This window comes from Zingiber officinale, chromosome 2B, assembly GCF_018446385.1.
Source record: "Zingiber officinale cultivar Zhangliang chromosome 2B, Zo_v1.1, whole genome shotgun sequence".
Classification (NCBI taxonomy): Eukaryota; Viridiplantae; Streptophyta; class Magnoliopsida; order Zingiberales; family Zingiberaceae; genus Zingiber; species Zingiber officinale.
The window spans coordinates 15,273,870-15,393,873 of record NC_055989.1 but is presented as its reverse complement, the minus strand read 5'-3'; the positions used below and the strand labels follow the sequence as shown (position 1 = coordinate 15,393,873).

The 120,004-nt window shown below is 36.8% G+C and overlaps 3 protein-coding genes across 8 annotated transcripts; all 3 read left to right on the top strand.

The window, feature by feature from the left end:
* Positions 1–43,316: 43,316 nt before the first annotated feature.
* On the top strand, positions 43,317–48,094 carry LOC122045382 (coiled-coil domain-containing protein 25-like). Its single transcript, XM_042605586.1, has 7 exons — positions 43,317–43,488; positions 43,569–43,710; positions 44,156–44,283; positions 44,478–44,581; positions 45,410–45,497; positions 46,661–46,722; positions 47,672–48,094. The coding sequence occupies exons 2-7, from the start codon at positions 43,598–43,600 to the stop codon at positions 47,822–47,824; spliced, it is 648 nt and encodes a 215-aa protein (XP_042461520.1). The 5' UTR covers positions 43,317–43,488; positions 43,569–43,597; the 3' UTR covers positions 47,825–48,094.
* Positions 48,095–48,900: 806 nt separating this feature from the next.
* On the top strand, positions 48,901–69,676 carry LOC122045380 (transcription factor MYB3R-1-like). 5 transcript variants are annotated; one of them, XM_042605583.1, is made up of 13 exons: positions 48,901–49,103; positions 49,574–49,846; positions 50,073–50,127; positions 50,965–51,022; positions 55,895–55,989; positions 56,091–56,194; positions 57,645–57,773; positions 58,216–59,980; positions 61,536–61,846; positions 62,465–62,582; positions 67,865–68,077; positions 68,707–68,820; positions 69,291–69,676. In XM_042605583.1, exons 2-13 carry the CDS (start codon positions 49,740–49,742, stop codon positions 69,297–69,299), a joined length of 3,078 nt encoding a protein of 1,025 aa, XP_042461517.1. In that variant the 5' UTR covers positions 48,901–49,103; positions 49,574–49,739; the 3' UTR covers positions 69,300–69,676. The 5 variants fall into 5 exon arrangements, with proteins under 5 accessions (XP_042461517.1, XP_042461519.1, XP_042461518.1 ...); XM_042605585.1 differs by lacking the exon at positions 69,291–69,676 and having other exon boundaries at positions 58,216–59,701; positions 59,840–59,980; positions 68,707–68,862; XM_042605584.1 differs by lacking the exon at positions 69,291–69,676 and having other exon boundaries at positions 58,216–59,701; positions 59,837–59,980; positions 68,707–68,862.
* A 16,217-nt stretch (positions 69,677–85,893) lies between these two features.
* LOC122045379 (TOM1-like protein 9) lies at positions 85,894–103,685 on the top strand. 2 transcript variants are annotated; one of them, XM_042605580.1, is made up of 10 exons: positions 85,894–86,191; positions 89,489–89,567; positions 95,783–95,881; positions 95,970–96,083; positions 96,417–96,577; positions 97,981–98,062; positions 100,542–100,627; positions 100,953–101,126; positions 101,389–101,915; positions 102,848–103,685. In XM_042605580.1, the coding sequence occupies exons 1-10, from the start codon at positions 86,091–86,093 to the stop codon at positions 103,495–103,497; spliced, it is 2,073 nt and encodes a 690-aa protein (XP_042461514.1). In that variant the 5' UTR covers positions 85,894–86,090; the 3' UTR covers positions 103,498–103,685. The 2 variants fall into 2 exon arrangements, with proteins under 2 accessions (XP_042461514.1, XP_042461513.1); XM_042605579.1 differs by having other exon boundaries at positions 95,967–96,083.
* The last annotated feature ends 16,319 nt before the right edge of the window (positions 103,686–120,004 follow it).

The window sequence follows — 120,004 nt, the reverse complement described above, 5'->3', positions numbered from 1 at the left end:
TTTTACATTTCAGTTAAGTTTAATTTTACAACTTATTTATAATTCTCTACTATTCTACACATTTAAATCTCTTAATTACTCCTTAGTCTTATGTTATCATTTTATTCATTTAATATTGAGTTTATAAAAACTATTTGACTTATGATATATCCAATAATAAATTTATTATAATTTATGTAATAATAAAATTATATATATAATTATTGTCAAATATATATAATTAATTAAAAGATAGAATTTATATGATATGTATGTCTCATCATACTAAATATAATAATACTAATATTAGATAAACAAATTGTTAGTATAAAAAAATGATTTAGGATTTAATATAATATTCTTCTCATCTATTTTGATTTTTTGACTTTTTAGAAGCTCTAATAATTGTAAAAAGAATAAAAAAAATGTAACTTTTAACCTACGAAATAGAAAATTTTAATAGCAAAATAATTAATAAACTATGTGGCTTTAATTTGCTTATGATTTGAGGTTTATTTGGTTCAAGTTATTACACATCATCTTTGTTATGTGATTATCTGCTAATGACGAATAAAATATAATCTAATGTTATTTGATTCAACCTTTAGAATATTCATTTTGGAAAAAAAATTGAAAAAAAATTGAGAATTAATTTTTTAACCACGGAATCACGTAAACTCTCACACTTCTAAGATAATCACATTTCGTATTATATCCCTCGTTTACTAACATGGTGAGCATGTTCCATTATATGAGAATCATTCATTACTTGAAAAAAAGAACTAAATAATATAATCTTAAATAGATAATCAAGATTATCAACAATAATTTTCAACCAAACAGGCCTTGAAGGGATACATACACAAATAAGTATAAATTATTTTTATATTTTTTATTTTATAAAATTATAGTTTTTTATTTTTTTAATAAAATAAAATAATAATAATATTGAATTGTTACAAACCGTGAACCAAATCATAATCAATGATTTTGAACCATAAATTATGAATCGTAATTGTCTTAGAAGGTTAAGGGTTGATATTCTCAGACCCGTCAAACCAGCAGTTCTAAACCATCATCTGGTCTACTCTGGCAATGTTAAGCTACTACAAAGTGAAGACCGAAAGATAGTAAATTGTGAAACATTGTGCAAATTGTAATATCCCGATTTACACTTTTATGTTACTTAGGTTTGATTGAGAGCCTTCAACTAAGGAACATAGGTTATGAACCATAGTCTAAGGTTGAGCTTGATCCAGAGCTTTGTGGGGACTTACAAAGTGTGATTCAAGAAAAATTAGAGATCAAGTTGACTGAAGCTTGATGTAGTCCATTGAGATGTTGAGTCAATTGCTTAGTTGACTAAAATCTTGTACTTGGGATAAGCCTTACTCCGGGTTAGAATTGAGTCAATTAGAATGTCAATTGAGTCAGCTCAGATGGACAAGTTCATTGTAGCGGCCAATTAAATCAATTGGAATGGAATAAGTAGGCTAGAGATGATTATCTATTAGTCAAATAAAAGCAATTGAGTCTATTGGATGCAGATTAAGTCTACTATATTTTAGTTGTTGTTGATGAAGTTTTTTGGTTGAGATATTAGTTGATTGAAATCAAAGTCAGTCGACTGAACTCACCAAAAGTTATTAGAATGAGAAGTTTTATCCTCTATTTTAAAACACCCTTACCACTATAAATAGGTGTTATGGGGACCTCAAATACACAATTATTCGATTCTACGCGCTCATTCTAAGACTTATGGGGCTACTCTAGTAATATTTTCTTTAACCTTTCATTTTCATATTTTATAGAGAAGATATACTTTGTAAGAGACTTCTTCATTTTTGTCAAACACATCAAAATATTTTAGTCAAATACTATCATCCAAGACATGGTCACATTAACAAAACTAAGTAGTTTCATCGGACCAATGACTAGATGAAAACCTTGCCGATTCGATATGAGATTTTATGATTGTGTGTCTTTTATTTGCTAATCTATTGTGCAAGTTTATGGGTCAAGTAATGTTTTCTTAATATCATTGAGTAAAAGAAAGAATTTATAAATGTCATTCTTGGAAAAAGAGGAATTGGGGGCACTACTAAGTGGAATGAAGAATAATTCTGTAACTTGTAAATAGCTTTATAAAATTCCCTCTTTTGTTGCTTTGCATGTAGTTGTGTGTTGCCCTACTTCAAAAAGTAGACAAAAAGATGAAATTGCTTATGAAATATGCATCTTGGATTCCTTAGGCACTTTGGAGCTTTATTGTTCCATGAAACACCAATCATTATGGCACTAAACTAGTTCATCAGGTATAAGTATACTTATAAAAAAGGGAACTAGGGTATCTTGAGCACCACCAATAGATATGCGATAGGTTGCGGGCATCTCACTCACCTTTGCCTCCCATTTTTGAAATCACACATGTTGGCCTTTCATTGCACTGTTTATCGGAATCCTAAACATTCTTTTGATCTTCATATATTCTTGCTTCGATCACCATATATTCCTTTCGGCTGCAAAGATGAGGAGACAGGCCCTGAATCATTCCATCAAAGTGAAGAACTTGTGAGGTATACATCCTCATGTATTTGCATCATGGTGTTACTTTGATTTACAAGTAATGGAAGGGGCAACTCGGAAAGAGAGCTTAGCGTGCCAACATATACTTCTCATCGATTGTCAATTCTAGTGGGACGATGTCCCACCTATAATGAATGGATACGAGGATGTTGTTGGAAATATGAACGGAAAATAGTGGTGGATGGACGAGATTCCATTGTGAATGTGAACTTTGGTCTCATATTGGGAGTTTGTGACTTAAAAAATTGATTTATATTGTGACACAAGCATTGATGTTATGAACATATGCATGTGGAGAAGCTTCTCTCATGCACAGGGTGCAAATTTAGGGCACAAATCGCACTAAACCAAAGATGACTCATGTGCGACCATGACCTGTGTGCGTTGAATGCTGGACTGGTCAAGGTAAAATTTGCCCAAGTGAATACATGAGTCTTTTTGCATAATTGCTTATGTGTGATACAGATGTATTAATCATTAATAGAGAATCTGTAAGTGGCTTGGCGAGTAATGGTACCACAAGCAAAGGACATTTCTTGGTCGTGCACCAGTTCAACTGCTCTTTGTGATAGCATTCGGGTACTAAATCGGTTCGCCGTGAACAACTTGGTTATAGACGTGGTCTTCCCATTATATTATGGGAAATAGATATCCAACATGATCTCAAAGCATAGCCGGAGGGGATGAAATTGTTTTAAGGAAACTGTGTCAAACGCATACCTTAGTATATTCCTTTCCTGATTCGGCGACCTGCTTGTGTACTTGCGTTCCGACTCGGCAACACTTGGCACCCACTCGGCAACATTCAGTTTGCCCTCTAGAACACTCGGCTGACTCGATGGCTCATCACTCAACTTTCAACTGACTCAGTAGCTCGGGCACTCAGCCAGCTCAGTACTCTGTAACTCGACAGCTCAGCCACACAAGGCAACCCAATCTTTAAAGCTCAGTCATCCCAAATGGCTCATCTTTTCCTGCTTAGTAGCTTGAGATTATTTGTTCAAATCATCTAGACAGATAAGTCTGAAATTGAATTTTGTAATTTCAATTCGGAATATATCCCTGTATCTCTGACAAAGATTGTCCAATAGATGCGCGACTTGGTTCTATTTTTGGTAATAATAAATGGGCTATTGGGCCTTCTAATGTCATTCTATAACAAAATTTTAAACCTAATGAATCTCGTGGAGACATAACAAATCTATCAAGAGATTAGATTGCTATTAATTCATTATTTAACAATTGAAATGGCACCACAGTCTTCTAAGAGGATGCCTGAGAGGCCAAAGCAAAAAGAGAAAAGTGGAAAGAATGAGGAAGCAAAATGACAACAAACGACAGCTAAAAGGGAAGAAAATCTTGAAACAATCAGTTTCTTCAAGGAGTTGGCACAAAGCAGCGTGCCAAATTTGCGCGTGCCAGTTCTGCAAACCCAGTTTTCAGCAAGTATCAAGATAGATTTTCCAGCTTCCATAATCAATCCTATACCGCTAGACGGTTTCAGTTTCCGAAAAAAACAGTTTCAGTTTCTGCAATTTTGCACAACCCAGTTCCAGCATTCTGCAATAAGTACAGTTTCAGCATTCTGATACACTAGCAATTTCTCATGCTAGCCAGAGAAACAGTTTTCAGCATTCTGATACTTGCTGAAAACCCAATTGAGGTGTCAAGGTGCACTTACAATGATGGTGATGGCCAGATGCTTTTGGCTTTGGACAACCTAGCCCACCGGACATAGTTTAGACCCGGGCCATGTCAAGCGCAATCGTTTCGTGTCTTGTCGAGCTTGCCACCTGTACATCTACATCTACTACCTAACAGAAAAATTCAAAATTGTTTTCCTTTTCAGTAAAAGGTCAATATTCTAAGTTAGGTAAATGTCCACATTGTTTTGAAGGAATATTAGAATGCACAACATGTTCAGTGTGCCTGGAAACAAGAACCAATTGCAAGCTCAAAGTTAAAAAAAAAAAAAACAAATCAGGAAATTCTACTTTCAAAAGGAAATATAGAATCTTTACAATTAGGCATCATCTTGGTCAAAGTCATAAAGTTCAACATGGCTCAAATTATTGGACACCTTCTGTATTCTTGACCAATTAGATAAACACTACAAGTTCTGTTAAAGCAAGAATGCCAATCCTATAAATACTCACATCGTTCATCATCTCTACAATTTAAAGCAAACAGAGCGAAGAGCGATGAGAAAGAGAGACATGGTTCTAGCATTCTTTGGCCTCCACAAGGAGCAGAGTCAAGATGAGAAGGTTCAAGCCAAAGTAGATCCTCCTCGTTGGTTCGGTGAATCGAATGTCGATGAGAAGGCCAAAGATTATATTGATAAGGTGCATCAGAAGATGGGGATGGGGCAGCAAGACCTGGAAGCTGAGGAATATATAGATAAAATGCACCACAGGATGAAGAGGTTTGGATCAACCTGATGACTTCATTGAGGAAAAAGTGTGGATCATAGAATACTATGTATATACGCCATATTAACACACACAATTATACATACCTTCGAATAAGAATTGTAATGCATTCTATGTGTAAGATGTTTTATATTATGTGGGAATTATTGCACCACAATTATGTTTTTTTTATGCGTACAGATCTACTTATTGTTTTTCTTTACTCTAGTCTAGTTGTCGATCTTAATTGGATTGCTGAATTCAGAAAAACATGCAAAATAAATCCTAAGATATAATTTATAATTTATTAAGAATTGTCCCCAAGATATAATGACTTGCGTCTCTAAACAGGAGCATTTGAGAAGTGAGTTGAGAGAATGGTTGCCTAGGAGGGGTGAAAGAGCATAAGTTTGACGGATGTTACCTTGGTTGGAAAATTGAGTTCGAATCAATTAGTGTGTGAATGAGAAATCACATGGATTGGTGACATGATTTAATCTGGATCGTTAGATTAAGATGAAGAAATTAGATTCATCCAAATGAGAAGACATAAGTGTCTCTTTGGATGGCTCAATCTCAACCATTGATTTCTAATAGAAGACATCCAAATGAAGAGACATTGTGTTCCTTGGGAAGGGATGTGATCATCCAATTTAAGGGTGCAAATGAGTCAAGCTGCTCGTGAGCCGCTCGATCAAAACTCGAGCCAAGATCGAATTATTACTGGCTCGATGGTTCGTCAAGCCAAACAAGCTAGTAATAATATATATTTTATATATTTTTATAATATATAATTTATTAATTTATTTATTAAAATATAATAAAAGAATTCGAGCTCAAGCTCAAGCTCGAGCCCATAATTAAATATCGAGCTTAAGCTCGAGTTTAACTCTACAGGCTCGAGTGAGCTTGAGCTCGAGTCGAGCCGGTATAAATCGTGTCAAGCCGAGCTTGAGCCTAGCTGGCTCGAGCTTGGTTCGTCTTGTTTATAGCCATAACATAATTCAAGTTGAATGGATGAGATCTAATTGAACAAAGAAGTGTTGGTGCAGCGGAGTCGGCAAGAAGGGATGAATTGCCTATCAAAAATAAAGTTAAACCCTTCTCGATCTTTCAACTCGAATTAGTAGCATAATTAAATTAAGAAGAATTGAACAACTTAATAAAATAAAAGAGGCTAAGAAACTACTTGATTACAACCTAGGTAGTTGTTAATTCAAGACAAAAGAAAACACTAAAAAATCTCCTTTGTGTAGGCGGAGAAGCCTCTTACACTAGTTAAATGCTCAGAAATGTGGTAGGAAATAAATACAAGAGTTGTTGATTTCCTAGGTCCAGGGGTCTTTTTATAACCCCTGGGAAATGCTATTCGCAGCTTGAAGGCGCCTTGAAAAAGATCCAAGGAGTCTTCCATCGAATAGAGTTTATCCGCCAAGGATAAAATTTTATCGAAGGCGCCTTCTATAAGGTAGAAGGCAAATCAACTCTCATACACTGATCTCTTCTTGGGTGATGCTCTGGCTACTTGGAGTTGAGCTCACCTAAACTCAACTTCGTCCTTCTCCTTGAGCAGGCTTACTCCCTTGCTTCTCGTCCCTTGGACACCGCGCACATCCTTTTCGTCCACCGGTGTATTTTTCCACAGTATCTCGTCCCTCGGATGCACCAAGTCCGTCAACTCCTTTTTTTGTGTCATCCTTCTCGCTAACTATTTCTTCTGCTCGAATTCTTGTGTTCCTAATCTCCTACACACTTAGACAAAAGGATCAAATACACAGGGCATAACTTAACTTGGTTGACCACATCAAAACTACTATGGGGTACTTACAATCTCCCCTTTTTGATGTGCATCAACCCAAATTAAAGTTAGGGTTAAAGAAGAAACAAATAATAACATGATTATTTAAACAAATTGCAATTAGAATAAGATATTGCAATGCAATGAATTAAGCAAGTTGCAAAAATCGTACAAAGATAACATGTCTTTGTTGGGTATCTCATATATGCTAGATAAAGGGGGAATGAATAGGCGTGCCCTCAATCATTCGCTTCCTACATATTTGTTGGTTGCGCAGCGGAATAATACAAAAACAAATACAAATAAAAAAGCTAAACTAAAGACAAGAAGAGGAATGTAAACCAATACACGTCGATGTAACGTGGTTCGGAGATAACTTGCTTCTACTCCACGACTATCCGTAAGGTGGACGATCTCTGTGATCCTTCGGTGGATCAAGCCCTGGAACTCCGGCTAGCACGAACTCCTTCTCGGTGGAGTAAACCTCGCACAACCTTGATCAATACAATGCACACCAATCACAGCTTCAAGGTAGACTACTAATAGTGGTTAACCATCTCTATTTCATCAACCTTAACCAAACTTCCAAGACTTGGTTATATAGGGCATGGGTTGGAAAATTCCGCCTACCAGTCGACTGGTGAAAGTGTCAGTCGACTGCCCTCTATGGAGATTCGACCATTACAATCCAACGACTTGATACCAGTCGACTGGTAAAAGTACCAATCGACTGCTCCACACTGGCCTAGTGAACAGAAGCATTCTGTTCGCTTCCAGTCGACTGTCATTTACATCAATCAACTAGTACCTCAAGTACAGTCTCTTAGCACTCGGACCCTCATCCTTACGACTCACTTAACTCTTCGTTGCAACCTTGACCTCTTACCTTCAAGTCTACTTCCTTTGGCTCTCGTCCCTCAGATGCATCCAAACCCGCGGCTCGTCCCAATGTCATCCTTCGCGTATGCCTCGAAATCACTTCCCTCGACCCTTGTCCTTGCTACCTTGTCCATGGTCCCTCAGATGCTCCATCCTTCACCAGACCCGAAATCATCAACCTGAATCATATGTGTATCCTACAAACCTGCACAACTCAAATACGCATATCAAATATAAGGGTGAACCTAACTTAAACCCTTTGCCCAAACACTAAAACACATAGTTACACGGACCATTGGAATTGCTCCAACAGTCTTTACTACTCTCACTTAACTTGTACTTATTTCTCTCCATTTAATTACATCAAAAAAATTTTTGGAAAAAATAAAATGAACTGTTAAAAATTGGAATTATTTTTCTAAGGGTATATAACAAGAATTATCAGTAAGCTAATAATTTTTAGAAATATTTTTTAAAAATATTCTATTTTTTATTAATTAATCTTCTATTTTGAAAAAAATAATTTAGAAATTAGTTATCTATTTTAAAAAATCCTGAATTTTTTTTCCAAATTTAAACAGAGTGATCTATATCTATAGAAAAATTTTCATATAAAAAAAAAATAGTTTAATGAACAGAATTGATTTATTTTATCAGAAGAACTGATTTTACGAAGATAAATCTTAAAATTATTTTTAAACTCTAAAAATTCTTCTAAAATTTTATGGATATGAAAAGAAGATTGTTGAATACTAGAAAAATTAAAGCTCTTGAATATCTATTTTTCTTAATTTTTAATATTAAAAATTAACTTTTTAGAAAATAATTCGTAATAATTCAGATAAAATTTTAAAAATGTTAAAAAAAAATTTTTACAATAGAAAACATTCATTTTATCACAAAAAGATAAATTTTTTTAAAAATAAGTCTACAAAGTATTTTTAATTGTCAAAATACTATTTTTGTAAAAACAATCATAGAAACTATTTTAACAGAAAAGAAAATTTCAAAAAATTTATGTTTGTAGATTAAATCATCAGATAGCATATAAAAAATTTTCAACTCAAAATACAAAAAGTAGGCATTTAAATAATTTGTTTAACACTGTAGAAGATAAAATTTATTAAAATTTAAAGTATGCATAAAATTAACTTTAAATTATACTAGGCATGATTTGAGAATCCAATATAAATTATTTTATACTAGATTAATCAGAAATTTTGGTAGAACATAATTTTTAGGGATTTTTCTAATTTGACCCCTATGGTTCCTGATATACCAGTTTAGCCATTTGTAATTTCTAAAATTTAAGTTTTGTACATCTTTCGTAGTTGGACATGTATAGTCATTTTTCAATGATTCTATTTGTTATTTTAATTTATTATTCTCATTTTTGAGTTTATCAAATAATTCTAGTGGACATGCATTAGCTAATTTTCTTTTTAAATCCACATTTTCCTTCTTAAAATTATTATTTTTAGATTTTAGTTTACATAAAGATCTAGTCATTAAAGTTATTCTTGAGTAAAGTTGATCAGGGGTAGAAGGCATACCTCACTTACCATATCATATTCAAAGTTGGATGCTCCCCCTTCACTGCTGCTTTCCTCAGATGTAGCTTCCCCTTCATCTATATTTTCTTCTTGGTGGTTCGCCATGAGTACTTGTCTGGTATACTCCTCTAGTTCGGACTCTGATGATGACTCGTCCCATGTTACCTTCAGATTTTTGTGATTTGATTTGCTTGGCCCTTTATTTCTCCTTCTTCTTCAGTTTCGGGCAGTCATCCATGATATGCCCTTCTTCTTGACAATTGTAGCACCTTATCTTCCGTTTTCCCAGAACAAATTTCTTGGCCGGTAACTTTTTAAATTTATTAGATTAAAAAAACTTAGAGAATTTTCTTACCATGAAGGCCGCTTCATCTTTGTCAATCAATGAGTCTGAATCTAGTCTGCTCTTTTGGGCTTGTAGTGCTAGGTTTTGACTTGGTTCCTTTCTTTGTCCTGCACATCGAGACTCGTGTAATTCAAAAGAAGAAAAAAAGGTTTTCTAGTGTACTTACTTTTAGTTCCTTGGAGATATAGTGGGAATCTACTATTGGTGTCATTCTGGTGTTCCCGAGAATGCATTTAAAGCATACCTTTGTGCGTCCCGATTAGTTACCGTTTCTCCGAGATTTGTTAATCTGGTAATTAGCTCCTTGATTCTTCCATGTAGATAAGCAACAGATTCACTTTCTTCCATCCGGAAGTTGCTGATTTGATTCTGAAGCAGGTCCCGTCTCGTGATCTTTGTAGCTCTAGGAACTTCTCCCAAAGATCTTTTGCTTGATTCGTAGGTTCTGATTCGACAGACTTCCTGGGGTGGAAGTACACTCAACAAGTGGAACTCGGCTCGTCTGTTTTCTATGAAGTCAGCTTGTTCTTTTGTGTTCTTTATTGGTCCACTGGTATTTCTCCTTTTCAACTCCTTGTTGGTCTTTGGGGGCTACAAAATCATATTTGATTATTAATAATAATTCAAAATTAGTTTTAAAAAATACCTCCATTCGCTTCTTCCATATCATGAACTCCCTCTCAAACTTAGGTGGGTAGATGCTAGGTCTAGCCATCATCTTTGTACTTCAGTCAGCGGTTAATCATTCTAAAGTAGTTAGACTCTGATATCACATGTTAGTGTAGCGAGGCCAGGAAGAGGGGGGTGAATTTTCTATCAAAAATAAAGCTAAACCCTTCTCGATCTTTCAACTCAAATTAGTAGCACAATTAAATTAAGCAGAATTGAACAACTTAATAAAATAAAAGAGGCTAAGAAATTACTTGGTTACAACGTAGGTGGTTGTTAATCCAAGGTAAAAGAAAGCACTAAAAAAATTCTCCTTAATATAGGCAGAGAAGCCTCTTACACTCGTTAAATGCTTAGAAATTACTAGGAAATGAATACAAGAGTTGTTGTTGATTTCCTAGGTCCAATGGTCTTGTTATAGCCCTTGGGAAATGTTATCCGCAGCTTGAAGGCACCTTCAAAGAGGTCCAAGGCGCTTTCCATCGAATAAAGTTTATCGACCGATGATAAAACTTTATCCTCGACTAACGGCTAGCGAAGGCGCCTTCCATAGGCTGGAAGGTGCCTTCGCACTGTTCATCTAAGGTACTTTCGAAGCCATGGAAGGCGCCTTCCATAAGGTAGAACAACTCCTATACGCTGATCTCTTCTTGGGTGATGCTCCAGCTACTCGAAGTTGAGCTCACCGGAACCCAACTCTGCCCTTCTCCTCGAGTAACCTTCCTCCCCGACTTCTCATCCCTCGCACGTCCTTCTCGTCTACTGGTGTACTCTTTCGTAACATCTCGTCTCTCGGATGCACCAAGTCCTTCAGCTCCTTTTTCCGTGCTATCCTTTTAGCTAGCTATGCCTTCTGCTCGACTTTTTGTGTTCCTAAGCTCCTGCACACTTAGACACAAGGATCAAATATACAGGATCTAACTTAACTTAGTTGACCACATCAAACTACCATAGGGTACTTACAAGAGGTTCTTCTACCCCTTCATTTAATATAAACAAGATCCCTCATATTTTCATTTGATTCATTCCATTTAAAAGCAAAGTAACATTGCAATCCATACTTATATTTGGAGAGTTTGAGTAGCTTCGTCAATTTGAAGGTCTTGTGATTTGTAGTGCTGCTATCGCAAGATAAAGTTGTTATATTTTAGGAGATGATTGTTTGTTCTGTGAGCACCGTTTGCAAGCAAATTGATCTTAAAGAAATATAGTCTAACTCTAGCCTCAACTTCACCAAAGCGGTGTTATACCATCATTCTGTCCATGCTCAGATTGCACCACTAGATCTAACAATTTTAAAATGAATTTTTATGCAATCTTAATGGATTCATCATTGACGGCTCCTATTCTTAGAAGATATCGGACTAAAGAAATTCATTGTTGACAAATTCTTAGACTTCAAAATGGTTGATTCCAAAACCGTGACGACTCAAATCCAAGAATTGCAGTTGATCCTACATAATCTACATGCTGAAGGAATGACAATGAATGAGTCCTTTCAAGTTGCCACAATAATTGAGAAACTTCCACCATTGTGGAGGAGATTCAAAAATTATCTAAAGCACAAGAGAAAGGAGATGAGACTTGAGGATCTGATTGTAAGATTACAGATTGAAGATAATAATCGCAAGCAATTAAAATCAACAAAAATGCCTATATTTACAAAGGTAAATTTGATAGAACCAAACACTGACAAGAAGAGAAAGTATCCCGACAAAGGGCAAAGCCAAGGGAGGGCCAATAAGTTCCAAGGAATATACCACAACTATGGCAAATCGAATCATAAGGCTAAAGACTATTGACTTCCAAAGAAAGACACTCAAGTGCACATGACCGAAGATAAGTCAATGCCAATAGACATGTCAAAATTAGACCTGACTATCATTGTATTTGAAGTCAACTTAGTGGACAATCCAAGGCAATGGTGAGTCGATATTGCTGCTACATGGCACATTTGCTCCGACAATGCTCAGTTTTCAACTTATACTCCTATTAATGGGAGAAACTAATCATGGGAAATAATATAACTTCCAACATTATTGGTATTGGGAAGGTAGTACTGAAGATGACGTCAGACAAAGAAGTGACACTAATTGATGTGCTTCATATTCTCGACATCCGAAAGAATTTAATATCAGGGTCGGCTCTTGTCAAAGCTGATTTCAGGCTAGTATTTGATTCAAATAAATATGTTTTGACAAAAAATGGTCAATTCATAAGTAGAGGGTACATAGAAAATGGTATATTCAAAATGAATGTAAAGGTTGTACATCGTGACTTCAATGACAATAACATTATAAATTCTACTTATTTAGTCGAGTGTTATAATTTATAGCATGTTAGACTTGGACATATAAATTATAACACTTTACAACAACTTGTGAATTTAAATGTATTGTCAACATTTAATGTTGATCCAATATATAAATGTGAAATATGTGTGGAAGCTAAAATATATCTTTCCATTTAGTGGAAAGAAGTACGACCCTCTAGAGTTAATTTACAGTGACATATTGTAGGTGCAGCGGAGGCCGGAAAGAGGGGGGTGAATTGCTGTAAACAAAAAATAAAAATACCCTCCTCGGATTTCAACTCAGAATAAATGCAGTAGTAAAAAAGTAAAGACAGAAAATAGAAACAGAAACATAAATTTAACCTGGTTACAACCAAGAGGGTTGTTAATCCAGGACAGTGAAAAGCCCACTAAGAAAATTCTCCTTCTCTGAAGGTGGAGAAGCCTTTTACACTCTAATTGCTCAGAACTACTGCTAGGAATTGCTTACAGATTGATTGCTTGAGTTGTTGTTGAATTCCTAGCTCCAGGGGCCTTTTTATAGCTCCTGAAAAGTCTATGCCGAGGGTCCAAGGCACCTCCAACAAGGTTCAAGGCGCCTCCAGCTCGGTCAGCGGATAAAACTTTATCCTCACGCAAACGGTCAAAACTGACCTGTTGAAGGCGCCTTCAACAGGCTTGAAGGCGCCTTCAAGGGCGCCTTCAAGGGCGCCTCCCAGGACGCCTTCAAGGGTGCCTCCAAGCTTCCAACTTGGTTTCTTCAGCTTCCTTCGCTCCGTTCTTTTGGGTGATTGCGGCCAACCGGAATAGGGCTCACCCGAACCCAATTCCCAGTCTTCTCATCGAGCAGCCTTCCGTCCCGGCTTAACGTCCCTCGAACGCCGCGCACGCTCTTCACGCCCACCGGGAGTACTCTTCCGCAGCTCTCTCGTCCTTCGGACGCACCGAGCCTGTCGGCTCCCTTCCCGTGTCGTCCTTCTCGCTAGCTGCGTCTTCCGCTCGACTTCCTGTGTTCCTAAGCTCCTGCACACTCAGACACAGGGATCAAACACAGCATGACCTAACTAACTTGGTTGATCACATCAAAACTATCACGGGGTCCAACAATCTCCCCCTTTTTGATGTGCATCAACCCAAGTTCAAGTTAGGGTTAACATAGACATAAATAGTAATTTAAAGAAAGTTACTAAACTAACATAAACTAACAAGTTAAACATAATTACTAACAATTTTTGCAATTTAGTAAAATTGCAACACTTTGTATAAAAATAATAAAAGAAATTTTAAAATTTTCTAACTCCCCCTAAACTTGTACTTTACTCTCCCCCTTTGATCACAGCAAAAATGGGGCTTAAGTAAAATATTTTCAAGTAAGATTAAATTTTTGACAAAATTTTCTAAGTAAAATGAATTTTTGAAAAAATTTCGAAGTTAAATTGAATTTTTAAAAAAATCCTAAGTAAAATTTTTAAATGTTCCAAAAAAAAATCTATGTCAAGTGAAGTTTTCCAGAAAAAAATTTCTAAGGAATTTTTGTCTATTTTAACAAATATTTGATAAACTTTCAAAGCATTATTTAATTCTTGTTTAATGCTTTTTCAGAAAGTTAATTAAACATTTTTTTTCAATATTTTAGCTTCCAGGTCGTGGCGAGGCACTAGGACTTCTTAGTTATTGGAGCAACAACCACTTCCTTAGACAAAGCTTCCATAAAGAATTTTAATGTTTAATTTTCTCACTTCAGACTTTTAATTTTTGAAAGATTAATTAAGCACAGATTTTGGAACCCAATAGAGGTTCCTTCCTACATGATTATTCAAAAATCTAGGGGGTACATAGTTTCTTGGTATTTTCCTAAGTTGACCTTGATGCTTCCTTATATACCAATTTAATTTACCATAAAGTCTAACTTTTGATTTTGGAAATCTATTTAAGCATGCATCAGTTTTTAATTTTTTAATTTCTAGTTTTAAATCTAGGGGGTACATAGTTTCTTGGTATTTTTCCTAAGTTTTTTAACTTTTTAAAATTTTTAATCTATTTAAGGTGACGCTCCCCCTTCACTGCTGCTTTCTTCTTCTGACGATCCTCCCCCTTCATCGATGCTCATCTCTGAGCTTGAATCTTCTTTCGGTTGATGGTTCGTCATTAGCGCTAACCCTGAGAATTCTTCGATGTCCGACTCAGAGGTTGACGAATCTGACCAGGTAGCCTTCAGATTCTTGTGCTTGGAGGGTTCTGGTTTCTTGTATTTTGGCTTTTCCTTTTCTTTCTCCTTTCTCTTCAATTTTGGGCAGTCCTCCTTGATGTGCCCTTCTTTGTTGTAGTTGTAGCAACGAACCGTCCTCTTCTTTCGATGATGCCTCTGCGATTTAAATTTATTATTACTGAAAAATTTATTGAAGCGTCTTACCAGTAGTGCCGCTTCGGATTCGTCGACTGAGGCTTCGGAGTCAGAACTGTTTACTTTTGCCTTTAGAGCTATGTTCTGACCGGTCTTCTCTACTCCATTTGGCTCTGAAACTCGAGATTCGTGAAGTTCAAAAGTCGAAAATAACTGTTCTAACGTACTTACCTCGAGGTCCTTAGAGATGTAGTATGCATCTACTAAGGAGGCCCACTCTGGAGTTCTCGGGAAGGCATTGAGCGCGTATTGAATGGAATCCCGGTTGGTTACCTCTTCTCCAAGGTTCGTTAGTTGCGTTATCAGCTCCTTGATTCTTGCTTGGAGTTGCGCTACCTTCTTGCCTTGGTTCATCCGGAGGTTCGTTAACTCGTTCCGGAGGATGTCACGTTTCGCTAGCTTCGCTTCGGAAGTACCTTCGTGAGGTTCCAGGAATTTTTCCCAGAGATCTTTCGCTGAATCGTAGTTTCCGATCCGATTTACCTCCTGCGGCGGTAGAACGCTGAGTAGGTGGAACTCAGCCTTTCTGTTGGCGACGAAATCTGCTTGCTCCTTTTTGCTCCATGTGTTTTATTCTTTATCTTTCAACGCTGTAAAACCATATTTCATTGTAATAAGAATATCAAAATCTGTTTTAAAAAATACCTCCATTTTGCGCTTCCATGTGGCGAAGTCTCCGTCGAACTTCGGGGGATGGATGTTCGCTCCGGCCATCGTCTTGATCATAGTACTTCAGTTGGTGGTTAGTCCTTCTGAGGCGATCAGGCTCTGATACCAATTGTAGGTGCAGCGGAGGCCGGCAAGAGGGGGGTGAATTGCTGTAAACAAAAAATAAAAATACCCTCCTCGGATTTCAACTCAAAATAAATGCAGTAGTAAAAAAGTAAAGATAGAAAATAGAAACAGAAATAGAAATTTAACCTGGTTACAACCAAGAGGGTTGTTAATCCAGGGCAGTGAAAAGCCCACTAAGAAAATTCTCCTTCTCTGAAGGCGGAGAAGCCTTTTACACTCTAATTGCTCAGAACTACTGCTAGGAATTGCTTAAAAATTGATTGCTTGAGTTGTTGTTGAATTCCTAGCTCCAGGGGCCTTTTTATAGCTCCTGGAAAGTCTATGTCGAGGGTCCAAGGCGCCTCCAACAAGGTTCAAGGCGCCTCCAGCTCGGTCAGCGAATAAAACTTTATCCGCACGCAAACGGTCAAAACTGATCTGTTGAAGGCGCCTTCAACAGGCTTGAAGGCGCCTTCAAGGGCGCCTTCCAGGGCGCCTCCCAGGGCGCCTTCAAGGGCGCCTCCCAGGGCACCTTCAAGGGCGTCTCCCAGGGCGCCTTCAAGGGCGCCTCTAAGCTTCCAGCTTGGTTTCTTCAGCTTCCTTCGCTCCGTTCTTTTGGGTGATTGCGGCCAACTGGAATAGGGCTCACCCGAACCCAATTCTCGGCCTTCTCCTCGAGCAGCCTTCCGTCCCGGCTTAACGTCCCTCGAACGCTGCGCACGCTCTTCACGCCCACCGGGAGTACTCTTCCGCAGCTCTCTCGTCCTTCGGACGCACCGAGCCCGTCAGCTCCTTTCCCGTGCCGTCCTTCTCACTAGCTGCGTCTTCCGCTCGACTTCCTGTGTTCCTAAGCTCCTGCACACTCAGACACAGGGATCAAATACAGCAGGATCTAACTAACTTGGTTGATCACATCAAAACTACCACGGGGTCCAACACATATGTGATATAAAATTTGTGCAAACTAGAGGAGGCAAAAAATATTTTGTTACTTTCACTAATGATTGCACTAGATATTGTCATGTGTATTCAAAAAGGCAACAAATTATAAGAATTAAAATGTAAAGATGAAGCCTTAAAAGTATTCAAAAATTATAAGAATGAAGTTAAGAATCAAATTGGTTAACAAATTAAAAGAATTTGAAGTGATAGAGGATGAGAATATGATGGTTCATTTGATGAATTTTATAAAAAAATCTACTATTATTCATCAAACGATAACTCCTTACTCTGTTCAATCAAATGAGATTATCGAGCATAAGAACCAGACTCTTAAAGAAATGATGAATGCTATGTTTAATAGTTTGAGCTTACCCCATAATCAATAAATTCCCTCATAAAAAAAAAGATAAAACTCTTTATGAGTTATGGAAGGGTCATAAGCCTTCTTATAAATATCTAAAAGTATGAGAGTTTTTGGTTAAGGTGGAAGTGCCTAAGCCAAAGCAAACCAAAATAGGACCAAAGACAATCGATTGTATTTTTATTAGATATGCCAATAATAATAGTGCATATTGATTTTTGGTACACAAATCAGCAATTCTTGATGTACATGTTGGAACAATAATTAAATCAAGGAATGCTATATTTTTTGAAGATATCTTTCCTTGCAAAGAAAGAAAAGAAAAAAGTTCAAATAAAAGAACTTATGAAACTGCGAATATGGATAAACTTGAAAATAATGAAGAACCAAGACACAGTAGAGAGCTAAAATAGTAAATTCTTTTGATCATGATTTCATGACTTATATGTTGGACAATGAACCAAGGATAATAAAAAACCCCTTATCAGTCCTGAGACTCCCTTTTGGAAAGAAGCCATCAATAGTGAAATAAATTCCATCATACAAAATCATACTTAGAAATTTATAGATGTTCCACCTAGAATTAAGCCTTTAGGATGTAAATAGATCCAAAATAAGAAATATAAGGGTGATAGAACTATTGATAAGTACAAGACAAAACTAGTGGCAAATGGATTCAAACAAAAGGAAGGCCTTAACTTCTTTGATACTTATTCACCAGTAACAAAGATTACATACATTCGAGTATTCATTGTAGGATCATAGGAGTCGAGAGAGGGGGTGAATCTTGATCATTTTAAAGTATTTTTTTTCTTGCGTAAAACTGAATCAAAGTGAATAACAATGGAATAAAAAGAGAGACAAAGACTCAGTCAATTTTACTTGGTTCATAGTTTAGTGACTACAACTCTAATACCCACAAACCTTGATCACTTTCGATGGGTAATCTAATATAGTTCTTCCAAAGAAGTAGATTCGTATAAGTATAAAGGAAGGCAGTAACAATACAACTATCTTTAATGAATAAGCGCAAGCATAAAAATAAAGTACCAACAACAATAGTAAATGTTGAGCACAGTTGTTGGTGAGCCTCTCAGTGTAGAAATGTTAGCACTTGCATAAGCAGTAGCAGCAGAAACAGAATGAAGCAAAGAGTGAACTGATGGTTCGACTTGGACCTCGATGCCTTCTTTTACAGGCATCGTTCGGTTGACTGAAACCTCATTCAGTCGACTGAACCTCCTATCGGTTGACTAAATTTCATGCTCTTTCTTGTTTGCCCTGATTCAATCTACTCGATTTCATGATTTTTAGTATTCGGTTAACTAATCAAGCTTATCTGTTGACTAAACCTCTGGATTTTATTTCCTACAAGATCCAATCTGATCATCTGTTCTTTCCTTATTTTGATTAGTTTACTGATCCAACTTATCAGTCGACGTAACAAGGTGCATACCATATTCTCTGGGCTTCGATATGATCTTTGCCATGCTAACTTGATCAGTCAACTAATCCCATTGATTAGTCAATGAAAAACACTGTGTACCATATTTGGTAGACTTCGATTTAATTTGTGTCAAGCTGGCTGGATCGGTCGATGAATCCCAACTATCGGTCAACTGAACCTTCAGTCAATTTTAAAACTTTGTTTAACTGCAAAAAAAAGTTAGCACAGACAATATATAATAATATAAGTCCTACAAAATAAAGCTAGCACAATAGATAGTAATGATGCATGAGTATGACAGTTAGGATTGTCTTAATCTCAACTTAGAAACCTCTGTTAGTGTCTTCAGTCGGCTCAACACCTAAGGTTTGTCCCTACCGAAACATGACCTCACTACACTCCCTCTAGGAGCTTAATTCAACTCACCTGCTAAATATCGGGTCCTCCAAATCTATTCAAACTTTAATTGCTCAGCATCGGATTGGCATGCAAGGGCTTCCACTTGATTCGATATCAGGCTCTCTAGACCTATCGAATCTACCTGCCAGATGTCAAGTCCACTTGATTTATCTAGACTTCCTGCTTGGTTTTCACAATCTACTAAGACCTGCCATACGTAGTATCGGATCCAACTAACCTACTAGACTTTCCAAATTGAGGATCTTGCACACTTGATCAGTTTATCATATAACAACAATACTTAACTTGAACCTTTGACAACATCAAAACATATGTTTGATTCTGGTGCTTTTTGTACCAACAATCTTCCCCTCTTTTATATTTAGCGATTCAGGTTCAAAATTAAGTTAAATATTTCAGAGTTAAATTCAAAGTAAAAACTCCCCCTCAATTTAAACTCTCCCTCTGAATTCAATATTTCTCCCCCTTTAACATACATCAAAAAATTAGCATCATAGCAACATATTTTGCAACTTTGTTTCAAAATATTCTAAGTATTTTGCAAAAAAAAAAATAACTTAATTTTTTTTGAAAATTAGCTAAGTTTAAAAATTTTTGGAAGAATTGAAAATTTAATTTTTAAATAGTTTTTAAAATTTTGAAAATAACTTTAATTTTTTGGAATATAATTTCTAAAATTTTGAAAATAAATTTATAAATAATTTTGAAAATTTTGACAATAACTTTAAAATTTTGAAAATAATTTTTCAAATAATTTAAAAAAAATTTAAAATAACTTAGAAAAATTCACTTTTGGAATGAAATATTTTGAAAATAAATGTTGCTACCCCTTAACTTGACATCCCTATTCAAAGGAAATTTTTACAATTTTAAATAAATGCATCCTAAAGTCCAAACAGGATATAATATGCATAGATTTTGAAAATATTTAAAAGATAAAAATATCTAGAAAATTTTCCTTATTTAAAGATGTTTAACTTTAGTTTTTAGTTGTTTATCAAAAGATATCAGTTTTTTACTAAGGTTAGTCAAGTTGAGTATTGGGTTCCAACTAGTTTTTACTAAGAATGATCACTCAAATTGATCAATATTTTGTTTAAAGCCTAGATTTATATCAATGAACAAATATAAACATATGAAATATTAGGCTAGATCCTAAGCATCTCACCTCATTCTAAGTTTCACAATACACAAGCATGGTATCCTAATGTGCTTGTGAGATGTTAATTGCTTAAAACTATAGGTTCATGCTATCTATGGTAAGATCTAGGCTAGTTCCATGTAAATATAAGTTTTGAAAAATACAACTGTTGAAAACTATAAGTAAATAATTTTGAAAAATATAAATTTTGAAAACTATAAGTAAATAATTTCGAAAAAAAATGAGTTTCAAAAAATAAATCATATTCTACAAGACACATTCTTAATTGTCATCTTAGATTAGTAAATTCAGATTCAGGCAATGGTTTAGTAAATATGTTAGTTAGGTTGGATTTAGATTCAATATAGTTAAGTGCAATATTTTCTTTTGTAACGTGATCTCTAATAAAATGGTGTTTAACTTCTATATGTTTTATTCTTAAGTGATGTTTTGGACTTTTAGTTAGGTTTATATAACTTATGTTATCAATAAATATTTTGATATTTTTGTAATCTTTGTTAAAGTCTTTTAAGGTATGGGGCATTCATAATAGTTGGATAACACATTCACCTATGTATTCTACTTTTGTAGTAGATAAGGCAACACAGTATTATTTTCTACTAAACCAGCTAATTAAAGAAGATCCTAAAAATTAACAATCTCCATTTGTACTTTTTCTATCTAACTTATAGCCAACATAGTCTTAGTCAGAGTATCCAATTATTTCAAAATTAGTTGTTCTAGGGTATCACATTCTTACATTAATTGTTCCCTTAAGATACCTAAATTTTTTTTAAACATTTGTTAGGTGAGATTCCTTATCACAAGTTTGATATCTAGTACATACACTTACTACAAAAAATATATCAGGTTTACTTACAATTAAGTATAGCAAACTACCTATTGCATTTCTAAAGTATTTTAGATCTACTGACTTAGCCATTTAAGTCATTATTTAACATTATGTTGGTTTCCATAGGAGTTTTAAAGTCTTTAGGACTTTCCATTCCAAATTTATTAATTAATTCTTTTGTATATTTGTTTTGGTGTACATAGTTTCCTTCTTTGGTTTGTTTTATTTGTAGTCCTAAGAAGAAATTTAATTCACCTACTAAGCTCATTTCAAACTCTTTTCCCATTAGAGTTATAAATTTTTTAGAAATTTAGAATTGGTTGAACTAAATGCTATATTATCTACATAGACTTGGGTTATAAAAATATGTGTTCCAAGGGTTTTTATAAAAAGTGTTGGGTCAATTTGACCTTCTTTAAAACCCTCGAAACTTATAAAACTAGAAAGTCTTTCATACCAAACCCTAGGTTTTTGTTTTAATTCATATAATGGCTTTTTTAATCTAAATACATGATTTGGATTTTCTAAGTTTTCAAATCTAGGTGGTTAACCTACATAGACTTCTTCCTTAATTAGCCATTTAAAAATACATATTTAACATCCATTTGATACAACTTGAATCCTTTATGTGTTGCATAGGTTAACAACATTCTAATAAATTCAAGTCTAGCTACCAGGGCATAAGTCTCATAGTAATTTAGTCCTTTGACTTGACTAAATCGCTTAGCAACTAGACAAGCTTTAGTTCTAACAATTTCTCCCTTATCATCTAATTTATTAAAAAAAAACTCATTTAGTGTCTATAATTGACTTTTTTTAGGTGGAGACACTAAGTCTCAAACTTCATTTCTTTCAAATCAAGCTAACTCTTCTTGCATTGCAATCACCTAGTCAAGTTAAGTCAATGCTTCATCTATTATTTTGGGTTAAATTTTAGAAATTAAGGATATTTGACTTATATTTCTAAAGGCTGATCTATTTTGTCTTCTTAGTTCTAGGTCACCTAAGATTTGTTCAATTGAATGGTTTAGATTTGTTCATAGGGTTACTGGATTAGGTTGAACTTCTTGTTCATTTTGACTTTCTTCTTGTAGTTGATTTAGTCTTTCTTCTTCTTGTTGAGTTGTATTTTCATAGTTTTCATTGTTTGTTTTCTCAAAACTAAGTTGTTCTTGATTTAAGTTAGAATCCTTAGAGTTAGAATTTTCATTAAATGTGACATTAGTGGTTTCTTCAACCTTTAGTATAGTTTCGTTATATATCCTATAAGCCCTACTATTAGATGAGTAACCTAGAAAAATTTCGTGTTGAGTTTTTGATATAAATTTTCCTAAGTAATCTCTAATATTTAGGGCGTGTACTAACATCCAAATATTCTTAAGTATTTTATATTGGGTATTTTATTAAAATAAATTTCATAAGGTGTTTTAGTTTGTAGTTTATTTATTATAATTCTATTTTGAACATAGCAAACCGTATTAATAGCTTTGGTCCAAAAATAGTTAGGTAGATTGTATTTATTTAACATTGATCTTGCGGCTTCTTATAGAATTCTATTTTTTCTTTCGACTAATCCATTTTTTGGAGGAGTCTTAGGACATGAAAATTCGTTATGATTGTTGGTGCAACCTTAGGTCAAGGTTGACCTGGTTGACCTGACTCGAGTTGTATTTTGATGTTTGACTTAGGAAGATTGTTGGTGCAACCTTAAGTCAAGGTTGACCTAGTTGAGTTGTATTTTGATGTTTGACACTTGTGGAAGAGTTGTATTCTTGATATGGGACAAGAATAGATGTTTGGGAGATTATTGGTGCAACCGTAGGTCAAGGTTGACCTGGTTGACCTGATTCGGGAAAAGAGTCATTCGGGAAAAGAGTCCAAGTATGGAGACTTGGCAACGAAAAAGTCCAAGCAGGGAACTTGGCACTGGAAAAGTCCAAGCAGGGAGCTTGGCACGCGAAAAGTCCAAGTGTGGAGACTTGGCACGCGAAAAGTCCAAGTATGGAGACTTGGCACTGGAAAAGTCCAAGTATGGAGACTTGGCACGGAGAAGTCCAAGCAGGGAGCTTGGCACGAGGGAAAGTCCTAACTGGGATGTTAGGCAAGTGGAAAGTCCTGGTGAGTGAAGCCAGGCAGTGGGAAAGTCCTAACTGGGATGTTAGGCAGTGTGGAAAGTCCGGGTGAGTGAAGCCAGGCAGTGGGAAAGTCCTAACTGGGATGTTAGGCAGTTTGGAAGTCCTGGTGAGTGAAGCCAGGCAGATTGGAAATCCTGGTGAGTGAAGCCAGGTGAAAACCCTAGTGAGTGAAGTTAGGTGAAAGTCCTGGTGAGTGAAGCCGGGTAAGGGAAAATCCAGATGGATCAAGGGTGATCGGACATCTGGTGATGGGAAGTCCAAGTAGGTCATAGGAGTGACCGGATACTTGGTACGGAGAGAAAAGTCTAAGTGGGTCAGAGGGATTGACCGGACACTTAGCGGGAAGTCCTAGCAGGTCAAGGGAGTGACCGGATGCTAGGCGCAATGTACCAACAGGTCAAGATTGACCGGATGTTGATTTGGACTTGGTTTGGGCGAAAACCATGAGCTGGATCGATCCAGTGATACCGCGAATATTCTGATCGGTCTGGTGACCGATCAGTAACACATCAGTAGCATACTGTGTGATAACTGATCAGTCTGGTGACCGATCAGGAGTCGATCAGAAGCCGAACAGGAGCGAGGCGCAAGAGGGGCTGATCGGTCTGGGGACCGATCAGGAAGTTCCCTGATCGGTCTGTGGACCGATCAGTAGGTTCCCTGATCGGTCCACAGACCGATCAGGGCACTAGCCGTTGTGACGCAACGACTAGATTTCTTCTGTGCTTCTTTCTCCGCAGGTATAAAAGGAGGGCTGCTGCTGCGAGCCAACACTCTTCTTTCTCTCCTTCTTCTAGCTTGCTACTGCTTGCGATCTGAGCTTTGTTGAGCTCTCCCCAGTAAGCTTCGTGTGAGCTTCCAGTCGACGGTCAGCTACTGTTGTTGTCCGAGAAGTTGTTGCTTCACAGGCAGTCGACGAGAAGGCGAGTTAGTGTTTGTATACTGTTCTTGTCTTTCTACTTATATTTCTTGTACTCCTTCTTGTTGTTGCAAGTTTTGTGGCGAGGTTTCTCCACCCAGAAGGAGTTCATATTAGCTGGTTTTCCGGGGACTCATCCACCGACGGATTGACTGGACTCGTCCACCTTACGGACACGCCGAGGAGTAGGAGCCCTAATCTCCGAATCTCGTTACATCGGTTTGTTTGAGGTTTGTCTTCTTTTCCTTTGTTTCTACGTGTTATTTTCCGCTGCGCTAACCCTAGTTTGTAGAAACGCGACGATTTGGGGTCGTCTATTCACACCCCCCCTCTCTAGCCTCCGTACGAAGGATCCCAACAATGATAACCACTTTCTAGACATAAATTTGTAAACCTATGATTTTTAAATTATCTCCCATTATCATTTCTAATTTTCTTAATTTTTTTTGGTCTTTTTCATTTTCTATTTGTTTACAAAAATTACTAAATATTTTAAATGTTTCATTTGTGTGTTAAGAATTTTACCTAAGTGTATCTAGAGTAATAATCAATTATAACTAGGCAATACAGGTTTCTATTTATTGATTTAACTTTATGAGAGTCAAATAGATCTAAGTGTAATAGTTCAAGTATAGTATTAGTTCGACCTTGATTAGTTAGTTTGTGTGTTGACTTTGTTTATTTTCCTTGTTGACAAGGGTTACAAAACTTATTTTATGAAATCCCTAATTTAGGTAATCCTCCGACTAATTCAATCTTGTTTACTTTTAGTATGTTTCTAACATGAGTGTGAGTTAATCTCCTATGTCACAACCATGCTTCTTCTTGTTGTGTCAAATGACACTTAAGTTGGGGTCTAGGTAGGTTTATTGAGTAAATGTTTTTTTTTAATTCCTTTAAATAGTATATTGGTGGATTCAGTGTAATTTATTAAACATTCAGAAGATAAGAACTTAACTATAAAACCAGCATCACATAGTTGACTCATGCTAAGCAAGTTAAAGTAAAACTTTTCAACACGTAATACCTTTCTAATTAACAAGTTTAATTTTAATTAAATGTTACTTGTTCCAATTATTTTAAGTTTGTTATTATTTCTAAAGGCAACTGATGCTACATTCTTGAACTTTATACTTGTAGTCCCCAGGATATGGCTTAGTGGTTAATGCATGGGAGTTTTCACAATAGAGCTGAGGGTCGATCCTCAACAAAAAGATGAGGATTAAAAAGACCCTCCCATGCATTCACTATCTACCGTTCCCTAATTTACATTTAACGTGTTGGTCGTGGGATCGGTTGGCAGGGACGCTAGGAGCGAGCATTTTGCCTTTGTACAATTGAACTTTATACTTGTAAATTTTTATTGATCTCTAGTCATATGTCTGAAACATCCATTATCCAGTATCTGTTTATCCAAACCTTTGGGTTCCTACATACAAAGTAGTAGTTAGACCAAAGTTTTTGGTCTAATGGAATTGTTTTTTACTTTATCTAATTCATGTAGGTGCAGCGGGACCGACAAGAGGGGGGTTAATTGCCTGCAAACAAAAGTATCCTCCTCAAAACTTTCAACTCAAAACAAGAGCAACAATAAAGTAAAGTAAAAATGACAGAAAAGAAAAAGGGACTTAGCGAATTGACTTGGTTACAACCAAGACGGTTGTTAATCCAAGGCGGTTGAACAGGTGCACTAACAGAGTCTCCTTCTCTGAAGGCGGAAAAGTCTTTTACACTTTGAAAGCTCTTACACGTTGCTTGGAAATGAAATACAGAGTTGATTTTCATTAATTCAGAATAGTTGTTCGAGACCCCTTTATATAGGGGTTCCAAGACTTATCCAGTTCACCTAATCTTCGAGATCAGGATTTGACTTGAGAGGAATCGGTCGACCGATCCCCAGGTTCGGTCAACCGAACCTGCGTACTTGCCCAGCCTTCCGTCCAAATGCAGTCTGAGTGGATCGAGCCTGCGTTCGGTCAACCGATCAGCCAACGGTCTCTCCCTGAGCTGGCCCAATCAGCATGCTCAACTAAGTCTCTGGTTTATCTCCGGTTCAGTCGACCGATCAGAAGGTTCGGTCGACCGATCAGCCAACAGTTGGTTGCTGACGTGGCTGCTGACATGTCACCAACGGCTGGCTTCTGATGATAGGGGTCCGGTCGACCGATCATGGCGTCCGGTCGACCGAACACTTATCAAGTCAACTTCCCGATTGACTTGCCCTAGTTCCGCTCGCTTGGGTGATTGCGACTAACAGGAATAGGGCTCACCCGAACCCAATTCCCGACCTTCTCCTCGAACAGTCTTCCATCCCGGCTTTACGTCCCTCGAACGTCGTGCTCTTCTCGCCCACCGGTGTACTCTTCCGCAGCTCTCTCGTCTTTCGGACACATCGAGCCCGTCGGCTCCCTTCCCGTGCCGTCTTTCTCGCTAGTTGTGTTTTTCGCTCGACTTCCTGCGCTCCTAAGCTCCTGCACATTTAGATACAGGGATCAAAAACAAACAGAACCTAACTAACTTGGTTGATCACATCAAAATAACCACGGGGTCCAACAATTCATCCCACTATTTCTAAGTTATCAAACAAAGTAAATCTATAGTTGTGTAAAAGATTCAAATTATTTTAGAATTCAGGTTAAATTGATACTTGATCAAGTTAAAATTAATTAAGTTAAAGTTTAATTTAAGATTAAGATTTAAAGGTAATTAATTAAGGATTAATTTAAGGTTAATTAAATTGATTTTTAAGTTAATAAATTTAATTAGTTTGGGTTAAGTTAATCTTAATTAATTTTAATTCAATTAGGATTGATAATTATTAAAAATAATTGATTAATTAATACAAGGTTAATTAAATTAGTTTAATTGATTGATTTCAAATTAATGTTGATTTAAGTTTTAACTTGATTAATTGGGTTAAGTTAAACTTAATTAATTTCAAATCAATTTAGGATTAGTAATTAGTTATGAATTTATTAATTAAGAATAATTGGTTCATTAATTATTGATTTCAAATTAAATTAGATTAATTGATTAAGTTGATTAACATAATTATTATTAACTTTAATTGTTAATTTCATATTTAACTAATTTGATTAGTTAAGGGTTAATTGAAATTAATTGAATTAAGTTAGTTTAGTTGATTTTATTATGTTTAAAATTAATTAAGGATTAATTAAAATAATTGATTAATTAATTATTTCCTTTGAGTAATTAATTTAGGGTCAATTAAATTAAATGATTAATTAAGATTGATTAATTTTTAGATAATTAATTTAAAATTGATTAATTTAAACTAATTTGGATTAAATTAGTAAAATTCATCACAATTAATTAAAGATTAAGTTTGATTGACTTAAATTCGGATTATGAATTTGATCTAATTAATTGGAATTGATTTAAGTTAAAATTATTTAATTTTATTAAAAATAATTTATTAATTAATTTATAATTAATTTTAGGATTAATAAGAATAATTGTTTTAGTAATTATGAATTAACTTAATTTGGATTTAATTTGATGTAATTTGAAATTTTCGGATTTAATTTTAATTAACTATTATTTGAATTTGGATTTTAGTTTAATTAATTAGTTAAAGTTAGTTTCAGATTAGATTAATTAAGTTTATATTAACTTCAGCTTTAATTAACATAATTGTTAGATTAATTATTACTTAATTTCATTTAAAGTTGATTAATTAAATTAGTTTTAATTATTAAGGATTAAAAAAAAAGTTGTTTGACCATTGTTAGATTCAAACTCAACTTTGTGTTCATCAAGATGGAATTTATAAAGTAAGCTTTCGGGTTGTGGTGAATCACAAAGGGCATTATTAAAATAATCACATGTCTAAACATAACTTCCCAAAAATGACCAACACAAAGAACTTAATATTAGGTTTTAGTCTAACTAACACATGTTTAATTAGGTAGTTTCAACTAGATCCACTAAATCTAGTGCACTAGGTAAAACACATATGATTCAGTCTAGACATATCTTCAAGAGAGTTTCCTTAATTAATCTACTATCATCCTAATATATTCCGATGCTATATTGTTAAGGTTGGTTAAATATTTTTATTTCTAACCTTTCTAAATTTTTAATTAAAACTAAGTATGCATATTTAAAGCGTAAATCAACCAATCATATATTTAACAAGATAAAATTGTTTTTCTATTGTTTTCTCCTAAATCATAACCTTAATATGATATATATAGGTAGTGAATTTAATCCTTAGGGATCCAATATTAATTTTGGTCCATTTAAGTTAATTAAACATACTTTGGGGACTCATGCTTGGACTTGATTTCTAACATTTTGATTAACCAAAGACAAGTATGGCTTGTTTATTATGTTAGCCTTGTACCCGAGTTCAGATTTATTATACACAGTTCGTTAGGACCCAAGCATCATATTCAAATACTTGAAACCCAAGTTTAACTTTTCCAACATTTTCTTGAGTCCCTTCACTTGATATTTCAAGGTGGAATTTTCTTTCTCAAGTTTTGCAACTTAAGTTAAAGTTTCATCTTAAACATGGTTAATTGAGGGATTCAAGTTGACCTACTCCTTAAGATGATTAATTCCCTTAAGTAGCAAGTTAATTTGATCATCAGATTTAGTCAATTTTTTTTAAAAAAACATTTAATTATTTTAAACATTCTATATTTAGAAAGGGTGGTCACCTCATCTAGTCCTTCTAAAATGGATATGAATCTATGGCTTCTTTCAAACTCAGAATCGGAGAACTCGGACTCATGCTCAGACTCGGACTCAAGTTTGTCTATTTGTTCTTTTGTCGTTAGTGCCATGATTTGTTGTCCTACACTTTATTGTTAGATAATTTACTTGAATGATCATTACTTTTTGTTACCTTTGAAGCATGGGTTTACTAATGAATTTTGACCAATTTGTCCCAAAGCTCCTTAGCATTGTTGGAATAGCCGACTTGAACAAGTTCTTCATTTGGCAGGCCACATGGGAGGGTGTATGTGACTCGAGCGTCGAGTTGAGCTTTTTTTTTCATATCCGGATTTCATTTCTTCAGATCTAGTTGTTCTTCGAGTTTGTTGACTGGTGTTGTATACCCTTTTTTATGATGAACCATAAGTTGATGTATGATTTAAGGTAGCACTCCATCATTCATTTCCAGTTGCTAACATTTTCTCCATTGAAGAGTGGTGGACGAACAATGTTATAACCATCTTGGTGGAAACTTGTCATTCTTATAAAACCAGATTGATCTGGTAATAATGAGGGGTCCCCCCAAGGATAGATCAAAGTAAGGAAGACCGGCTGACGTAGAAGACAGAGTTAAGCGAGGTCAAAGTAAGGATTGGGCATGGCCAGCAGGCAATCGTACTTTAGAAGCTTCCAAGCTGTCACATTAGAGAACTCCATGGTCACTTAAGGAATAATGTCAGAGACACTTTTTAACTTGTCTTTTCCTAGGACACCTAGGAAAATGTATCTATGCTTTGGGATGCGAGCGCTATAGTGGCACTATAAAAGAGGTTCCCATTCACAGGGAAAGGTATGTGCAACTTCGTTTTCTACATCTTTTAGCTATAGTTCTCCATTTCTATAGATCGTCTGAGACTGACTTGAGCATTGGAGGGTCAATGCTGAGAACCCCTTCTCGGCCCGGCACTAACGCTTCTGTGTTGCAAAGCTACGTGGAGTCTTCACCGCATCAACTTCGAAGCTACATCCCTAGTTTGCAATCTTCGTTGTTTCTAGACAGGATCATATTTAGTATCACCTGTGGGAATCTTACCTGAATCCAAAACGTAGAGATGAAGGACGCTGGATGACTCACCACCATGACGTTGACGTAAGAGGAGTTGGATATACTGATACAAGCACGGGTGACTAAGATGTTGAAGCAGCAGCAGGCGATAACCGATCGCCAAGCAAATGAACAAGCAGCATCGGCAACAGGTTAATAAGATAACTATAAAGGTTGAGTGAAAAATGTCATCGCTTGTCGTCTAGGCAACAAGCCGACCATCACATTTGGAGAGGCATTGAATGGGCCGATCTCCTACCACCGAGCGTTGTTCCGCACCCCTTTGGAGGAATAAGGCCGAGCGAATAGGGCCCAAGGATCCTCATCGGAGGAAGCGTTCGCTCGGGATGAGCGTAAGGTAAAGCATCAAGGCTCGACCATTCTCCCAAACGGATAAATAAGCAATTCTCTCAGAAGATCCTGGATGACCGACAGTCACGACATTACGCACCGCTAATAATCGGAGAGTACATGGGGGCAACCGACCTCAAGGATCACCTCATCAAATTTGGCAACATAGTCACGCTCTATCAATACACCGACGGAGTCAAATGTCAAGTCTTCCTCACCACATCACCCGGATTGGTGCAAAGGTGGTTTAGGCGGCTGTCGATCGGGTCGATCTGTAGTTTCAAGGACTTTTGCTTGGCGTTCCTACAAGACTTCGCGAGCAGTCACCGTCTCCAGAAGATGAATGCCAACATGTTCGTCGTTAAGCAAGGGCCCAAGGAAGTCTTGCGGGCCTACATTAAAGTATTTAACCAAGTGGCTATAGAGGTCCCATTAGCCACTCCGGAGATACTTGTTAGTTCATTCTCACAAGGGCTTTTAGAGGGCGAGTTCATTCAGTCACTCATCCGGAAGCCCTCGCTAGACTTCAATCACCTACTCAAGTGGGCTATCGAGTACATTAACGTTGAAGAGGCCCAAGCGGCCCAAAGGAAAGAATCGATCCCTGAGCCAGCAGCCGTCCTTGAACGTCGAACAACCTATTCAAACCCACCACCAAAGGGGCCCAAAGCAGGAGCAACATAACAACAACAAGAACCCCGTACACACACGGTCCAGCATGTGGAAGCCGAGAGGGGAAGATCCACCGAAAGATGACAAGGACACCGCTCTTTTGCTCGTTCCATCGGGTGGCGACACACAACACCAGAGACTATTACAGCCTCAAGCCAAAGCCCCACCGAGTGACCTCACCAAGACTGCACCGCTAGTCCCTGTCGCCTGACCGACACCATCACAGGCGATCCAGGGGGCGGCGTGAAGAGAGAAGGCCCCTAGACGAAGGGCATCGACAGCCAATGCAGAGCTAAAAGCATCAACTGAGCGGATGCAACCCTCAGCTTGGGAAGAGGAGAACTGTCATAATGCCGCTCGGGGCGATATTGGTATGATCGCAGGAGGTCCGACAGATGATGACTCCAATCGAGCCTGGAAGTCACATGCTTGGTGCTTGGAGATCTATGCCGTCGAATGCAGCAGAACAGCAGCAGAAGGACCAAAAATCAATTTTGGTCCTCAGGACTTGGAGAGAGTAGAGGTTCCTCACGACGACGCCTTGATCATCAAAGCAATAATTGCTAACTATGTTCACCATACTTTTGTAGATACAGCTAGCTCGGTGAATATTATTTTCAAAAAAGTATTCGAATAACTGCAAATCGATAGGAGCGAGCTGCAGCTCATGACAACTCCCTTATATGGGTTCACCGACAATGAAGTATTGTCGATTGGCCAGGCTCAGCTAGTCATATCTCTTGGAGAAGAGCCGCTCAAGAGGACAAGGATGATGAACTTCATCACGGTGGACGCTCCGTTGCCTACAATGTCATACTGGGCCGACCGAGACTGAATGAATTCCAGGCAGTGGTCTCCACTTTTTGCCAGAAGGTCAAGTTTCTAGTCGAGAACTCGGTCGGTGAAGTGAAGGGTGATCAGCTGGCTGCTAGGCGATGCTATATCGAGATGGTTAAGACTAAGTCAAAAGTTACTCGGAAGGCCCAACGGCTAGAGGTAAATGCAATCTTAGAGGAGCCGCCCACGCTGGTGTATGACGAGAACGAAGAAGTCCAAGTTTATCCAACTTGACCAGAGGCTATGACAAGATTTCATTTTTGTTGTAAAATGATATTAAAAGAATTTAAGTACTGAACCCCTCTATCTACACTAATGCAGTATAGAAATGAATCAGGTCGTCTCCCAACGAATGCAATGATAGAATGATAATCTAGGATTGTATGTTATTCATATTTTTAGGATTTTTAATATGAAAATAGGGATTTGGGTTTTGATTCTAAACCTAATAAATTAAAAGCAAAGCAAGTAGAAAACTAATCTAATGCTTAAATGAAATCTAACCAAATACCAACAATTAATCCATAACGCATTGTCACTCTACGCTATGGATTAACCATCAACATAATTAAACTAAGGAATGAAATAACAAAGCATCAAATGAAACATAATATAATAAATGAAAGACAATGCAAATAATGAAAGCTAAGTCTAACCTAACTATAATTGCATAAATTAAAAGGGCGACATGAAGTAAAACATTAATGAAACGTAAATCATGTAACAAAACCTAAATTAATATATCCTAATTATATTCAATCAAAACTAGAACTTAACAAAATTGAAAAAACAAGGTAAAGCAAGAATTAAACAAACTAAAATCCGTCAAATTAAACCTAACTATTGGTTGAAGCAATTCATCGAACACATTATAGGCGTGAATTAAGTTGAACTAAATGCGTGCAGAGTAAACATGGAAGATCAAGTTTGCTACAAGCATTGAATAAGAAACATCAACACAAGCAAATTGACACAATGAAAAAACATTAACATGAATAAAACTAAGTTACTACTTCCCAATCCACACATCAACTTCAAAAACCAAGGACTACCCTTGCCATCACACAAGGGCCCAGAGATCGAACCCTGAACTTGGGTGAACAGTAGCTCACTGCTGGATTGTTGCTTGCTTCGACAATGATGATGGGATCACTCTTCACTTGAAGAAACCCTCTCCAAATGAAGTTGGTCGGCTGTGAGAATTCACTGTGCAATGGGATGAATCGTCACCGCTGCCTCCTTGCTCTACTACCTAAACCCTAGGTAGTGAAGCTGCCAGAAGGTAGCCGGATGGTGGAGATCAGACCGGAGAACTCCTCCTGTGAGGTGAAGTTGGTTGGAGCTCGCTGCCACCACCGAACCTTGAAGACCTAGGTTTTGCAACCCGCTGTGGTCAGCCTCTAGGGTTCGAGGAAAGAAGGTAAACACCAAAGAACCCCTTCCGTGAGTTGAGCTTGACCGAGGGAATCATCGTCGTCACTTGCAGCCACCTCCAAGAGATTCTTGCTGTCGTCGTCGCTTGGAACTGAGTAGAGGAATGGACTGTGGATGGCCGACCGACGACAGTGAAGGTAAGGAAAGAGCCAACGGCCGGTGATGAGGAAGAAGAAAGTAAGAAGAAGAAGTCGACGTTGTGTGGGGTTGTCCAAGCCCTAAAAACGTGACCCGAAGAAGGAGTGTTCCCTTCTCTATTCGTCTGTGAGAGTAGAGCCTTCAATTTGGGCTGGGCCCGTCGGGTTGGCCCACCCCTCTAAACAATTTAAGTGGTTGGGTTAAAATTTTATCAACCCAAGCCCACCGCAAGCCGACCCGCCTAGGCCCGCGACCCACGTGGGTCGACTCGCGACTGGCTTGGGTTGGCCCGTGGGTTGAGAAACACATGTAAACTAAGTTTTATGTCAATTTATTATCTTTCTTTATTATAATTTTGAAATAAAAATAATAGTTTTCATCTAACATAAGTACTCGTTTGTATCCATTTATATTTAAAATATATATTTATGGATAAATTTGATTGATGAAATCTTTCCAAAGTAAACCGTTGTATATTTAAAACATTTTTTAATTTTTTTAAAAAATTGATGGGTCCATGGGTTGGCTTGCCAAATCCGCAACCCGCCTTGGATTGAGTTGGGTTAGAAATTTTCCAACCTGCCAAGTTGATGGGTTGGCCCGTCCCGCCTCGCCAAATGGTTGACCCACCATGGACCAGCCCACCCTGTCACGGGTTGGCCCGTCTGACAGCTCTACATAAGAGGAGTAAAGGAAAGTGTTTTTCTCCTCCTTTAATCTGGGTTGTCCGATTTGATGAAATCCTGGCCATTTGATTAAAGTGATGAAGGGGATCTACATCTGAGCCGTTCATCTTGAGATTAAATTGAGATTGATTTGCTCTTTAGATCTGATGGTCCATATAGCTTCATATTTAGATGGAGGGTTGGATGGCTTAGATCTGAATGAAGGAACAAGATCTCTCTAGATCAAGATCAACAGTTTATATTGATTCAGCTTGATCTCCTCCGTTTGATCTCCAAATCAAGCCAGATTCGATCCGATCAAATCCTAATTTATAGTTCTTTTGATTTCCTACAAAACACATTAAAAACATGAGATTAAACTCCACAATTTGTAGGAAATTTATAATTAAGTTCAAAATAAATTCCTACTCACAAAGTATATTATAAATACAAAATTAAGCATGCGAGAAGGTAAAAATACTAAATATAAGAGCCAAAATAATGCATCAAAATATTCTTTATTAGGCTACTACTTTCATAGCCGCTGACATGATTGCAGAAAAGAAGGAGGAGCTAGTTGTTTATCTAAGGTAAAATCATGATGTATTTGCATGGGTGACACACGAGCTCCCTGGGCATCTCACCGACCATTACACAACATGAGTTACACATCCGAATGAACACCAGGCCAGTTAAGCAAAAGAAAAGAGACTTCAACTCTGAGCAAAATTAGATCATTCGGCCAAAAATAGAAAAACTACTAGAGGTCGGTCACATACGCGAAGCCCAATTTCTAAGCTGGTTGGCTAATGTGGTGCTAGTCTCCAAGCCGGACAATAAATGGTGGGTCTACATTGACTTCCGAGATTTGAACAAGGCTTGCCCGAAGGACTACTATCTGCTATCATGCATCGATCAAATGGTGGACTCCACGGTAGGCTGTGAACTAATCTGTATGCCGGATACGTACCAGGGCTACCACTAGGTCCTGCTCGCCAAAGAAGATCAGGAAAATGTCAACTTCATAATGGCCAACGGAACCTTTTGCTACAATGTGTTGTCATTCAGACTAAAGAACATCGGATCCACTTACCAGAGGTTGATGAACAAGGTGTTCCGAAGGTAGATCAGCTGAAACATGGAGGTATATGTCGACGACATTTTAATAAAATCCCTCCGAGTCACTGATCTCTATGCAAATATTTAGGAGACTTGCCGAACGCTAAGAAGGTACGAAATCAATCTCAATCCAAACAAATGTTTATTTGAAACAAGAAGTGGATGCTTCCTCGGTTACATAGTGATCGAGGAGGAGATCGAAGCAAATCCCAGCAAAGTAAAAGCGCTCTAAGACATGCCACCTCTACGCAACCTGAAGGAAGCTCAACGGATAACCGAGCGGATCATGGCGTTATCTAGGTTCATCTCCAAGTCTTTCGACCGAAGCCATCCATTCTTCAAGGTTCTAGGCCGGGCTACAATAGTTTAATGGGACATCGAATGCAACAAAGCACGGGAGGAACTCAAGAACTATTCCTTACTTGCATTAGCAAACCCCATCGCTGGCGAGCTACTCTAGATATACTTGTCGTCAATGGAACGAGCGGTTGGCTCAGCGTTGGTGCGGCGTAATGGCACTGAACAATAGTCGGTGTATTTTTTAAGCCATATATTGAAAAATGCTGAGTGTCGCTACACCTGTCTCGAGAAGCTGGTATACGGGCTGGTCCTGACCGCTCGGAAGTTATGCCCCTAATTTTTGTAGCATCCAATAATTATGTTGACTAATAGCACTTTAGGGCGGGTTCTTCTGAACCTCGAAGCGTCTGGCCAGCTGATCAAGTGGATCATGGAGCTGAGCGAATTTGACATACAGTACCAGCCTTGATCGACAATCAAGGCATAAGCCTTAGCCGATTTTGTGACGAAGCTACAGAACGTCGAGCCGAAAGTAACTTGGAAGATCTATGTCGATGGGTCGTCCACTCAGTAAGGTAGCGGTGTGGGCATACTTCTGATATCACCGCATGAGGATCGAATGCAGTTGTTCGTTTGACTAGACTATAGAGCCATAAACAATGAGGCACAGTACGAAGGGCTGATAGCCGGTCTACAAGCAGCAAAACATGTGGGAGCTACGCTCCTTATCCATTTAGACTCTCAATTGACAATGCAGCAGCTTTCGGGGACTTTTGAAAGAAACAATGTAAGATAAGGTTGTATGCGAAAGCGTTAGAAAAGTTAAAGGTTGGATTTCAAGAAGTTACTATCCAAAAGATCCCCTGAATGGAGAATCAATATGCGGATGAACTGGTAAAGTTAACAAGTTCCTTGACCCTAGTGGTGTTGGATAAGCTGATCGAGCAGTTGATGCTGGTAGCTCACATTGATAGATCGACCGGAGGAGCTTCCAATGACTGGAGAACGCCTCTGATTGAGTTTCTTCGATTGGGTAATGTGCCAGTCAATCGGGAGCATGCTCGGTTACGAAAGAAGAGAGTCAAATAGTTCTCATTGATCAGGGACCACCTGTACAAGAGGGCCTTCTCGAGACCTTTGCTCAAGTGTGTAGGATCAGAGGACATGCAATACATCTTACAAGAGATTCACTAAGGCTCTTGCGATAGTCATCTGAGCGGTCGATCATTGGCAAGGAAAATCCTACTGGTCGGATATTTCTGGCCTACTCTGCAAGCTGACACTGCACGGACCGTAGCAACTTGCTTGTCTTGTCAAAAATATCATAACATCCCACACAAGCCTACCGAAGAGCTGAAGACATTCGTGATATCTTGCACATTCAATCAATGGGGCATGTACATTATAAGGTCATTCCCAATGGCGATTGGACAAAGGAAATTCCTTCACGTAGTAGTAGACTACTTCTCCAAGTGGGTGGAAGCTGAGCCACTAGCCAAAATAACCGAACAAATGATTATAAAGTTTCTATGATAGAATATCATTTGTCGATTCAGCGTTCCTCATAGACTTGTCTTCAACAATGAGAGGTAATTTCAAGGGCGGAGGCTCAGAGAGTGGTGCACCAGTTATGGCATTATGCAGGCTTTCACCTTGATGGCTTATCCCTAAAACAATGGCCAGGCAGAGGTTACTAATAAAGAAATCCTCCGAGGGCTCAAGACTCAACTCAACCACGTTGGAGGGAGCTGGGCGGATGAATTATTGAGCGTGCTATGAGCCTACCGCACCACGCCTTGAGAAGCGACCGACATAACCCCGTTCCACTTAGTATACGGAGGAGAAGCTATGGTGCCAGTCGAGATGGAAGTTAAGTCCAATCGGGTGCAGCTCTACGATGAAGATAACGTCGAGTGGCACCTCATGGAGTTAGATTTAATTGAAAAAATTAGAGACAAGGCTGTCGTTCGAATGATGACGTACAAGCAAAGAATGAAGCAAAATTATAACAGACGAGTGATGTCAAGATCTTTCCAGGTCGACAACTTTATTTGGAAAAGAGTCAAGCCGGTCGGCGACGTCAGTAAACTGGAGGCCCCATGGGTAAGACCCTACAAAGTGATTCAGAGGCTCAACTCGGGGTCTTATCTACAAGACGAGAGCAGAAGGAAGCTTGACCTGCCATAGAGCATGAACCATCTACAGCCTTATCAGACTGGGTAGTAAGTTTGTGACTAAAATTATGTACCTTGTAAAATATCATTCTATGAATGCAGGAAGTTTTGAATGAAAATTACTAAGTGTCAAAGACTCTCGACCTGGTCGGGCAAGTTATAAGCGAGCATTATTCTCGCGCCCGAAGATAGTTAGCCACGGGGTTCAGACTGGGCGTGCCAAATACTTTCGACCCGATTGGGTGTGTTATAAGCAAGTGTTGCTCTCGTGCCCAAAGAAACTTAGCCATGGGATTCAAATTGGGCAAAAGACTCTTGACCTGATTGGACAAGTTATAAGTGAGGGTTACTCTTGCGCCCGAAGAAAATTAGCCACAGGGTTCAAACAGGGCATATCAAAGACTTTAGATTCGTTCAGGTAAGATATAAGTGAGTGTTGCTCTCGTGCCTAAAGATAATTAGCCATGAGGTTCAAACCGGGTGTGTTAAAGACACACGACTCGTTTAGGCGAGTTATAAGCGAGTGTTGTTCTCGCGTATGAAGATAATTAGCCACGGGGTTCAGACCAGGCGTGTCAAAGACTTTTGACCCGTTCAAACAAGTTATAAGCAAGCGATGCTCTCACACCCAAAGATAAGACACGGGGTTTAGATCGGGCGTGTCAAAGACTCTCGACTCGTTCAGGCAAGTTATAAGCAAGTGATGCTCTCGCTCCTGAAGATAATTAGCCACGGGATTCAGACTGCGTGTGTCAAAGGCTCTCAACCTGATCGGGCGATTTATATGCGAGTGTTGCTCTTGTGCCCGAAGATAATTAGCTACGGGGTTTAGACTGAGTGTGTCAAAGACTCTTGACCCGTTTGGATGAGTTATAAGAAGCATTGCTCTCGTTCCTTAAGATAATTAGTCGCGGGGTTCAGACCAAGTGTGTCAAAGACTCTTGACCAATTTAGGTGAGTTATAAGCGAGCGATGCTCTCGCTCCCGAAGATAATTAGCCACGAGATTCAGACCTAGCATGTCAAAGACTCTCGACCCATACAAATAAGTTATAAGCGAGCGATGCTTTTGCTCTTGAAGATAATTAGCCACGGGGTTCAGACCGGACATGTTAAACACTCTTGACCTGATCAGGCGAGTTATAAGCGATCGTTGCTCTCACGCATAAAAATAATGAGACACGGGGTCCAGACCGAGCATGGAAAAATCTCATCGGTCGTCCGACCGTGTTATCAGCAGGTGAAGGCTCCTCACACCAAGTGTTGAAGAGTATTGACCCAAGCAGGCAAATTATACGTAAGCAGGCCATTCAGCTGGGGTTGAAGGGTGCGGGATTCTATAGCAAATAACTTTATAGCGTTGAACAGAGGCGCATGAATTCATACTCAGAAAATTTTTACAAACTGCACTAATGAGGGGTTACAAAATTATAGAGCGGTGAACCGGATAGTCACAAAGCGCCAAGCGTGGGAGCACTGAATGATACTTAGAATATTAAACAAGACCCTACAGCGAAAAAACTATAAAAGCGTCAAACGAGCTCGCGTCCATTGATACCTAGAAATTTTTACAATATGCTGAAGAGAGGAGTACGAAAAGATGACTAAGAATTGAGAAAAGAAACTACGCTAAGTAATCAAGGATCTCGTCTAGGAGCGACTCAATAATCTTATCCCTGTTTTTAATTTGGCTCGTCAGATCGGGGGAGAGGTAGTCGCTGTCCTTGAGTTGCTGGAGGGTCCCATCGATTCCAAAGTTAAAAAGGCAGATGGTCCGATCAGTAAACATGTCGTTGAAGGAGTTAGAGCGGAGGTAGTCTACTCTAAAGGATTCTAGCCAACTAGGTTCCTCCTCTTTGAATCTTTTAAGCTCCTCTCGGGACGCCTCTATCTCGACCTTGGACAACTCTAGAGCAGCCTTTAGTGAAACCAACTCGGCATCTTTTTCATCAAGCTGGAGCTGGATTGCCTATCGCTTAACAGTTTGGCTGTCTAGCTCAGCTACAAAAATTGATTCTGCCTCTTTGAGGTTCTGGGCCAGAAATCGAGTCTCCTTGTTTTTGATGCGAGATCCTTGATGACTCGAAGTTTCCGGGCATTGGCAAAATTTATTTTGGACTCAAAGTTATGAGCCTGCTTGGTCAGTCGATCCAGTTGGAGGGTCTACTCATAATTCTTGTTCTTCTCAATAGTGAGCTCCCATTCGGAGCCAAATAGTTGCTCGACACTCCAGTCCAAGTCTTTGTTCAGCCGGGCCACTTCTGCAATCAGTTGATCAATGTAGCCTTGGGAGGCTTCTGATAACCCAACCAAAGTGCGCAGCTACTAGAGCTCTTGCTCCAAAAACGCCAGCCTCTGGCACATGGCCAAGCTCTCCACCCAGAACTACAATATGAAAAGTTAATAAGTGTTGATTGGGGAGTATAAAGGAAAGACTTAATTATAAATATACCCTGGTGGATTTCTAGATGAAGTCGTCCGCGAGCTCCCCGTGCAGAATGATCACTGCTCGGGCCCTAGTGTCTGCCTAGACTTATGCCAGCGGTTCTTGAATCTTAATTTAGTGTTTAGGAGAGTGCAACTCAGCGTCATCAGGGTGGCGCCACTCGTCGATTGGAAGGCAGATGATGGTCATTATGTGTCTACGACCTCTCGGATTAGAAGGCTCTGAGGTAGTCAGACCCTTAGACTTAGACATCGAGGAAGAGCATATTAGGGACACTTGAGGAGCAGGTTCGATTGGCTAGGGTGGTATGTAAGCGACCGACGATGCACATATGATCTCGACCGGTAACACGGATAACGAGGGTGTCCGATCAGAAGAGGGAGGAGTGGGTACGACAGTCTCCCTTTCTAGGAGGGTAGAAGTTGAAGTCCCACCCCGCTCGAAGGACGGCTAAGAGGAGATAGGTTCCGGGGCCTAGAGAGTGGAAGTTGCCAAGCAAGAAGAAGCTTCCCCTCACTGCCTCTTGCGGTGCCGGATTAACGGCTCACATGAAGTGACCAACTCCAAAGGCACCACGATCGGCGCCATGGACTGCTACTCAGGAGGCAACTCGCCTGTTGTAGCCGCATCGCCGCTAGTCGCCACCTGACTCCCTTCAGCCTCGCTAGCTGCCGCGCAACTCCCTCCTACTTCGCTGGTTGGATTATTAGAGTGTTCAACCAGCAGCCGACTCCAACTCTCTAGCTTGGAGATGCCTCGGGCGTTGATCTCCGCGTCGGCAAGCTTGCTCTTGCAGCTCAACAGTGCCCTCAACATGACTTGTGCTACAAAAAAGAAAGAAAAATTAGTTAGATTAAAAGGTGAGCAGCAGAAATATGGCATACATAGGGGAATGGGCAGCCGCGTGTAGATGAGGCTTAGCCCGAACACGTATAAAATACCCTCCAACAGCAACCAATGTATGTGATACTTCTGATAGGCCAAACTTGAGGCTACTTGGAGATAGTCTGATCGACTCCTATATCTGTCGAACGAGAGAGGCTTCATCAATTTCATCTGCTAGCTAGTCGAAAAGTTAGGTCGAATGGAAAAATGAACGAAAAAAATAATGCTCTCTCTAGTGTTTATATGAGGATGACATTTTATCAAAATAGATAACGTTCACTCAGGCTTGAAAAAGAAAGGTCCCCGGCTAGAACAACTTGGAATAGTAAAAGTAATGGAACATGCGGAGTGCTAAGGGAATATTGTATAAACAAAATAGAATGACCACTTCACACAACAACTTAAAGGAATTATGTATTATGGCCTGTGTACCTGCATGAACCTCCCTCCATATCCGTGGGGCCGGCACTAGGGGCCGCTAAGGTAGCAGATCTACCTTTAAAGGAATTATGTATTAGTTGATGCAAAGAGTTATGGAAATATCAACAAACTTACGAGAAAAATGGATGAATGGGAAATCGAAGGTAGGCGTAAAACTGGTCCTTAAAAAAGGGTAAAAAGTCATCTGGAGGCAAATGAGGTCGGTCATAAACAGAGGGGATGACGATCTGATAACCTGCATGAAAATGATAGGTGAGCTTCATTTGGTAGACTTCGTCGCCATTGGATTTAGAGGTTGTGGAAGTATACTAGAGCTCGGGGATGGGTGGGGGAGGACGAGAAGACTTGGCCATAAAGAACAGAGGGGGAGGAATATCAAAGGTTTGAAGAAAGAAAGGAGAGGAGCATACTGCGAAAGAAATCGTTGGCGGAGAGGAAGAAAAGACAATGGTGAGCGCGAGGAAGACGGTGAAGGGAAGAGAAAAAATCGGGGGCTTAAAAACTTGGAGAACATTCGTTCTCAGCCATTCAATCAAGGGCTTTGGAAAAGGAGAGTTCATCGCGACCGTTGATTTCAAAAGACAATGGTCACATCAAACCCAAATAGTCATCTGTCATCAGTGACATAGCTAGGATTTTCACTCAGGAGGGGCAAAGCGACGGAGTCAGCGAACAATGATGGTGATGCTGGCAGCAAACAACGGTGTCGGCTAAGCGAAAGAAATCAATCAAGAAAATTTAATCTCAATTAAAAGGTATTTTTTATGGAGCATCGACAAAGCGACAGTGTTATTCAAGTGAAGACGATGGTCATGTAACAAATGACAGCGACGATGGTAGCAATCAGTGAATGGTGATAGCGATTTGGGCTATAACGACAGCGACATGTCTTGAAAAATTTTGTGGGTTAAATTAGAGTTAAGAAAAAGAATATGAAAGAAATTAGAAGAAGAAAAAAATGAAAAAAGGAAAATAAAAGTTCAGGATTAGAGAAGGAAGAAGAAAATCAGACAGAGCAACAAAATGACCTGGGAAAAGAGAAAAATTAGTTTGGTTGAAAGGATTTTAATTGGAATTTTTTACTAAAAAGACGAGAAAGTTTCAAAATTTATGATTATATTTTTTTTTTTCCCACCATATTAATATTTCTTTTTGAATTTCAGAGGGTGCGACCGCACACCCTGAGCTTTATATAGCTACGCCCCTATCTGTCATATCACCCATGCGGCAATATACCGGAGCACCACATGATATTCTTCTATAGATGACATTAATGATAAAACAGAAAGTATAATTATAAGGTATGATTAAACGTGTTCTGTATTAATGGAAGAAGATTTAAATAATTTTTGAAAAATTAAGATGATCAATTGTAATTAAAAATTGTTACTAAATTGTTACCGTTGGGAGCAGAGCTAAGTGAGAAATTAGAAAATCGGTGAGCTACCGCTAGAATAATCTTGGTGTATATATATATATATATATATATATATATATATATATATATATATATATATATATATATATATATATATATATATATATATATATATATTCCTATATTCCCAATCAAAGATGACTTAGAATCAAATTAATTTGGCTCTCTGTTTTTGTTTTTTTTAAAAAATATCCTCCATACTATCTGCTTTTTCACATTCTTTTTTAATTTATTATATTTTTTAATTTTCAAGTAGGTAGGTGGGGTCGGTGAAACACATTTTTCATTTTTTTTTATTATACATTGATAAGACGGACAATCTTTGAGGCTTTTTTAAAATAATATAAATATTTAACCTTCATCCGATTAATTTTTATGACTGACCTCTGACCATCTTTCTCTTCTTACAAAGAATATACTCGGGAAATATACCAAAATGCCTTATATACATATTTAAGAAAAGCACAAGGATTCATCGTATTAATCCCGCTAATATAACGTGGTTAATTATTAATTGAAAAATATTAAATAAGAAAAAGAAATAGAGGGAGAGAGATTAGCTTGATGATGTTGGATCCACGTATGCTCTCAACTGCCCCGGGACCCGCCAACCACCCAATGGCGTGACTGTAACCGGGAGCTTCCTTTCACCTGCCAAATTAATTTTTATAAATTAATAGAAAACATCCTTCCGGTCTCCATATCTTCGATTCTTGCCCATTTTATATTCGGTCGAGTCGCGCCGTGTTGTGTTGAATCTTATCGATAGGGAAGAACAAATTCCCCCCAATTCCTCCTCATCCCCGAGACTCCACGAAACCCTATCCCTGACTGATTGCGTTGCCCTGGTCCACCCTTGGTCGAATTCGATTCGCCTACACGGCCCCGGAGGTTATAAATCTCTGTCCCCCGACTCCCGGAAACCCTAGGCCTCACACCGTGTTTCAAATCTCTCTTTTTCTTTTTGGCAGGTAAAGACGATCGGGAGCTAGAGGCAAAGATGGTTTTCTACTTCAAGGCCCGGCCGGATGTGGGCGACTACACCATCTTCATGGGATTGGACAAGCACGAGAACGAGGAGCTCATCAAGTACGGGTTCCCCGAAGATATATGGTAATTACTTTTTTTTTTCCCGTAAAGATGGTTATTTTACCTCGTAGTTAATGATTCTGTGTTTATCTATATGTTGTCTTCCTCAAAATTGATTCTTTTTTGCTGATTCGTAGACATTGTAAGGTCATGTTCGTGGTCATTTTTTGTCCAGCCTCTTGTTGTTTAATTGCTATTATTCATTTGATCCTTTGTCTGCATGGTAATTCATTTCAGGAAATAACTTTTATAGGATCAATTATTTCCAGTGATATAATTTAAAAGAATTTGTGGCATTATCAAAATGCAGAATTGAATTAGATGATTCTTTGAAGGATGACAAAGGCATTGTAGTCTTGCACTGTATTTTATAGTGCTAGGATAGAATTGTTCATTTTGACTGTCTTTCCAAGGAATTAAGGTTTCTGCAAGAATATGCCATGCTTAATGATGGTTGTTATGAGTGCAGGTTTCACGTGGACAAAATGTCTTCTGCACATGTTTATTTGAGATTGAACAAGGCCCAAACTATTGATGATATAAGTGAAGGTTTGTTGGAAGACTGTATCCAGCTTGTTAAAGCTAATTCAATCCAAGGTAAATGAAAAAAATAAACGTAAAAAAGAGAACATTTGCTTTCCTTTTTTTATGTTCAATTACATAAAAATATGTTGTGTTTGTTCAATATTTTAATTTCCCTACCCTTTTTATCCGTATCTAGTATTCATTATCTTACACATGCAGCAAGTCCTGGTAGATTTTGTTATGTAATCCTGTGTATTTTTCTGCAGGCAATAAGATGAATAATGTCGATGTTGTTTATACTCCATGGTATAATTTGAAGAAAACCCCTTCCATGGATGTTGGTCAAGTTGGTTTTCACAATCCTAAGATGGTAAATATATATATATATATTAGTCACTTGATCACTGCATCGTTTTCAATATATACATATGTTGACTTGCTGAAAATTCAGTGTTCTTCATTTACAAAGTTTCATCTGAAATGATCAGCATAAAAGTTACATTTTCCTAGCTGGTATTTATTCTGCTTACTTTTATTCCATGGGATGTGCTAGTTTGTGATGTAATCTTCCACTGTGGTCACAGCATATGACCTTAATGAGTTTTCTATAAATTGAAATGAAATGAGATTTAATGCAAGTCTGTTGGATTTATACAGTGTTATAGAGATCCGGGATATTATCTAATGTAGTGCTTGCCTAGGCATTTTTTTAATACTATTCACATTGGTTAAATATATTTTTGTTGATTTATTGTTTGTACATATCATTTCATTACTTTGTATATAGGTGTTCTAGCTTTAGTCAGTTCAATTGATTGTAGTATTGAATATTAATTTCCGGAAATCTGTGATAAGTAATAATATTACTCATTTCTCTGGTTTGCTGAGGTGCATATATGTTTTAAATTATTTCTTGAATTAAGCATCTTAGTTTGCTTGGGCCAGTGCATAGTGCCTGAGCTAGTTAAAGGTGGCAAGCACTCTAAAACACTGATCTTATGAAATAAGTTTCTTAAACTTAATTCTGGACTTTCCAATATCCTTTTAGGTTCTTTTAATTTTGTTACTTGATGTTCAGGTGCACCTCTATCTTTTTGGATTTTGTTTCAATTATTTACTTCAACTCCTCTCTCTCTCTCTCTCTCTCACATGCACAATCATCCTGATGACGTCTCTTTGACCGTGTTTTTTCTGGCAGGTTAAGACGGTGAGGGTAGAAAAACGCATGAATGAGATTGTCAATAGGTTGAACAAGACCAAGGTGGAAAGGACGCCAGATTTGAAAGGTAACAATTTGCAGTTTCTTCAATGCTTGTGGATATATGAAAGCAATGGGCATATTTGTGATTTATATGATCTAGTTTGTGATTTATAAGAGATCATTACATGCACATTGCTTTTAGTTTTCTTTGCCATACATATATGTATATTATTAAAAAATCAGAAATATATAAATTGGTCTCTTTTCCAACAACGCAAAAATTTAGGTAAGGGTTAGACAATCAACTCATGGTATTAGAGATGTCTAAAGTTCAAATCCGTTTTAAAATAATTATTTCATTGATTCATGTGTTGGGTTTGGCCAATCAAATGCATGAAAAGGGATTATTAAAAATATATATGTATAATCTAGTCCCCTTCCTAAAAGCTAGAGCTTTTGGAATAAGTGGTTAGTCAATCACTTCTAACATATATAAATCTCTAAATATTCCCCTTTAATGAGATTTGGGTGGGCCTCTTGCCTTCCCTCACCTCTAATAAATGTAGGACATGCTTTCATCCAAGTTTTAGGTTGTATATATTTTTTATTTGTGGCAATCATGTGGGCCTCTAATCAAGGACAAAGTACGTTTTGATTGTTTTATGTTGTGGTTATGCTTGCCAAAAAGTGGCAACTCCAAGCTCGATGTGTAGTGGAAAATGTTTGGCTTGAGCCTTTCTTTGCTCCGACTTGGAGCAACTGTTGCCTTTTAAAAGTTAATAAATTACATGCTAATTAGGGTAACACTATGCCATAAAAAGATGCCCTTAGACCCTTAGTATATTTCTCCTATGTTGTTAGAGCTCTTTTTCATGTCCTCTTTTGCATTACCATGATGAGAAGATGTATGTGAACAGGCTAAATTTCATGTCATCGTTACTTTTTTTTCCCCATAAATTCCTACCTGTGCCCTAAAGCTTGCACTGGAGAATACTATGAAAATCCTTTGTGGTAAAATAAAATATATCACATGTTCGTTGAGGGCAATGCAATTTTTGACATCTTTAACAGAAAAGATAATTTGGTATTGTCTTCCTATTGTCTCTGGTCTGATGCTTTTACTCTTATACTTAATTTTTCTACAATTTCTCTTGTTATGTGATTGTCTGTCTTTGTGATTATGTTTGCCTTTTGGGATTTCTCACTGGTATTTTGTTGAAGATGAAAATTAACTTTCTATGTTTGCAGCTGAGAGAGAATCTGTCAATGCAGCAGAAAGAGCAGAAAGGAAGGCCCAGTCAAGGGACAAAGTGAGTTCCTTTTTTCATTTTAATGATACATGTACTCTCAGAAATTGATAATTAAGGACAAAGACATTGTTATCAAGTCGTGGTCAGTGTTCTTAAACCCGAACACGGACCAGCCAGTTCAATATGTTAACTCTTAACCGGATGAACATCTATTCCGGTTTACCATAAAAAAATTGTACAGCTAAGAAACTGGTAAAAAGGTAAACCCAGGATAAATTTCGGAATAAGTTAAATTTCTATGATATTGGTAGTTATCTCCAATGGTTCGGTGTTTTTGGAATAAATGCCATTATACTATTTAAGATTTTTTTGAAAAAATAACTTTCTACTGGGAATACTGTATATGTATTCAATTTCTTTTTCACTTTGTTAATAATAAATTTTAGGCGTAATTTATACAATTCAAAGATAATCTTACATAAATTTTATATAATTTTAATATTTTATATTATAAAAATATATTATCTTTGGGTCAACTGGTTTGGCTAGTTGAACCATCAACCCATCAACTTTACTGGTTCAATCTCTGGTCTGGTTTCCAAAACATTGATCTTGGCTTGGTTTCTCTATATACATGAGGCAGCTCAATTATTGCTACAAAGTTTCTTATCCTGCATAAGCATGACTGAAGAATGTTTCTAAGTTCAACTGGTTCCACTGGTTGAACCATTGATATGTCAGCTTTGTCAGTTCGATCTTGTCTGGTTTTCAAAACATTAGTGTTAGCTATCTTTCTATAGTTAGCTCAAGTTTTGCCGCAAATTTTCTTACCTATTATAATCTTTTTTTTATCCTGCATAAGCATTACTAAGAAATGTTTCAAATTCCTTAAAACTTTAACAGGCTGATCGGATGTAGTTTTTCTCTCCATTTTTTCAATGATTTCTGTATCACCTATTTGGCACGGAAATTTTTTTTCCATTAAAGCTTCCTTTCAATGGTCTTGCAGAAAAAGAGGGAAGAATTGGAGAGGCTTGAGAAGGAGAAACAAGCTGAGGTAAGGAGCTACAAGAGTCTAATGGTCTCCGAGAAGATGACATCCAACAAGCAGATTGCATCTGCTAATAAATCCTTGGAAGAACTCGAAGACGACTTCATGTGAGCATTTGAGAGTCAATTGATTGGTTGCTAGAGAAGTTGTTGAAGCTTTCAAAGATCCATTCTATCGCGATGATGAAATTTGTGATTCCAATCTACTCCAAGACCTTCATTCGCACTGATCATTCATCAAGCCTTTAACTGTACCCTCTGGTCTCACGGAATGTGAACAAAAGTTGAACTATTTATCAGTTCTCCTGTCTCTGTTTATCCTGATTGCGGCATGTAGCCATTAGAGTTTGCAAAAGTATCATGCACTGTACTTATTTTTCTACTGAGCTGTCCTATATCATTCTCTTTTATGTCGGGAGAAACTATGCTTCATACTCGAAATCGAGCTATGTCGTTTCATTCTGCCCGATCAATTGCAAAGCAATCCCTATTGATACATCAGTATTATTTGAGTTTACCCAGTTCTTTGTCAGGCTCTGTGGAAGTGAACATGCTCTTAGCATATGATTCTAGTCGAAATACTTGAATAAGTCGATCCGTTTATGTGACTCTTTTCCTTCATCATGGCAAAGGAGTCATCCACTCAAACATGTTCATCTCTTAATAGACTCCATTGTCTTCTCGTGCGTCTAGCTTCCAACATTCACTTGCTCACATTCGCAAAGATTCACCTTGCCATTGTTAACTTCAAATGGTATCTTATTTGTTGGAGCTTGGCAACGAGATTACTAAATGAATATATGAAAATTTAAATATAAAAGATTCTATTCTAATTATTAAAAATATTTTTACTTTAATTATTAATATTAAGGGAAATAAACACTAGATGAAGTGTTAAAAAACAAAATTCAAGTACAAACAACTTAGAGAATATGTAACATGGGAAAAAAAAAGAGAATGAATAGCAAGATATCAAAATAATATAACATAAAATATTAACTACACATGTTTAAAAAATTAGAAAATTCGACTTAAAAGATGATATTTTGACTTGTTTTCTTTCAAATACTATTCGTCTGTTATCCACCGATTGACCGGCTACGCCGGTGGGCAACCGTTGGGATTCAAATTTGCCAAGCGGGCCGCATGGGCCTTTAAATCGGACCGCGGAGATGCCATCTTGAATTGTGGAAGAAGGATCTTGACCTTGAAAGAGTACAAATGTAGGGTTCGAAATCGATCACAGCAATCGTCTTTTGCGATGTCGACGATTAAAAGCAAATCTCTCAGCCTCATTCGCTTTTGCGATGAGAAGGGGAGGAGGCTGGCGCAGATCTGAAGATTCTGAAGCAAAGTGATCGGTTTCATTGTTCTTCTGCTCCCTCTGCAAGGTGTCACTTCTCGTCTTACTTTTCGTTTCGTCTGGATGGTTTCCACGCGTTCACCATTAGGGTTTCTGTTCGTTCTTTAGGCGGATGAGGCTCTGAAACCGGGAGTTCTTGGTGGAGTTGACGCAATTTACGTTTCGATGTTTCTTTTTCTGAGTGATTTTAACGGATCGGTTCTTGCGGGTCTGTTTTTGGGGTTTTGGAAGGATGCGTTGACTCGGATTATGTTGGATGAATTAGAATTTTGTTGCCATTTCGTGTTTTTTTTTAATATGATTTTGTTAGCTCAGCTTATCAACTTGCGATTTAGGTAGTCATGTCTCTAATTTGGGCTTTTCTTGTTTTTTTTTAAAAAATTTTCTGATTAAATTGGTAAGCTTTTCTTTCTCCATTCTTGAACTTGTAGGAGTTCTCCTTTGAATGTTATGTTCTGCACTTGGATACTAATTCACATTGTCATTTTCCCTGAGCAGAATCGTTGGTTTGTGCAGCGTGTTGATGTTTTTCTTCCCTTGCTTCTACTACCTATGATTTTTCCCGTGCTTGGGGAATCTCTTTCCGATGATTTGGAAGTTAATCCAGAATCACAGCTACCAAATTTGGATTGGATAACCAGTGTTGAGGCGTTAGTAAGTGAGAATGGTGAGTGATAAAGGAAAAAGAGTTCATACTGATGAAGTATCTTCATCCAGTGCTGTTCATGATGTGAATGGCTATGAAATCCAGAAGCAAAGATCCTTGAATGGGTATGTATTGGCTGCCTGTCCGGCTTTTGCATATTTCTTTGTCCTCATTGCATTTACAAGAACCTCCTTTTCATTTGGAGTTCCTCTTTAGTTAACTTCTGATTCTATCATTGTTGAAATGCTTACTTTTTGAATCGCTAATTCCTGATTCTATCAATGTTGAAAAGCCTCCTTTTGAATTACAAAATGAAAAATACCTGATTATCTTTTTACAAAATTATTTTAGGAGGACTACTGGTCCAACACGTCGATCAACCAAAGGACAGTGGACACCTGAGGAGGTAAGAATTTGATGGTTAAATAGCACAATTTCTTATTTGTTACATTTTTAAATATTATTGTTTATTTGTCTTACAAATATTCTACTTGATGATTTTTTTTTCTGAAATATTGCACATTTGCTGCAATTTGCATATATCTGGTACTTTCCTTGAAACTTTTAGCTAGGTTGTCGACTTATTTGTGTTTCTGAACTATATGTTATAATGGATTTTTTTGATTTATCATCCTTTATAGATATCATGTCAGCATGTCTATTGTCTAACATCATTATCTCTTCTCTTAAGAGAGAGTTTTTATTGGGTCCTTATCTCTAATGATACATTCAACCATCATTCAATATCCTACCTATATATTATTATAAATCATCTTAAATGCATTTTCTAATTGTTGCTAGTGTGATTCTGAAGATTACAACTTATAAGTGATTGTGAGAGCCTCCAAATTTCAATGACTTGTAATAGTGCTCATTTGACTTTGTTGTCATACTCTTCATCTTTGCTTTCTGGATGATTTCTAAAAATTCAATGTCCATACTTATTCTTTGCCCTTGCAACCTCTTAGATGTTTAGGAACTGCTAACATTTGAGAAATGGTAAACTTATTCATTACTTTAATCTTTCTTTTATTTTCTATATCATGTTGACTACTGATGATGATTAAACACATCAGCAATCTGAACTGCTGATGTTATGATTGCATGCCACTTGTTTAATAGTGACAAAAATTCTTGTGATTTATTTTTGATAAAATGGTTTTCTCTTGTCCTTTGTCATCATAGTGATATATGTAATGTCTGCTTGCTTGCTCTTTTTTCTGAATGTTTCTTTTGCATGCAGGACGATATATTGAGTAAAGCAGTTGAGAATTTTAATGGCAAAAATTGGAAAAAGATAGGTATGCTATTACTATAATAGACAATGGTTGGTGTTAGAATAAATTATGTTTTTTATTCTCATATAAACTTATTTGTTAGTGGAGTATTGTCAATATCTCGTATTATATACCGCATTCTATGCTTGTGTCTCGATCATTTTCAAGATTCTAGAGAAATTGTTAACCGATACAAAAGAAATTCAAAGTACTCAATGCAAATTTATTTTCAAGAAGATTTCAACAAGTTATGAGGCTTGACTTTGTAGTATAAGTTACATTGGTCCTATTCCACTATTCGATTTAGGGCTATATTCTTAGTAGTAATTAAATCTTTTAAATCATGTTTATTTACATCTAATAGAGTTTTGTTTAGTTTCTTTCTATTTTTCACATCTTCAATCTAATTGCCTCAACTTGATCTCACTATATAATTTATTGGCCATGTTTAGAACATCTCTATACCATATTAATTTTTTTTCCATGTTGTATACTCTATTGTCTATTAGAGATACATATAATTTCTCCCAATTTGTAGCATTTTTTATTTAGTCATTATAGTAATTAAACACATTCATCTTAGTCCTTTCATTTATGCTACACAAGTTTTGAATGCATTAATTATAATTGACCAATACTTTGACTTATGAAGTATGATTCATCGTAATATGATCGCGATTTGGACAATTTCACTAATCCCACATGGATAGTTGTGGACTTTTAAAAGGGGATTTACATACTTAAATGAGCTTTTATTAAATTAGGCTTTAGCTTTCTTAGGCTTGTGGCTAAACCTAACAAAGCTAAAGTTCCCATATGAAGGTTGTGACCTTTTCACATAAAAACATATCTAATTTTAAACATATGATGTGCTTGGAGAGAATGTATGTATGGTGATGGAAATATCATTAGGCCACCATCCATTAGGTATGAATTTAGACCATGATTTGGAGTTTGGATCTTGATGAGGAAGTTATCCTAAATAGCGAATACTATGACACCAAGGACAGAGCCAGCACAACCCAGTGTGGGCAGCTGGGCCTGGACAAAAAAATATATACATAATTCTCCACGACCAACTTACAAAACTCGAGCTCAAATCTCCTTAGCAATAATAGATATAAACTTTCTGGATTAAGTTCCAGAATTCAGAACCAAAAGGGCAATTTCAGAAATAAAATTGATTTCTGATCATTTGGTTTCCTAAATTCCAGTTTCAGAATTTGAAACTTAATATACAGCCCAGACAAAAACAAATCAATTATTACACTGCCTTAATTAAACTTCATATTTGCACACATCCTATCCCTCGCTCTGCCCTTTGGCCTCTGCACATGCCTTCCAGCCTCCGCACTCTGCAGCAAACTACGTGCCTACTTCTTCCGCACTCTTCAGCAAGCAAGGAAGCTCAATCAAAAGTAACCCTAATTCTTTAAACTTGTTTCCCCTTGTTCCGCGAAAAATTGGCAACGCTGACCTCTTTATTCTTTTGAAATTTGCTTTTGAGTTGGACTTAATGGCTAATTCTTGATTATGAATGTGGCCTCGTTGTGATTTGTGAACTGGAGTTGGTCGCTGCCTTGCATTGACGTCGCGGCTTGCAAAGTGGTAGTTTTGGTTTTTCAGCATTGTGTTTGTATAACTGTTCTTAACAATTTGCCTTGGGAAAATGCTAATTTTAGAGGTTTACCTAGACAATCTAGTTTCGTGTAAAATAAAAAAAGGTATCTTTTTTTTTTTGTTCTTGAAGAAAAAGAAGAGGTTGATATCTTCTATTCTAGTCGAATAATCAATTACGCTTAATAGCTAATGGCCCGTATAACCAACAAAGGTCTATTTGAGAGTGTAAACCACATAAGCTTTTTTTTTAAAGCGATCCAATACAGTGCCACACTGAAGCTCCACCCCTATACGACTCCCTAGTTTAGGGGAGCTATTGATTAATTAAGTTGGTTTATCGGCATATATTAGTGAACTAATATTATCATATATCAAAGAACTCTGGGTTGCTTGGGTGATGACATAGTAGTCATTAGGTAGCACATGGAACCAACTAGAGGTGATTTTTGGACAATGATTTGGACTTTGGTTATTGACGAGGACATAAAGACTCAATTGATGGTCATTTTGACACACCAATTTAGTGAGTCATGGGCTAATATGACAATTTTATAAGTTTGATGAGTGAACTTCTATTGACTTAACTTAGTATTTTATGCCTCTTTTTGAACCAACAAAGTCGTTATAATTGGTATCAAAGTGGACTGAACTTCTAAGCATGGTATAAAATACCAAACTGTGTTAGTCAGCACGGGCGGAATTTACTCTTTCCGACCAACAGTGGCATCAACATGGGTTTAGAGCCGTGAGGCCTATGTCACCTCGTAGCGACCTCCGAGAGGTTTTTTTTTCCATTTTCATTATTTTTTGAACACACTTAATTTCAATTCCTTTCCCCATTTCTTCCCCTCTCTTATTTTTTCCCCTCTATCCATTAAATTTTTTCCTTCATTATTATTTTTTTCTCCATCTGTCCATGAGGATAAATAGAGAGAAAAAAACTTCTTAATCTCTTTAAAGATATTAAGTTCACTTTAAAGCTACTTGATCCTACCGTGTCTACTTGATGGACTTCATTTAACCCTAAATTGACTTTTCATCAACAAGCATCACATGTTTCACGAGATAATATCAAAATTTGAACTTAACATTCAACATTTCAAATATAACCCAATAGTAAGCGTCTATAACAATCAAATATTAATAAAAATATTTTTAATCGATATATTTATATTTAAAATAATACTGAAATCGTATTGACATGGCATGATACAATACTGAAATTACAAAACTTCAATACGATTGAAATTTTAAACCTTTTTTCCAAGCCTAAGCATAGTGATGAGACACAGTGCATGTTATTTGCAGATGATATTGTTTTGGTAGATAAGACACATGACGGAGTAAATGCTAAATTTGAATTTTGGTGGGAAACGCTAGAAGTGAAATGTTTTAGACGTAGTAGAGTAAAGACAAAATATATGAAATTTAAGTTTAACAATATTAGACGTAATGAGGCAATTGTTAAGATAGGAGCTGACGAGTTGTATGAGAATTTTAAGTATTTAAGATCATTTTTGTAAAAGGATGGAGGGATTGAAAGAGATGTCTTACATAGATTACAAACAGGATGGTTGAAATTGAGGAGAGCAGGTGTTCTTTGTGATTGTAAAGTACCTCTAAGACTTGAAAGAAAATTTTACAAAATGACGGTTAGACTTGCTATGTTATATGAAATTGAATGTTGGCTATGACTCGAGCACATGAACAAAAAATAAAAGTTGCAACGATGAGGATGTTAAGGTGGATGTGCGGACATACAAGGATGGAAAGGATAAGAAATGAAAATATTAGAGAGAAAGTTGGGGTTGCACCTATTGAGAGAAAACTCCATGAGACACGTTTAAGATTTACGACTATGTACTTAGACGACCTATAAATATACTCCTGTTAGACGTGAAATTATGACAAATGTGCATATCAAATGAGGAATAGGAAGATCAAAAAAAAACTTGGTTAGCAACAATAAGATAAGATAAAATTTATTTAAATATAAATAATGATATAGTAGGGGATAGAGCCTAGTGGCATAGAAGGATTCATATAGTTGACCACCTAGTGGGATAAAGCTTGATTGTTGTTGTTGTACGTTCGATTTTGACATCCTACGATAAGTTATGTGTATGTGTCAATTTCCTTAAATTCATACTTTGAAAACCTTTTGATCACAGTTGTCAATGACTTCAAGATGATATCTCTAGCACATATAGACTCCGGGACATTTCAAAAACTTGTAGCACTTGGAATGGGTTTGATCAGAGCTCTCTAGGCCATAACTCATTAATGGACCTAGAGATCGAACCCATTCCAAGTGCTATAGGTTACCGAAGTGCTCCGAAATCTATTTGTGTCTAGAGTTATCAACTTGAAATCATTAACAGTAGTGATCCGAAGGTTTTCAAAGTTTATGACTTTAAGGCAATTGACACATAGAAATAACTTATCGTAGAGATGTCAGAACAGTCATGGACACTATAAATACCTTTACTGAGCTACCCTCTTCTATTACATGTTAACTTTTCAGAAATCCAAATCCCCTAGGTCCATCAATGTGTCTCGGTCAAAACTCATTAATGGACCTAGAGAGCTCTGATTGATCCATTCTAACTCCTATGGGTTTCTGCAATGCTTCGGAGTCTAAATATGTCATTATTTATTGTTTTTGTGGTGCTGGTTTTTTAAAAAACAGCACCACAGAGGTGATGGTGTTTAAAAATCAACATTAAAAAAAAATAGAAGAGAGGAAAGAGAAAAGATGCTTACATGCAAGAGAAGAGAGGAAAGAGAAGAGTCAACTTATGACGGAGAGGTAAAATGGGAATGAGGTGCGCCTTTTGAGCATTCAAAAACTTATGCGTCCTTTGGGAATTTGCCTCTCTTTATTCGATTAATGCTATCTTCGTCAATGTTTGCAAATTACATTTTCATGATCGCGCCTTTTACACATTATTTTCACATATTATTTGAATGATACCAATCATAGTTACCGTGTTTCAAATGCTTAAAACACAGATTTTTAAGATGCTATTGTTGTGATGTTCATAATCTATTCACTTCTGTTTCAAAATTTTCGGACTTCACTTTATGCTTCTTATATATTTAAAATTTCTTGTGCCCTCAGTTTCTTTTCTTTATTTTATTATCCAATTAATATTTGATTTAATAAAATTTTAATGTCTCTTTGTCTAGTAGTAGTTTTCAATTTTCATTTGGTTCTTGTTATGTATCCTTTCTTAGACTTAGGCACATATTTTCTTTGTTTCTCTTGACTTGCAGCTGAATGCTTTCCAGACCGGACTGATGTCCAATGCCTACATAGGTGGCAAAAAGTTTTGAATCCAGATCTTGTGAAAGGACCATGGTCAAAGGAGGTGAGAATATTTTGTTGATCAGCATGACAAAGTTTGCTTCTTCGTTGAAATTTTCTCAAGGCTTAAATAGGTTAATATATTCTTATTTTTCACTATCATAGGAAGATGAAATTATAATTGAAATGGTAAATAAGCTCGGACCCAAGAAATGGTCAGCAATTGCACAAGCATTACCTGGACGAATTGGAAAGCAATGCAGGGAAAGGTAAAGTACTTAGAGCAACCTTATCTTGATTTGATTATCAGGTATATAACCTATTTTCTATTTAAGAAATTACAACTAGTTTGGAGATCTTGTGACACGATGTAGGAATAAAGTCTCTCACCTTTACAAAATTTTGTAGGTAATGTTTTTAGGGAAATAGTCAGACTGATTTCGAAAAGTTGTTTTGAAATGTGAAAGATAAATGCTTGCTCAACGAACATTTTTCAGTTTTATAAATAAAATTCTATTACCATACTGGATCTTGTTTTCTCTGGAGAATTGAGATTATCTCATTTTCTACAACAATTTTTTGTTCAGAATATTATTAAAACTCTAAAATTTTCTTTTTCTTTTGGTCCTTAGGTTGTCTGATAAACTGATGATTGAACCCTTCAGTTATCTTAAAAGGCACAACCATATCAACTCACCTTCCACCTGTAGTTAATGGTAGCGGGGTGATCATTGCTCAGTAAAGACAAAAAAATTATGGCTCTGTTTCTAGTACTAGCCATATACTTTATCTGCCTAAATTCAATTGGACTCGAGCATGCCAAGGTTGAATTCTTCTGTTTGTTTCTTGAACTTGAAGGCAGTTGCTTTTGTTGATATTGTCTGTATATTATGAGTTTGATGATGTGAAAGGGAACCCATTGAAAGGTTTAGACTTTAGACCAGTTCAAACATTTATATCATTTTCAGATCTGCACTGTGTTTGTATTTAATGTTCTACTTTCTATTACTTTTAGAGATAGACCTGATGTATTTTGTCTATATAATATAGAATTGATTTATATTATGGATTTGTAAAGCCTATATAAGAAACTTAGAGTCAAGGTTGGAGGCAGTTTATGATCAACACTTGCTCATTAACACTCGGACAGTTTTAATTCTATTAACAAGGTAAACTAATATTAGATAATAGATTTGCTCTTGATTGATTTAAGTTATTTAACCCATTTATTTATTGTATTATGGATCATTTTTCTACCTATCCGAAGAGCTTGACCCTGTAGTGAGGGTTTGGAAATCAATATGATGCCTTTCAGTGAGGAACATAAGTTTCTAGCATTGAGAGAATCATGAAGAACTCTTTCTAGCAGCATTGATCATATTAACAAACAAATGCACCTGCTCTGAGTCTCTAACTTCTAAAAGTAAAATAAATAGAATGACTAGATTTGATCACAGTCTAAATCTCAGAATAACTAAAACCTTCGTTCCAATTCCCTTTTCTACATCATGTAATATTTTCTATTTATTTTTAAATTTATGTTCATGCGTGATCCTTTAGCAACTATTTTCGTCCTTTTGAAAGATAAGTACGTGCGGAAGATAAAGATATCCTAGAATTTTGTTGAGATTTTGTGCTTATTGTTCTTTTAACATTGTCAGTTTGATTCTATATTGCAGAACTCATGATGAAACTAACATTTTATGGAATTAATTGCAGGTGGCATAATCATCTTAATCCTTCCATTAATAGGGAACCATGGACTCAAAAAGAGGAAATAGCACTGATTATTGCTCATCAAATACATGGAAATAAATGGGCAGAGTTAACAAAGTACTTACCAGGCAGGTGAGAATAAACTCCTAGTTTTTCCTCCTTGTTTGTTTCTGGTCGTTTTGAGTTGGTCTTAAAGGTTATGTTTGTCCATTTGATGCTGTTTGTCTAACTACTATAGCTACATTTTAAGGAGTAATTGAATATATGTCTGCTATTATTTTAGCTGGGTTGGCCTCTTAAGGCAGCTTTGTTCATTATCTTATTTCTCAATGTACAGCCTAGTCCTGGAAGAAAAAAAAAACACAAAATTAGTTCTACTTCAGGCTTTGTTAACCATATAATGGTGTAATATTTATATACGATGCTAGCCTGGATATCATACTATGATAATGCATTTCTTTCATTCATTAACATATGCTCATTTGAACCTTTAGTTCATCAAATAAAACTATATCACTTTCTTGATAAACCAGCTGTATTTTTTTATAATGTTTTATTGCATCTGCACCATCAGGACGGACAATGCAATAAAGAATCACTGGAATAGTTCAGTAAAGAAGAAAATAAGTTCATACCTTGCATCAGGATTGCTTTCTCAGTTTAAAGGGATTCCTGATGCTGAAAATTCTCTGTTAGTTGATGGACAGACATGCAATGAGAGTGATAGAAAAGAAAGGTTAGAAGATGAGGATTCATTAGAACGTAGCCAAACATCATCTGCCAATTTGTGCTGCTCTCAATCTGATGAACTTGTCAATAAAGTACCAATTGATGATGACAAGAAAGATAATAGAAACATTACTAGAGAAGAGTTTCAGGACTCCCATTTTGCCATGTGCATTAATGAATATGCATGTGTTGTTCCTGAAGTACAATATGAAGTTTCTACATCTCCAAGCTTAATACCTGAAAATATACCAGAAACAAATGCCGAAGATATGAGAGCATACAAATTATCAAATAATTCTTCAGTAGAAGTTTCCCAGAAATCATTGGACTTAGAAGAAATGTCAGAATACAATAACCTTTGTATGCGAAACAACACAAATGAATTCTCTGTATGGCCAAATTTGTTAGATCATCATGAGAAGCAGAGTAATGTTAACATATGTGAGATTGGTTGCTTTGACAACTGCCTTTATGGTTCAGGTGTTAGTCAAGGAAATATAGAGGAAATTCCAATTGACCTTGGTGTTCCAGATTTTTTAAATTCAGACTCCTCTGCTGTGAATTCCGGTAATTCTTTAATTTTTGAATCTTATAAAAATTTGACTATGCTTTCGAATCAAGTATATCCTGGAAGCTCATGTGGCATGCTTGGAATTTCCCATTGCAACAACAATTTGGTGGCCCTAGCACCTCCTTACCAAACCACTGTCCATGAAAATCTATATGGATGTTATGCTCTTGAAACCAGAGAAGTCACTTTTGGAGCTCAAGATCAGGAAGTCATTACATGTTCATACAATGGTGTTGCTTATCCCAGTTGCTCTTCGATGTGCCACACTGATAGCAGTCAGCCTAAGGTTACTCTGCTGGAAGGTAAGGGGCAGGAGATTGGCATTGCAAAGCAAACACATTCCAAAGATATGGTTTCTGTTACTCCTGATCTAAAGTTAACACCCAGAGATGTGGACAAAAATGTGCAGTCTGTAGATATGTTGTCAGTAGATATGACAGAGTCTGGAGCTTTGTTTTATGAACCTCCGTGCTTACCAAGCTCAGAGATTCCATTCTTCAGCTGCGATCTCATATCCTCTGGAAATTTTCAGCAAGAATATAGTCCTCTTGGAATTCGTCAATTAATGATGTCCCCTATGAACTGTTCTACATCATATAACTTTTGGGATTCACCTTCTCATGACGACTCAGCTGATGCCCTTCTCAAAAATGCTGCCAAAAGTTTCATGTCTACACCATCTATTATGAAGAAGCGGCAACGTGAATTATTGTCACCTCTAGTGGAACAGAGAGCTGACAAGAAACCTGGCAAACATATGGTTAGTACCTCACGTTCATTTCCTTTGGATTATGATGACAAATGTTCTGAGATTAATATGAACAATGAAGTTATTCTTGACAAGACTTCTCCCAATTGTGCTGAGGTGGCCTTTAATTGTCCTTCTGATAATCAGCAGAATGTACCTTCTTTGGATGATGACAAAGAAAACATAATGCATTTTGCTGAGCATGCAACAGACTGTACTGGTAAAGGGACATCCTCTCCAACAACTTTAAATGCTACAACCAAATTGAATTCTGGTGCTTCAAGAAGGATAGTGAGTTCATGTACCATTTGAATTTTGTTGTGCGTTTTATGTATTGACAATTTCTTTAATTGTGTGGAGATACTTCACTACCTTTTAGTATATCGACTATAAGATCAGTAACCCTTTTGGTCAGTGACTAGTATTGAAAACAAAGTAAAAAGAGGGTGATAGTTATTGAGGGAAGCATCAATCATTCGGTGAATGATGTGTAATTAGATCAATTTATTTATATTTGCATTTTGGAATCCATATTTTCAATTAGGAGGATTTATGGTTCATTTGGAAAAATAAAAATAAAGTATTCAGGCTCCGTTTAGAAAGTGTACCAAATTGGTAATATATGTATGATTCTTATCCTTTCTATATTACTCTAAGTAAGATGAGTTACTCCAACCAATAATAGTTGAGTTGGGAAAAGACATGAAATGAATTTAAAAAAAAGTGGTACTAAGATAATTTACCAACAAGTATATCCACTATAAGACCAGTAACCCTTTTGGCCTGTGACTAGTATTAAAAATAAAGTAAAAAGAGGGTGATAGTTATTAAAAAAAAAAACCTGTTAAATTATGCAACTAATCAACTGTTATAAATTGTTTTCAACAAAATGCTGGTCTAAATTCTTCTATCTCTGGAGTTTTAAGTTCTTGTCTTGTGCCTTTTTTTTATTGTTTACTTTGCACTTTGCTTTCCTTATCTGCTTCATTAAGTATTTAAAAGTAGATTGAGCGTTCTACCATAACATCTCCCTCAGTTAAATTCAAGATGATTTTTATCTATTTAAATTTCTTTAATGTGCATGGTAGCCTACTTAGGGGAACATGTTCATGAGTTAAATTTCCAAAGGTTTCAAACTCAGATATGGCCTTAATACTTATTAACCAAAAATGTGATTATTCATGATAGTTGAATTTGAAACTGATATTTGCAAAATTACTTGAAATCTAGTAAGATGACTTCTTACCACACACCTCCCAATATCATTTTTTTTGTAAAGGTGCCCACTAAGTCATTAAGTTAGTGCAGAAATAATCATGTGCACTGAAATGCAGTCTTGGTGCCCAATAGATGGCATAACCAATTAAATTTTAGTGGACATCAGAGAGCATTGGGTCTAATCATATCCCTTTATCCATGCAAATTGACCTCTTCTTTGTATAAAGAATGGTGAGTATAGGTGCCAATTTTGCTACTCTATTTAGTATAACTACAATCCATTTGATTTGATTAAAAGTCAAGTTTTATTTAGTGAGCACTTGGATAATAAGGCGCACGAGGAACAATGTTCATGGCACATGGGACAATGTTGGGACAAATTCACTAGATTATTTAAACATGACAATACTCTAAATTTTCTTGGCCCATTCAGTTTTTTATATCGGTGCATCAAAAATATCTGAGTTGGGTTTGCCAATCAATCGATAAATATCATCAATGTTTTGTATTTTTAACTGAAAACAGAGTGAGCCAGTTTCTCCTGTGGTTTAGACATTAAACCTTTTTTTTCTGTTTTAGTTTCCAACCTGACTGAGAAATAATCCTTTGAATGTTTTTGTTGTGACAGCTATCTCGAGCACTTGTTGCATGCAACTCAAAGGATCAAGGACCGTCCAGGGAATTGTCTATTACAAGTGCAAAGTCATTGAAAGTTAAAACTATCAGTAATTCTACAGATGAGCCAAATAATGGTCAAATAGAACCTTGTGCTCAATTGGCAGATTTCCCTATTGTGCTTTCTCCTTGTGTTGTGGAAACCCATAAGAACCTTGATTCAGCCCCAGAAATAGCAAAATATTCTGTTCAATCAACAAGGCCTTCTCCTTTAGTGGTTGGAAAATGCAGTTCAACAATTGATGATATCACACACTTAAATATGTAAGAAAATTCATAAGCAACTTTATTGCCTTTTTGTATAGTGCTGATAAGGAGGAACAATTTATATTAAAGAAAACATGTAGATTAATTTTGTCTATGAAAATGCATAATAAAGCAACAACTTATATTACAAGTAGTATTGTCTATGAATGCATCAAACATGCATAGTACAGTAGATGGTTTCTTTTCATGTGGATGTAGTTCTTTCAAATATAACTGTTATTCCTTGTAGAGCAATTAAAGATCAACTTTTTAATATTTTACTAGTTTTTTTTTACACTCTTAACTTTCTAAAGCTATGCAGTAGAGCATTAACAACATCATGTTGCAGTTGAGGGGTGTGTTAGAATAGGTTTATATTAGTGATTTTTAGTCTAATATTGTGTTTGTGGTACACCATACTCTATATGATGAGGGGGTTTATTCAATAAAAGGCAGCCTAGTTTTTTAGGTTTAGATGAACTAATTTTCTTTTCAAAAACAACAAACAAAATGTAAAATTGTCACTAAAGAAGTATGATTAGACTTAGAAAATTGAACATCAGAATGCTTGTATGTTGTGGTGAAACAATATATTCTGTTTATGCTCTTTGAAATATCAATACTTTGTCCTTACAGCTTTGGTGATACTCCTGGCATCAAAAGAGGGATTGAATCTCCTTCAGCATGGAAGTCACCTTGGTTTATGAATTCTCTCCTTCCAGGGCATGTAATTAGCAGTGACCTTACATTTGAGGTTAGAAATAAAGCATCTTATTGATTTACTTGTCTCACTTTTGTTTCTCCACTTTGCGACTCTTTGTGCAGGCATACTTGGATTATATTGTAAGAAAATATACTATCTACTAAGTGAATTCATCTTGACTACTTGAAGATAAAAAATATTTTGTTCCTTACAATAACTTTTGTGCTAAATTAGCTCTGCCCTTATCTTCTTTATCCTATATGTTTTGTGCTTGTCCCAATTATAGTCTAAGAGCTATATAAAAAATTTCATAAGTAGTACTCAAATCAATTAAATATATTGGTTAATGCTTTGTTTAGTCTCCCTATAGCCCTTACACCTCCTATGCTAATAGATTCAACTCCTTCAACTAAGAATTTAGGTGCCAACCCTTGTTGCTCAATACAAATGTTTTTTTTGTTACTGTTATTGGAGCAACACCTATATCCCACCAAACACATTCGTCCCAACAACAACATAGGTCAATAGGGTTCCTTTTGTTTATCAAGTGGGAATTTGTTAATTTCTTGCATGCCTAATGTCGGTATATAGCACAACAAAAGGAATTGAATTGACTTCATTTGGCAATCATGAGAAAGAGGATTGGGGCTATAAAATGCTTGAAAACTTACTGGAAAGCGATGGCAAATGTTGATCAGTGAGAGGCAATAGCAACGATGAGCAACGACGATTTTTTGACTTCTTATTTTCAACACGCATAAGTCTATTATCTAGGTGGGTGAGAGATGTGGTTAGAGGAGAGAATGTCAGTCAAAGTATCTGGGGAAGTTCTTGCCGATGGTCATTGGCCAAATTGTGATAGTAGCTATTGCGATGACGTCGTGAGAGAGAAGAGAGAACAAAGTTATAAATCTGTAACAATAATATAAACTTGTAGCGATGATATAATTAATTATATGTTATACGAACATGTGGGTTATAATCTGTAAAAGTGTTATTATATTTTATAATTGTTATAATAATAATAATATATATTTATTAAATATTATGTAAATAATATATAGTTATCATATATTAAAAATAAAAGTCCGCCATGGCTAGTCCCTAGCCTAGATGAGAAAGGGTGAGGGTTGTGTTAGGTTGCTAGCTAGTCTTAGTAAGGACTGCTACATCTCCATGAGAACTCGGTTGTAGTGTTAAATATACAAGAGTTTGTGTTGTAGGATCCGACTGGAACATATTAGCTAGGATTGCTACATCTTGGGTGTAGTGTTAAATATGCAATAGTTCTTACACCATAAGTTGGATAAGGACAAATATTATAGGAAAACTAATGGTCTAAGATTTAGAATATGGAATATAAGAGCTCTCACGGTAAAATAATGGAGGTAGGAAAGAAGACAAAAATGATAGAGAACTCGGATTTTAAGTTATGGTATATAGGAATGAGTAAAACAAGAAATGAAGTAGGTATTATTATAGATAGTCCATTAAAGGATGAAGTTGTTGGAGTAGTTAGAAAGGGAATAAGATTATAGCTATCAAGATAGTAGTGACAAAAAAACTATTAATGTAATTAGCATATATGAACCTTAAATAGGATTAGATGAAGAAGCCAAATCTAGGTTTTGCTACGATCTAGATGAGGCATAACCAAACATTCCACCAAATGAAATGATTTTAATAGAAGGAGATCTAAATGAGCATGTGAGAGTGAAATGAGGAATATGATAGGTGCATGGGGTTATGGCTTAAAAACAAAAAATGAAGAAGGGAAAACTTAATTGGATTTTATGAAAAGAACACTTGGTCACGTTCAAAAGTAGGAATAATAAATCGTAAATTGACTTTCTTATGATTAGGAAGAAGGATAAAAAGATTTGTTAAGATTGTAAGGTCATCTCTAGAGAAAACTTAACTACCCAACATAAGTTAATAGTGTTAGATATACATCTCAAATATAGTATCAATAGAAGGAAAATATATACTACTCATAGAATTAAGTGTAGAAGTTAAAGGATAGGAAACAAAATATATTTAAGGTGAGGATAGGAATACAAGTATTATGCGAAATATACGGTGACTTAAATATGACATGGGATAAAATGGTATCAAACTTGAAAATAGTAATCAAGAGTGTACTCAGTGAGTCAAATAAGCATGCGCCACCAAGTAAAGAACAACCAATAAGAAAATATAGGAGAAAGTGAAAAACAATGAACAACCTATAAGATATTATATACTTGTGAGAACAAAGAAATTTTAAAAAATATACAATAGCCAAGAAGAAACTAAGTAGTAAATGAAGCTAAGAATGAAACTTTTGAATACTTATATCGAAAATTGGATATAAAAGAAAGGAAAGAGACATTTACAGAATAGCTAAAGCGAGAGGGAAGAAGATAAGAGATCTTGTCTAAATAAGATGTATTAAAAATGAATGTAATAAAGTACCGGTAAATGATGAGGAAATAAAAGAGCAGTGACCAACTTAACTTATGTAATTTAAATAAGTCAAATGAATATAGAAATTTAAATTTTATCGTAGAATTCAAACTTTAGAAGTAGAAGAAGTTCAAATAGGATGCAAAATGGAAAAATAGTTGGACTAGATGATATTTTGATAGAGGTATGAAAGTGTTTAGAGAAATAAGGTATTGAATGGATTACAAAGTTATTTAGCTTAATATTGAAAACGAAAAAAATATTTGATTAATGGAGGATAAGTACTCTAGTTCTTTTATATAAGAACAAAAGAGACGTGCAAAATTGTGCAAACTATAGGGATATTAAACTAATGAGTCACCCCATGAAACTTTGGGAAAGAGTAATAGAAAAAGATTACGGAAGGAGACTACGGTGATCAAAAATCAATTTGAATTTATATCTGCAAGGTCGACAATAGAAGTTATACATATTCTCAACAACTAATTAAAAAATATCAGGAACAAAAACAAGATCTATACATGGTATTTGTTGACCTAAAAAAAGCTTATAATAGACTTCCAATAGAAATTATATAGAGAATTTTAGAAAAGAGAGGTGTTAACGTAGTATATATATTAAACTAATTAAAGATATGACCTGCTATGTTATATTGAGCTGAATCTTGAGCTATGACTCGAGTACATAAGAAGAAGATAAGAATTACAGAGATGAGAATATTAAGGTGGATTTGTGGACATATGAGGATGAACAAGATAAGAAATGAGAGCATTAGAGAGAAAGTCGGGTGACATCTATGGAGGGAAAACTCCCAGAGATACGTTTAAGATGATATAAATATGTACTTACATGACCAATAAATGCTCCAGTTAGGTGATGCGAAACTATGACAAATATCCACATCAAACGAGGAAGACGTTGACCAAAAAAGCTTGGTTAGTAACAATAAAATAAAATAAAATTTATTTAAATATAGATGATGATATAGTAGGAGATAGAGCTCAATGGCGTAGAAGGATTCATATAGTCAACCCCACCTATGTGGATAAATAAGGCTTGGTTGTTGTTGGTAATTCATTTATATCATCTAATTTAGGCATGGTTTAAAGTGTCGTGCCGAGACGGTCGAAACGGGCGAAACATCTCGTTCCGCTAGGCAATCGACATCGGCACGACCCCGGCACTAGACCCGCGATAGGTGCGACGTGTTGCGCTACCCTGTGGTCACAGCGGAGGGATCGCTCGATCCTGCAACAGCAACGGAGGGGTCACATAACCCTTCCGCTATCGTCGCGGAGGCATCGTGCGACCCTGCGGTCGCGCCGAAGGAGTCAGGTAATCCCCGTAGCCATGGCTTGTTGCGCAACCCCGCGATAGCGCCGAAGTCGTGCGGGCTCGCGAGTGGTGTCGGATTTCAGATTTTTTTAATTAAACTTAGGTTAATTATTAATCAACTCCTAGCTATGATGGAGATAATTTAAAGAGACTTTATTAATCCCTAATAAAATTATCTAATTAATTTATATTTTATTTATTTTAATTTAAAAATTATAATAAAATTTTTGTTTATTTATTTATCTATTTTCATATCTTTTCCTTTTTTAAAAGATTATTTTTTATATTGTTTATTTTTTAAATATTTATGTTAAATATTTTAGTTTTTAATTAATATATTTTTTATTTAAAAAATATCGAAACTATATCGGCACGGCACGATATAGTATCGAAATCGTATCGTTCCGCTCCAAGACCGAAACCTCGGCACGGGTTGAAATTTTAAACCTTGAATTTAGGGTAATTAAATTGGTTATCTCATGATATAAATTACTTGACGTATTGCTTCTGCAGTGTTAGCACTGCAATTCATAAAGTCTGACAAGTCATATCACATTCTTGTAAAGTTTTCCTCTTGGTTAAGAGGCGTATAGGGATGGCAATGGGTCGGGTTTAAACCCGGCCCCGTATAATATATATATATATATATTAAAGCTTAGTGGGTTGGCGGATCCAACCCGTCGGGTTTTGAGCGGGTTCGGGGCGGGCGGGTTGAAAAAGTAGACGGGGCGGATCCGGGTTCGAGTTCATTTTTTTCTGGAGGGGAGGGTTCTGGGATTGGCCAAACCCGGCTCGAAACCGCCCTGTTGCCATCCCTAGAGGCGCACTTTAGTCACATGAGATTGTAGAAGTATATTTCATTTTGATAACTAATTCTTTATCTTATTACAATATCTTTGCCCATATCCTCTTATTAAATGGTAGATTTAAGACATTTAGAACTTTTTAATTGTTGGTAGGAATTTTATATCATTTCATCTTAACCATTCTAGTGGTTCTTTTCTTCAATTACACATATATTCAGTTTTGTTTTACTTAATTTAATTTAAGTCTTTAGTTTCTTTTTTCCTCTCCACAATTCAAGATTTGAATTTCATATAAAAATAACATACACTAAGTTGGTTGTCTTGATTTTGATTTGTTAGCTCAGCTGGTACTAAAGTAGATTTGACTAAAGGCTGACTCTTGGTATCAACCTATAGCTAGAGGAAAATCAGTTGTATTTTCTTAGTAGTTTTAACACTAGTAATGGTTTAAAAACCCTTTGTCGCATGATATTTCTTTGTCTTCCAAAATCCACCCCTATAGTTGTATAGGGACTCTATAGATGTTTTCTAAGTCAATAAAAAAACATATGTAAATCCTGCTTTTCTCTATAGTTTGCTATTTATTATATTTTTTTCCATAGGAAAATTGAAGATCTAGTTTTTTTTGCCCTCTTCTTGACCTTATAAGATATAAACTTGTATGACTAAAATGGACTTTTTGTCTTTGTATTAATTATAATTTTTTTCAAAAGCAAATGTAACAAATTTCTTATCTCCTAATTTTAGGATTTAGGATATTTTATGAGCCCGGGAGATCGAAGTTATGATGCCATTGGGCTGTTGAAGCAGTTCAACGCGCACACTGCTGAGGTAGTTGCAGAGGCCCAGGAGTTGCTGAGAAGTGGGAGCCCTGTAACACTGGAGGACAAGAAATTATCAGAAGAAAGCGCGGACTGTGGCAAAGAGCTGAAAATTTTACAGATGCCATCGACTATCGTGGTATTTGTTACCTTTGACTATCAACTTTGGCTTTAGATACAGATTTTAGTTGTTTTCATAGTGAATATTTGAGTTCAAGAAAATGCACTGCCAGACTATATTCACAAATAACATGCTGCACGTGCTATGTCAAATATGGGCATTCCAGATTGTAACTAATTTCATCAACATGAAGTATACTTAACATCAAGCATCTCAAAGAGAAGGCTCTATTGTTAATACGCATCCCTCATCATTCAAAATCAAATGTTGTCACTGGGCAAGATATAAACTGGCTTACTTTATAATCTGACTTGGCACCAGATAAATCAGAAGCATCTCACCTATGTTAATAATCAAATATCACATTTTTTTGTTGATGTTTCCTGTCATTAAATTTCAATTGACGCTTGTTAGCTTAGCAGAAATATCTAGATTTATTTTTTTTTAATTCAGAATTTGTGTATCATATATCACATGATAGCTAATATGGACAATAAAAAATAGAGTGTTTTTGTTTTTCTCCCCTTAATCATAGGATATTAGTAATTTGCCCCCAGCATGTCTGCCACTTTAGGGACAACAAGGAGTACACTTGTTTTGTTTTTGATTAAATGTTAATTTGTTGCTAACATTGAGTTATTCTCCAGACTGAAGCTCGAGTTCTTGATTTCAGCGGATGTGGCACGCCAGTCAAGAAACCAGAAACTCTAAAAACAGGGAGTTCAGAGATGACCTTGAGCCCATCCTCGTATCTTATGAAGGTTTGCAGATAGAAGCATTCAGGATCGTAATTACAAAAGGCTTTTTTTCTAAAAAAAACAAGAGGTTTAAGATGTAGATACATATCCATTGAGATAGCTATATTGATTTATTATTGCATTTCATTTTCTTCTTTTCTTCATCTTTGTTTTGAAGACCTAGCCATTCTTAATCAGTAGACAACTGATTTATGTGCTTTGTTCATGAATGCTAGTTGAATATAATGTCGACTCAATTTCTGTCTCCCCTTAGATACCACCACTGGGCGGATTTTCATTATCCTTTTACATTTGAAAACGAACACTAATCTGAGGGTTAAGAATATGTAAGACTTCTTTGAACAGAATATATGAGTTAGATTGAGTCAGTCTTTTATAACTGTTGTCTTTTTATTGTTTGATAGCAGTATACTTATTTGAATCACTGCTCTTGGTTTCCTTCTTATGTTCTGTTCTTGGACATGACATCTCAGAATGCTTGAAAAAAAGTGTATTTGTCTAAAGTGCTCTTGGCAAGGGACAACAGGGAGAAAGAGCCTCTGACAAGGTCACGACAAGGCATGGCACATGAAACTCCCCCTATAAGAGGGCACATTGGTAGCTTTCGTCCTGGCTGTTGACCTTCTACCTGCACGGTCCAGGAGAAGACGCAAAAAAACGTCTCTGCTAGGTATACTTAATTCCTTTCCTCTTTACTAGAATTGAGAAATTGTATGACTAGTCAGGTTTTAGTAATATTAAAATGTGTATTCAATTTGAGGTCATCTGGATTTTTAGAAGTAACAAAATCAGCAATTTGGATTGCACTATTTGATACAGAACGACTTCTAATTAACACAATATTATCATTTTGACGTAATATGGTGTATGTGTGATTTTAAATAGTTTAGATTTTAGGTCGTCTTTCAGGAGTTTAGTTGGTCTCAGCTTTTATACAACTTAACCCAACTTTAAATGAGAAGGTTTTGATAACGTGTCATTTAAACCATTGTCTCTTCTAGTTCTAGATTTACAAATAATCTCAACTCACGACAATTAAAGAGTTTAAGATCATTTGGATCTCCAACAAGTATATTAAAGCATGATCATGTTTTTTCTAGAAGTCCAAATGTCCTCAAGTGAATAGTAGTAAATTTGAGAATAGAGATTTTATTTATTTTTTAGTATAACTAATAAAAATATTAGCTTAAAAATAAATTGCATATTTATTAGTGTTAGAGTAAAGAACACAATGAAAATAAAAACAAATATTAAAGTATAATACTAATTAAAGGATTTAATCTACTTTAAATAATTTTATCATACTTCATGGCGTAGTAATTCATTACTTTTATAAAAGCCCATTAAAATAAATCTAGATGGTAACATGTTATATAGTAATTCTTTTACAATGGTGTGTAAAATAAAGTCAGAGAAAAAAAAACTTATAAAAGTTGAAGCTAAACAGAAATTAAATATTTGAAAGAGACTATAAGAATCAAATTATTTAAGTATTATTATATTTTAAGAGTTTTTTTTTATAATCCAAATGAGATTTGGATGCTCCTCCACTTCTTAGTATCACACCGTAGTCCACCATAGTCCAGGGTTTAGATCATTTCCAACTCATAACATCATATTTAGTGTAACCTAGAGGTGGTAATTCTAGGTTATGAAAAGTCCTAATTATGGTTAGGTAATAAAATCCTGGTCCAGAGGATTGGGAGAAGTCTAGGCGGGTCTAGACCTTATGTGAAATCTTAGAGTCGAGGATTCTAGGTGAAAATCCTAGGAATCATGGACACCGGGTGGAGGACTAGACGGGTTAGGATCGAGCGTTTAACATGAAGTCTTGGCATCTCGAATGCTAAGCAAAAGTTCATTCGGTCTGGATGATCGGTCTGGCAAAAGGTAATTTCCCCTGAGAGGAGTAGGTGAGGGCACGTTCCCCGTTGAGGGAACAGTAGTAGACGTAGGTTCGACCTAGAATTTTTTAGAAATCTGAAAGTCAAAATCGGATAGTCCGGAGACTATCGAATAATTTATTTATTGTGCTAACTTTGTCTTGTAGGATATGTTTTGTATTTTGGACTAGCATGACTTGCAGGGAGTGAAAAACACAAAATAAGCTCGAATAAACAGTGCTTAAGGCGCCTCCAGGGAGGTTGGAAGCGCCTCGAGCACCTTGGTTGAAGGCTCACGCGGAGAGGCGGGGAGGCGCCTTCCGTGTGCCTGAAGGCGCCTTGGAGCTAGGATGGAAGGCGCTTTTGATGCCTTGAAGGTGCCTTCAGATGGATAAACAGTGCAGGCCGTGGAACTTATCGACACCGAGAAGTCGGGGATAAGATCCAAGCTGGAGGCGCCTTCAAGGAGGTTGAAGGCGCCTTCAACAGCTTATAATTGTCCTCTTCAAGCAGTGCATCCAGAACAACTCGAATTCTAGTCTACCCTCTTACGCGCTGCTCCAAAGATTATCCAACGAAGTTGTAACGCTACTTCGACGATCAGAAGTTCTCAATTTCAACACCATAGTTATCAGTATAATTTTCAATTTTAGTACTTTAATTATAAAACTATTATACTCATTTCTGTAATATTCCATATTGATAGCCCAAAGTAAGCACTCAATAAGTGTAGACCTTGAAGTAGGAGTCGTCACAGCCTCTGAACCAAGTAAAATCAACTTGTGTCGTTGTTTTCTTTACTTGTTCTAATTATGCTACATTTTACTCGACTGTTTTAAAACGAACGTAAAAGTCACGAGTGTTATTCACCCTCCTTAGTATGTCTTGATCCTACAATTGGTATCAGAGCGAAGCTGCTCTAAATCAGTACAACTACCGTTCGAGCATTTTTTCATCACTTTTTCGTCCGTTTTCTTTTTAAAAAAATTCTTACGCCTTTTTTCTATTTTCAAATTTTTTCTATAAGTTAGGATTGGTCTAATAACCCCTCCTGACAGATTTATCAATTCGTCGAATTTTTTCTCAAAATTGGTGCAACACCATTCAAGACGATTTATTATCTTATTTTCCTACCGCACTACTAATCCAAGACTAAGTCTTGGAACAAGTTTCATCGTTTTTGTCTTTGCAAGAGTCTTTTTCTAAGTGGCCCACCAAGAAGGCTATAACATTACACGACCACCACTATTCTCCGGCGAGGATTTCAGATACTGGAAGGGCCGAATGGAGTACCACCTCAAGATGCAGGTGGAGATGTGGATCATAATCCAAACTAGATTCACAGCCCCCACTGAAAACGGAGAACCACTTGCCTGCGACAAATGGGATGAACCAACAAAAAGGAAGATTGAGACGGGCGTAAAGGCCACTGAGACCCTACAATGTGGTTTGACCAAAGAGGAGTTAAACCGAATTGGACTATTTAGCAGTGCAAAAGTTCTCTAGCAAAAGCTGATCAAACTTCACGAAGGAACCTCCGATGCTCAGGTATGTAAAAAAGATTTGTTGTTAAATAAATTATATAACATCAAAAAATAGAATGGAGAATCAATAAGTCAACTACACGCTGAATCCAAGATCTTTTGAACGACCTCCATGCAATCGGACAAAAAGTGGAGAATCGAGACGTCATCAGGTACGCGCTTAATGTTTTTCCAAGGAACACCTTGTGGGCATCGATGGTAGATGATTACAAAGTATCCAAGGATCTTTCAATTATTAGATTAGATGAATTATTTTCTGATTTTGAGTTACATGAACAGACTAATGCATGCTCGGTCGAGAAAGGTATTGCTTTGGTTGTAGACACAAGTAAGACTAAGAAATCAAAGCTCAAATTCCGACCAGAATTAGAAGACAACAAGGAGATCACCTCCAAACTAGTCAGCCGAATTCAAAAATTGCTAAAGAAGCAAAGGACAATGAAGGCATGGAAAGCAACGTGGTCCGAATCCTCGGAAGATTCTGACGAAGAACACAATCAAGCAAGCTTTCTTGCTCTACCAGTACAAGCTTACGTTGTTGAAACTGAGTCTGAGTCTAAAATCGGAGCTGAATCAAAAATCAAGTCTGAAAGAAGCCATAGATCCATATTCGTTTCCGAATGGCCAAATAATACTGTAAGTTCTCTGGTTACTAGTGCTCAAGTAGATGATCTACAGAATTTAATTTCATATTTATTAAGGAAGTTGGCTAAATCCAATATCCAAATCAAGTCACTCCAAAAGAAGGTAATAGCCCTTAAAGAAGTGACTAACCCAAGCTTCTTGACCAAATCTGTTCAAGTTGGAACTTCAACTCAAGTCCAAAAACTGGAGAAAGAAAATTTCAATTTGAAAAGTCAAGTCAAGGAACTTAGGGACTTATTGGAACGGTTAAAATTAGGTTTCAAGAATCTTGATTTGATCCTTGAAAATCAAACAGATGTATATAATTGATCCGGACTCAGATATAAGGCAAAACATAAATTTAAATTTTACTTATCCTTAGTAAATCGACCAAATAGAAAACTGTTCCAAGCATGGGTCCCCAAGACTAACTTGGTTAATAAAGTTGGACTTGATAAATATTGGATCCCCAAAGATAAAATTCATTACCTTGATAGACCTTATCGAGGTCATGATCCAGGAGGAGTCAATAAAAGACTATTTTCATTATTAAATAGGCTTGTTTGATATTTGATTTACTACTCCTTACACATGCTTAGATTAGGATAGATAAGGACTTATGCTTGATCGGCACTTCTTTAGTTAGACCAAGCATTCTCAGAAAGAAAATTAAAGATTTAATTTCTTTAAAAGACTTTGTCTAGAAATGGTTGTTGTTCCAATATCTAAGAAGATCTAGTGACTCACCATAGCCTGGAAGTCAATTATTAAAATGAAGTTTAATTGACTAACTGTTAAAACTTAGTCTAACTCATGTGTACATCAATCCTTAGATTTTAATGAAACTTGAAGATATAATTAACCATCTCACAAAATAAATAAGGTTCCCTGATTGACAATTTAGAAAAAGGGTGAGATGGATTTAGGTTTAAGATTAGTAATTAAAAGCTTAAACCTAACTTAATCAAAGAAAATTAATCAAACGTAATTTAAATATTTTTAAAATATTAAATTCAAATATTAAAATATTAATTATTTTTTAAATATTAATTAATAATAAATAAATTTGAAATTTCAAAATCTTAATTAATTTTTAAATATTAATTAACAATAAATTTAAATGTAATTATTTTTCAAATGTTAATTAATTTTTAAATTTTAAAATCTTAATTATTTTTAAATGTTAATTAATTTTTAAATTATAATTAATTATTTTCAAGAAGTCAAATTTAAATAAATTCAAAGTTCAATATTTTTAAATTCAAACTTACATATTTTTTTAAAATTTAAATTTAAATATTCTAAAATTTTAAAAATTCAGAGATACTTAAAATTAATATTAACTCCATCTCACAGAAACTCATAAGCTTAACATGTTTGACAACTTAGAAAGGGTGAAAAAGAAAATTAGAAAAATAAATGATTATTTTAAATATGTTTTTTTTTTTGCTCGGACTCTAGGATTCCCAAACTTAAACAAGTTACCTAAATTATTTGGGGGGCATTAATTGTGGGGGGAGTTAAGTTAAATATTTTTATTTTTAAATGTCAAAGTATTTTCAAAAGGAAGTTAAGTTTTTCTTTGGTTTAACTATTTTTGAAAGTTTAACTATTTTTAAAAAATAACCTTAAATATTTTTTAAGGCAAGTTTAAATAGTTTTTTTTGGAAAAATAAGTTTTTGAAAAAGTTTTTTTACTAAGTTTTTGTGAAAACTTTTCAAAAAGTTGAAATAAATTTTTGAATCTTTTACTTAACTAAGGTTTACAAAAATTTAAGTACTTAACTAAGTTTTTATAAATCTTTTTAAAGTTAATTAAGTATTCAAACTAAGTTTTATCAAAAAAAATTTAAGCTAAGTACTTAATTAAGTTTATATAAGAATTTTTTTTTGAAAGTCAAGTACTTATACATGACAAAGTGTTTTTCAAATCTAAGAATTTAGCTAAGTTTTTAAGGACAAAACTAAAGTCTTTGAGCATATACTAAATCTTTAAAAAGATATCTTTAAAAAATGAAGTAGTTTCAAAAGTCAATTTCTTTTTCAAGACTTTTTACTTTCAAAATATAGTCTATTTAAAATTATTTTTATCTCTCCCTTGTCCAAAGTTTTTCAAAACAAAATTCCACTATCTCAAAAGCAGAGTTTATTTTAAAGTATTTGAAAAACTAAAATATTTTATTTTGAAATTAAGTTTTATTTTCCTCCCTAAATTATTTTTGATATATGTCAAAGGGGGAGAGAATATTCAAAAGTTAAGGGGGAGAGAAAGTTAGAGGATTAAGGGAGAGCTAACAAGTTAATTTTTTTCTATCTCTTAACTTTTGCTATATATTGTATTTTTTTTATTATATGTTTTACTTAACTTTTGAATCAGGTTGTCACAATCAAAAAGGGAGAAATTATTAGTGTAAAGAGTACCAGACAATCGAACCTGAGTTTTAATTATGACAAATGATTCAAAAGTTAAGATGTTTTGTTATCTAAAAAGTGTGACTGAACTTGTAGGGAAGTCCTAAGTACTCTTAGGTAAAAGTCCTAATGGAATCTAGGCAGATGGAAAACCCTAAGGGGAGGTAACCCTAGGTCCTAGGGGGTAATAACCCTAAGTTATGGAAAGTCCTAGCTGCGGTTAGGCAACGAAATCCTGGTCCGAGAGACTAGGAGAAGTCTTGGCGGGTCGAGGACCTTGGGCGAAATTTTAGAGTCGAGGACTCTAGGTAAAAATCCTGGGAGTTACGTACACCAGATGAAAGACTGGACGGGTTGGGATCGAGCGTTCAGCATGAAGTCCTGGCATCTAGAACGCTAAGCAATATTTCATTCAGTCTGGGGTGTAGGGACCTTTGTGCCCGCTAGAGGGGGTGAATAGCGGTTCTCGCTCACGTCTTGCGTCGTTTGCTTCGTCTTGATGATTTGCAGCGGAATACAACTCGAAGACAAACTATACAATGCTAACAAGTAGATTTACTTGGTATCCACCTCAAGAAGAGGTGACTAGTCCAAGGATTCACACACTCACGCACCCTCCACTATGAAAACACTCCTTTACGGTAACTACCGAAGGCAGAGAAGCCTTACAAGCTCACAATACAACAAGAATACAAAGAGAAGCAAATATAAGGGAGATCTTACAAGATTAGTACAATAAACCCTAACCCTAGCTTCTTCCTCTTGTTGTAACTCGCCTCTTGACTTGGATGTGCCTCTAAGAACCTTCAAGAACTGGCGGTGAGAATCAAGGAATCGCTGTGGAGCTTTGCTATGAGCACTCGTAGAGAAGAAACGAAGAAGTGCCGAAGGAATCGCACGTCAACGGCTAAAACCTACGCCAACAGTCGAATCTCAATCGATTGGATTGCTCCCAATCGATTAGGGAGGCTTTGGATCAATCGGCCGATCGATCCAGAGCGCCTCTGTGCTCTCTAGAATCGCCCTAAATTGATTGTCCGATCGATTCAAGGCTTCTCAAGCCATTTCCAGCACTCCAATCGATCGACCGATCAATTGGAGGTTTCAATCGATCAACTGATCGATTCAGAAGCTTACTGTTCGCTCAAAAACTCTCCCAATCGATTGACCAATCGATTGGGGAAGTTTTGATCGATTACCCAATCGATCCAGAGCTTTTCTACACAAACTTGCGTCAACCAATCGATTGAACCCCCCAATTGATTGGCCAATCGATTGAAACCCAGAAAACTGTGTAGATCTTGAAATTAGCTTCGTTTCACATCTGATATCACCTCATTCTGATATCCGAGTCAAAAGTTATGGCATTCAGAAGTTACTACGCCCGAACTTCCTAGTTCCATACCAACTCCCTATTGGACTTACGACCGCTAAGAGTTCGGTCAACTTTTGACCCATCTGGACTTTCTCTTTGCCAACTTCTCGTTGGACTCTAATCACCAAGTATGGTCCTCCATGATCCATTTAGACTTTCACCAGATGTCCTGTCATCCTTGAACCATCTGGATTTTCCGTGCCTGGCTTCTCACCAGGACTTCCCAATTGTCTGGCTCCTCACCAAGACTTTTTCCTTTGCCAAGATCACACTTGGACTTTCATTTGTCTGGCTCCTCACCAGGACTTCCCAAATGTCTGGCTCCTCACCAGGACTTTCTCCTTTGCTAAGATCACACTTGGACTTTCCAATTTGCCTAACCTCCAGTTAGGACTTCCATACGCCTAACCTTCAATTAGGACTTTCATACGCCTAACCTCCAGTTAGGACTTCCACCACTGCCTAACTCCAGTTAGGACTTCACCACTGCTTAACCTCCAGTTAGGACTTCCCCAGTCAAGTCTCTTGTCATCCCTGACCTACTTGACTTGTCTTCTTATCAACCTGGTCAACCCTTTGACCATCTCCACAACCAGACGATTGCCCTAGCAATCTTCATATATTGTCAAACATCAAAACTCAAATCCCGACTCAAGCTTGACTCGACTCAAGTTTAGTCAAACTAGTCAACCTTGACCAAGGGAAATTGCCCCAACAATCTCTCCCTTTTTGATGTTTGACAATACTCTAAGTTAGGTTAAATCCCATAGTCTTAACTCCAACTTCCTTAACTCCAACTTCATATCAAGGCTAAATCCTATAGCCTTAACTCCAACTTCATATCAAGACTAAATCTCATAGCCTTAACACCATTCTTCATAACAAGGCTAAATCTCATAGCCTTAACTACATGACAAAGCATAATTGAATGTTTCTTTCATTCTCTCCCTTTCCTAGAGGGCAAACTCCCCCTGCTTGGGATGAAGGTCTAACTTAACCTTTCATTCTCCCCCTTTGTCACACATCAAAAACTGAAAATAAACTCTTCTCCATAAGAGTGAACCCCACAAATGAAGATTACATACCCTTCATTGTCTCCAAAGTTCCCCCTTGAGCTCTACTTCACTTCACAATGCTCATCCTAGAGCAGTCCTTCATTTTGCCAATGAAAGTCTCATTCATTGTATCCAACGCTCCCCCTTGAGCAGTACTCTTCGTTTCAATGCTCATCCAAGAGCATTTTTCACTTTACCAATGAAGGTCTGATCCCCTTCATTAACCCAATGCTCCCCCTTGAGCAGTAATCTACTCCACAATGCTCATCCGAGAGCATTTATCATCCTAGCAATGAAGATAACTAATCTTCCATTGCTCCCCAATACTCGACCCTGAGTATTAACTCCTCACGAAGGTTTAACCCCCTTTCAAGGTCTTTGAAAAGATTTTTATGTTTTCAAAGAATAACTCCCCCTAAAAACATGGTCAAACTTCTATCATTGCACCAACAATGACTTGGGGTTCCTAAATAATTAGAAAAATCAAAATTTGAAGTTTTGAGGTTCAAAATGCAATAATGAAACTAAACCTTAACCTAAACTTCACCTAAATCTACATTAACCAAACCATGCTTGCTTTCATCATAAAAAACTCCCCCTGAGTGTATGCAAATATACTCCAAAGGGTTAGAATTGGTTAATGACCCTTGAAAACCAAAACTTAAAGTTTTAAGGTTCCAAAAGTCATAATTGAAACTAAACCTTATCCTAAACTTCACTTTGGTTTCTCTTAACCAATCCATACTTATTTTCAACAAGAAAACTCCCCTTAAGTGTCTACAAATGTATTCCAAGGGGTTTGGAATGGTTATTGGGACTCGAAGTGACTTAAAGTGCTGAAATCAGGCTTTTCAGGCCAAAATCAGACTTCCCAATTGATTGAAGTTGGGACTCAATCGATTAAAATCACTTCAATCGATCCATTGATCGATTCCGCAAGCTACTGCTCACAGAAGTGCCCTCTGAATCGATCCAGCCTGGGTCAATCGATCGGTTGATCGATTCACTACCCTTCTGTTCATGGGAAATGACTTCCCAATCGATCGACTGATCGATCGAACCCATCCCAATCGATCGGCTGATCGATTGGGTTTCTGATTTCCTGAAATTCAATTTCAGCGAAATTCAGAAACTTCCCAAAAATTCTACAAAATTCTAAAAATCATGAAAATTCATGTAGAAATTATTTAGGGTATACTTTATCAAAGAAAAATAGTTTTCTATGAAAATACTTTCTATTTTCAAAGATTGACACAACTTTGAAAACCCTTGAAAACTTCAACGTTTTCTATTAGTTTGTGTCTAACTTTCCAATGATGATTACTATCAAAAGATAGTCTTCACCAAGGTTTTCCAAAAGTATTTTAAAATCATTTTCACAACCAATATCCAACCATGTTCTTTGCGCTCAATGCACATGACTTGTACATTAACTTTCCCAATGATTGGAAGTCACATGATTATGTGGTTTGATGAACCTAAAACTCAACAAGATGCACTAGATCAACATCTTGAGTTTTGTTCACCATCCTAGCATCTCACTTGTATCTAATGTGTACTAAAACACATACAAGTCACCTTATGATTCTTTGTGAGATGTATATTTGGTTTTGCCCTAAACTAAGAGATCATACATATCTATCTAGGCATTATGAAATTTATGATCATCTACCTAGGATGTCACTTGGTATCATCCCACTTGTTGGGATATTTACCATTCTTAGTAAGTGCCTTTTGTCCTTAATTACAAGGAAATTAACATAATGCATGATGTGTTATGACATACATCAAAATAAGTAATTTTGAAAATGAAAAGCAAGCTATAGTTACATGATGTATGTATGACATGACATGGTATTTTTATATTTTTTATAATAAAATATGAATGCTAAATATAAATATGATGTCATGACATATGATGGGCAAACAAAGCATGACAAATTAGCATAAATAAAATACCTAGATTACCTATCTAAGTGTCCTTAAACCTTAGCTAATCTTAAAATTAAATCCTAAATTGTCCATTTCTTGAAGAAATGTCAAAACCCAACTTGACATTTCTTTTATCCCTTTTTATTTGTGCCAATTGAGATTAAGAATTCAATCCTCAAATTTTTGTTTGACACAAATTACTCCTCTTAAGGATTAAACGTTGAGACTTAAGATTTAGATTTACCTTTAACCTTCTAAGAAAATGTCAAAACCCCAACTTGGCATTTCTTTTCTTTTTCTAAATGTGTCAATTTAAATTAAGTTTAAATCCTCAAAGCTTGACACATATTACTCTTCAAGGCTTAATCGCATTTGATTAAAGCATGAGTTTTCTTTTAATTCCTTAAGAAAGTATCAAAATTCTAACTTGATTTTTCTTATACTTTTCTTAAGTGTACCAATTTAGATTAAGTTCAACTCTTCAAATTTTGACACATATATTACTCTTTCAAAGAGTAACCCCCATAATCCTTTTCATTTTCAAGGTTAACAATAACCTTGAAAATGCTCTCAAGTGTCAACTTTAACAAGGTTAGGTTAACTACCTTTCCAATTTGAGTTGACATTCTCTAAACCCATCTAAGGTGTAGAGAATATACTCTTAGGAACTCAAAACCTATTGGTGCTCCTTGGATACTCTAGGTACTCACTAGGGATGACTTCCCTAGATACCTTCCTAAGGACCTTTCTAGGCTTCTTAAAAGCCTTGATCACTTCTACTAGGTCACTCCTAGGGAGAACTTCCCTTGTAACCTTTTTGTGACTTTATTTGGCCTTTTTGGTGCCTTAGTCACTTTTACTAGGTTAACTCTAGGAATGACCTCCCTTGTGACCTTCTTTGTGACTTTGTTAAACTTCTTAGAAGTCTTAGTCACATTGATCTTGTCAAAAGAGCCTTTAGGGATTCTTTCCCTAATATCTTTGACTTGACCTCTAAACCTAGGGTTGGTCCCATAGGTATATGGAACTCTATGAAAGGAAGTAACATCCTTCTTGGCTTTAGGTTTGTATCTCAAACCTCTATGGCCATTGGATGACTCTTGTCTAGTTCTCCCTAGATTTTGCTCATTTTGACCCTTAAGCATGTTTTTCATTCTTGCTAGGGTCCTTTCTAAATTATCAAGTCTTGTCCTCAAGACTTGATTTTCCGTCATTAAATCCATAGACTTGGATTTTTCTTGACCCCTATGAGCATTTATATATCTAGGCATATATCTATAATCCTTAGAGTTATTGTCTAAATTGTTATATACCTTCCTAGTCTTAGGTGTGGTAGTTCTAGCATGAGGAGGAATGTATTTTCCCTTAACACTATCATGCTTCCTATTTTCATGATAATTTGTATTAAAATGATAAGGATTATTTCTAACATGCATTTTATCATGACTAGGAGGAATTGCACTATTAAAGATTACCTTGGGTTTGCTCTTAAAAGCTCCCCCTTGATTTGTACTTCCTCCTTTGACCTTGACCGACCTCTTCCCCTTTGGACATTGACTTCGATAATGCCCATTTTGATTACACAAGAAACACACAATGTGTTCCTTGCTCTTCTTTGTTGTGGGGATTGTCTCCTTGGGCTTCTCCTTTCCCTTGGGTACTACTCGGCTCTTCTTTTTGGCCAACTTGGGGCACTTGCTCTTGTAGTGTCCATGCTCCCTACACTCAAAGCAAATGATATGATTTTTATTATTTACAATTGAATTTTATATACCTTTGCTTGTAGGGATGATGCTTGATTCTCCATTTGATTTTTCTTGCAATGTAGAGATGGCATCATCTTCTATTTCTTCCTCTTCACTTGAGGATGTGGACTCTTCCACTTTTTCATCTCTTGAGGATGTGGAAGATCTCTCCTCTTCCACCTCTTCCTTCTCTTTCTCTTCCTCCTCTTCCTTTTCCTCCTCGAATGTTGACCTCTTGTCAACATCGGATTGGTCCTTCTCTTCTTAGACCAATGAGCCCTTCTCCTTGGGCTCTTCCACTTCTTGGATTTGTGTAGGGTCTTCATGATAGGCAATGATCTTTTTCCAAAGATCACTTGCATTTGTGGTTTCACCTACACTCAACAAAACATTTGAAGGTAGTAAATTATGCAAAATTCTCGTTACCTCCTTGTCCGCCTCCGATTGCTCTCGTTGCTCTTCGGTCCAATGCCGAGGTCGGAGGCATTTACCCTTCTTGTCCGTAGGAGCTTCAAATTGGTCACTCAAAACAACCCATTGGTTCCAATCTATTTGGAACCATGTCTTCAACCGCTTCCTCCAATAATTGAAGTCTTCTTTGTCGTACGGAGGTGGAATTCGGATATCCCATCCGAGCGGTCCTTCGGACTCCATCTTCTTCTTCCTCTAGCTTCTTGCTCTCTTGGCGGTTAGTCTGTAGAAGAGCGACCTCGCTCTGATACCAATTGTAGGGACCTTTGTGCCCGCTAGAGGGGGGTGAATAGCGGTTCTCGCTCACGTCTTACGTCGTTTGCTTCGTCTTGATGATTTGCAGCGGAATACAACTCGAAGACAAACTATACAATGCTAACAAGTAGATTTACTTGGTATCCACCTCAAGAAGAGGTGACTAGTCCAAGGATCCACACACTCACGCACCCTCAACTATGAAAACACTCCATTACGGTAACTACCAAAGGCGGAGAAGCCTTACAAACTCACAATACAACAAGAATACAAAGAGAAGTAAATATAAGGGAAATCTTACAAGATTAGTACAATAAACCCTAACCCTAGCTTCTTCCTCTTGTTGTAACTTGCCTCTTAACTTGGATGTGCCTCCAAGAACCTTCAAGAACCGGCGGTGAGAATCAAGGAATCGCTGTGGAGCTTTGCTGTGAGCACTCGTAGAGAAGAAACGAAGAAGTGCCGAAGGAATCGCACGCCAAAGGCTAAAACCTGCGCCAACGGTCTAATCTCAATCGATTGGATTGCTCCCAATCGATTAGGGAGGCTTTGGATCGATCGGTCGATCGATCCAGAGCGCCTCTATGCTCTCTGGAATCGCCCTGAATTGATTGCCCGATCGATTCAAGGCTTCTCGAGCAATTTCCAGCGCTCCAATCGATCGGTCGATCGATTGAAGGTTTCAATCGATCAACTGATCGATTCAGAAGTTTACTGTTCACTCAGAAACTCTCCCAATCGATTGACCAATCGATTGGGAAAGTTTTGATCGATTACCCAATCTATCCAGAGCTTTTCTGCATAAACTCGCGTCAACCAATCGATTGACCAATCGATTGAACCCCCCAATCGATTGGCCAATCGATTGAAACCCAAAAAACTGTGTAGATCTTGAAATTAGCTTCATTTCACATCTAATATCACCTCATTCTGATATCCGAATCAAAAGTTATCGCCTTCGGAAGTTTACTACGTCCGAACTTCCTAGTTTCATGCCAACTCCCTATTGGACTTACGACCGCTAAGAGTTCTGTCAAATTTTGACCCATCTGGACTTTTTCTTTGCCAACTTCTCGTTGGACTTCTAATCACCAAGTATGGTCCTCCATGATCCACTTAGACTTTCACCAGATGTCCTGTCATCCTTGAACCATCTGGATTTTCCGTACCTGGCTTCTCACCAGGACTTCCCAATTGCCTGGCTCCTCACCAGGACTTTCTCCTTTGCCAATATCACACTTGGACTTTCAGTTGTCTGTCTCCTCACCAGGACTTCCCAAATGTCTGGCTCCTCACCAGGACTTTCTCCTTTGCCAAGATCACACTTGGACTTTCCAATTTGCCTAACCTCCAGTTAGGACTTCCATACGCATAACCTTCAGTTAGGACTTTCATACGCCTAACCTCCAGTTAGGACTTCAACCACTCCTAAACTCCAGTTAGGACTTCACCACTTCCTAACCTCCAGTTAGGACTTCCCCAGTCAAGTCACCTGTCATCCCTGACCTACTTGACTTGTCTTCTTATCAACCTGGTCAACCCTTTGACCATCTCCACAACCGGATGATTGCCCTAGCAATCTCCATATATTGTCAAACATCAAAACTCAAATTCCGACTCAAGCTTGACTCGACTCAAGATTAGTCAAACTGGTCAACCTTGACCAAGGGAAATTGCCCCAACATGGGGGACCGACCTGACAAAAGGCACTTTCTCCTGAGAGGAGTAGGTGAGGGCGCGTTCCCCATTGAGGGAACAGTAGACGTATGTTTGACCTAAGATTTCTGAGAAATCCGAAAGTCAGAACCGGACAGTCCGGAGACTATCGAATAATTTATTTATTGTACTAACTTTGTCTTGCATGATATGTTTTGTATTTGACTAACATGACTTGCAGGGAGTGAAAAGCACAAAATAAGCTCGAATGAACAGTGCTCAAGGTGCCTCCAGGGATGTTGGAGGCGCCTCGAGCACCTTAGCTGAAGGCTCACGCGGAGAGGCGCCTTAGAGCTAAGATGGAAGGCGCCTTTTATGCCTTGAAGGCGCCTTCAGATGGATAAACAGTGCAAGTTGGGAAACTTATCGACACCGAGGAGTCGGGGATAAGATCCGAGCTGGAGGTGCCTTCAAAGAGGTTGAAGGCGCCTTCAATAGCTTATAATTGTCCTCTTCGAGCAGTACATCCAGAACAACTCGAATTCTAGTCTACCCTCTTACGCGCTGCTCCAAAGACTATCCAACGAAGTCGTGACACTACTCCGACGATCGGAAGTTCTCAATTTCAATACCGTAGTTGTCTGTATAATTTTCAATTGTAGTACTTTAATTATAAACTATTGTATTCATTTCTCTAATATTCCGGATTGATAGTGAATTGTCCAAAGTAAACACTCAACGAGTGTGGGCCTTGGAGTAGGAGTCGTTATAGGCTCCGAACCAAGTAAAATCAACTTGTGTCATTGTTTTCTTTACTTGTTCGGATTCCGCTGCATTTTACTCTACTATTTTAAAATGAACGTAAAAGCCACGAGTGTTATTCATCCCCCCTTCTAGCGCGTGTGGAATTTGGTGTATGGATTGGAGCATTTTGGTGGGGGCAGATCCTCTAGTCCACAAAAAGGTGGATTGGTCGTGATCCGGCTGCAATTGGTTGCGATCCCTCCTTAGGTTCACCGTCCCCCAGATTATAGTTTGGGTCGGGACAGGTCGCCGAAGGCCACTGGCGGTGGGAGTGGTTAGGTAGCCTGGCGCCCTGCGGGGCAACCTCTAGGTGACTTCTGACAATCCGTCCCGACACAAACTATAACCTGGAGGGACAATAAACCCATGAAGGGATCGCAAGTAATTACGGTCGGATCGCGATCACGATCCGACTGCAATTGCAAGTGGTGCATCCCCTGGTCCACTTTTTTTGGACCAGGGGATCTGGGCTCCATTTGGTACTAATTTTATACCAAATTTGGTATTTTGGTGATGGATTGGAGATGCTCTTAATGGTACTTATATTACCCCTGGGCTATGATGCAGTGGCAGGATATATGGTTATCACTCAAGTACCCGCAGTTCGATCCCTAGCTATGACATATTTGTATGAATTTTTTCTCCAAATGAGACGTACAATCAAAGGATACTAGATTTCTTGGATGCCCGTCACGAACGGTTCTTGATTTATCTTGATAACCGATAAAAAAAATTCTAATGAACTGAATTGATCATCTTAAAATTAATTAATGGGACTAACTGCGTTTATGAATTTTTATTAATGATGCTATATTTATACCTGCAAACCCAACCTCAAATAATCTTCAGATCACTAAAACTTGGATAAGAAAAATAATTATTAGTTGACTCAAAAAATTTTCATTTTACTCCGTTTGGATAATCTAACATTATATAAAACAAACTTTATAATTTTAGAGTTTTTAAAAATTATATACTTTAATTAAAATTACTATACTCATTTTTTATAGATAAATATATGAAGGTTACATATTCATTCATACGATAAAATTTGACAGAAAATATAAAACGAGATATTGTTGATAAAAATAAAAGGGTGTTATTTTTTAATAATTTTATTTTAAAAATAGCTTTCCTAATTTTTCTCCTTAAAAAAATATCCGATTTTCCTATCTGAGGACTTGGAAGAAACAGCCAATCCAGCTTACCAAAGTCAACACATGAAGACATTCCATCGGCGGGCGGACAAACAGAATACTTTTTTTTTTAAATTTATTGTCTTTTATTTCTTGTTAAATTTGTCTGCTTTCCGTTTGGGGAGATATTTTAAAGAACGGCAAAATAAAGAGACACCGCCGACTCTTGCCTTAGATAAGGGAAAGCGAATCCGAGCTGCTCGCACACGCCCCCTTCTTCGTCATCTCGATCCCCGTCCGCCTCTCGCGTTGAATCGCTTCCGCCCTCATCCTTCTTGCTTAGGTCCGGCCAATCGTTTGGGTCTTGGAGGAGCTGCGGCGATGGCCGGCGCGCTGGTGGATCGAGCCACGAGTGACGCGCTCATCGGTCCGGATTGGTCGATGAACCTTGAGATCTGCGATGTCCTCAATCACGACCCCGGGTATGCGATTCTGCAGTGGCTGCTGCTTCCTCTCTCCTTTTGCTGCTTTATCTCTTTCTTCTCAGTCGGAGCTCCCGTTTCTTCTTCAGTGAGTTATTCTTCAGGGGTCAAAATTGATTTTGGTTGTTATTTCTTTCTTTTGTCGTTTGCATTTTTTTCCCTCGAAATTTTCGATTTTCGTAGATGTTTTTTATGCGACGAGACCGAAATATTTTAGTTAACCGTTTAATTAAAAAATATATGATTTATCGGCCTCGAATTTTCATCCAGTAGGTCAGGTAGGAACTACAGCAGCAGCAACAATAACAACAGCAAAAAAAAATGCGATGCTTTGGATGACACTAATAAACTGGAACCATCGTATTCTTATAAAGTATCTAATACAAAATGCTTTGATTTAGTTGTTTCGATAATTGATCGTTGAATGTTGCCTTAATTTTTGTACCTTTAGATGTTTCATTTTACCATAGGCACTGATCATCTATCACTTGATCTTTCCTATAGAGAAATGTACAATAAATCAAAACCGAGGAGTTTGTATTTTTTGCATTATTGTGAATGTTTAGCGGACACTAACCTAGAATAACTTAATCACTTAAACTTACATAGTTTCATATCCTGACTTTCTTAATCTTTATTCCTAATTTAAATATAAAAATTGCAAGAGGTTTACCTGCTGAATATGTTAGTATTCAGTAATTTCAGTAGTGTGGTTGAACGAGTTTAAATTTCTGGTATTATTGGTTAGACTTATGAACTCGACCGAGTTATGAAGGCACTGTTACAAATGAAAAGACTTAACCTATTTGTCCAAATTGCTAGAGTTTCAAATTCAACGTATGTGAAAGAAAAAAGGTTCTCTCTTTTGATTTATTGCAAATTGGAACGATCTCTTTATTTACAGAAGATTTCAGTTTCCTTTCCTTGTTTTTGTCAGCATGTGAAACAGATCAATTTATGGGTGAGACTCTTATGGGACATTATTTATCAATTTGTGACATTTAAATACCTTGCTAAATAGAATCAGTTGACAAACTGAACAAAAAGTGCAATCCCTGGAAGGTCCTTTTGGGGTGGGGTGGGGATTAAAGCTCCAAATTTCAAATTATCATTATGTTGGTAAAATGCATTATGCCTTTATCTATCTAGCATGCCGGATATGCCATACCCTTATTAAAGTTCATATCTAAGTGCATCTGGTCTATAATTCAACCTTGTTGGTCTATGAAATCTCACTGAGTTCCTATTATCATGACACAAGTCTTCATTTTCTCTGGGTTGAATGGAATCTACTTATTAACACAACAATTTCATGGGCACATACATCAGTTGTTGTGCCTGTGGCAATAGTGTTACAGAACACATGCAACATATACAACCTGCAACTAACTGCCAACATAGAGCCCACAATAACTTGTATAAATGAACACAATATAATGACTGGATAACTAAAATATGTAGTTAAAGAAATTATAATTTATCTAAAATTACATAATAAAACTGAAAAGAAAATACTAAAAGAACATCCATGAAATACTAGCGGCATAATAGAAGCAAATTTATAGTAAAACAATGAAACTGAAAAACAATGATTGTGAATATTGATAAAATTTAAAAACATATATAGCTGAAAACATATGGTAAAACAAATTAATAAATCTCCAAAGGCTGGAGGGAGTAAATTTCCATGAAAGTTGGTAACAGAATGCATTTCAGGAAAGCAACTAATGATTCGGTTCAACATCTCTATGCCTCATCTTAGGTCAATCTGGAGGCATGGGCAAAAGGATCCCAATTAAGAAATAGCTGGTAGGAATATAACAATGGTTTATGTATGATAGCAAAAGGTGAGTGACAAGACACTAATTAATATAATCAATTAAGCACAACTAATAAAAGTAAAGAAGTAAATCATAATGATGTGATATGCAAATGGACACACCATGTTACACTACTCTATCATAAATCACTATACATCCCTAAATAAGATTAAGGTTTGGAATTTTGTCCTATACTCTGACATGATTGAGAGGTGCTTGATGCTCAGTCAAGCTTGAGTACAACAACCAATGCGTAGCACCCCCATCCCATCTAGATGAGGCCTGACATAATAATGTCTAAAAGATTAATATTTTATAAATATCATCCCTATAAGCCTATAACTAATATTTATTATGCAATAATATATTTAACTATTATTTATTTTTAGTATTATTCTTAAAGCCCAGTGAGGTCAGTTGAACCTATTGGATTAGATATAGTAACGTCCCTGGAGTACATCGATGTTAATTGAACAAGTTCTTCCACAAATAGATAATCTACATTATGCCATTGCGTTCTTCCAGGGGGAAACCTAATTTCTTAGATGTGGAAGTAGTAGATTGTCATAATCACATCTAGTGCATAGTGCAGAGACCAGGTATAGGACCATTGCACTAACAACATGTGATCTTATCTAGATCAAATGACTGATGATCCAGTTAAGGCGCGCTCCCTTAGAGGCAGTAAACTTGTACTATGATAATTAGATATTTAGATTATCATGCTTATAGTCTCTAATTATTGTTCCATGAGAGGACAAAATACTTGGAAATTAATTGTCACTTCATTATAGAGAAGGCGAGATCATTGAAATTGTCATCTCATTTGTCAGTTCAATGAGTAATTAGAAAATTTAATTTCTAAATCTTTAAGGGGATCATAGAATTGGATGTATCTATAACATGCTTTCATAATATTTTGTGTAGTTTGAGGAGGGTATTAGAGAGCTAAATATAAATACCATTTATTCTAGTGTAGGTGTAGAAATACAATAATAAATCAAATTGTAGATAGAAAGGAAGCCCTTATAATTTCATCATTAACCTGACCAGGCAGCAGTGCCTTGTTGAAGCAAATGTAATAATGTTAAATGTCTAAATTTAATAAGAGATTCCCATGTATGATTGTCAGAGGCTGAACAGTTTAACATATGAAAATCACTTGTTTGGTTATGTGATGTCCCATGGGAATCCTGTATTCCATAACTGAAGTAGCTGGATCCCCTATCATCAATTGCAGTTTGCTTCTCTGTGGCCCAAGTGATTAGAGTTTAAGAATCCAACTTTGCAATGAAAAAATAAGGCTAAGTTCAGTGACCAATCCTTGAATTGACATTGATGGGCCACACCCTAGCATAATTCTGTATTTACATTTGCCTCTAACCGTTTAATTATGGTCACGCCAAGTGTATACTTCATATCTCACACTGCAAAATTTGCTTAGTAATGATTTAATTCTTTTTTGTTTGGTTTGCAGACAAGTTAAAGATATTGTAAAGATACTCAAGAAACGTATTGCACATAAAAATTCCAAGGTCCAACTTCTTGCACTAACGGTAAGTGCATCTATAAGTTTGGTTTCAGTTATTATGATATTTGCTGGAGCTACTTCTTATTGGGTTTCCAATATTGGTGATGCAGCCATGTTTGTGAGTTGGTAAATCTGGTAGGTTCTTTCCTTATTTGTGTGCATTATGTTGAAAATTAAACTTGATTTTAGATGTTGATAAATTTTATGGAGATAGAATGGTGAGGTGGCAAGTTTTGACTAGAGATAGGATAGAGATAGAACTTGATGAATTGATAATAGTTCGTGGAGATAGAATTTAAAAAAAAATAAAAAATGTCATGATTATCTCATATTAGTGCTTATCCAATAAGCCTATAAATATGTACTTCTTTTCACTGAATGAAATAAGTTGAGTTTTCTATTTTCTTCTACTCCTTTTCCACATAGAGTTATTTCTCCTCTTCCACATTTTTTCCTTCTATAATTCTTTTTTCTTCTCCCATAATTTCTGTTTCCAACAAACTGGTATCAAAGCTATGGCTAATGGAGGTATGGTTCCCTTCCAAGTTCCAGTACTCAAAGCGAGTAATTATGACAATTGGAGTATCAAGATGAAGGCGCTTCTTGGAGCTCATGATGTTTGGGAAGTTATAGAAAAAGGCTACGTTGAGCCTCGTGACGACTCGACGTTATCTTCAACTGAAAAAGATAGTCTGAGAGATTTAAGAAAGAGAGACAAGAAGACTCTCTTCCTCATTTATCAAGCTTTAGATGAGGATGGTTTTGAGAAGATTTCAAGTGCTACTTCAGCCAAGCAAGCATGGAAAAAGCTCCAAGTCTCATATCAAGGAGAAGAAAAGGTAAAAAAGGTACGACTTCAGACATTAAGAAGTCAATTTGATGCTCTTCGTATGAAAGAAGGTGAGTTAGTATCAGATTATTTTTCTAGAGTCTCTACCATTTCCAATCAACTAAAAAGAAATGGTGAGAAACTAGAAGAAGTAACTATCATTGAGAAAATTCTTCGATCATTGGATTCAAAATTTGATAGCATTACAACCATCATCGAAGAGATCAAGGATCTACAAGTCATGACGATTGAGCAACTGTTGGGTTCATTACAAGCCCATGAAGAAAAGAAGAAGATAAATGAAGAAATTACTCAACAACTCCTAAAGACGACTCTTCAACCGACAAAGAAAGATGAAAGCTCCAGTAATAATAGAAGTCAACGAGGAAGAGGTCGTGGATATGGACGAGGCCGTTCTAATGAGCAAGGATGGGTCTCCAACAACAACAATGAAAGAGGAGAACATTCAACAAGAGGACGTGGAAGAGGGTATACAAACTCGAGGTACGATAAATCTCAAGTTAAGTGCTACAATTGTGACAAATTTGGACATTATGCAAAAGAATGTAGATCGCCCAAGAATAAAGTATATGAAAGAGTAAATTATATGGAAGAAAGGAAAGAAGAAGATGGCACCCTACTGCTAGCATATAAAGATAATGAAAGAGAAGAAGATACAATTTGGTATCTCGACACTGGTGCAAGCAATCATATGTGTGGGAAAAGAAACATGTTCGTAGAGCTTGATGAATCAGTTGGTGGTAATGTATCCTTCGGAGATGAATCAAAGATTGAGGTAAAAGGCAAAAGTAACATTCTCATCCGTTTGAAGAATGGAAAACATGAATTTATCTCAAATGTTTTCTTTGTACCAAATATGAAGAGCAACATCCTAAGCTTAGGACAACTTTTGGCAAAAGGGTATGATATTCATCTAAAAGATGGTATGCTCATCTTGAAAGATCATATTGGTTGCTTAATTGCTAAGGTGCCTATGTCAAAAAATAGAATGTTCTTACTTAATATTCAAAATGATGTCGTCAACTGTCTCAAAGCTTGTTACAAAGACATCACTTGGCTATGGCATCTTCGATTTAGACATCTGAATTTCGGAGGACTAGAACTGCTTTCAAAGAAGGAGATGGTGAGAGGACTACCTTACATCAAACATCCTGATCAAGTATGTGAAGCATGCCTACGTGGGAAGCAATTTAGAAGAGGTTTTCCAAAGGAGTCAAGTTCCAGAGCTCAAAAGCCTCTTGAACTTATACATACAGATGTTTGCGGTCCGATAAAGCCAAGTTCACTTGGTAAGAGTAATTATTTCATTCTTTTCATAGATGATTTTTCTCGAAAAATTTGGGTATACTTCTTGAAGCAAAAATCAGAGGCCTTTGGCATATTCAAGAAATTTAAAGCTACCATAGAAAAGGAGAGCGGTCTCGAGGTCAAAGCTATGCGTTCTGATCGAGGAGGAGAATTTACCTCAAAGGAGTTTCAAGAATTTTGTGAAGCCAACGGAATACGACGACCCTTGACAGTTCCAAGATCCCCTCAACAAAATGGAGTGGCGGAAAGAAAGAATCGAACCATCCTTGACATGGCATTCTCAAAAGCAAGCGGCTACCAAAGGAACTTTGGGCAGAAGCGGTTGCATGTGCAGTATACTTATCCAACCGATCACCAACAAGGAGTGTGTGGGGCAAGACACCACAAGAAGCATGGAGCGGAAGGAAGCCTGGGATTTCTCATCTAAAAGTTTTTGGAAGTATAGCTCACGTTCATGTGCCTGATCAATCAAGAAGCAAATTGGATGATAAAAGTAAGAAGTTTATTTTTATTGGTTATGATACTAACTCAAAAGGGTATAAGCTATACAATCCAGATATTGGGAAGACAATCATCAGCCGAGATGTCATATTTAATGAAGAAGAAGAATGGAATTGGGAATCTCGAAATGAAGATTACAACTTCTTCCCATACTTTGAAGAAGAAAATGTGGAGCAACCAAGGGTAGAGCAAACAAGAGAGGAGCCTACTACTCCACTAGTAACACCAACATCAAGTACTCAAGAGAATTTATCTGCATCAACTTCAAGTGAAAGAGTACCACGCTTTAGAAGCTTACGGGAAATTTATGAGGTAACTGAAAATCAAGATAATCTTACGCTATTTTGTCTCTTTGCGGATTGCGAGCCTATAGATTTCCAAGAAGCTATAAAAAGCAAAAGGTGGAAAGATGCAATGGATGAAGAAATCAAGGCGATAGAGAAGAACGACACATGGGAGTTAACGACACTTCCTAAAGGACATAAGGCGATTGGTGTGAAGTGGGTGTACAAAATAAAGAAGAATGCCAAAGGAGAAATTGAAAGATATAAAGCAAGATTGGTGGCAAAAGGCTACAGTCAAAGATCTGGCATTGATTATGATGAGGTATTCGCTTCCGTTGCTCGATTAGAAACTATCAGACTAATCATTGCTTTAGCAGCTCAAAATAAGTGGAAAATACATCAAATGGATGTAAAATCTGCTTTTTTAAATGGAGTTCTTGAAGAAGAAGTCTATATTCAGCAACCATCAGGTTATGAAGTTAAAGGACAAGTAGACAGAGTTCTAAAATTGAAGAAGGCTCTCTACGGGCTGAAGCAAGCACCAAGGGCATGGAATAGCCGAATAGACAAGCACCTGCAAGAGAAAGGCTTCATCAAATGTCCTTATGAACATGCATTATACATTCAGAGTAAGGATAAAGATGTTTTAATTGTATGCCTATATGTCGATGACTTGATCTTCACAGGAAGCAATCCAAGTATGTTTGGAGAATTTAAAGAAGTGATGACTAAAGAGTTTGAAATGACTGATATTGGGCTCATGGCATACTATTTAGGCATTGAAGTGAACCAAAGGGAAGATGGAAGCTTCATCTCACAAGCAGGTTATGCAAGAGAGATATTAAAGAAGTTCAGGATGGATAATAGTAAGTCTATAAATACCCCAGTAGAATGTGGAGTCAAGCTATCAAAGCATGATGAAGAAGAAAAAGTTGATCCAACATTTTTTAAGAGTTTGGTTGGAAGTTTACGATACTTGACGTGCACAAGGCCTGATATTCTTTATGTTGTTGGACTTGTTAGTCGCTACATGGAAGATCCAACTACTACCCACCTTAAGATCGCTAAGAGAATTTTGCGCTATATCAAAGGTACGATAGATTTTGGATTACTTTATTCAACATCTAACCACTTCAAACTTGAAGGATATAGTGACAGTGATTGGGGTGGAGATATAGATGATAGAAAGAGCACTACAGGATTTGTGTTCTTTATGGGAAATACAGCTTTCACTTGGATGTCGAAAAAATAGCCTATTGTCACACTTTCTACTTGTGAAGCAGAGTATGTGGCTGCGACTTCATGTGTTTGTCATGCTGTTTGACTCAGAAATTTATTGAATGAGTTAAGTTTACCACAAGAAGAGGCAACCAAGATACGAGTTGATAACAAGTCTACAATAGCACTAGCAAAAAATCCAGTCTTCCATGATAGAAGCAAGCACATCGATACGTGCTTTCACTATATCAGAGAATGTATTACAAGAAAAGAGGTGCAAGTGGAATACATAAAGTCTCAAGATCAAGTTGCTGATATTTTTACCAAGCCACTCAAATTTGAAGACTATATCAAGATGCGATATTTGCTTGGAGTTACAAAATCAAGTTTAAGAGGGGGTGTTGAAAATTAAACTTGATTTTAGATGTTGATAAATTTTATGGAGATAGAATGGTGAGGTGACAAGTTTTGACTAGAGATAGGATAGAGATAGAACTTGATGAATTGATAATAGTTCGTGGAGATAGAATTTAAAAAAAAATAAAAAATGTCATGATTATCTCATATTAGTGCTTATCCAATAAGCCTATAAATATGTACTTCTTTTCACTGAATGAAATAAGTTGAGTTTTCTATTTTCTTCTACTCCTTTTCCACATAGAGTTATTTCTCCTCTTCCACATTTTTTCCTTCTATAATTCTTTTTTTCTTCTCCCATAATTTCTGTTTCCAACACATTACTCTAACCAGAACCTTGTCACTGTCACACGTCTTGTTCTGTAATATTTCTTCTTTCGACAAGGATGATCTAACTTCACTTAGTTTACATGCAATAACCAGTTATTTCTATATTTCTCTTTGTGATTTTTTATTTACATTATTCAATCTGATCTATATTGCAGATATCTTTATGATTAATTCATTGCATAAATTGAAATGTGGAGAGGCACTCACCATAGGTAGCTTTGGACATATGATTCAAAAGCCATATTCAAACTAACATGGTCTTTTTTTCTTCTCAAGTTTTTGCCTTGTGATAATTGCTTTAGGCTGTAGAGATTATTTAATCTATTCTACAAATTGAAATGTGGAGTGATACTCACCATAGGTATATTTTAACATATGATTCAAAATCCATATTCAAACTAACATGGATTTTTTTTTCTTAAGTGTCTGCCTTGCGATGATTGTTGTAGGCCGTTAATTTTTTGAAAGGTCATATGTTCAACACTACACCTTTTTTTTAAAAAAAAAAAAAATTGATCTGAATACTACTCTCTTTCTTGATGACAAAAGTGATGGTTTTGGTAATTAAAAACATTATGTAACTCGAAAAGCCTCAGAGTTAGTTTTATTATTCCACTGCCTTGAGTTTTATTTTCTTTTCTATATTTCAGGCCTAGCTTTCTGACAAATCAGCTTGGAAGAAATAGGCTAGTAAAAAAAATTCATAGGGAAAAGATAGCAAATATTTCCCTTAAAGAAATGAAGGAAGTAGAGTTCCCTTACGACTCTTAGAGAGAAGGAAAGAGGGAGAAAATCTTATATTTTCAAAATTTATGTGTTACAAAATTAATAAATTAAAAGATATAAAATTTGAATTTTTTAGGTCAGATTTGAGCTATTGTTGTGAACAATGACATTTCAACCAAATCAGGCACAAGCATATTTAGGGCAAACTGGGTAAACATTTCCCTAGTGCTTTCCTTTGGTCCTCCATTCCACCAAATGGAACCATGATTAGAGAAATTTTCTACCACTTTGTTTCCCTCTACATTTTCTTTCCTCATATGAAGCATAACTTTAACCTTTCAATGTCCTCTAGACATTCAACTTTTCATACAAAATATTTGTTTTACTTGCTGTTCATAAAGTTCAATGGTACAATACGTGTAGGCGATCAAAATAGTTAGCACTGTGGTCTTGTTGTTTGTACTATTGTTTTTCTTAGAGATTGTTTCTTTACCTATAAATAATAAACAATTTATTGCAAGGAGCGATCGCTAAGAAAAAAATATGAGTCTTTTGTATCTTTGTTTATCTTATCCAACTTCCAACTAATTTGTTTTTCTTTTCCAGCTTTTAGAAACAATTGTTAAAAATTGTGGGGACATAGTGCACATGCATGTTGCTGAGAAAGATATATTGCATGAGATGGTCAAGATTTTCAAAAAGAAGGTTCTCGTTTTTTCCATTCAGACATCCTTTGGCATTCTTAGCTGATTCAACACTGAATCATGTTTCCTCACTCTTTTTCACACAGCAGTCCGATTTCCATGTTAAGGAAAAGATACTCATATTAATAGATACATGGCAAGAAGCTTTCGGTGGTCCTCGGGCAAGATATCCACAATATTTTGCTGCCTATCAGGAACTGTTGGTATGCTTTTGTAGTTTTTAAACTTCCTTAAAATAGGAACACAAATCCATCTGAAGCATACCTACCCAGTCTTTGCTTTGGTTCATTAAATCTTGATTTTTTAGTTGATAATGCTTGAGATCAAAACAGAGCTAGATCCAATAATAGAATCATAGACCTTTACATGTGTAAAGGGCCACTTTGCACAAGTTTTGTTCTAAACATAGTGTCTTATTAATACCACTGTTAAATTTATCAAAAGGTCTAAAGATGTGAACTGGGTGAAGTTTTGTAAACAGTGATCATGTTTTGCCAGTGTTTTTTCTTATCTTTAATTTCTTCTGTTTTAATCAGAGAGCTGGAGCTGTTTTCCCTCCAAGAACGGATACATCTCCACCTATCTTTACTCCTCTACAGACACAACCTCTGCAAACTTATCCTCCATCAATGCGAACCCCTGGTTATCAAACTGAACCACCTGAGTCTTCAGTTGCATCTGAATTTCCTGCTTTGAGGTACTTTATTATTTTTTCATATTTTTCTTCAGTGTACACTTGTAGTATATATATATTTCTTGTTAATGACTTTAGTTTTGTTTTTCACTTCAATGATTTACCTTTCTTAATAGTACTCTGTTCTAGTTGTGTATGAATGGGCTATTCTAATAAGGTGGGGCATCAAAACATCTAAGTAATAAGAAAGTATGCCTTTTGGGAAGGCTTGGCCTGTCGCATGAATTCTCAGTTCATAACATGAAATTACAATTTCCGCTGCACTCTTTATCAGTTCATTCACTGTTCCACTGAACTTGTTTAAAATTTTGGATATTGACGACAGCCCCATTAGTTTGCATATTTTTTTTCAACCCATTCCTTTCCTGTATTTTCCAGTACCATAAAATTTAGATTTCATTGGGTATGTCTGCTAGTATGGAAATTTGAAAACTATTAATGGAAGTACCAAGTTGGGATAAGAAAGGTTGAGGTTTGCATCAGGCATTGACAGCTAACATTATGAATGCAAAACCATGATATGGATCTTAACCATATTTGTTATGAGGCTAGGTCATCGCTTGTATGAAACATGAGGGGTCTTCATCCCTGTACATATGTTCAAGGATGGGGGGTTAGGAGGTTTCCAAATATGATCCATCTTCATCACTTGGATGTCATGCAGACTAGCAAAAGATTCTCAGTGTTGTGAGTCAATGATGGTAAGAAGCAGTTAGTTCATGATTGTAGGATTGGGTTAGCAATTCGGAATATAGGATAGTTTTGGGGAAACGGCAATAATTGATAGCTGCAATGATTAGGATGATAGTAAATATTAAGATCCCACGAAACAATATGGGCTGGAGCAAAATCAAGAGAAGAAATATGTAATATAGGTTTAAAACTTGGTATAAAGCAGTAATTTAAAATAAGAACAGAGAGGGTGGTGTTAGATAAGGATTATAAGGATAAGGCTGTCAAGGACTAGTTGTGGCATAGTATATCCAAATGCGCTGATATCATGGCTTTCTTATTGGTAAATTTTCCATTTTCTCTCTTTACCCACTGGTAATTCCTTATTTCTTGATGGTAATCTTTGGTGATGGCTCCAGCATGAATGAGCTGCAAAATTGAGTTATCCTACTCCTTTCTTCCCTTTAGGTTGAGCCGTGGGATTAAGTTATGGCAGAAGTCATTGATTTCACCCATATCATTTGGTGCCTTGGAGAATAGTCAGTAATGCAAGTGTATGGTTTAGGGTAATTATAGACAGTAGTGTTTAAACAATTTAGAGAAATCAAGGTAGGTTCCCTGAGCTTGCCAGGTTATAGTTTCATTTATTCAAAAGTTTATATCCATAGTGTTCCATGCTATACAAGATTAGCATTTTGTCTCGCATGTACTGATGATTCCATTTAATTTTACAGCCTCACTGAAATTCAGAATGCTGGTGGTATCGTAGATGTTCTTGCTGAGATGTTAAATGCTTTAGATCCTAGAAACAAAGAGGTAAGAGTTGAGACTTGGTTCTTTCTTTTACCCATTCAAATATTACTTCTAATTTTGGCATAGTTGTACAATGTGGGAGCAAGGTTGATCCAACCTAGTCATAGGAAGTGATTTGATAGTGGATTTTATTACCATTACATCCTAATTTAACATAACTATCATAATTGTTGTCATCAAACCATGTTTGCTTGCATTATTGTTCACTCATGGATCTTATTGCTTCATTAAGTTAATGTCGAACTGCATCGCTAGTTATATTCAAATCAATTAAAGCATTTTTTATTATTAGATTAGAATTTTTTTTGTCTTCCTCTTCCCCTTACACCTTCCTATCTAATTGATTCAACTCATTTTACTACAGAATCTATTGTACATCTTGAATGTGTGTTTTTCTTTCAACTTATTTTCTCTAATATTATTATTTGTAGGAGCTACACCCATTTCTCTTGATGATATTTTTTGTATTTTCTTCTAGTCTCTTGCATCAATCTTAGCATTCTCATCTATGCTACATTAGTTTTTGTGCACAGATCTCCTAATAGCTCAATGCTTCAACCTTTTCAATATGGTAAGGCTACCATACTCTTTAAAATATTTTCTTATACTCTAAGAGAAACACAACGATTATTCAACTCTGGAAGCTCCTCTCCATGTCAATTGCTCACTTTGATCCTATTAATGATTAGTTGTCAATATCTGTCCTACTAACTAAATCCGCTAGTTTATAATTTTTTTTAACACAATTCAAGCTTTAACTTTCTTCTCGTTAGTCGTTACATGCTCATCAAGAGTTCTACTTAGCTAAAACCTTTAGTTTATAAAATTTCTTTGCGCAATTCAAGTTTTAACTTTCTTCTCTCAACACGCTTATCAACTGCTATAATATTAGGACACACTATAGTTTCAAATTTCTATTCTATCAGTTGGCACAGGCAAAAAAAGCTTTCTACCTGTCGATGGACACATGAGAAGGTGTAAAATCTCCGATATGCAAGCATATCCTTCGTGGAAATTTTTCGTTCCACCTACTTAGTGGCACTCAAGTTGCAAAATCTCTAATACACAGACATATCCTTTTTCCGTGACATCATCCATGAAATTATCCTTCATCCATGACATCATACGTCTCATCCTTCGTTCATGAGTTCATCCTTTTCTCTATAAGTGTGAGTTCATCTTCGTCATAATCTCATGTTCATTGTAAGCTCGTCCTTTGATTTGAACCAACAATGCCCAAGCCCTAGCCTTTGTTCTCTAGCCATAAGCCATGAATGATGAACAATGCAAGTGTAAACGATTAAACAACTCTGAAATGGCAGGACAAAGTGATCGGCTAAGTATTTTCACAAGTAAATCTTATCCCTCCTCTTTCCTCCTCTTCTTCATCTTCTTCATTTTCTCCTATTCCTCCTCGATGCCTCTAGCACAATGTGTCAGTCGAAACAACACTATCTTGTTTGGTTGGGAACTGAATCCTTGACTCCGAATGAGATTTCAAACCTTAGCATACATTAGTGAAGGTTATCTTGAATATGATTGATGAGATTCTATGTTACTGGGACTCGTGTACAAGTATTCAGCATGGGTTTGACATGGCTATTTCTAAAATTTTTCACATGAGCAATAGAATTATCAATTGTTGTCTAATTGGAGTATCGGTGTTCAAGTGCCAAGTATCCTACACGAGTACACAGAGGGTAAATGTAGAGTCCAGGTATCAAAGATGAGATTTATCTAATACTTGGTTTTCTTAAAAGAAATCATTTTTGAAAATCATATATAGGACCATTAATATATGTATTAATTTCCAATATCTAGATTATTGTCACATAGTCTAATGTCATTTAACATATTTGAAAAATTCATGTAGTGGTTACATATACGATATAGTCTAACTGTTAAGTACTGCATTTAGAAATACTAAGTAGTAACTTTCTACAAGATTGACAACAATGGCAAATAAGAAAGAGATCTTTATTCAGAAAGGGTTCAAGGTTTACTTAGATGATGTTTCCAAAATAAGGTCTACTTTTGCAAATGGCGAAACTTTAAAAGATTTATGTGAATGTATATTCCTTTTTTCCATTACGTCATGGTTGTCATGCTTGAGATTCTAACTAGACATAGGATTGACTCTTGGATTTGCCATATGCAAACTCAATTTATGTCCTACCTGAGATTTGGATCATTGGGATCATTTTTTTTAGGTTGTAGAATTGTAAGATTTTAACAGCTATCTTGGAATCTTAGCAGTCATATGTGAGAATTTTGTTTTTATTTATTAAACTGATTTAACATTTGAAGGGAATTTTGTATGTAGATTGTCTGAGTTGCACTCTTTGGAACGGGAAGATCATGTCTCACGTTAAAGTCAATAACAATGTTTTTTTACTTTTACCAATTCATTTATGCTAAACTTTCGGCACAAAGTTTGGATTCAATGTTGAAAATCCTCAAGCAGAGTGGCTTTTTATTGTAGGGGCTTAAACAAGAGGTAATTATTGACCTTGTCAGCCAATGTCGTACTTACCGACAGAGAGTCGTCCATCTTGTTAACACAACATCGTAAGTCTGCTTTTCTCCTTTATGATCTTTGGAAGAAACAGATTAGTGATGTTCCTTAGTAGCTAATCTCCTTGTGCAAAAGCAATGGTGAAAATTTTGCACATTCAAGTAACATTAATTGAATTTCTTGTATAATTCATCTTTCCTTTGCCTGCTTTATCTGCTCAACTCTCTTATGTTTATTAATGGCCTATTTATCTGAAACTTGCATTTCCTGTCAGATGTGACATTTAATTAATATTTTGATATTTCATAAGTTGTTTTTTCTCTTCATTTGTCAAGAATGAGGTTTTTAATGCATAAAGCATTTCTTGTTTTACCACAGAGATGAGGAGCTACTAAGCCAAGGACTTGCTTTGAATGATAATTTACAGAAAGTACTAGCAAAGCATGATGCTATAGCTGCTGGAATTGCAGTTCCTGTTGAGAAGCAGCAAAAACCTCTCCAGGCACTTGTAAATGTTAATGATTCTTCATCTAGCAAAGATTCAGAGCAAAGGTAGTAAATTTTGTCTTTTTACAATTTACTATATACGCGGTGTTCATGGTAGTTGCTAAACCAAATAGCCATGCCATGTTTTATACAAATTTTCAATTTTTGATACAAAAAAGCTTAATCAATTTAATTCATTATAATTAATATACTTGCTGATGAAAGATTTGAGTAGTTTTCACAGAAACCTTGTATACTTCAGCTTTTGTCTACAATACTCCAAAAATTTGCTGCACCTATTTATTTTTATTTGGTCTTGCATATTCAGAAATAGGTTGTCAATTACAACCACAAGTGCAAATAATCAACCGCCTGTACAGAAATTATTGCCGCCATCACCACCTCAATCTGATAGTTCAAAATCTTCTTCAGTTAAAATAGATCCAAATATGGACCTTCTTAGTGGCGATGACTTTAACAAACCTGCAACGGATGATCTGCTAGCTCTAGTTCCTGTCACCCAACCAGCTAGAAATTCTGCTTCAGACCAGAACATCTTAGCTCTTGCAGACATGTTTCCTCCAACTAACTATAACAGTAGCACATCTCCTGCAAACATATTTGATTCAAATTCTGCATTTTCACCACAACAGAGATATCCTGGTGTTTCCAACCTTCAGCTGCAAACATCACAATCACATTCTGTGCCCTTTGGTAATGGAAGCATTCCAAACTTAACAGCATCCCAATTTGAGCACAGTCATGCCAATGGAGTACAGCTAAACCAGGCAACAAATGCATGGAATGGTCAACTTGTTCCGGCACACAACCCACAACAGCAACCAATGGGCTATGGTATGATCATTACTTAATCCTTCTTCATTCCTGTCTTTTGTTTCTCATTAGCATTGTTTTCAATAATTTGATTCTTTTAATCATTCATTTTGTTAGATGTTGGAGATCTATTCCTTATAAAATAAGGATAAATTGCTGAAACCAGAAAATGCATTTGCTTTTCTATAGTGTTTGTCTATCTTGTTAGCCAAAGGTCTTTGCTTTCTGTATTTATTGTTTGATGAGTAAACTACGAGTAGTTTGTGTCTCTTGAATATGACTTGCATTCTCTTTACGTCTTCTTATCATAACAATACAATTGTATTTATCTATGATGCATGCATATAGGGCATGCATGCATGCACATGTAGCTACATATGAAAATGTATGAACTTTTTTGTGTCTCTTGAATATGACTTGCATTCTCTTTACATCTTCTTATCATAACAATACAATTGTATTTATGTATGATGCATGCATATAGGGCATACATGCATGCACATGGAGCTACATATGAAAATGTATGAATTTTTATTTCCAGGGGTTGCATATCTCACTTTATGTCGGTCTTTTTGTTATTTGTCTCTCAATGAATTTGTTTTTCAATGCTTATGTACCATATTGCCATACTAGTCTGTGGCATGAAGTAAATGTATGACTCGACACCCATGTATGCATGGCTTAAGCAAGCTATCAAATGAACGAGGATTCTTAGATCTTGCTTAATGCTAGGAACAGGTATCCTTGGCAACTTCAGGTGTTCAGAAAAAAGGGTTTCTTTATCATCATCGTAGACATTATTACAATTAAGAAAGTGAAATGATTCAATGTTTCTGAGTAAGAAAGAGAACTGATTCTATGATTCTGTTTATGTAGGTCTTATAAGACATTTTCCTCAGAGAGCTTTGCCTACACTTATTTGCTTGGGTGATTTTTCTTTCATTCTACTACAGGCGCAAGTGAGCAAGATGGGGCTTTACCCCCGCCGCCATGGGAAGCACAACCATTACAGAATGAAATAACTGCTTTGCAGCATCAACCACTCCACGCTGGGCAACTTGGAGCCATAACTCAACCCATGCCAGGTGGACAGCTGGGCGCCATGCCGCCACAGTCTATTCCAGGAAGTCAGCAGGGGGGAATGCATCCACAGCATACATCAGTCACCCAGCTTACAGGTGGTTTACAACCACAATTTGGACCAAGCAGTCAGTTTCCAGGCATGTATTCTCCAATGCAGAACAGCCAGGTGATGCCTATTTATCCACAACAAATGTTTGGAGGTTATGTAGGTATGGTTCAACAGACAACGCAAGGCTTTCACCCAACAGGATATGGACTTGGCCAGCAATTTGATTCTCAGTACTATAATCCATCTAGATCTTATTCCGGAGCAAATGAGCTCTCACAGAGAATGTATGGGCTCTCTGTGCAAGATAATAACTCTTTTTCAAGCATGACTTCTTCCTACCAGATGCCTACATCCTCCCCCTCATATGTGCACCAATCAAACAAACCATCGAAGCTCGACAATAATCTTTTCAGTGATCTTGTTAGTATGGCTAAAACAAAGCCAACTAAACCTACTGGTAGCAAAAGTTGATGGCTTGTGAAACATATGGAGTTTTTTTTTTTTTGACGTTTTTGGTAGTGATGCCTTTCTTACATTGTATTTTCTCCTGCCTCCACATTTGTAAGATGTCCTTTGCTATGAATGATATATATTTGTATCTTCATGGGGAGAAGAGTCGAGGTTGATTAGAAAGATTTTTAAAGTTATATTTGCTTTCACGCCTGATTTGTTCATATCTCCGAGCTTGAAGGCAAGTCAAATTTGCATGTGATGCTGGAGCTTGCTTATGAAAGATAGGGATGCCTAAGTGTAAATCTACACCTTGGTTCCAGGTACCTCTGGTCTAACTTGCACACAGAAAATGTCATTGTTTAACTTAGTCGGTACTAAGGCATTCCGTTGAAACTTACATTATGATTTGTTCCTACAAGTTTGCGTCGTGTTTCGTCCATTATGGTACAACAGGGGATAAGAGAAATGCCGAGGTCTAAGATTTTTTTTTCCTTGTAATTTGTGGTAAATGATATGCCTTATGATTATTCGTGCAGCCTGTGAAGTGGGCGACTAAGGTGGATTCACAACTTTCTGCCATATGATGAGGCATCCTGATAATAGGGTCGTGCCAAGACGAGAAGGAAGAAGGTGATGAGGCCAAAGCATGGTGGTGGAGGGACTGCCAAAGAGGTAGTGGACGATGGATTGTTGTGCTCGGTGAGTATCATAGGAAGAGATTAGTCAATGGTTTTCCCTTTGGTTCACTTATTAGCTAAATTCCAAGCACACTTAGAGGTCGATTTTTAAAATATTTATTTCTATTGATTTATTCCCCTAACTGCTATGATATAACGGTGGAGACAACTAGGTGTGGGTTTTAGGATTGAAGTGTTAATGGGGGCAACAATACTATTATACAAGATGATGATAAGATAGTGATACTTATATTATGAGTATATTAAATGCATTTATTTAGAGGTGGCGATTATACCATAAGTAGTCATGTTTTATTGATCTAGGGCACGTTTAATTCTAATCTGAACTTCACCCATTTAATAAATGAGTTAAAATCTATTATATATTAATTATTTTAATTGAAATGGGTTACATAGTACATATAATACAACTAGTCTATTATTCCGAATAGAATAATAATATATAGATCTCAATTTCTATCTAGGAAAGAATTTCTAAGTAATATATGGATCTCAATTTCTATCTAGGAAAGAAAAGAAATTCTAGTAAAAAAATTCATAATAGAATTTTTAATAGAAAAAAATTATTAAAATAGAACATAATTTATAACCCATAGATACTTAATATACCAAAAATACTCTAAATGTCATTCTCAATCAAAAATTATGATCTGCTAAAAATGAGGTACTCTTCAGTTGGCCATGCTTCACCTGAGCTCTTAGTTCAAATCTGAACCTTCAAAATTATTTGTTGGTTCGTATTGTATAACCTAGTAATCTCATTGCCCACCATCTACTTTTTGTTACGGTGCCAAACTTGAAGGTGATAGCATTATTATAAATAAACATGTAAGTTCCCCAGTATAGCACTGGAGAGTGTAAGTGCACTAGACAGTAACGAAGTCTCCACGAAATAAAGTAAAGGGTTAATTCATCGATGTTCAGGATGGCAGATTTATTATAATAAAGTAAAGGGTTAATTCTTGATGAATGCATGTTTTCAGTTGATTATAAATTGATCTTATAATTTAATCCCCTTCACGTAATATAGATTTGGGAGTGATAAGCATAATTTTCTTTTGCTACAACTAGATAGTAACAAACTACAAACAAATCCAATGAATTGTTTATTAAATGAAGGACAAAATTAGAAGGGCACCTCATTTTTATGGAATCATAAAAGAGGCATTCTTTTTTAATTTTTTTTTTATCAAAGGAGTGTCCTACCCCAACGGCAATCTATGTGCAATTACCTAATTATCCTCTAGTACACTATTTCTATTATTATCTCTCATCTAAATTATGAATCGATCGAGTATATTGTAGCAGTTACGATTTCATAACTGCTATAAGACATTCTCAACATGTTCAAAAATATTCACATTGAATTAACTACGATTTAGTAACTATTACAATGTAAATGGTAGGTGAACAAGATTAAATCTGCATTATAGTAGTTAAGAAACTATAGTTGTTATAATATAAATATTTTTGAACATGTTAAGAATGTCTTATAGCAGTTATGAAATTATAGTTGTTATAATATGCGTAACAACCATAAAATCACAATACGTCCAATTGACTCCGGATTGAGGCAAGAGATAATAATGTGAACAATATACTAGGGTGCATTTGGGTAATTATACATGGGTTGTTAGTTCACATTATAGCAGTTACGAAATCGTAACTATTATATGTGCAATAGTCACGATTTCAGAACTATAACAACGTGGATTCGACCTGCTCATCTAGCATTCACATTATAGTAGTTATGAAACCGTAACTATTACATGTGTAATATCTACGATTTCATAACCGCTACAACGTGTCTGACTAATTCAAGATTTAGATGGAAATAATAATGGGAACAATATCCTAGATGATAGTTAGATAATTGTATATGAGTTGTTGCTGTAAATACCCTGAGTTAGTTTTAATATGATCAATCGAGTTAAGTTAGACGAGTTAAGTTAGACTATGTTATTTTGATCTTTTGTGTCTGAGTGTGCAGAGACTTAGGAACACAATGTAAGTACCCCAAGTTGGTTTTGATGTGATCAACCAAGTCAAGTTAGGCTTTGCGTTATTTGATGTCTTGTGTTTAAATGTATAGGGACTTAGGAATACAAGAATTCAATCGTAAAATGCAACAGACGAGAAGGATGGCATGGGAAGCGAGTAGACGGTCTCAGTGCATCTAGGGCTATAAACGAGCCTAGCTGAGCTGAACAGTAAGAGGCTCGAGCTCGGGCTCGGTTCGTTATCCCTAAGCTCGAGCTTGACTCGAGTTAGATTCGAGCTTTAGTTTTTAAGCTTGAGCTCAGCTCATAATAAAATTAAATAGCTCGAGCTCAGCTCAAGAAAAACTCGTTTAAAAATTAATCAAGCTTAGTTTAAGTTTATTTAAGATAATTAGCTATAATAATTAATAATATGTTATTATATTTATTATTTATATGATATATATATAAACGAGCCGCTTAATGAACATGTTCGTGAGCCTCTTAATGAATACATTCGTGAGCCTCTAAATAAATATGTTTGCGAGCTCATGAACCAAATACTTGTTGGTGCGGGAAGCATCCGACGATCAAACTTGTGTTTTGATTATGTCAAAGGGTCCAAAGTTAAGTTGTCTTGTTATCTAACAAGATTCATTGAGCTTGCAGGAAAGTCCTAAGTTGTCTTAGGCAAAAATCCTAATGGATTCTAGGCAGGTGGAAAACTTTAGGGGGTGGTAACCCTAGGTCCTAAGAGGCGGTAATCCTAGGTGGTGGAAAGTCCTAGCTATGTTAAGCAGGTGGAAACCCCTAGGGGGTGGTAACTCTAGGCTGAAGAAAACCCTAGAGGGTGGTAACCTTAGGTTCTAGGGGGTGGTAACCCTAGGCTGAGGAAAACCCTAGGGGGTGGTAACCCTATGTCTTAGGGGGTGGTAATCTTAGGCAGAAAGTCTAGTCGGTCTGGAGGACCGATCTGACAATAGGTAAACTCTTCTGAGAGGAGTATGTGAGGACGTGTTCCCCGGTGAGGAAACAATAAGCGTCGGTTCGACCTAGGATTTCCGGAGGAAATCCGAAGTTAGAACTGGACAGTCCGAAAACTGTCAAATACTTATATTATTTGTATTTGATTGTGCTAACTTGGTTTTGCAGGGTGATCCAGTGGTAAGGGTGGGGCCCACCTTGTAGAAGGTCATCGCCACGTGGAGGGTCATAGTCAAAGTGGTCAATGACCTGGCCACTCGTCTGATCAGGTGAACCACCTTCCCGGTCGGCATGAAAAGTAGCTCATCCGATACTTCGACAGCTCGACCAAATACCGAGCTTCCGACGCTCAAAAAGCTCAAGTATGGAAGGACGAAGGCCGAGCGGCCGTCTCGCTCGGTTAAACGGTGGACGCAGCCCCTATCAGGCAGGCAGGGCTCCCTCGCTCGACAGGACAGAGCCGGACAGCAGACCATTGGCCGAGCAGCTCTCCAGCTCGGCCTGGCCATGGTATCACCCGGACGACAGACTGGTCGAGCGGCACTCCCGCTCGGCCCAATAACGGACAAAAGGAGTAGTTGGGAATATCTTCATAGGGACCAGTGTCGTCGACAGACGACATAGTTGGCGGCATAGTCAGACAAAGAATCGTACGGTGGAAGCTTCCACTGTTACGTCAAGGATATGCTCGGCCTGTTAAGGTATGGCGTCAGACACGCCTTTCTGACGATTTCCAGGTATGCTCTGAGAAGCGTGCACGCCTTGGGGAGCATGTACGCGCCTCTCGAGAGCCTTATATAAAGAGCCTCAGATTTCGATGGAGGTATATAAAGAGCCTCAGTTACGTTGCTGCTCTTTTCTCTTCTCCACTTTATTCGCTTGTCGTCGGTGACTGACTTGAGCGTCGGAGGGTCATCGCCGGGGAACCCCTCCCTGGCTTAGCACTAACGACTTGTTGTTGCAGGCTTAGCTCGTCGGAGGTCCACGTCATCTTCAGTCTGCATCCATTCAACGTGAGCGCCATCTCCCCAGTGTGCGTCGACTCGACTCTCGGATAAAATTAAATTTGGCGTCGTTTGTGGGAATGCACCTGCATCCGAGCCGAGAAGATGGAAGAAGTTGGACGACTTCATATCATGACGCTCACTCAGGAGGAGCTCGACATGCTCATACAAGCACGAGCGGCAAAAATAGTCGAGCAGCAACAACAAAGAGCGTTAGCCGATCGACTAGCGCAACAGGCGACATCAGCCTCGGGAGGCCGAACGACGCAGGAAGACCGGCCGGAACAGCTGTCCATCTGGGGACAGAATAAAGGGCCGACCGACACGCAAGGGGAGGCGCCGCCCACCCCGATACCATTCCACCGAGCTTTGTTCCAGACGCCCTCCGAGATCGCGCAAGCAAACCAAGAGCGAGGTTCTTCATCAGATGAAGTGCCCGTTCGGGATGCGATGAAAGGCAAAGCGCCGAAAGCTGATTTGTCTCCCGAGCGGATCAACCGCTAATTCTCTTAGACGATACTGCAAGATTCGCTACCGAGGCACTACGCTCCTCTGGCGATTGGAGAGTACAACGGATCAACCGACCCGGACGACCATCTTGGTAAGTTCGGCAACGCCGCTACTCTTCATCAATACATAGATGGAGTCAAATGCTGAGTCTTCCTCATTACATTATCTGGCTCGGCATAACGCTGGTTTCGGAGATTGCCGGATGGCTCGATCCGGAGTTTTAAGGACTTCCGAACGACTTTTCTCCACCACTTCGCGAGCAGCCGGCGCTATTAGAAGACAAGCGTAAGTCTGTTCTCCATGAAGCAAGGGCCAAGAGAGACTCTCTGAGCCTACATCCAACTCTTCAACCAGGTAGCGATGGATATTCCCTCGGTCTCGTCCAAGACCATGATGAACGCGTTCACGCAAGGGTTCGTGGACGGGGACTTCTTCCGATCGCTCGTCAGGAAGCCGCCCCGAGACTACGACCATATGTTGAAGAAGGCCAACGAATACATAAATGTGGAGGAAGCCCAGGCGGTCAGAAGGAAGGAAGCGCCATCAGAACCATCGGCGTCGACCGAGCGAAGGCCGCTGACCAGCCACCAGCCGCCAAGAGGGCCCCAAGCCGAAGGAGCACAGCCACATCAGGAAGCAAGGCCACACGTCGTCCAACATATGGCCTTCGAGCGGCCAAAGCCAAAGAGAAAGGTATGGACTCCTATGTTCTGTGCTTTCCATCAGTCGGCAACCCACAACACTCGCGATTATCGCGGATTCCCCTCGATTGCTCAAACGTTCCCTAGAAGTTATCGCCGTCAATCGCCTTCCCCCGACCGGCGACATAGGCATCAGAGCACCGGACGACGGGAGGAGACCAGGCGATCACCCGAGCGTTAGCATCATCATCAGCCAAGGAGTGATGACCATCTCCGAGTCTCACATGAACGAGGCAGATCATCCACTCGGGAGGAGGAGAACAGAAGCAATGCCACCCGGGGCAGATCAACATCATAGCTGGTGGACCGACTAGCAGAGACTCCAATCGAGCTCGAAAATCATACGCTCGGAGGCTGGAGATCCACGTCGCAGGTTGTAGTCAAGAGAGGGCGAGCAAACCCGAGATAACTTCGGCCCTAAGGATCTCGAGGGGATTAAAGTGTCGCACGAAGACACCCTCATTATCTGAGTAGTAATTGTCAACTATTCTATTCACCGCATATTCATTGACACAGGGAGCTCGGTCAACATCATTTTCAAGAAGGTGTTCGATCAACTCCAGATCGACCGTGCCGAGTTGCTGCCGATGATGACCCCTCTGTACGAGTTCACCGACAATGAGGTTCAGCTGATCGGCCAAATAAGGTTGGTCATATCACTCGGAGAGGAGCCACTCCAGAGGACGCGGACTACCAACTTCATCGTAGTAGACGCTCCCTCCACCTACAATGTCATTTTGGGTCGACCGACCCTCAATGAGTTTCGAGCGGTAGTGTCAAACTACTACCAGAAAATCAAGTTCCTAGTCGAAGACCAGGTTGGGGAAGTCAAAGGGGATCAGCTGGCTGCTCGACGCTGCTACGTGGAGATGGTCAAGACAGAAGCCAAGTCTGCTCGGAAGACGCCCCGGCTAGAGGTACACGCCATAACCGAAAAACCTCCTAGTCTGGTTTATGAGGAAAAGGAAGAAGTGTAGATACATCCTGGCCGAGCAGAGGCGACGACCTTTATAGCGTCAGACCTGGGGGCCGAGCAAAAAGCTGAACTGATCAACTGCCTCCAGCAGAACCATGATGTTTTCGCATGGTCAACGCACGAGCTGCCCAACATCTCTCCGAGCGTCGCGCAACATGAACTCCACGTCCGACCGGACGCTAGGCCGGTAAAGCAGAGAAAAAGAGACTTCAGTGTTGAGCAGAACCTGATCATCCGGGCGGAAGTCGAGAAGCTCCTGGAGGCCGGCCACATACGGGAGGTTCAGTTCCCGAGCTGGCTCGCGAACGTGGTGCTCGTCTCTAAGCCAGGCAACAAATGGCGGGTCTGCATTGACTTTCGGAACTTGAACAAAGCGTGCCCGAAAGACTTCTATGTCTTGCCCCGGATCGATTAGATAGTAGACTCCACTGTCGGGTGAGAGCTGATATGCATGATGGACGCGTATCAGGGGTACCACCAAGTGCCGCTCGCCAAGGAGGATCAGGAGAAGGTTAGGTTTATTACGGACGATGGAACCTACTGTTACAACGTGATGTCGTTCAGACTGAAGAACGTCGGAGCCACCTACCAGAGGTTGATGAACAAGGTGTTCCAGCGACAAATCGGCCGCAATATGGAGGTATACGTCGATGGCATACTGATGAAATCCCTCCGAGCGGCTGACCTCTGTGCAGATATCATGGAGACCTGCCAAACACTTAGGACGTACGGAATCAAGCTAAATCTGAACAAGTGTCTATTCGACGCAAGGAGCGGACGTTTCTTGGGTTACATAGTCACCGAGTTGGGCATTGAGGCGAACCCCAGTAAAGTAAAGGCACTGCAGGATATGCCGCCTCCAAGAAATTTAAAGGAAGCTCAGCGTCTCACCAATCGGATAACAACATTATCTCGGTTCATCTCTAAGTCATCCGACCGGAGCCTACCCTTCTTCAAGATATTGCGCCGAGCCACCAAATTCCTATGGGATGAAGAGTGCGACCAAGCCTTCGAGGAACTCAAGGTGTATCTAAACTCGTTGCCTGTACTGGCTAAGCCAACCACCGACGAGCCACTCCGAATCTATCTGTCCTCGACCGAGTATGCGGTCGGCTCGGCGTTGGTTCGGCAGAACGCCGAAGAACAACCAGTGTATTTCCTGAGTTATATTTTAAAAGATGTTGAATCCCGCTACACTGGTCTCGAGAATCTTGCCTTTGCGTTAGTTCTAGCCGCTCGGAGGCTTCACCCATATTTCCTCGCGCACACAATCATCATGATGACCAACATCCCTCTGGGGCGAGTTCTCCTCAATCCAGAGGCGTCAGGATGGCTGATCAAGTGGACAATAGAACTCAGCGAACTCGACATCCAGTATCAGCCCCGAACGACCATTAAGGCACAGTCCTTGGTGGACTTTGTCACTGAAGTACATAATCCCGAGCTAGAAGCCACTTGGAGGATATATATGGACGGATCGTCCACTCGGCGAGGAAGCGGGATTGGTATATTACTGATCTCCCCCAGGAAGAGCGGATGCATCTGTCCGTTCAGCTGGATTATCGGGCGACCAACAACGAGGCCGAATACGAAGCACTCATAGCAGGCCTGCAGGCCGCCCGGCACGTTGGAGCCGTCAAGGTTTTAATTCACTCGGATTCCCAATTAGTTGCTCAGCAACTTATCGGGAGTCGGGACATTTGAGATAAGTAACACTCGGCTCAAGATCTACGCGGAGGCCTTTGAAAAGCTAAAGGTCAATTTCTGAGAGGTCATCATACAAAAGATTCTCCGAGCGGAGATCCAGGCGGCGGACGAGCTGGCCAAACTAGCCAGCTCGCTATCACCCATTGTTATCACACAACCGATCGAGCAGGTGTCTTTGGTGGCGCATATCGATCGGATGGAGGGACTCACTTTCCCAGGCGATTGGAGGACGACATTGATAGAGTTTTTGCGATCGGGAGCTACACCGTTCGATCGGGAAGAGGCTCGACTACTCAGAAAACGGGTCGGTCAGTTCACATTGGTCGGGGACCAGCTCTACAAGAAGGCTCTTTCTAGGCCGCTGCCTAAGTGCGTTGGATCGGAAGACGCCAACTACATACTGTTGGATCGTGAAACGTCGATAGAGGGGGGGTGAATATCGATTCGAAAAACAACGAGTATAAACGCAGCGGAATAAGAAAATTGAACACAGTGGATTTACTTCGTTCAGAGCCTGTGACGACTCCTACTCGAAGGCCCGTACTCCATGAGTACTTTCGTTGGGCAATTCACTAGCAATTCGAAATATAGATTACAAGTTAAGTACAATATTGCTAATAAGGAAAAATTACCGACAATAAAAAGACTTAGAACAGAAAGGAAAAGCTTGTCGGAGATCGCAGCGCAGCAGGAGCACAAGGAAGCAGATTCTTCGTTGTGAGAGTTGTGTCCTTGAAGCTTGCTCACCCCCTCCTTTTATAGCCCTTTGGAGGGGTCTCCAGAGCTTATCAGATCCCAAAAATTCGGATCAAATGAGGAGAGTTCGAATCTGGCTGATCCGAGTCGTCTCCAACTACTTGTTTGACACAGTCATCTTCCGAAGGTCATAACTTTTGACTCCGAACTCGGAATCAAGCTCTGTCAGTTGCTACGTGTGCAGAATTTGAAGCTATACATTTGTATCTACAAAATAGAGTTAGAAAAATATATGTATAGACATTTTATATAGATTTATGAGTTAGTTCCTGTCTTCCCGAGACCAGAACCTAGTCAGGGTCTCAATTTAGGGATCCAAAATGGACCTAAACTGGACCAACGCCTACTGTCCCTTAACTGGGATGCGTCCTCACAATCACTCTCCTCCAGTGACTTACCTTTACTTACCTGCCAGACGTTCGATCAGCCCTTCGACCCGTCTGGACTTTGTGCCAGCTATCCGGTCAGCCCGTCGACCTAGCTGGACTTTGTGCCAAGCGTCCGGTCAGCCCGTCGACCCTCTTGGACTTCGTGCTAGCTATCTGGTTAGCCCATCAACCTAGTTGGACTTCTCGCCAAGCGCCCGGTCAGCCCGTCGACCCGCTTGGACTTCGTGTCAGACATCCGGTCAGCTCGCCGACCTGTCTGGACTTAGCCTGCATACTCGATCAAAGCATTAGATAACGACAAACCTAACTTAACCTATTTGTCATTCATCAAAACCTGGGTTAAATCGTTAGTGCTAACCGCACCAACAATCTCCCCCTTTTTGATGGAATGACAACCTGGTTAAATTAGTGAAAACATATGCAAGAAAAAACAAGTAACAACATGCATTTATGTGGTTTTTAAGTTAGTTTGTATTTTCAGTTTGGTTTAGCTAACATAACCACCTAACCCTCCCCCTTTGGGGTTCATCAAAAGTAAGCATGGATTAAGTAAGCATAAATACAGACCTCAGACAAAGTAAGAAATAATGTCAAGTTAATCTGGGAGAGTTTAAAACATAGATTATTTTACTTTTATTTCTTAAATCTTAAAAAAAAACTAAGTCTTGAAAGATAGCTGATTTATAACTTTGTAATTTTGAAAGATAGCTAATTTTTCAAGTATAGTTTTTAAGGTCAAAGTTAAAAATTCAAGTTTTCAAACATAAGTTTTTAAAATAAAAATTTCAAAATTAAGTTTGAAAAATCTATTTTTCAAAACTGATTGAAATTTATTTTTCAACACTAAGTTTGTAAAAGATTCAATTTTCAAAATTAAGGAAAATGATTTTGAGAAGCTTAGTTTGTAAACTTAAGTTTTGAAAAATCTAATTTCCACAATTTTCAATAATAAAACAATTTTTAAAACTAATTTTTGTAAAATTTAACTTTCAAATCAAATTGTCAAAATTAAGTAAAATCAAATTTTAAGAACTAGATTTTTAAATTCAATTTTCAAAACTAAGTTAAATCTAATTTTCAATAAAAAGTAAAACCCAATTCTTAAAAACAACTTAGTTTTATAAGAGTTAGTTTTCAAAAATAGGTTTAAGAAATTTTTAAGAAAACATTTTTCAAACACAAATTTTAAAATATTTTAAATAAAGGGAAAATTTTAATTAATTCCTCCCCCTGAACCTGACATAAAATTTTGAAAATATTTGCTAAAAATATTCAAAGTAGAATTTTTTTTAAAAAAAATTGAGGTAGAATTTTCTAGAGAGATTTTAAAGAGAAGATTAAAAAATAACACTTAAGGAGATAATTAAAAAATAAATCTCCCCCTGAATTTGATACTCTTTTAATTTATTAATCCTCCTTATTTATTACTCCCCCTTAATATAATGCTAAGGTTTGAGTGTGTTAAATTTCAAGCCCTAACACATTTGTCTACCTCAGTGTTCTAGGGGATTTGGTAACACTTATATTATTTACATATTTATCTCTGTATCCTTGATATAATTGTTTATTTGAGTTTGATTAATCAATAATTAATATTAGATTCAGGCGCTTAAGCTTCAATTTAAGGTTTAATAAGATAAACTTTATTAAATCAAAAACAGTTGGCCATTATCAATAATTTATTGATTAATTTTTATTTGATTTAATAATTTAATACTTAATAAAATAATTTAAATTTCATATTAATTGATTCAGTTGGTCAATGAAAGTGTTAGTTATAATTATTTTTTTATTTACTTCCTTTTAAGTAGGATTAATTTAGTTTGAAGTTAGCATTAAGTTAAAATTATTAGACACAGTTAAGTAAGGTTTAATTCAAGTCAATTTTAGTTCTCAAATGAAGATAAACTTAAACAGTTAAGTTCTACTTATTAATTACATAATTAAGTTTAAAGTTAAAGTTAACGGAATTTAAGTTTTTAAGTTAGGTGTCTAAGTTTTAAATGAATTTAAAAGAATTATTATTATTAATATTTTTAAGGGATTTCTAACAGGATTTCTAAAACAGTGTTTAAAAGGATTTTAAAATGATTTTTATAATTATTTAATGGCAAATAACATACGTTCAATTCAGTTTTGATTTTAGATTTAAATTAATATTAGTGATTAATTTAGGTTTAAGTTTAAGTTTAAGTTAAATTTTAAAATTTTAATTGTAATTTCAATATTAAGTTTTAATTTAAGTTTTAATTTTCAGTTAGGTTAAATTAAGTTTAAAAATAACTTTAAGATTAAAATAATGTTTAAGGTAAAAAAAAGTTTAAAATCTAAATAATAATTTTTAAAGTTTAAATAATCAATAAGAATATTTTTTTTTTTTAAGTTAACAAAATTTTATTAAAGTGAAAAATAATATTAAGAAGAATTTTTCAAAATGATTTATAAAAGATTTAATTTTTAAAAGACTTTTTTTTAAACTGATTTTTGAAAGAGTTTAAAAGTAATTTTTAAATAATTTTTAAAATGGTTTTTAAAAGAATTTATAAATAGTTTTTAAATAATTTTTAAAATAATTTTTAAATGATTTTTCAAAGAGTTTTTTAAAAAAATTTAAAATAATTTTTAAAAGAGTTTTTATTAAATAATTTTAAAAATAAGTTTTAAAATAATTTTTAAATTGATTTTTAAAAGAGTTTTTAAATAATTTTTAAAAGAGTATTAAAATAATTTTAAAAAGAGTTTTTAAATAATTTTTAGAAACAATTTTTAAAATAATTTTTAAGATGATTTTTAAAAGAGTTTTTAAAATAATTTTTGAATAATTTCAAAAGAGTTTTTAAAATAATTTTTAAAAGAATTTTTAAATAATTTTTAAAAATGATTTTAAAAGTGTTTTTTAAAATAATTTTTAAGAGTTTTTAAAATGATTTTTAAAAGAATTTATTTTTAAAATAAATTTTGAAAGGATTTTTAAAAGGATTTTTTTAAAAGGATTTTTAAAAGGATTTTAAAAATAGTTTTTTAAAAATATTTTTAAAATAATTTTTAAAATAGTTTTTAAAAGGATTTTGTTTTAAAAAATAATTTTTAAAATAGTTTTTTTTTTCAGAAAGAATTTTTAAAAGTTTTTTTTTAAAAAAATAATTTTTAAAAGGATTTTTTTTTGAAAAAATAATTTTTAAAAGATTTTTTTTTTAAAAAATAATTTTTAAAAGGATTTTTTTTAATGATTTTTAAAATAGTTTTTAAAAGGTTTGTAAAATGATTTTTTTTTAAAGAAAATAATTTCTTTTAATTTAATTTTTTTTAAACTAATATTTTATTAAAAATATTTTTAAAATAATTTTAATTTTAATTTTAACTTAATTTTAATTTTACTTTAATTTTAAATTAATTGTAATTGTAATTTAAATTTAAATTTAAATTTAATTTTCTCTAATTTTAATTTATTTTTAAGTCCTTAGTCATCTCACCTGATCTATATTATCAATCAGGGAATCCTATTATTTTGTGAGATGAATTGGATTCCGTTTTAGGGTTTGGTTTAACTTTGTTTTAGATTCAGGTTTAACTTTGGATCTAACAAATAGGCATTCTTTGGATAAACTTCTGGGCTATGATGAGTCACTTGGACATCATTAGAGTAACCATGCCTTCGAGGTTTTCCAAATAGTCTTATCCACTGGACTTAGTACAAAACCTTTGTAGCTTCGGTCAGTTCCACTTAGCCAAATGCACCAGGTCGAAGCCATATCTTCCTAGACATGCATAGACTAAGATTCCCTAACGTACTATCATCCAAGACTTCACCAGTACCGTTGGTCAAGTTAAACTATTATCCCTTTTGAACTAGTCCTAATTACCCTGCCAGGTACATTAGTTATTTGTTACCCTGTCGGGTAAGTTAGTTTTGGAGGTGCCAGTTATTCTGGAGCCTCCCCCTAAATTATTGATTTTCCTTTTAAGATTTTTTGTTTTAGTTTTAATTTGTAATTTAGATTTAAGTTTTAAATTTTGAATTAATTAAATTGGTCAAATTATCCTTCTTTAAGAGAGTGTATTTAATATTTAAATTTTCTTTCAATTTTAATTTTATTAAGTTAATTGAATTGTCTTTATTTAATGGATTATCGTTAACGATTGAGTTTTTATTAATTTTTAAATTTGAATTAATTAAATTATATTTCTTTAAAGGTTTATCTTTTAATCTTTTATTAACCGTTAATTTTAAATTTTTCAGATTATCTTTGTTTAATATGTTATTTTTAACATTTAATTCTAAATTTGTTAAATTTATTTTTGATTTTATCAGAGTGTTTGAGTTTATCCTTATATTTTCTTTACCTTTTAAGTTGATATAATTAGTGGAATTTATTAGATAAGTTTTATCTTTAATATTTAATTTTTTGTTAATTAGATTATCTCGAGTTTGAATAAGACTTTCTAGATTAATATTGTCTAGATTAAATAATTTATTAATTTTATCTAGAGAAATATTGACCTTGTCATCTTTTTTGTTTGAATTTTCAAATTTTTTTAGGTTTAAATTTGAATTTTTAGATTTATTAATTATTTTCAGATTTTCTGCATTTTATAAATTAATTATATTTGTTTTATCAGAAAATATCCTAGGGGTATTTTCTGTATTTTCTGAATTAATTATATTTGTTTTATCAGAAAATATCCTAGGGGTATTTTTGCAAGTATTGTCATGTACACTATTTTCACATATACTTTCAGACATATCCAAATTAACATGCACATATTTTAAACTACTACTAGCAAGGGTGTTTTGGTAAATATTACTAACCTTGAGCGCAACCCCTAATTCAGCAGGCTTCTCCGTTGGATCTGACTCAAGTTCGGATTCAATTTTGGCTTGATCGTCTGACTCCAACGGCTTCTCGTGAAGCTTGATCAACTGGGTCCAAAGCTCACACGCATTCTTGCACTTTTCTAGTCTGCATAAAACATTGTTAGGTAAAACACTACAAATAATTTTACTTACATTTTTGTTCAGTTCCGAGTCCTAAGAGGGTTTTCTCAATATTAGCACATAATCGAAATCTAAGCTTCCTAAGAAGCATTCCATTAATCGCTTCCAGTAGTTGAAATCTTGATCGTATGGTGGTGGTTCGTGAGGGTTCCGTCCTTCTAGAAGAGTCATTGAATGCTGAAGATGGAAAACTAAAAAGTGGTGCCAAGACTTGGTCTTGGATTAGCAGTGCGGGAAGAAAGAAGAGTAATGAAAAAGAGCTAAATCGGTGTTGCACCAATTTAGTTTTAATTACGAAAAAAAATTTCAAAAAGGTAATAATACTAGTTTGAAGTTATGCGAAAAACTGAAAGCCGAAAAAAAATTAAAAGAAATGTTTCTCCCCTGTCTGATTGGTGGTTGCACCAAATCAGAGCGGTACCTGCTCTAATACCACTTGTTGGATCGTGAAACGTCGATAGAGGGGGGGTGAATATCGATTCGAAAAACAACGAGTATAAACGCAGCGGAATAAGAAAATTGAACATAGTGGATTTACTTCGTTCGGAGCCTATGACGACTCCTACTCGAAGGCCCGTACTCCGTGAGTACTTTCGTTGGGCAATTCACTAGCAATTCGAAATATAGATTACAAGTTAAGTACAATATTGCTAATAAGGAAAAATTACCGACAATAAAAAGACTTAGAACAGAAAGGAAAAGCTTGTCGGAGATCGCAGCGCAGCAGGAGCACAAGGAAGCAGATTCTTCATTCTAAGAGTTGTGTCCTTGAAGCTTGCTCACCCCCTCCTTTTATAGCCCTTTGGAGGGGTCTCCAGAGCTTATTAGATCCCAAAAATTCGGGTCAAATGAGGAGAGTTCGAATCTGGCTGATTCGAGTCGTCTTTAACTACTTGTTTGACACAGTCATCTTCCGAAGGTCATAACTTTTGACTCCGAACTCGGAATCAAGCTCTGTCAGTTGCTACGCCTGCAGAATTTGAAGCTCTATATTTGTATCTAAAAAATAGAGTTAGAAAAATATATGTATAGACATTTTATATAGATTTATGAGTTAGGTCCTGTCTTCCCGAGACCAGAACCTAGTCAGGGTCTCAATTTAGGGATCCAAAATGGACCTAAACTAGACCGATGCCTACTGTCCCTTAACTGGGATGCGTCCTCACAGTCACTCTCCTCCAGTGACTTACCTTTACTTACCTTCCAGACGTTCGGTCAGCCCTTCGACCCGTCTGGACTTTGTGCCAGCTATCCGGTCAGCCCGTCGGCCTAGCTGGACTTCGTGCCAAGCGTCCGGTCAGCCCGTCGACCCGCTTGGACTTCGTGTCAGCTATCTGGTCAGCTCGTCGACCTAGCTGAACTTCTCGCTAAGCGTCCGGTCAGCCCGTCGATCCGCTTGGACTTCGTGCCAGACATCCGGTCAGCCCGTCGACTTGTCTGGACTTAGCCTGCATACTCGATCAAAGCATTAGATAACGACAAACCTAACTTAACCTATTTGTCATTCATCAAAACCTGGGTTAAATCGTTAGTGCTAACCGCACCAACACATACTGTAATAAGTACACCAAGGCTCATGTGGGGGACATCCGGGCGGCCGGTCGCTGGCGAGGAAGATCTTGCTAGCTGGATATTTCTGGTCGACCTTACAAGCAGACGCCGTTCGGACAATGGCCACCTGCCTGTCCTGTCAGAAGTACCATAACCTTTCGTACTGACCTATTGAAGAAATGAAGGCTTCCACGGTATCATGCCCGTTCGACCAATGAGTTATGGACATCGTGGGGCCCTTCCCCACGGCGACAGGTCAACTGAAGTTCTTGCT

What these genes read in the sequence shown, in the direction of transcription:
- LOC122045379 (XM_042605579.1), top strand. Translation starts at nt 86,091, where the DNA reads ATGGCCGGCGCGCTGGTGGATCGAGCCACGAGTGACGCGCTCATCGGT. An exon ending in TCTGAATTTCCTGCTTTGAG is followed by an intron (nt 96,578 to 97,980) that starts GTACTTTATTAT and finishes TTAATTTTACAG; the next exon opens with CCTCACTGAAATTCAGAATG. An exon ending in ACAGCAACCAATGGGCTATG is followed by an intron (nt 101,916 to 102,847) that starts GTATGATCATTA and finishes ATTCTACTACAG; the next exon opens with GCGCAAGTGAGCAAGATGGG.
- LOC122045380 (XM_042605582.1), top strand. Translation starts at nt 49,740, where the DNA reads ATGGTGAGTGATAAAGGAAAAAGAGTTCATACTGATGAAGTATCTTCA. An exon ending in CAAAAATTGGAAAAAGATAG is followed by an intron (nt 51,023 to 55,894) that starts GTATGCTATTAC and finishes CTTGACTTGCAG; the next exon opens with CTGAATGCTTTCCAGACCGG. An exon ending in GATATCACACACTTAAATAT is followed by an intron (nt 61,847 to 62,464) that starts GTAAGAAAATTC and finishes TTGTCCTTACAG; the next exon opens with CTTTGGTGATACTCCTGGCA.
- LOC122045382 (XM_042605586.1), top strand. Translation starts at nt 43,598, where the DNA reads ATGGTTTTCTACTTCAAGGCCCGGCCGGATGTGGGCGACTACACCATC. An exon ending in GGGTTCCCCGAAGATATATG is followed by an intron (nt 43,711 to 44,155) that starts GTAATTACTTTT and finishes TTATGAGTGCAG; the next exon opens with GTTTCACGTGGACAAAATGT. An exon ending in TAAAGCTAATTCAATCCAAG is followed by an intron (nt 44,284 to 44,477) that starts GTAAATGAAAAA and finishes ATTTTTCTGCAG; the next exon opens with GCAATAAGATGAATAATGTC.